Source organism: Hesperophylax consimilis, chromosome 27 (assembly GCF_061612785.1).
Source record: "Hesperophylax consimilis isolate HC1 chromosome 27, BYU_Hcon_1.0, whole genome shotgun sequence".
In the NCBI taxonomy this organism is placed as follows: domain Eukaryota; kingdom Metazoa; phylum Arthropoda; class Insecta; order Trichoptera; family Limnephilidae; genus Hesperophylax; species Hesperophylax consimilis.
In genome coordinates this window covers 10,248,842-10,387,598 of record NC_142862.1, presented here as the reverse complement: position 1 = coordinate 10,387,598, position 138,757 = coordinate 10,248,842, and the positions used below count along the sequence as shown (strand labels likewise).

Below are 138,757 nucleotides of genomic sequence, written 5' to 3'. Positions count from 1 at the left end.
ATTATTTCACAATTTATTCATTTTAAATAATATATAATGTATACTTGCGGCACATTACAGAGTGGAAGATACTCTATCAGTATCGCCCTGGTGTAAGACCACCATTCAGAATTGAAATGTAGATTGAAATGGCTTTAGCTTTTTAATTTTTAATTTTTTATTTTTTTATTTATTGAATAAATAGTTAATACATAATATCAACAAACAAGTCCTGCTAAGCCGATTGAATTGGCTTGTCAACAGGTGCTTAAAGTTAGTTTCAAATACATTTTTTAAAGTTATAATTTACATCTTATATCTACAGAATTAACAATTTTTCATACAATTTTTCATACATATTAAAATAAATATTTTTTTTCCGATAGCCAATTTTTCACCATATATTTAACCTTATTCATAGATTTACATTGCTTTATAGTGTCAGGTAATAAATTAAATATCTTCCGTATGTTGTATTCAAACGTTCTCTGTCCGTATTTATTATTAAATTTCGGAACTATTAACCCGTCATTGCGCGTGAATCTAGTACTGTATTAATGTTCTAATTTTTCTTTATGCTGCGGGGTAAATATATACTGAATTATGATTTTTTGCCATAATATAGCCTTAACAGGTAAAATTTTGGCACTCTGAAACAGCAACGGTGTATTATGTCTCTGTTTAAAAATATTAGGGACGACTAGTAATTTTACAATTGCGTTTTGTACAACTTGGACTTGTTTCAGATTGGTTATACTAGTATTTCCCCATATGGTTAATCCATATCTTATAATAGATTCTGCCATTGACATATAAATTATTTTAAGTGTTTCAATTGATAGGAAAAAATTTAATGTGTACATTCTTCCAGCAATTGATCTGAGTCTTTTACAGTTTTTTTTTTAATATGTTTGTCCCATTTGAAAAAGCAATCTACTGTAACACTAAGATAGACATATTCTGTAACTAATTCTAAGCTTTCACATTTACAATTAGTCGGGATATTTTTATGGATTCAATTAAAACTATGAGAAATAATATTAGGATTAAATTGAAATCTGGCATTAGGTGATCTTATATGCATAACTTTTTTTTTTTTTTAGCATTTATTAATAGTCCTGCATCATGTGACCATTTACAAAGTTGATTAAAGTCAATTTGCATGAGTTCAATTGCAATTTTTAGATCTTTATGTGATATGACCAATGCCGTATCATCTGCAAATACAAAATGTTTAACAAAAGGGAAAAGTTTTTTCATTATAGTTACATAAATTATATATAGTGTAGGTCCCAATATGGAACCTTGTGGAACTCCTGCAGATACATTCTTTGTTTTACTAAAAGTATTATTTATTTTGGTACATATTTTTCTATTTCTAAGATAATCTTTAAATAAATTTAACACATTTCCTCTTATTCCAATATATCACAATAAATAAAGTAGCAGCTATCCGTACTAGATCTTTGCTACATTATTTGATTTTTTATTAAAATTATATATATTATTTAGTTTGGTCTCAGTATCACGACCTCAAATCCAATTTTAGTTTTGTTTTAGAAAGGCGGCGCAGCCATACATTTTAACTCACCACACGATGCCCCGAGGAAAATAATTTCCCTATATCATCTTTGGGGAAGCTGTATATATGGAAGGTGCTTTTAAATTAAACACTGTTATTTTGAGAGGCAATCTGAATCACTTTATTTACAATACAATCCATGATTAGACACTTTTTACAGGGTTTTAATACACAAGATACATGCCGGTTCCTGTTCTTCTTTAGGAAAGTTAAAACCTTCGATTGTTTTGGAGCAAGACAGAGTTTTTAAAGAATGTTTACAAATACATGGACACTGTCAAGTTCAACTGGTAGTACATGAGACTGTTTTTACCGACGTGATTTAACAGCAAATAACTAGCAGAGGCAAGAACCTTTCATAATTAATATAACCTAAAATTTACAGGTGGCACTAATTGTGTATAATCAATTCAAAACACTGCGATCAAAATAATACCGTGTGGACGGGTTTTTCGGAGGTTGGGACTTGAGACCTCTCATTCTGTAACACGCGTCGTATAAGAGAAAAAATAGAGATCGAGATTACAATGGATCTATCAGCTGTATACATTAAACATGATTATAGTCACATAACTAGACTAAGATCTAATTGAGCTGTCATTAATATAAAATGATTGTTGATTGTTCGGCAGATGAGTAACTACATAACTGGTTATCGTAAAATTGTAAGATCGATACCTCCTGATTGTCTAAGCGCACTACAAATAAATTATTATGATACTGTCAGGAGAGGACTGGGTGACCTGGGCGTTTACATTAATTACAAAAATGAGGCTCTTTTGGAAGAACTCGATGAACGATGAAAAGAACCAAATGCAACAAAAATTAACAACCTGAGGTCAATCACCAGAAGCAAGGAAAAATGAATTAAGTTACTATGGGCACGCTCATAACTCACCGTATGTGTGTGTGTGTGTGTGGGGTTTGTTTTCACAATTGAAGTGCAAAATAAGAGGTAAATTACTGTCTACTTCTGATTTCGAAAACTGCGTAAAGCCAGACAACGCCGGGCACTACAACTAGTTATTCTTAAATTATGTACTAGTTTAAATTATATAAGTTAGAAACTAATAGTAATAAATTACTGTCAAAAACACACATAGGGTGAGTACCAGAAATTAAAAAATATATATTCAACTGTTCTGTTTCAAATGTTCAACTTTTTGCACCGCCAAAAACATCGTACATTCATGGGCCAGCCCTGCTCTGTCCTACAAAATATTTACTGATAATATTGTTTTGATTATAATTTATAACACAAACCAATTAGTCATTGACAGTTGGGACCCAAACCCCACGCGGTTTGTAGCTATTTATAACATACGCATATTTTGTCGTAAATTGGTACAATAACAATATTTGTATCATTGTTGTACAATATAAAATAATCTCTTGGCGTGTTAATTCTTATCCCTGATATCTTTTAGTGTAGTCTGGATGGTTTTAGTGTAAGTGTATAATTAATAAAGTTGTTAATTTTACATTGCTAGTGATATCAAGATTGCATTTATTTATAAAATAGGTAATCATGTAAGTTTTGTTTTTACTGTTTTACGACTTTTACGAGTAGGTGCATACAATCTTTGGTGATAGTCCATGATGGTGGTGTGGTTAGGGGGAGAACATCTAGGTCAGTGAGCCAGTCTAGGGCCTCAGGTGTAGCGTCACCGTGTGGACATCATCAATCCCGCTGGGGAATGAATGTAGCGGGCATTCATTGACCGTATGGAGGACCTTATCCTATTGATGGTGGACCAGAGTTTACGAGGCAGTAAGAATCCAGGCAGTTTATTAGTGGAGTCGTACACGAGAAGGGCATTTAAAACGTCGGCCGATTGCCACCAATCGTTTAGAGTGAGAGGTAAGGCGTTTTTTTGCAGCACCTTCTTCTTCTCGTATTCCCTCAGTGTTGCAATCACTTGCCTGATATTTGGCTGGGTTATATTTGCAAGTACTATGGCAGTACCTAGGAGATGTTCAAATGGTGTCAGGTTATTCATAACCCAGGAATATTTTTTTGTCTAAAAAAAAAGTTTTTTGTTTAGATTTATATCGTCTTAATTTGATTAAAGCACATTATTTACTATGGAATTTTTTTAAATGAAGGTAGCATGCAATTAATTTTATTAATGGGACTATTAATCAAACAAAATCGATTGATTTGTGAGTAAATAATAACAAAATATTTTATCAGTTTGCGACAGATTTGAGATAAGATTATCAATCAACGGTGTTAATTTGTGATGAGAAAATGATAAAAGTAATAAAGGTGTCGGGTTACACAACAAATCTACATTTTATGAAAGTTTCGATAGTGCCGTGTAAAAGTTTGATGCACAATACGACACCTTCATTTATGAAAAAGGATAAGCAGCTGAAAAAAATATAACAATGATTGCGCATTGAACAATTAATCTTTCATACAATCATTTATTTTTAAATAAATCTATGTGAATTTGAATTTCGTTTACGTGGATGAATGAATACAAATCTTGGAAGTAGAAATCAACCACTTTCCGATATTCAATCGTGCAGAAAGTCGGCAGTCGTCGACTCGTTGTCGATGATAGTGCGTTTTATTTTTGCTTTTGGAGGCAATCACGCACACACACAAGGACATATACGCATTTCCCTGAAAGTGGATGACATTACAGCAGTTAATATACGAAATAAATGTCGGTCCTAACCAATCGGGATATGTGCGCAGTTGAAGGAAGGTTCAATCTTCAGTCAAACCAAAACAAAATATTGAAATTGTATACTAGCCGGCTCAAGGGATGCAAACAGATGCATTTTTTGTGAATACCGTCTCCGTCTGGAGCCAGTAAGACTATGGTATCCCCATGTTGTGAGGCTTAAGGTATTGGGGAGGGGAAGGAGATGGGGGAGAGGAAGGTGGCGAGTACCTGTATATTCAGACCTGGTCATCAAAAACGGCTAAAGTCATTTTAAGCAACATTTCTGAATCGTGGTCTTACACCAGGGCGATACTGAGATTATCTTCCACTCTGTAAGGCGCCGCAAATATACTTTTATTATAATACATTATTTTAATACCTAAAGGACAAAAGACAAATCTTGCAGTAAACACAAAATTACGCCTTTCTCTTCTGACTTTTTAGCGGAATAATTTACCAAAAAATATTTATTCTTTACATTTTGTTGTACCGCAGCACTCAATTTTCTTCTACGGTGTGTTCTGCTGTTTGAATCTCTAAATAGTATAAAAAAAAGTGGGTGTGTCAAGCCTACGCAAGACAGAAGTGAAACTTCTAGTATTCCTCTCTCTCTATTTTCATTTCATCATCTCTATTTTCTCTCTTAGGTTAGTTTGAAAATTAGAGGTTAAATAATTCAACGACGAAGCATGGATTTGCTTTTTCTAATATTTTCTTATAGATGAATGACGTTCGATTAATGTATAGTTCCAAAAATTTTCAATTTATTCACAAGTATACAATATTACATAAATAACAATATTACAATTAAAAATTACAAAGAAATTAGAATGACAATTTACCAATCATGTGCCATTTTCATTGTCAATTTCATGAATATCATTTCCTAATGTCGTGATAATTGGGTTATGGTAACTAAAGTGCGAGATATATACATGAGCACTTAAATCCTTAATGAATCGTGCAAAAACTGCATCGATTGTTGTCCCGTGTCGGGAGAGAACGTTCGTGAGCGGCTCCCCCACCTCAACAAGCGCATATGGTGAGAGAGGGACAGTGAACGGTGAGCGGTGGTGGGGGTACCCGCATTTTCGTGTCGATCCTGACTCGGTTTTACTCCGTCCCCGAAAATTCATTACGCGCCTAAAGAAGTTTCACTTCAATAAAGTCGCTATCCGCGTCTGTCTGTTTGTGCGCTTAGTTCTTCTAAATTACGGAACGGATTTTGATAGGGTTTTCACTATCATTTAGAGGTTTTTTTCCGAAAGGCGAAAAGAAAGAAGAGAAAAATGGATGTTTTATAATCGAGTTGTAAAAATATATTTTGGGAGAATACATTGTTAACGCTGGCTAAACCTTATGAGATATGTCAAATATATAGTATAGCTTAAAAATTTGCGATGGTAAATGTCGATCTCCTAAGGGTAACCCCCAGTAATGCCGGGTAAACGTCAGCTATAAGTAATAAGAATTAATGTAATTGGTTATCTTGAAATATTCGCATTCTTTTTGGCGTTATTTTTCGGGAAAAACAGTGTTATTTTTCAACGATAGCTATGGTATTTTACTATAATACTAATAATATTTAGATGATTTGTATAGCCGTTTTTTGTGAAAAATCACCTCAAGGGCGCTGTACAAAGAAAGACTAGAGATGTACTATAGACAGTATAGACTATTCAAACTATCGAACGTGAATGAACGTGATGCTGCGTTATGTGTAGGTATATTCTGTACAGAGATATATTTATGTAAATTTTGACACAAAAAGTGTCAAAACGGCCTTTTTAAAAATCCATATATAAATGACGTATGAGATGTATAATTTTACAAAATTTCGCGTTCTACCTGAAAATCAAAATGAAAAAACCAGCATTTGAGGGTAAAAATGACAAATGCAAACGCTAATTTTGAAGATTTCTAGTTAATTAAATCACTCATTTGCTTTGAAATTAAAACAATGTTTACATTTGTTACCTCTTGGTCGGCTTAGATATTCTTTTTTAGCATTAGCTCCACACAGCCCTGTTCACAGCCCTACACAGCCCTCCACATTAGCCCTGAGGAAAATACATCTTAGAAGGAGCTTTTACGGAAAGGAAAGAGAGAAAGTTCTGGGAAGGAAAATGGTATGAGGGGTTAGTAGGAATCTGGGAGTCAACGTGTCCAGGAGTGACGGGCGTATGAATCCATCCCTCCCTCTGCGCAAAGTGATCAGTCAAGAGAGAGTCCGGATGAAGAGATCAAAAGGTCTCGCTCAACCAGTCTCTCCCGATCTGACCTGCCACACAATAGGTGGGTAAACGCATCTGGCGCCAATATCTAGACAAACCTATCCCGGGCAACCCTGCTAGTAGCGAACTACTTGGGGTGACCTATTGCAGAGATGTCGGTTATCCAATAAATGGTTCCCTGGGCGGCGGTACATTATATTATAAGGTATATAGTGTAAATTATACATTAGAACCAAGAAATCGATAGAGAAATATATTTAAATAAAGGTTGTGGAACTGTATTTCAGATATTATTGTTGTATAGCACCCTTCGTGGCAGCCGGACGCGTCCTAACGCATTATCCAACCGCTTTGTGTTTTTTTTTAGTATTTTAAACGGAAATGAGGAAACATCTCTTTGAAATTATTTTAAAAATCAATCAATCAACATTTTCACTTAAATAAAAATAAACTTAACAATCAATTATTAGAACTTTATAATATGTGATTTGAGTGCAGTGTGTTAAAAGTGAATATTCGGAAATTTTTCTCAAAAATATTCGACATTCGAAACGAACGTCGATCGGTAAATGCACCCCAGATATTTTTAAAGGAATTCTCGGAAACTCTGAGGGCTCTGGCATATGTTTTGCTAAACCCAGGGTAATTTATTATCCCGACTGCAGAATGCACCACTTCAACAATCACCAGGAACAGAATTACATGGAGATGAATGATGGACTTGCCGAACGTCACAGCAGTGTTGCCAGGGTCTCTTATCTATGTGAGGTGTCAGCGCTTTACTAGCAGCAGACACATTCCTGGACGGATGACGAACCTCGTGCTGGCACTGTTAATGGACGCGGTGGACTCTTTATTCACCACCTAGGATTCTTGCTTCAGAGTCTCTATCTTTTATCTTCGTGTCACCTGTTCATGTACTTAATTTTACTTAACTTAACTTCACTTTATTTTTGTAGTATTTATATTTTTTGTAATACCTGCATCAGCTGTAAAGCGCCCCTGAAGTGATCACAAAAGCGCTATACAAATTGTCCAATAAATAAATAAATATTACAAATATCTTAAATCTTTAATCGAATTATTTTTCGTGCAATACTTGTAGGTATATATATCTAATAGGCACATTAATATGGCCGATAGTAAAGCATAAGTTTCTTAATATTTTATTGTTTTCATATCGAAAATTAAAATACACCCAAACAACAACATTATTGACAGCACAAGCGAATTAAGGTGTCAAGTTACAAAAATAAATTTTTTGAGTAAATTGATGTGTTTTTTGCGCAATCAAATGCCTAATCCAATTATTATTAGTGTGTCGAATCTGTTATCAGGTCCAGGGTCAAACATTATCAATTATCTGCAACTTTGATGGTGACGTGTGAAAGTTTGGTACAATACGACACCTTTATTTATGGACAAAGATAAGTATGTATCTACCTAGTTTTAAAAATGTTATAACACACGTTCATCGCACGTACCAATTTTTTTGAACACACGGGTATTTTTACGAGTATTTATTGATAATTGATATGGTCACTTATAGTGCTTTTGAGTTGTAATGCGACGTAGTCCTGTACAAGTATTCCATTTGTATGTAAATACATTTAATTCCATTTTAAAAATACATTTAAAATAGATAATAGTTAAAAGTTTTTAAAAACTACTAAAACTCATCTCATAAGCACAACCTATTTGTGTAAAGAATAACCGTTAAGTTTATTGTTTTTGGTATAGAAACTTCACTAATGTAAGAAATTGTATAATTATAGGTATATTTTAATACGCTTCCGTATTCCCCAGGGATCGAACCTGGGACCCATTTTCTTTTACCTATTATGCGTCAACGACATTTCCGAGATTATTAAACGGTGTTCTGTGGAATCTTCCTTTTCACGAACAGAAAATTGAAATATTACAGCAGTCAAGGTTACAATTGAATCTATCATTTCAATTAAAATAGGTCACCTACTGAAATACCACATACTCCACGAACAATAATATTGGAAATTGTTTAGATAAGGATTTGGTTTTATCTGGTATTAATCTTTGTCTGGCAAATGGACAAAATGATTGACGGATCATATAGATTTAAAATTTTAAGTAAAAATTAATAAATTACAGGACTAATTAATTTATTAGTTTAGTTCAACAACGCCTTCCGAAGGTGAAACAGCTGTCACGCGTGTTAATAAATTTACCAAGCTGAACATAGTCAATCGTTTCCAAATCAAGCAGTAATGGAGGCCTTTAAAATTAACCTAAAATCAGTGATTTTATAAGAAGTTTTGCATTATCCAAGCCATAGTGTTTAAATTTAAAAATTTGTGGTACTGGAGATCTAACGATTTGAATAAGTCAGTGAAGAAAGTTATTTTATTTTGTTAATATTTATTTTAGTTACGAATTTTAATTTTGTTTAGACCAACAAATACATTTTTATATTGCGTTTGTAGAACATGTCTTAGGGTAGGTACGGTAGATGGCTACTATTTACAGCGCCTTTGAGAAAATTTTTCACGAAAACGGCGCTATAGAAATCATCAAAATATTATTATTTATTCTATCCTCATTTTAATTACATTTATTTGAATTTCACTTTTTTTAAATGAACGAATGCAAATCTTGAAAGTGGAAATTAACCCACTTTCCGATATCCGATCGAGTTGAAACTCGATAGATAAACTCGTTGTCGATGGCAATCACAGGCGTACATATCCGCATTTCTATGAAATTGGATGATATTACAGCATTTAATATACGAAATAAATGTCGGTCCTACCCAATCGGGATTTGGTTAAGTTGCTACAGAGATAGACTCTAGTTCCTGGGGAGGTAGGTTCAACCTTCAGTCAAGCCAAAAATATGTAATAAGTTTTAAAAGACACATTAAACCAATCCCTGAAGAGGATGGTTCAATCCTCATAGAAACCAAATATATATATTTTTAAATACACCTATTACTAAACATTGATTTCCCTATCATATCAAAACAACTTTCCTTTCAGAGGGTTGATTTTTTCTGGTGTTGATCCATTCAGTAAATCACTACACGAGTAAGGGTTTTTTTAAAATGATTTACCCATACTTTCCTAGTTCCTACTACCAAACTCAACTTCATTTGTCCAATATAGTATAGCCATCATTTTTATCGATTTGTAATATTTTTCTAGGATCCTTTATTTTGTGCTTGTTAAGAACTTATTTGAAAAATGGACCCAGGATTCTACCCCCATGAAAGGAAGAAGAGCCCCAGGAAAGAAGCTAACTTATTTTCACTCTTCACATATTGGTATGATCAAATTCTCTATTCAAGATACCACACCGCAGAACAGAATATGTTCTACCACGGCATAGCATAACAAGAGGAATCGCGCTATTGAATGAAATTACTAAAACAGTAGAATAAAAATTTTAGTTACTTTTTATGCACGGGTTGATTCAGGGATTTTTAATAATTCTTCAAATTTAAAACTTAATTTTCAAGTTCTGTGTAGATCTTTTCCAAGTCCTGTCATTATTTCAGTTCTGTCAAGTAACTGGCATATAATGATATAATAACAGAACTTGAATAGGACTTTCACAGAACCCGAAAATGAGTGTTGAAATTTGATGAATTGTTCAAATTTTATGAAACAACCCATCAAAGGCGTTCAAAAAGAAGATAAAGATGAATACTGATGAAAGGGAGATAACATTATATAAATACGAATGTTAGAAGGAGCGCGCTAATATAAACAAAAATACGATTATGATTAATAAGCGCAAGTGACTATTGTGAAAATATTTATTTAAACACGACTTATTTAAAAGAGAGCTAAAATATCTCGACATCTGAGTTAAGTATCATTTAGAATCACTATTGTTTCCAATGTTAGATATTTTCGCACAATTTAAACGCAGTAATTTTTTTCCAGGTGGCTACTTGATCTATTCAAAAAAGGTCTTAAACTACCGATAGTTGTGGGAGATATCTACGCCCCACTGAACTCTCATATGTCCGGGAAGATCTGCGACCGGTACCAGAAGATGTGGGATGAACAGCTGCTGAAACTGCCACAGAAATCTCCCTCGCTCCTGTCCATACTGATCAGAGTTCATGGCTGGAGGGTGCTGGTCATCAATGTGATCTTTGCAGTCACACAAATTGTATTCAGGTACCTACCTACGTAACGCATTTTTTTCATTAATTTATTTATTTTTCTTCGTTTAGTTTATTAGTTTATTTTTTAAAGGTCTTGAAAGGTGAGCTCTGTCTTTCTGAAGTTTGTTTAAATTTTCAGTCGAGATTTTATTGGCGAAGAAATTTTTTTCAGCTCTCAAAATCATTAAAACTTTGAGTTGTTGAGCTTTACCCAATTATATGGGTAGGTACCTACCATTTAAAAAAGAGTTTCTTTCTTATTTTTCAATCCAAATCTTGGCCGAAGCCGAGTAGCAGGAAAAGCAAATAAAATATTTTATTATATTGGAAAGGATGGCATACTGACATATATTACGAAAATTAGCAAAATGTGTTTGTAAAACACGTGGTTTATCACTATACAAAACTGTCTTTTCCGAATTTCAAATTTTGCACAGTTTTGATACGAATTTTAAAAATTATAAAATTGTTTTCATTTTGTAAATGATTCATTAAAGCCGTGTGCATTTTCTTACAACAAAAAAGATAAGATGAACGTGATAAACCGTCCACGTGATATTTCATCACATCTATCGTGATAGAAAAGTGAACCTTATACTCGACTACCAGATGTTTATCAGATATAATAAATAACTCCTTACTTTGTACATTTTTCGGATTCGTTCACCGTGATGAAATTGTAAAGTTGACATTGAACTATATTGTGTCCAAGATAAAATTAATACACATTTGAGCTTTCTTCGTGTGACGTCTTCTATGATAGAATAAGTGAAGTTGACATTATTAGACATTGATGGTTAGATAACATTAATACACATTTGAGTAATTTTCAGATTTCATTTTCTGTAATGGAAAAAGTGGATTTTACATTTAGAAAAATGAAAATATAAGTTATATACGAAGTATAATTGTAACCAGCTACTGTTTTTAAAGCAGAATTATGTGATGATAATCAATAATTTGATTAGAATAAGAAGCTATTAAGAAAAATATTCAAAACCAATAAATATTGGCTGACTCAATATTTATTCACAGAATATTAAACAATAACATCGACTGTACCGAACTTCTCTCCCTTATTAATTTTAACATACCTTTGAGACGTACACGATATACAGTGATATTCCACACGCTTTTATAAAACAAATGCAGCATCTAATTCGCCAATTAACCGACTTCTTCATACTCTAAATAACATTTGTCTAAACTCTAACATTGACATTTTTTCAGACTCACTGCCCAAATTCAAACGTGGCATCGTGTCAATAATTTAAACTGTTCAATGCGCATACATACACACACACACATACATACATAACACACGTCACACACACACCTATATACACGTCACCTGGTAATTAAGGAATAAACATACCACTTAGCAGACATTACAAGGAAACATATCATAGGTTCACAACATGAAGTATCTTATTCCTGTATATTGTTTTAGCTCTGTAAATCATGCACTGTTTGTTTCTATAATATAAAATAAAATAAAATAAAATAAAATAAATAAACGAGAACCGATATCGTGTCTAGGAAAAAATACAACAAAGAATTCAAACTAAGTAGGTCGTAAACTATCCAAAAATCCAACGAATAAACTTATAAAGAACGGTTCCCGGAGTCCTTACAATAAGATCATATTTGTAAATGTTTTTATTTGAAATTTCTAAATTTCTTATCACAGTCACCTAGGCTCTCAGGTCCTTGTCATCTTGTTGTTTTCACTGTCCTTATGGCGTTTAGCTCTGTAAAATGTTTCTTCTTTTGACAAATCTTAGTGGTCTTACACATCCGAAGCCAGCAGTCTGCAGCATGAGTGGTTTATTTGTGCCTGCAGTTCTCTTCAGGACTATTCCATTTGTAGGTTACTTCTAATTCTCTTCGACAGTAAAGGATTAGAAGTAAGGTTTTTTTGCCTACTTTATAATATTCTTAACTATATATTTCAGAATTGCCCAGCCCCTGTGCCTTGGCAAGCTTATATCCTACTTCTCCCCTGGAGAGACTGACATAACAGAGCAAGCCGCCTACCTCTACGGCTCTGGAGTGGTGTTCAGTATGCTCATCAACATCTCCATCATGCATCCGTGTCTGAATCAGCTGTCCCATACCGCTATGCAAGTTCGGGTGGGGTGTTGCTCTCTCATCTATCGAAAGGTGAACATCAGAATGATATAACAATTAAAAATAAACTTTGGAGTTATCTAAAAAATAGGGTTATTTCATAAAAACGGGTTCTACTATGAACGCAAGAGGACCGGGTTTGGCAGTTTTCGTTATTTCTTGGTGTTTCGCCGTTAAAGAATTGGTCACCCCAAGTGGTTCGCTACGTTTGGTGACTTAGCACATGGGGTGAGGTTTGTCTAGGTCTTGAAGGCGGATGCGTTTGCCCACCTACTGCGTGGAGAGACTGGTTGAGAGAGAACTTATGACCTATACATCCGGACTCTCTTTCGACTTATCACTTTGCACCGCACGGATTCCTACCCACCCCTCATACCTTTTTCCTTCCCAGAACTTACTCTCCTTCCTTTCCCAAAAAAAGCCAAAGATGACATCAGCCCTAAGTGATATTTTTTTACTCAGAGCCTCCTGTGTGGAGCTAATGTAAATATAACTAAGCAGAACCATTTTTATTGCTTCATGTCTCATCTAAATATTTTTTACATTAACTCCACACAGGGGACCCTAGGAAAATAATTTCGACGGCCTATGTTATCTTTGGAGATGCTGTATGGATGAGATTTTTGTGGAAAGAAAGGAGTGAACCTGGTCTTGAAGAGACCCATGTTATAAGAGGGAGGGAACATAGTGGCCGGCAAAAACTCAAAAACGAGTCGTAGAAATGACCTGTTCTCACGACCTCATCGTGTAAAACACCGTAGCTTTAAGAATAAGAGATAGGAAGAGGCTGGGTGGAGATGAGGCTTTTTTGGAGGTATATTTGTTATAACCTGTTTGGTTTTCTTTTTCAGGTGCTTAAACTTGATTTGAAGTCAAATTCTTCAACCAGTGAAGGTCTCAGTGGGATGGTGATCAACCTATTGACCAACGACGTGAACCGCTTTGACCTGGCCTGCACTTTCCTCTTGGAGCTGTTTAGAGCTCCGATAGAGGGGGCCATAGTAATCTACATCTTGTACTGGAACATTGGTCCGGCTGGTTTGATTGGTGTGGCCTTTCTACTCTGCTTCATACCATTGCAAGGTTTGTTTGCTATTATTATTTTAAGTAAATCCCTGCTGAGCACTTAGCACTTTTGTTCGCAGTCCTTTGCAGAGCTTTTTAAGATTTTGTACATTTCATGATGAATTAACATGACATTAGAGATCTTTAATGATAATTCTGGAAAGAAAAAATACGACCCTCACAACTTTGCGGATTAATTACAATTACTGATACTATTTTCAGTAATATTTTTAAAACCATAACAACCATTTTCGTTAAAGCAACATAAAATTGGGTTTGATTTGGCCTTCTCTACAAATTGCATGTTCTCCACCTTTCAACTCCACCCCTTGTCAATCGTCGCCAGTCATTTTGCCTTCCTATCCAGACCAAATCATCTTCCAAACAGTCGAACTACCTCTTATCCGGTATGTTTCTGGGTCACATCTACTGGGGCTTTCGCGTGATTATGATTTTTATTTGCGACCATCGGAAACTGACGACAACGTCTATACATGCTCAATTAGATTCCCATTCTTCGGTCTCCTTCTAAGTCCCTGGGGCACAAGTTTTAATTGATAATACTCATAATGTGCATAGCAATTCAATTCATTTATAACCATGCAATGTTCGAACACGTCTTTTTGATATTTTTCCCCCCCAGGATGGTTGGGCAAGCTGAGCGCTATGATAAGAAGGAAAGCAGCCTTGATGACAGACAACCGGATTCGGCTCATGAACGAGGTCATCCAAGGGATCCAGGTCATCAAGATGTACACCTGGGAGTACTGCTTCGCGAATATAATCACTGAAGCCAGGCTGTGAGTTTATTTTCCTTTAAAAAATCCTTTAATCAATCCCCAATACTTGACAATATGATCGGGAATTACGCTCATTACCCATGACGTTACTGGTGAAGAGATTACAGTGACAGCTTCTTGGAGGCAGAGTATCTCGTGATTAGCCTTGCCCCGTTTGTCTCCATTGGATCTAGAATTAAGTTAGCCTCAGAGGAGTTAGACATACTGTTCAGAGCCAATACGATACCATGATGTTATACAACCTCTAACTCTGTTTAAATCGCCAGTGTCTCTTGTTATCAATTTTGCTAGCCATTGTCTGGACTGCCTGGAGCCCTAAAAAATCTCTTGCACCTGTGCAAAAATGAAAAATCGTTTTGACAGACTCCTCAGTGAAAGGTTTGCGATCTTTATAACATTCACGTCAGGTGGAAATGCTGCGTTTATTCAACTGGTAATTTAGTAGAAGGCGTTCCGAAGAACTAGCACCATTGATCCAATCTGCATTATCGGCTAAATGACTTTCAAGATTCAGATTCACTCATTCCTTTCCTAGCAGACTCTCTGCACATCATCGCTGAAGATGAAATAGATAATTTAAACACTTATTTCAGATAAGTAAGCATGTAATAAAAACGTATTTCTCTTTTATTTCAGAAAAGAAATGAACCTTATTAAGAAAATTATGTGGATCCGAACAATGATAGTATGCTGCATCAAACTGAACACAAAGATATCCATCTTCATAAGCATTCTGATCTACATTGCTTTCGGGAATGAGATCACCGCTGCCAAAATCTTCATGCTGTATTCTCTGTACGATCTCATCAAGATGACTGTGGTTGAATTCTTCCCTTTGGCAATAATGGCAGTCCTAGATGCCAGAGTTTCAATAACGAGAATACAGGAATTCTTATTGTTACCAGAAGTAGCCAAAATAACAGAAGGAAAAGAAAAACAATTGAGTCTGAAACCATTGCAAAACGGATTTCAGAACCTTGGTTTTACTCCCGATATTTTAAAAGATTCCGAAATTATAAAAGATGGTCTGAAATCAAACGGAATAACAGAAGATTTTGAAAGTGGGGATTTAGGATTAGGAAAACACTTGAATGGTACTTTAGATACGAATCTGGCGGCTTTACAGTTGTCTAATTTGAACGCAGTCTGGAAGAATGTAGATGCGACAGGAATGGAAAAGAATGTGGTTGCACTAGAGAATATTTCCTTAAAGGTAAGTTTAGTGATCTTTGTTATCATTAATTGCATCTTCTTATTTTTTACCGTTTTCAAGAATGTATTCTATTAATGAATTATGTATAACAAACACTCTGCCACAGGACACCCCAAGTGGTTTGTTACGTTTGATGATTTAACAGGGGTGTCCGAGATCTTCGGGTGAGGTGTATTCAGATCTTGGAGGCAAATGCACCTGCCCACCAGCTGTGTGGTGGGCCAGATCGGGAGAGGCTGCTTTGGGGAGACCCTTTGACCGTTTCCTAAATATAAATTCATGTCATTCACTCCTGGACATACTGATCATATATTTTCCTCCCCAGAACTTTCTCTCCTTCCTTTTCTTTAAAAGACCATCTACATAGCATCCGTTAAGATGACATAGGCGTGATGTGATGTGACCTCATGTGTGATGCTCCTGCTTACCGGTTTTGAAAAATCCTTTGTATTTTTATGAATCCACATATTTACAGATATATCCAGGTGAACTCGTTGGCGTAATTGGTTCTGTTGGATCTGGTAAAAGCACTCTACTCCATGCCATTTTGGGCGAGATCCACAAAGAACCTGGGTCTTCCATAGACGTAATTGGAAGGGTATCTTACTATAGTCAGCAGCCGTGGCTTTTCGAAGCCAGTGTGATGCAAAATATTCTGTTTGGAGAAGAGATGGACGAGCAGAGGTACAGGAACGTTATTAAAGCCTGTCAGCTGGAGAGAGATCTTCAAATATTGCCGCACGGAGACAGGACAATTGTTGGAGAGAGAGGTTCGTAAAAACTTTTTTATTTTCATTTATTTAATGTATGAATTTTTCATAATAAATAGCGATACAAAATATTTTTATAAAAATGTAAATGTTCCTTTTTTCAAAATCTTATATCTCCGAAAATTCTTTACCGATTTCTTTGAAATTTTGACACAACATTGCATTCATTGAATACGCGCGTGTTTTTATATATGTATTTTATATAGATGTCACCTGTGACAGGTAAAAACATGTATTTTGTTTTAAATGTGCAATCTGTTGGACAAACATAGTTTTGAAATTCAGTGCCATCTGTTAAACGTAAAAGTAACAAGCGCTATTGTTTCTCCATCTATTCTGAACAGAAATACTGAGGCATAGCAACGTGTGGCATGGTACAGCTAGTATATAAATAAAAATGTAAATGTTCATTTGTTCAAAATCTTAAATCTCCAAAATTTCTTCACCGATTGTTTTGAAATATTGACACAAAGTTAAAGGTAAAAACATGTGTGTTTTTTATATATCTATATTATATAGAAGTCACCTGTGACACGTAAAAACACGTTTTTTAAACAGCGCCATCAGTTGGACGTAAAAACAACACGCGCTATTGTTTCTCTATCTGCACATACAGACTCAGCCGCAGCAACGCTTGGCGGGGTACAGCTTGTTGTAAATAATAATAATAAAAGAGTAAACAAGAAAAACACCAGATTCATTGATAACAAAAAGAAAGTTTTATTTTAAACAGTAAGAAATATTGACTAGTATGGTGGTTTTAAGTAATTTTAAAATTTAAAAAAATTTAAAAATATTAAATTCATAAATTTTTTCTATAATTTTGAGGTTTAAAGGAAGGTTGTTCAAATAAGTTATTCCTTAATAGCAGTTTTAGGTATTTTAAACATGCTTTGTTTTCAATTTTCTGATTTTAATAATATTCTGATAATAGATGAAATTGTAAGGCGTTCAACTTTTTATCTTTTAAAATTTGTGTAGTTGGATATTTTTTTACATATTTTGTCTATTAAAGGTACATTGAATATTGTAAAAAAGGGTTTCAACAGGTTAAAATATAAATATGTATCAATAGAAACACAATTCACGAAAACTAAGCTCTATAAATAAACTATTGTTTAAATTTAAAAAAAAGTTGATCTATGGACTCGATAATCTAACTTGGCATTTATTTTTTATATTAATTCCAGAAGCCATTTTAATCTTTGGATCCCATAGATTATAACGTTGGTTTCTGAAACCATCCGGCATTTATTAGCTTTATATAAGCACTGTAAAAACAGCAGTTTTATAACGCCAAAAGTATAAAATCTATAATGTAATGTGAATACATATGTACAAATACTTGTATAAATATGCATTTTTTCCAGGTGTGTCACTGTCAGGGGGTCAGAAGGCACGCGTATCATTGGCGCGTTGTGTTTATCGCAAGTGTCAAGTGTATCTTCTGGACGATCCCCTCTCTGCAGTGGATGCACACGTGTCCAAAGCCCTACTAGAATCCTGCATCAGGGGGCTGCTGGGCAACGCTGCAGTGCTGCTGGTGACTCACCAGGTGCAACAACTCACAAAGGCCAGTAGGATCTGCCTTATGGAGGCTGGAAGGGTAAGAAAGACCTCCCAGTGTTCCCTCGAACAAGTCACTGCTCAAAACCTAATACTATTTCAAGTCATTCATCCAGTTCAGGCTCAGATACCCGGGGAACCACACAACACAAAACAAGCTAGACAACTACTCAATTCGGGTAGAAACACGCCAAGAGAACTAGTAGATGTTAACAGGACAATTTTTTTATACTTTTGGCCATGGGAAGCATCATTAGTCGCAAGAATGAGAAGAGGGTGAAAAAAGCCCCTTGCAAATTTGATGACAATGTTTTGCATGAAGAAGAAAAAAGGCTCAGAAACTTGAGGAACCGCGCTGTGGAACGAGGAGACATCAACAAACACCCAATGACAAGTCTGATGAACTTTAATAAAGAAATTGCAGGCTTCAGTCATGAGAATAAGATGGAACGTGGGAGATAGCACAATGTACGAATGGCTTGGGTATTTAAGAGAGCTTTTTTAAATTTCAGATAGTGTTCCAGGGGTCATATGAAGAACTGCAGTTGTCTAATACCAATTTCTCTGAACTTCTACCAGAGACTAGCGAAAATGTTGAAGAACCGCCAGGAGATAAGGTACAGTTTTTAGGTTGTTTTTGAAGGTTGTTAGTACCTACTCTATGACCTATCCCTTTTCACCGATAATATCTAATTTTATTAGCCAGCCCTTACTACGATGTTTTAAAACTGTTCTGGCTTACTTCAGACTTACTCGAATGCGTCTAGTTTTGCTGACCTCTTTCATTATTCATCACTATTATATTATCAGTCCATTTTCTTAATGGGACAGTAGTGCCACATGCTCAGCATAGTCAGTTCGGCTGTTTTTTGTCCTGCTCTTAATCCACTCATTTGTCATCTTGCAAGATAGCATGGCTCTAGAATTTTTTGTCACAATGTTCTTAGTGAGAGTCCATATTTGCGCTCAAAACGATAGCTTTGAGATTATACACTAAATGTAATCTTTTCAGGAAACAACCAAAGCAGATCAATACTCCAAGGTGCTCATCAATACATCCGAAAAATTGAATGAAGTGGATTACGAGCAACATGAAAAACAGACTATAGAAGTAGAAGGCCAGCAGGAAGGCTCTGTGAACTCAAGTGTCTATATGTCCTACATCAAAAGCTCTGGGGGATTGTTCAGTCTTGTATGCTTAGCCACTCTTTTTATCCTAAGTCAAGCCGCTTTCTCCATCAGCGATTTATGGATTAGCGATTGGTAAGAATAAGATAAAACAAATCACTGTTTTTACATCTGTGTTGAATAGATTTAAAAATATGGCAGCACAGGAACACGCCGTCCAGAACAGTCTGCTCTAATTATTGGGCCTGCACAGGACCACGTTGGAGTGTGTGTCGAATTCAGATCTCTATTTCTCAGTCGAATCTACACAATATTATATCATACAAAATACCATAGACAACCACGGAAAATTGGCACAGTGGAATAATGTATCGTGATTGTTTATCTTTCTTTGTTTTAGGGTAAATCTGGAAGAGCTCTCAAATTCCAAGACAAATATTATAACAAACGTCGATACTACAAAAAATAGTACGAAGAATTTCTTTTTGGTGTCCGAAATGCAAAACAAACTCAATAATATATTTGCCGACAATTTGAACTCCACTAGCCCAAGAATATTTGACATGGAAGGATTGGGCCTGACCAGGAATACCTGTGTGTATGTGTACAGTGGCTTAATGGTGGTGAGCATTTTGCTCACACTGGGCAAACTTTTCCTTTTCTTCGGGATGTGCATCAAAACATCCATAAAATTACATGATTCTATGTTTAGGTAAGTGTTTTTTTTTAAATCATGTCACACATTAATGTGATAACATAATACAGTCGAATATCCCCATCCTAACCTCTCCCTCTTTCTCTAAATGATACTCACCCCCCCCGGGGGGCATTGGTGAGATCCAGGGGAGTGGTGGTGGCTTTGAGGGCAAATGGGGGGTGGTCAAATGCTTCAAGCGGGGGGTGAAGGGCGCGTATTTCCTTTTCCGTGTTCAATAGGAGGTAGGATGGCAGTACTGCTTTGAAACACGCACAGGTTTGTTACGTTAATTCACTTTTTAAACTCTAGTACCGCCTCCTATTCAACACGGAAAGGAAATACGCGTGAAGGGCTGAAATGGGGGTGAACGTGTGGTGACCTTCCCCTTACAAATACGCAACTTTCACCTTTTTCGTCTGCGGCGCTTTTTCCGTCTATGCTGTCATGCTTGTTTTAATTGTGGGGGGCGGCGTTGAAGAAAAATGTACTTGAAAATGGCGGTTAGTCAGACAAGGTTTAAAACCTCGGGTTTAGATCAATACTTTTGTGATCTCATCTGCAACTTATCAAATTGAAAGTAGGTAGGTACTTTTGCCCTTTATCCGACTGTTTCGTTGGAATAAATCTAAGACCAAATATCGCATGTGCGCCTATTTTCCTTACCGGATTGACCGGACCGTCGATTCATTGCCGGACCGTATGACATTGGAACTCTTTAGAGCTTTTCTGCAAAGTCATTTGCAGCAAATTAGGTGCCTTTATCAATGACAAATATTGCAAAATTACCATTCATAGTATCTCCTTCCAAAAACCTGAAACACAAATACTTTAATATATATTATTATTGTGACTGATTTTCGAGGTATTGTGCTACATTATCATCCATCGTAATGGGATAAACGTGAAGATTGTGATGTAGAGTAAGATTATTTGTGTAGAGGTGACGTGTTTCCCACATTAATCCCCTTAATGCAGTTTTCAGCGTTTAGTTTTGATATAACTGTCTGGGTCTGTAATGTATATTGTTGATTTCCTTTTAAGAGGCGTCACACGGGCTACCATGTGGTTCTTCAACAACAACGCTTCAGGGAGGATCCTGAACAGGTTTTCCAAGGACATGGGAACTGTGGACACAGTTCTTCCTCCTGCCCTAGCAGACTGCCTTACCGTAAGCTAAAGTCTTTAATTTAGTTAGAATAAAATACAGGGTTAGTTCTGCTGGACAATACCAGTAGCAAGAATGGACGACAGCCGACTGACTACCAATAAAGCTTTGCGATAATAAACCTGCTGGATGTAAGAGGAGAATTAAAAGTCCTAAACATCACTTACAATGCAGCTATATTATTCAGTTACAATCAACCCTTCCCCACTAGAAGAACCATTGGCAGGTCGGTGGTATGGTAAGGAAGATAAAAATAAATCTCCGTTATGGGGAAGTCTTACGCTCTCCGAAATGGGGGAGGGTTTTGAAACTACCCTTCAGCAGTATTGATGAGTGGGGTGGTGGTATAGGAACCCATTCTTTCTGAACTAAAGGGAGTGAAATCGAACAAGATTAGCAAGAAATTAGTTTGGTATAGTCACAGATCGCGGCTGCCCTGTCTCAGGAAAAGAAATCTTAATGTATTTTCTGTTATTTTATAGTTCTTCTTGGAGACCCTGGGAATACTCGTGGTAGTGTGCACTGTCAACGTTTGGCTCCTCATTCCAACAGTTGTGGTTGTCATCCTGCTGTACTTTTTGAGGGTGGTGTACATAGGAGCTGGGCGAAGTCTCAAAAGACTGGAGGGGATAGGTATGTTATAACTTCATTAATTCCAGGTGTTTTTATTCTGAAAGCGATACTCTTTTGGGATTAAGTCAACAATTGAATTTGGGAGCCACCTCTGTGCTGGAGCCCCACAATACTTGATAAAGCTACTTGATTCTGTGCAAAGGAGGGCAGTCCGTCTGATTGACAATCCATTGTTAACAGACAGTTTGCCATCTCTAATGCACAGACGCAATGTTGGCATGCTTAGTCTGTTAGAACATCCGTTCGCAGTTGATGTTGGCTTCATGAGAATGGGTCGTTTCTTCGAATCGTTTTTGAGTAAGTTGGCTAGTATGTAAAACAAGCTACGGGCATCTGTGTTTCCTCCTTTATATAATCCATTACTACAGCCCCCACCTTAACCCGCCTCATAACACTGCCCAACCGGGTGGTTGAACTGTACAGACAGGGGCGCTTTAGTGAGGTGTCGCTTAAAAAAAAATACTTGGCCAATGGTCGCCGGTTTCAATTTTATAGTGACCGAAAAAATGTTTCGATGAACTCACAAAGAGTAGTTACATCCAGATAATGCAATTAACGCACAACATCAGCAGACATTGTGATTCGAATGTGGTTTCAATCAATATTGTGATAAGAAATGATCGTAATATCTTCGCAAAACACGTTTCATATATTTAAATACATACTTCTCGCGTTACATGTTTCTCGCGCATTCCTATTTTAGTGCAATTGCTAGTGGATGGAACACACATTTTTAAGAATGGAAATATTCTACCGAAAACACTTCACGCAGACAGGTTTTTAAACAGATTGAATTTGTTCACTTCCAGGCAGATCTCCTGCCTTCACACATGTGAATGCTACTCTATCTGGGCTGGAGACGATTCGTTCCTCTGGAGATGCTGGTGAAACCCTCATCATGGAGTTCGATCGTCACCAAGATCTGCACTCCTGTATATGGACGCTTGTCATCAATAGCAACCGGGCCTTCGCCTTTTGGATGGATGTCATCTGCTGTGCCTACCTGGCCGTTGTCACTTACAGCTTCCTGGTCTTCACCAATGATAGTAAGTAGTTGTTACTCAAACCTTTTATAGTTCCTTGTACTTGTGACTTCTGTACTGGCTGGTTTTAAGAAAATACTACATAATTATTTTTTTTGAGTGTCAGTTTCAACCATTTCTCAATCATTCTTTGTGTTGTCTTTTTCTTACTAACTTATGTGTGATAACGTGGAGAGCAGTTTAAGAGGTTACCCATAGATGGTACATAGGTGTCTATAAAGCAAGGAATGAAGTCGAGGTCTAGAATAATTCTTACCTGCTAAATAAGCCATCAGAGCTTATTGTATCTAATCGCAATAAAGTCCAAAATGTTTTGTCGACTCCGGAGTTTTATTTAAAGAGTTGTGAGACAAACTTCAGGTTACGGTAATGGTAACAGTAACTTGGAGTCATGATGGCGATTTTTCGCAGAGAGAGAAAATCACTCGGAGATAACAGTTTCATAAAAACACGCAAATACAGATGCAGTAATGCTCGTCAAGCTTTCTCCCACGTCCAAGACTAATTGGAGACTATTTGGGAGACAGAAGTCGTCAAGAAAAATCTCCTTTGATGGTCGGCTATCTTCTGTCATTGCAAGATGTTACGCAAAGCAGAGCTGTCCGGTCTTGTAAATTTTAATATTGACAGCTCGTCAAACAATACTGATACAGCTAACGTGAGATAATAAGGCATAATAGTGTATGTATTTGAATTATTAGCAGAATGTGGCCAAATACCCTTGTTCAATTATTTGTAAAGTAATTTATCAACCACATAAATCAAATTGTTTTTATTTCCAGATACTTTTGGTGGTAAAGTGGGTTTGGCCATGACCCAAGTGATGGGATTGGTGATGATGTGTCAGACTGGAATGAGGCAGACAGCAGAAGTCGAGAATCAAATGACATCAGTGAGCTACTTTAAAACTGAATATTTATTTGCTTCAATGAGAGCTGTATTAGATGGAAAAAATAATTTTATGTTATATTTCATTTTTTCAGGTAGAAAGAATTTATGAATACTCAAATATTCCGTCAGAACCACCGCTAGAAACAGATAAATCGAAGTTCGATCATAAGTATCCGAACATCGAGCTGATGACTTGGCCTGTAGAAGGTAAATATTAATTGTGTTAAAACCATTAGAATTCATTAGACATCCAGAATAATAGACTTGCCTTAACATAAAATCTGGGAATCATTTCGACGAGCTGGATACAAACCACATGACCATATTTTTGACACCAGGAGGGTTCGATAATGCTTCGAATAGACTACGACATCAGTAGTATAATGTTTAGTCATTAACCGCACTAGTACACATTGAAATAACCAGACCCTGCGCAGGAATGTTAGTTCGCTAAAGTAAGGCAAAGATTCGCAGTGCAGTCCATTGTGGGACTTTTCTGTACAGGGTCTGAATGTTCATTTTTAACCGAACTGTGTACAAATCGGGTTGCGTAGCGATGCAAAAACGTGTGAGGTGAGTAAATTATGACACATTTGTAAAAGTGTCTAAACTAAATACTGTAATAAAATATTCGATTTTGGAAACAAGCCGAAACTTTTATTTATCCAATTTGTAGTTTTTTAAGAAGCCAGCATTTTGCAAAGGATTAGTAATTTTTAAGCAGATTCTATTTTCGAGGAATAAATAGTGATTACAAAGCAAATTGCCTGAATATTGTCAGATTCATTTATTGACAAATCACAGAAAAGGGATCTCCCCGCTCCTCGCACATGGTTTGTTCCGCTTTCCGTGATGGGCTGGTCTAACAATTTGGATGTCTATGATTAAAGCCTTCAGAAACACTTTTTAGTATTATAACCATAAATAAAATTTTCTTGTATGCCCATTTTCAGGTAAAGTTGAAATGGAGAATGTTTACTTGAAATACGAAAAGGGTGAAGAAGCTAAGAACGTACTGAAGGATGTAAATCTGTTGGTAGAGAGCGGAGAAAAGGTTGGAATAGTCGGAAGAACTGGGGCAGGGAAAAGTTCCATCATTGCTGCACTTTACAGGTGACACCACAATTACATATTTCTTCTTCTTGCTGATAAAACATTTAATAGATCTGTGTGCTATTGATGGTATGGTATTTATGAAATGTTCCAGGTTAGCGGAGACAGAGGGGACGATCAGGTTATGTGGAGTAGACACCAAGGACCTGGGTCTTCATGAGTTGAGATCCGGAATGAGCATCATTCCACAGGAGCCCGTCCTATTCAGCGGGAGTCTTCGGGATAACCTGGACCCCTGGACCAAGCACTCTGACCAGGAGCTATGGGATGCTTTGAGTGAGGTAACATTTAATTTTTTTTATTCTTGAAACATAATGGAAACTCTGGGTCTTTTAGCTATGCAAAAATGTTCTTCCGTGTGACAAATCTTATCACTATTTTTTTGGGGTATTTAATTTAGACACAAACACTCCCACACTTTCTGCTGCCTTTTTGGGAACGTTTCATGAGCTTCCTTAAAACAATATGCCTTTATTATATTTGTAGTTTGCAGAAGGTTTCCTTCTTCCTGTTCTTCTGTTGATTAGTAGTGGTTTATGGCCACCGTGTCTATGATATTCTTTGCAATAATCCAATAAAAACCATCACTCTTTTCTAACTACTTCTCGTGCCTTTCAGGAACCTCAAAACGCATAAATACTTGTATATAAGAAAATATATAAATTTGTTTTAGATCACTTTAATTTTAATTATACTCTACCGGTTTCGGAAGCACCCTTCCTTCGTCGGGAGAGTATTAAAACTAACCTATGATACAAAATATTGACAGATATATATTAAAAAAAAATATAGGTATATATTTATATATAATTAAGGTGTTTGAGTGGGAGGTTAACAAAGGGGGAGGGGTAATTGTGGGAATTCCGGCAATAACAGAGCGGTTTACTGGAAATATATCTAGAATGGGACTAAGTTAGTACAAAAAAATTGCCTCCCCACATTAAACCCGCGTTCTTTACCGATAACACCTTAGGTAAATTATTAAAAAACACTAAAGATAAAGATCATAAATTGAGGTAAATATAAGGTTTTCCTTAATCGCATCATTTCTGATAGGTTAGTGTTTTTACTTTTCTTCTTCCGTTGCCCTCTCCTATTAGAATTTGGATATGATCAAAGCAATCTTAACACTTCTAACTTATGCCTTGAAACATCTCATCGGAACTGCTTTCGTTCGTACTGCGATATCTACCCCTACCACATTTTCATGTATTCTTGTATTCTTGTATTCATGGTCCTTCATGTGATAAAGAAGTTGCAGTTATCATCTTTTGTATCCAGTACAACTAAGTATTGCTTGGCAATTTGATGAAAAACCCCAACATTAGTCACCCAACGTGTCCATGGCACTGAAACATTTCTTCCCTCTAATAGCGTGAGAAATGTATGTTTTGTAATTTCAGCTGGATATGAAAGGCGTGAGTGGTATTTTGTAGTCACACCAATAGATTCACACATCTAAAGCTTCTATCTTCCTGTCTCTCTAAAGTAATCATAATTTTCCAGGTACATAGAGATGGAAGGCGTGGTGGCATTTTGAGGATTCACCAATACTAGATCCATACATTAAAATCTTCCATCTTTCTTCCTCTCTAACAGAACTGATGCATTATAATAAATTCCAGGTGGAGATGAAAGGCATGGTGTCCGAGTTGGCTGAGGGCCTTAGCTCGCGGGTGTCAGACGGGGGCGCCAACCTCTCGGTGGGGCAGAGGCAGCTGCTGTGCCTGGCCAGGGCTGCCCTTAGGGGGGCCAAGATACTGCTCATGGATGAGGCCACCGCCAACGTTGACTATGAGTAAGCCAAATATTCTATGTGCACAATGATGAAGGCACGGTTGTCCCTAAATCACTTGCCGTGGTGTTATAAGTGAAAGTGATATACACAAAGTTACAGTGTTTTAATTAGCATTGTTCCAACTTTTTACTTCATATGGTTCCTGCTGCTGTAGAAAGATTGGCTGTCACAGGACAATATTATCGATGTTCGATTTTCCATCACAAAGGCATAATTTCCAAAATAAAAAACCTCAATGTGTATTGGCCAGTAAATCCACAATGCCTGCGGTTTGCGACAAGTCGCTGGTTTTATTTACGAGTAAACTGTAAACAGATGCTGTTTACGTTTTTAGGACGGACCAGCTGATCCAGAAGACCATCAGGAGGAAGTTTGCAGACAGAACTGTCATCACCATTGCCCACCGGCTGCACACAGTCATGGATTCTGATAAGGTCGTCGTCATGGACAGGTGAGAAGAAAATTAAAAAAATATATATTTTACAAACTGGATATCTTTTTTATTAGTCTCGTTTCCTCATTTTTGAGAACCCCAATTAAAATTACCTGGTGGATAAGGCTCCTTCACTCCTCGAGGTCCTGCACTGAGTTGAGAGTTGTGGAAACCGAATACACCTTTGATATTTGATCGCTAGATATAACTACAATCATATTACATGGTGATGTAGAAGGGGTACTGGAGATGCGCCCACGCTCTCATAACACAACCAATTACAATCCAAGTAACAACTGTGCGATACTAAAGTGAACCTGTAGCAATAGGACTGCTCCACCTCGGGAAAAGTTTCACGGAATATTTTACCGAGAGTAGAGCAAGGATTGCCCTACAGAAGTCAAATAATTACATAACTAGCAGATAAAAACCTGATGCTGTTTGAAATGTTCAACGGTTCTCTATGAAAATAACAGAAGGCGCCACTTCCGTTTACAACAATCCTCAACTGTACAGTCATTAAAATAATAGTAGTATCAGATTCCTGGGCTAGGAACTTTGGCCGTCTTATGCGCCAGTTAATATTTACACTGCGATTATAAGTAAGGGTAAATAAAATAGAAGACTAAAGAGTACCTTTCCTAGTATTGTCTGGAACACTGGTGAATAATTCAGACATTTAGAACTTTGCGTATTCCAGATTTTCTTCAATAATCAAATTGTAACACAATTTTTTAAAGCATTTTTTATCACAACAAATCAAACTAATCCCTTTAATTTTATTGTGTTTCCAGTGGAAGGGTAGTTGAAGTCGGCCATCCTTACGAGCTGCTTAATTGCGATAATCCATCATCTCTCCAGCCTCATAATAACACAGAACAGAGCCCAATCACAGGAGATTCTGGAGCGAATAGTGGAAAGGGAACCTTCAAATCACTGGCCATGGAGGGAGGGTCAAATACATTCACACAACTTCTACATATCGCAAAAGAGGTGAGATTTAATTTAGATTTTCCAACTTTAGGCTGGAAACTTACGGAATCGTGTATTAAGATTGACCGGTCAGTGGCTTAGTTGACAAATGCGTTCCCACCCAGTCATCGTAGGTTCAATTCCTTTGCTAGCTAAGTCTTCCATCATTGCACATAACAACATCTTCCATTTATGATGGTAGTAGGGGTTTTTCAAATATTGCCGGGTTATTCGAAACCGGCGACTTGGTTCAAATTGACAAGTATAATATCATGTTGTTGACATCAAATCCTTAGACACAGTTCAGATCATTTTTCAAGCTATTCTTTTATATCAAAGGTCGCCTCTGTTGACCATGATCTTTTTGATGACTGTGATTGGATATAAAAAGACTTCAGAATGCTTTTTGCTCTCAACTGAACGTTTAAAAATATGGTAAATATTTGCCTAACCGTCGCATTTTTAATAGACACAAGTTATGGAAATTCCACTTCATTTCAACTTAATTACTACAAGAAACAACTATTTATTTCAGGAGAGATGGTAAATTATTGTATTATTCCATAATTTTTCCATTTTTGTCACAATTCTGTTTTTATTCAAAGTTCAAAATTTACCTTATAAAACAATCCCTTTGCTGTCATTTTAGAACTTTTTAGTATGTAGTGACACCTGTGAAAGTTTGATTTCAATATAAAAACATTACTTAATTAACTTAGTTTCTTCTAGTAATTGTTGACACAAAGTGTAATTTCCATAATCCGCAATTAAAAGTGCGGCAGTTGGGTAAATAATTACCAAAAATAATATTTACTACGACTTATAAAACAACATTTACATATTTTAATAACAGTTTTTTAAATTTGCTTGCAGAGTTATGAAAAGAAAATATGGACAAAGAAAAAGATTTAACACGTCAAACCAAAAGACGTATTTATAAAACATAAAAGATATAAACTCACCTCAGTTTGTATTGAAATGAGGAAATTTACTGTATTAACAATAATACATAAGTCATCAATCAAGTTTATTGTATAAGTGTATATTATACAACCTATATGGTGTAGCGGTCTACGCCCTTGACATTGGGTCAGGAAGATACGTGTTTGAGTCCCGCGCAGCGCACATTTAAAATACTAATTTCGGTTGCGTGTCTAACTCCGGTTCAATGAATTCTAGATAGAACTCGGATTTGCTTTGAATAAGTGTCATTTTGAAAATTGGAACTGTTAAATATTACAAATTTAGACAAGCGATGAAGTACGTACCTATAATATTTTGAGGGAAAATTATTTTGATTGTCTTTTTCAAAATTGGAATTATGATATCCACTAGTATATACGGGGTGATTCTACATCATGGTAGAAGTAAAAAAAAAAAAAACTTTTTTCGAAATTCCATTGTTTTTTTTTCCTGTATAAAAATATTTTTCGATATAAGAATATTATTTTCTTCATACAACAAACTTCAAATTTTGTACCTGGAAAATACCTTAAAATGTTAAAATTTCTAAAAAAAGTTTGCACACTTTACCTCCGGACACCCTGTATATACATAATATATTGAAGTGATTTTCATCACTAAACAGAAAATTTGTAGAAGTGTGATCTATACCGATTTGAAAGAAAACTGATGTCGTCAATTATAAGACCTTCCGACTCCTAGGCCCCAGAGAGGTTAATGAAATTGATCATCTGTTCAAGAATGATTTTCAATATTTGAACAAGTTGGATCAATTTCACTTGAATTAATATAAAAATGACCTTACTTTGGGAACACAGATACGCAAACAAAAAACTTCTATGTCTTTTTAGCAGTTTTCATTTAATTTATGGGTATTCCCACGTATGGTTTAGTAAATTTGATTGTTAAGTTTACAAATGACTGCGGTTAGCATAAGTAAAAGTGATAAATAAATTATTGTACATATTTTAGATTAATAAAAAACATATTTATATTTTAATATAATGAAATTGTTTTTTTTCATGAGACAATAAATTTAATTCCGCACAAGATTTACAAATTTCCAAATCTATTTATTGGTTATGGAATAGAATAAAGAATAACCTTGAAGAAGTGACTTATTGGCGTGTATTGTCATCAAATATAAGCCCAAATATATTTCCATACAACACTGTGTTTTCAAAATTCAAGTGGGATGGAGATCTACAATGTCAGGTAAGTGTAAGTGAGACGGACGCTGGGCGGTTTGGCTAAATGGAACATTTGTTTTCATTTAAATTTTTATGGAAGGCACTTCTAGCGAGGAAGCTGAAAGAAGTTATAAGTAGTGAAAACAACCCATTCTCATGTGTAAAATGTCAACCAAGAGATAAACGATGCTAGTTCATCATAGCAATTACCACTGGAATACCAGTAGGACAAACGCAGCACGACGCTAGTTCATCAGAGCACTTACCATGTAACAGTTATATTTGTCACGCCTGCAAGAAAGAACTGTTACTGAATCTCGGCTGGCTGATAACACTGACACTAGGCTGGTTGCGCCTCTCTGGTGTTATTTAAATTAAAGGAAGAAGATTGTAACGCGTAGGAGATGGTTTTTGTCCGGCAACTCTTTTTGTCAGCTCAGTACAAAGCGGGCAAGAGGCTGGACTGGACATTCTGAATTCCCTGGGCGAGTGATCTCTTTTGAAATGGCCGCGCTAGTTAGTTTAACTTTTTACTGGACACTGTCTTCTTAAATTACTTTTTAATTCTGTAGATATTAACATATCTACATGGCGCCCTACACTTTATCTCAGGTTAGTTGACCTCTTGGTTTCTATGTCACTTGTGCAAACTCAAATTGTTACATCTTAAATTTCTTGTTGCCCAGAACTTCCTTATCGAACCTTGAGTTATTAAAACCATTGATTAAAAGTCTCATGTTCTAATTGCTAATTAATAAATATTTTTTAACTTTAACATTCTTTTATTATTTTAACAATGCAAACTTTTCTTAAAGAAAACCTAATTAAATACAATGTCGTCTAGCGTGTGTTGTATGTTAATCTTGTTACAATGTGTTGATTTAATTATTACAATGGCCCCAACGTGTCATTTGCTATTAGTAAAATTTATCTCATTACAACCACTGTAATACCAGTAGAACAAACACAGCATTCCCACATGTTACCTGTGTTCTAAAGATTTCAATCCAAGTCGAGATAATGAAACCTATTAGAAGGATTGTTCATTTTTTCACACAATCAAAGGTTTCTCTCAGGTATCTGGGGGGCATCATACGAGAGGTAACTGTTAAACTCAAAAGTGGGACGCATTTACAATTATTTTTATATGGTCAACATTACGTTAGTAAGTTATGTTGCATTAACCACTCAGAACATTAGAACGTCAAAAGACGTAAATATGATAATAGCGGTCAAGACATTAGAACGTCTTTTCACGTAAACGCGCGAGATTTTACAAAAATCGATTTATTTCCATCACTAGTATACGGATTGCCATGATTTAAAAAACAGAGTATCGATAATGAATAACGCTACGCGTCTGTATTCAAGAATATTTATGGAATGTAGAGGTGCATTATCTAAGTCGATTGGATCTGTCATCTTGTTCGTTCATAATTTATTGCGTTTCTAAATAATTTATTAAAAATATTTTAGTTCGGACGGTTAATATTTTGAGGTGACTAATAGTTTTTAATTATATTTCTTCAATATATAAAGTGTTATTTCTTTATGATACTCAGAAAAAAGTACATTTTTCACAGCTTTGAAATAATGGTCAGCGATTTTTACATATTTTTGACGTTTTCAGAAAATTTATATTTAGAAATGCAAATATTTACGTATAACAAAACAATACGATAGTGAATTTCATAATCTTTCCAAAACATTTTTTAGAATGAGGCTACGTTTCCCAAAACGTGAGTTATGAAGCGTTTAACAAAACTCGTGAATAACACAAAAATTTTCACGTTTTGACAGTTCGCAAAGGAACACAAAGTAAATAAAAGTGTTTGTCTGAGAGGTTAAGGAAATGCAGATACAGTACCTTTACACTATGCTTAGATTCAGAGAGATTGACTTAACTCTGGCTTGGATTGAGTCCCTCTGCCTGAGCTGGTCACTTAAGGTTATATGATTATGAATTCTATTATTCCTAAAATAATTCATAATCTGCTCTCTCATAGATGGCGCTAATTTAATTATTTTAGGAGAAAATACTTTTGCAAGTTGTATGCATTAATATTAAGATGAATTATTTGTTTACACCCGTGCATACACAATATAAATATGAATAAATAGTTTAGTCCGAAGACAAACTCAAATCTTTCAAGAAAGGAGGCATACAAATACAATAATGGATTGAATCACTGATACAATCTCGTATTTGCATGCCTTTCTTGAAAGAACTGAGTTTGTAAATGGAAAAAAATATTTGTTAAAAATGAATAATTTTGGGGTAGAGAGTTATTTATTTATTTAACAGTTTCAGTCGAAACTAGAACATAAGCCGCAATTTGGTTTTAGTTTAAAATCTAGTTTCGTTCAGTTAATTTCACTACCTGTCAATGAAATTACTGTAGGGTCAGACAGAAAATTAAAAAATCAGAAATGGTCATAATAATAATTGGAGATATTTATTCAAGATTGGCTAGTAAACAATATAATTGATACATTAATGTACTTACAAATAATTATATTAAGTAATCATGCAAAGACACATTTATCACATTTACTAAATAATAATATAAGTTAGTACTTGAGTATAAAAAAAATATTAGTCATCAAATTTATAAATAAAACTTGCTGAAATGTTGTTAAATGATTCTAGATCAGATAGCGTTATAAATACACAAAAATAATCTCTATTTATATGCGTTATTATCTTTTATAAACAATATAATATATAATTGAGGGCAACGAGCGAGCTGACGAACTAGCAAGAAAAGGGGCGAAAGCACCACTTGTAGGATCCGAGCCGGCCGTAGGAGTAGCAGCTTGCCACACAAAATACATATTGGAAGGTGGGTCAAATCCTAGCATCGCAAAGAATGGGAGAAGGCACCAGGAATGAGACAATCCAAAGGACTCATAAAAGGACCAGACCCTAGACGAACCAAGAAACTACTCGATATGGACAGAAACTCGCTGAGGGAACTGGTAGGATTACTAACGGGACACTGCCATCTCAGGAGACACATGCAGATATTGGGAGTGCAAAACACCAATAGATGCAGGAAATGTCAAGAGGATGAAGAGACTCCAATTCACCTATGGTGCCAATGTCCTGCCCTGGTGGGAACTAGGCTCAGATACCTGCGGAGACATGCAGTAGAACCAGAAGACATAGCCACATACCCAACGACAACCCTGTTGAACTTTATTAAAGGGACTGGGTTGTAGTTAAAGGATTGAGGTAAAATGGGAGATAGCACAATGGGCCTATGGCCTAAGTGCTCACGGGAACTACGTGTAAACCGTCTCCGCTTAAAAAAAAAATTATATATATAATTATATTACATAATTATATAATGCGTTTATAAAAGATAATACTGCTACCCGGCTCAGAACAGATATTGTCTAGTGAGTCGGGTAGCGCAAATGATTTGTAAATAACCATTGATATCAATAAACGACCGGGTTACCGGTAATAAAAAATAAAAAATAATAATTTAATATTTTCATAGGCATCCAAATTAATAGACTTGCTCTAACATGAAATTGAGGGTTCAAGAATGCTTTGAATGAACTATGATATCAGCCGTACATTGACCACTGAAGAATGCACATTGAAATAATAAGACCATGTGCATAAAAGTAAAGTAAGGCAAAGGTTTGCAGCACTGTCCATTGTACTTTTCGAATGTTCGTTCCTAAAAGAATCGCCTGGCGTAGTGACTCTAAAATTGAGTGAGGTGGGTAAATTATAACGCATTTGTAAGTGTCAAACTAAATAGTGTATCAAAATATAAAAAACGGAAACAAGTCCGAACTTTTGTTTACCTAATTTGGGATTTGTAGGTCAATTTTTTACGCAGCCAGCAATTTGCGAGCGATTGTAAAAAGGACTAGTGATTCGTAAGCAGTTTTTATTGTCGAGTTTGAATGTCTATGAAAATTTCAGACTCAAAAATTTTTATGTGAATATCGTACAAGAGTCCCAACCGGAGCCAGTTGGACTATGGAATCCTCAACTTAATGCCGTGAGGAGAATGCAGAAGAAAGTGGAAGGGAAGGGAGATAGAAAAGAGAAAAGTGAGAGGTTGCCGGCAATTAATATCTGATCACTAGCCATTTGATTTTTAACTAAAATTTTAAATGGATTTTAAGCCCATGACCTATCGGTTCGGGAGTCAAAGAATTTACCGCCACGGAGGTCGTCCTATATACACATATATAAATACACACAAGAGAAGGAAAATTACCACATAAGTGACCAAAGCAAAGATTTTGTAAAAAAACGTCACATAACCCTTTGCAACTAGCTCCGTAAAGCTCGTAATTACGATCCCCTAGAGATGGACGACTCCCTGCTTGAAAAACGCGCTCGTGAAGGAACCTTAAGCAACTCTCACACATTCAATTGATACCGGTTCCATTACCAAAAATGCTATCGTGTCATCTCAGTTGTAAAGAGATAAGTGGTATTATTTTTAAAAAATCATTAAAAAAAAGACATTATGAAAACATTCTATGATAATTATTTTTAAAGATTGGTTATTCCAAAAGGCAAATTGTACCCAGTTTAATTTCACATTTGGTCATATATTTGACAATACAAATTATCCAATTATATTTTGCTGTATCTATATTACTTCTACACATAGAGACAAACCCTTCAAATATTAAATTATACTAAATATAAGTGGGTATGTATTTAGAATGCATAAATCATTCTCAAAAGAATCTCATGTTTGCAGACTTGGATTGAATCAATCAGTTGAGGATATTATAAAAGTTTCACGAATATTATAATTAGTTTTAAAACAACTTCATATTAAAATATTACGTAAAGATAAAGAGGCAAAATTCTATCGACATTAATTTGTTGGCAAGATTAAATTTGAGAGCATTTAAATTACAGATTTACGTTAATATATTATATAAAAGAAATTAACGAATTCTTTAGAGGATGAACAAATCTACGATCAACCACATTTTTAATTTTTTACATTCAAATGGTCACCGCCAAACGCTTTTGATCAAATTATGATCAGCTTTCAATCTACATAGTTACAATAATAATGGCCTCCTTTGTATAATGTCTTTGTCGCCAAGTTTATTTTAAATATTTTTAGATTAAGTACATAATATGTAAAAATTACAACAAATTTTGGCTAAAAAATTAACTAACATTTTTTGTAAAATTGTCTAAATTATATGTACCTAGTTAAGTTGATGCGTATAATAATTAAGTAGATTATTTATTTATTTATTGTATAATATCTTAACTTAATAAGCAACATATATATATTTCACAGAAAGCGAAAAGAAGCACAGTAGAACAATTTAAAAGAGATTATTGCGTGTGTAGTGGTGTACTGTATCATAGGACTACTGCGAGGTAAGAGGGGACTGCAGGTAGATTTTATATTGAAACTATTTTGAATCAATGAGAACCCCTATCAATGTCCATTAATACATTCAAATGTGCGCTCTTTAAAATATTTACAAAATACATAAAAATATTATATATATACAAATGATGAAAATAAAAAACCAAGTAAAGTAATATGGAATATTATAAACAAATATAAATATATATGTATTACAAATTACAACTGACTTCGCAGAAAAGGTGTCAAAATTAAAATGAAATGAATGCCCCTCCACAATGTTTCATTGTTTTAAATAGTATATCAAACCTAGTTAATTGACGTTTCTAACATTAATAGTTTTAATCAAATTACGTTTCAATCACTATTTGTCATTTCAATCATTAATTGACATTTCAAAATATAAACATTTCTATCAGTCAATAATCAAGTAATTCAGAAATGAAACATATGACACTCCAAACAATTAATACTTCAATCAATTGACAACAAAAGTTGATCTGTGAAATCAATTGTCAATAACAGTGACATTTCAATCAATTGACGTAATATACATATTCAAATCAGCCAATTGACAATAACAGTTGAGGCATCAATCATCAATTGACATAGAAAACTATTCATGAATTATTAGAAAGAATGCCTGCATTCCTTTACAACTCTACGACTCAATTGATATATGTATTCGAATCAATCAATTGACAATAGCAATTGATTGACACAGTACTTTAAACAGATCAATATTGACAAGTAATTGGTACAGCATTCTGCAATATACGTTGAGTGAAAACTATTCATGAATTATTAGAAAGAATGCCTGCATTCCTTTACAACTACACGACTCAATTGATAAATGTATGTGTTTGAATCAATCAAGTGACAATAGCAGTTGACATATCAATCAATTGATACATTAACTTAAACAGAAAATTAATTGGTACAACACTCTGCAATAAACATTGAGAGAAAACTAATCATGAATTATTAGAAAGAATGCCTGCATTCCGTTCATAAGTAGTCTTGACAACATACCAACAAATGGGAAGACGAAATAAACATACTATTCAATAGCAAATCATTGTTAGAGAAGGTTTTTAACAGACCCCATCCAAAGTTATTTTGACTGAAACTGACCACAGCAAATGAATTAATTTTTGTGCAAACTTGTCCTGAATTTATTGATGCAGTTAAAATGTCCCAACTTTTTTATTATATTTATTCAATATACATTTAGTAAATAATTTTGAATTTATAATAATTCAATTAATTAAATAATCCCTTTTTTTTAACAAGCTTTTGAGGGACGATAAATTAACGCCGCTTGGATGCAAGACCATGTAAGATAGCGGAGATAAATTGGAGCTGCTCGGACGGAATGGGTTAAGGTAGTTAAAGATGAAATTTTTTTAAAGAAACTGTAAATAAAGTACCTACCTAATTATAACCGTAATCATAACAACAAATTCTTTTTTATCCATTGACAGCGAGAAAAACATAATGAAGACAGTGATTGTTATATTTGAGGGGTATAAAAGCAAAACTGCCACTATCAACCAATGCAAAAATGATTTACATATTTCTCTTAAACTTTTTTGGTTAGCTGTTTTTTTAAATTGCAAGCCTATGCATGTTTTAGATACAAATCAATAATTTTCAGATTTGTAGAAACAACATAATATATGTATTCAAATCAGAAACTATTCATGAATTATTAGAAAGAATGCCTGCATTCCTTTACAACTCCACGATTCAATTGATATATGTGTTTGAATCAATCAAGTGACAATAGCAGTTGACAAATCAATTGATTGACACAGTAATTAAGAGCAGAAGCTCTAAAAACAAATAAATTTAAATAGTGGAGGTTTTAGCAGTTCAACTTAACTTAGTGGCGTTTTTGAAACCTGAACGTTTGTTACAGTGGTGATTTTTTCACTTCAACTAGCATGGTGGCCATATTGGATTTGCAAAGTACTTATATGTTTTCTGGCTCATGAGTAGCACTTTTGAACCACACCAAAAGTGGAAGAGATGCAGTTTTGTGTTTGACAACCATCTTAAAAGTAGTTTTTGAATGTTTTGCTTTAGTTTGAAGATTGTATGGTGTAGAGAGTGAGATAGATTACTAATCAATCATTAGGTAAAAATGAACAAAGTGTGGATAGTTGCAGTTTTTCTTTTATACCCCTCATTTGCAACCAAATTTGACAGGTTGATCGAATGAATGGCTGGTTCCATTGGTAGAGCATTTGCACATTTACAAAAGGTTCAGAATAAAGAAGTAAGTTTATATATTTTAAAAATATTGTAAAATGAATACAATACTTTCTAATTTTGTGCATAAAAAAAAATGCACATGTCATCAATTGAAAAAATATACATAATATAAAACGTACAAGTCTTTTTCACAGGTAAAGCACAATATCATATAAATAATGAAGTTACTTACAGTGAATTTGTAACAGTTAATTAAGTTGTACACATTCATTAATGAACATGAGGAAAATTGATTATATATATATATTTTTTTTTTTATGTTGTCACTGTGAGTAAAAATGTGCAACAGAATAAATTTGAATACATACTAAAAAAACTTATAATGCAATATATTTATACAATAACATAGCATCACTGGGTAAAACAGTTAGGTCATAATATAAATTATAATACTTACAAAAGTGATTACTACTACTATGTAGTGATTAATTATAATTTTCTCTGCAGAATGGTGTTGAATGAACCCTGTTTGCTAGGAATATGTGATTAATTATAATTTTATTGGAAGTTGTGATGTCAAACACAAGTAATCATCATATTTAATCATTGAAGAAGAAGATAATACTTATAATTCTAAACAAAACATGAAACAGAACAAGACAAAGAAAATAAAAGGTAACAATTGCAACTGGGAATGGAACCCAGGATCTGTCTCTAATGATATTTAATTAATTTACATTTCAATCAATAATTGACATTTCAATTGAATAATTAACATTTCAAGCAATAATTGACAGTTCAATCAATTAACACTACAACCAATTGAAATTACGAGCAATTAATAATTGACAATTCAATTTATTGACCTGCAATATTCAAATTCATCAAGGAATGTTCAAATCTATCAAATTAATATTAAAACCAATGAAATGATAAAATCAATTGACATTCAAATCAATTGACTTTCAAATCAATTAACATTCAAATCAATTGAAATTCAAATCAATTGATATTCAAATCAATTGACATTCAAATTAATTGACATTCAAATCAATTGACGTTCAAATCAATGGACATTCAAATAATCAATTGACATTCAAATCAATCAATTGACATTTAAAACAATCATTTGTTATTCAAAACAACCAATTAACATTCAAATCAATCGATGAATATTCAAATCAATCAACTAATATTCAAAGCAATCAATCGACTTACCATCAGTCAATTTCTTTTGGCCCAAAATTCGTAAGAATCTTCTTCTATCAATCAACAAAACATATTTTTTACTTTATATTAAATATATAAATATGAACTCCCTTTTCAAGTTAAAAGAATTCACAATTCAAGTTCCTAAATTAACCTAAGAAAGATTTACCATTCATTTGCAGAGGTTAAACGTTTGAATGGGGGAAATTATTTTTATTGATTGCTTGCTACCTCATCTAGCATAAATTATTAAAAATAGTTAGTAACCACAGTACAGTATGAACAATAATAATACCTATTCATAAAGTACATGTAAGAAAATATTGGATACATTGTGAGATTTAAGTCATTTTATAAAACTATAACTACATAATACGATAGGTACCTTTATTTGTTTGTGCCCGAGTGATGTTTTCTATTGTAACTCTGAAAAAAAAAAGAAAATTATGATTAAGAAAATTGAGAATTATCAGAAAGACAGTGTAAGAAAAACTTAGAGAATCTGCGGAGTTAATGAAAATAGGTTAGTGGCTGATTTGACAGATGTGTCTGGCAGTCAGACTTTTCAGTGAGCTTATTTTTTATTTTATTTTATTTTTTTTTTTTTTAAAAAGAAAGACAAACATTCCCGGGTTACGAATAACCCAACAATGTTTGAAAATCTCCTACTACCACCACAGAAAGCCGAAAATGTTGCTTGTGTTGTGATGGAGGACTTAGTGAAGTTTTGTCTGTTACATAAATTGTGACAATAATTTTAGTATGGGAAGGTTCCGTAGCTTACATGTGTATGTTATTGTAATAAAAAATAAAGGTTTTAAATGAAAAATATATCTAAATGTAGTCCTGCACGGTTGTATTATGCAAATTGTATTTAGTGACACACAGTGCTATGCCACACGCTTAATTACAAAACAAATTCAGCATCTAATTCGACAATTAACCGAGCTCTTCATACTAATATAATAATATTTGTCTAAACTCAAACATTGACATTTTTTGGGATTAACTGCCCAAATTCAAATGTGGCATCATTTCAATAAAATAACCGGTTCAATGCGCGCATACATATACTCACACACACACTCACACATTAATACACACCCTTTCACTCACTCACACGTTCATACACACGCACTCATGTACTGTTTGTTTCTGTAATATCAAATAAGTAAATAAATTAAGAACCATTTTAAGAGTTTTATCACTTTTTAAAATTAATAATTGTCAAATTTCAATACAACAGGTCTGTTTCACCTGTCAAAGTCACTAAAGATTACAATTCTTAAATTAATTTAGTACATTTACAGCCTTGATCATTCGTAATTCTTTTCACACATGCTTCAGGGCAAGTAAATGAGTACATCTTAATACATTACCTCCTGAGCTACTGCATAAAGTACCCCAAACGTGTTCTGGCCGGCCTGCATGACGAGGGAGCGGAACATTCCCTTGCCGCCCCGCCCCACGGCGCTGGACAGCAACTCCTCGATGTCCGGCTCCGACAGAGAGAAGTGATCCTCCTCCGAAGAGGTGCGGCGGACTATGGGCCGCGAGGACACCTCCGACGGAGACTCCCAGTTCAGCAACTCAAAGGGGTGACCTACTTCCACCACTTTTCCACTGGAAAAAGATAAATGAATAAAATATCTAATTTAGTTAGTTAACTTTGTGATTGTTATTAAATGAAACAGTTACTTTGTTGACTGCTTGGAATAATAAAGTTCTATCTGATGCGGCAATGTTACGCCATAGTAAACTCGTAGAGAAGCTTTCCACAGAGCCCATTATAGCATAACATTGCTGTATCAGATGAAACCTTGTTATTTTAAGAAATTATTGTAAAAAAGGCTTTGTGCTATTAGTTTCATTATAACCTCTTCCTCTTACTCAAAAGTGACGCATGTAACAGAACGGTTAGGTTAAGGGTTATGTAAAATCACACATTACTTCATTTATCGCATTGATGAGCAACACGTGGCCCGCTAGAACTTTAGTATGGCCCACTGTCTTGATTAAATAGAATATTTAACGGTTTCTGTTCAGTTTCGTAAAAGGGTTTAGTCTTTCGTTAAAGTTTTCAATCATCCGCTCAAAATAATAATTTTTTTTTTTTTCATCCTTAATTGTAGAAAATTTTTCACATTCGCAGCAAAGGATTTTTGTTGATTTCTATCCATGTTTGTCCCGGTAAGACAGAGACTCTGGGTTTGATTCTTAGTTTAGATTTAATAATGTTTTAAACAGCATTTTTTCTAGCGTACCTGTCCATGACGACGACCTTATCAGAATCCATGACGGTGTGCAGCCGATGGGCGATGGTGATGACAGTTCTGTCTGCAAACTTCCTTCTGATAGTCTTCTGGATCAGCTGGTCCGTCCTACAAAATTTAATGATTTCAGTAAGAAAGAGATGGACATATCGAGGTTCTTAGAAACAAAAAGAGAAGGGTAGTTAAGCATATTTAAAACTCACTATTAATTAAAAAAAATTTGCTAGAAAAATTAATTTGATGTACCGCCATCTTGGGTATATGTGAACAAAACAATGTCTAACTGGATAAAAGAGAAAATAATAGGTTAGGTTAATTTAGATTTTGTCATAGAACCCAACAAAACATGAATCAGTGCATTTCAACGGGTAGCTTGAGAGAAATATTTTATTCGGCAATATGTATGTTTAATAACTTACTCATGGTCAACGTTGGCGGTGGCCTCATCCATGAGCAGTATCTTGGCCCCCCTCAGGGACGCCCTGGCCAGGCACAGCAGCTGCCTCTGCCCCACCGACAGGTTGGCGCCCCCGTCTGACACCCGCGAGCTGAGCCCGCCGGCCAGCTCGGACACCATGCCCTTCATCTCCACCTGGAATTATAATAAATATATTTGTTCTGTGACGACTCTTGTTATATATGGCTGCATCACATTATTAGCTTGATTCGGCCCGACCAACCATAGAGCCAGGACACACCATTTGTGTCCGTGTTTGATTGGCACAAAAGACGGTGCAACCGAACGCATCTAAGAAGTAAGCGATCAACCTCCATCTGAGAGATATTTACCGAAATTATAACCGCTGTAAAACACTGTGAAACATAGTAATCATCGCGAGTGATGTTCGCCGTTTGTGCAGTGATGAAATGTCATTGTAATAAATGTTTTAAATGAGTCTTCAATCAACTTCCGTCATCTCTACACGTGATTAGAGATACCGCCGTGAAACGCATTCCATTACGACATATTGGAAATTACCGATGTGGGCCCTGCTGGAAAAGAGAATCATCAAAAATGTAAGTGCCAAAATCTTACGATTACTTTGTGTTTTGGTTGGGTCTATGTCTCCCTAGAACAGAGAGAGGATAGAACGCCTTTCTCTGCCCCAATTACGGTGATGCAACCTACAGTTGTGTTAGATAAGGAAGAAGTTGGAAGGCTTTGGAATGTGATTGATTGGTGTATCCTTAAAATACCGCCATGCCTTTCGTCTCCACCTGAAACTACAACACACAGTACATATCTCATACTGTTAGAGGGAAGAAATTTGAATTATGGATTGCGCATATTCAAAATGACCTGGACAGGTTGGAGACTAATGTAGAGATTCTGAATTGAATGGAAATAAGAAACTCCAATATCTTGGTCACATTTTGAGGGGTGACAAATACAAGATAACCCAACAGACAATCGTAGGGAAATGGAAGATGTGGTGGAGTAAGACATTGCAACATGAGTGCAGTTACACTAATTCGCTCCGGGCTGCAGGGAAAAGATTGCCCTAATGATAGCCAACCTCCGATATGAGGGGGCACTAGAAGAAGAAGAGGAAGAAGAGAGGGAGATAATCTTTAGGTGAGGATGGCCGCACCATGTGCGTCCTTAAAAAAATATGCGTAAATGAGTATGGACGTACACCGTGCTGCGGTGTTTGTAAGAATCCTCCTAATAATTAATATTTATTTTTATGATTATTAATATCTGATTGATTCGGTTATTTTAATATTATGTAAATATTTTTTGAACAATGTTTGAATTTTTTATAATACAATCTCACTCTTTTCAACACTTTTTCTCTCAAAAACTCACTCTCTTAAGATTAAATGGATGATACTAAGAAAATCCAGCATGCTGGAATTTTTCCCAATGCGATTTTAACCTTTACGCTTTGAAAACTGTGCAGAGGACACAATCAAAATCACTTGCGCTAATGACACATTATATTATACTGTTTATTTCATTAATGTAGTCTCTAAGACAGGTTACGAAATAGTTTGTCTATGAATGTAAAAAATTATCTAGGTAAAACGGTATTGCAAAAATGAAAATATTTCCAAGGTAGTAAATAATTTTTTTTGACAGTTGTCACCCAAATGGGAGTTTCTGTTAATTTTTTATTTTTTTATAAGTTATCTATTCTGGGGATAACGAAATGATCGTGAAAAATAGATTAATAATAAGATATATTATCTGGTAACCACAAAACATAAAAACGTAGTTCTCATTCCGATATTTGAGCAAAACTAATCAAGGTAATTTTCACGCAGTTCTGTTAATTCTCAGTCGACAATTGGGAGTATTTTTTAGTATTTTCTGCACAGACATTCAGGTGGTTGAGTGCAGTATAAAGGAATATTACCTCGCCCAATGCGTCCCACAGCTCCTGGTCAGAGTGGCGGGCCCAGGGATCCAGGTTATCTCGGAGACTGCCGCTGAATAGCACGGGCTCCTGTGGAATGATGCTCATTCCGGACCTCAGCTCGTGGAGACCCACGTCTTTAGTGTCCACTCCGGATAGTCTCACCGTACCCTCGGTCTCAGTTAACCTGGAAATAATTACAATGAGTGGTGGAGATGCAAAACCCGCTCTTGAAAATCGGAATTATGACATTTTGACATGTAATTTTACAATGCGCTTTTCACAGATAAAGTAAACATATTTGCAAGTGACAAAACGACAAGCTAGAGAATAATATTAAGATACCTTGTCAAGCGAATAACTTATATTTTAGTATGCTAGGAGCATTTTTTAAGGTTCAAAATACCATAAAATCGAGGCTTGCAAATACACAGTGGATATTTCGGCACACTAGGGGTTAATATCCACTAACTACAAAGTTACCTGTGTCAAGTGACAGTAATTTACAATAGCAAAATCAAGTCACCTGTACAGTGCTGCAATGATGGAGCTCTTCCCAGCACCAGTTCTTCCTACAATTCCAACTTTTTCACCACTTTCCACTTTGAGGCTAATATCTATCAGAACAGCCTTTGCATCGCTACCTTTGTCGTATTTGAGGAACAAATTTTCAATTTCAACACCACCTGTAAAAAAACAATTATTTGACGGATAGACAATGAATAGATGTCAATAATAATATCGTTTTGTTTCACTGTTCATCAATCATTCAACATCATCAAACTGATATGTATCTAGCAAAATAAGGGTGAAAACACTTGAATCAAAAGCTCTAGTGTCAATAAATTTGCACAAATTTCTGTCTAAAATTTTAGGTCAATGCAACTTTTTAAAATTCTCATTATCATTTCCACCTTGAGTCATGAAGTTTTGCAATAGAAATTTTCGTTTCAATTGAAAAGACAAGATGTCCTGTTATTGTTTTTTATATTTTTTTAGTGAGTAAAACCTCAAATTGTAATATTTAATTATTGAAGACAATATTAGCGATTCTTAAACGAAAATCTGAAATTATTCCGTGTGTGGATATTGGCACTCGAAAAATGCTTAAAATGTCACTTAAAACCAAAAAAATATGGTTTTTTTGAGCTTCATTAATGCGCAATAGGCTAATGAACATATTGGCATTCATAACTCAGTTTTGCAAAAAAAGGTCTATTGAACATACAAGAACTAGGACAGCGCAATGTAATAGGAAAAATGAATAAGATTTTACCATCTTTAGGCCATTTTTCCAAATCCACTCCGGGGTGTTTCCGAGAGAATTCCGCTTTATCCGTTTCTAGATCAGGTTCGGACGGTAAATTTGAGTATTCATTGATACGTTCAACCTAAAATCAAAAAACCACATTAAATGATAATGCAATAATTTTTTTTTTTCTAATTAAACACTTTGAATCAGCAAAACTGAAAATGGCTTACCGAAGTCATTTGGTTTTCTACTTCTGCTGTTTGTCTCATTCCCCACTGACACATTCCAACCAAGCCCATGACTTGGGTTATAGCCAAACCCACTTTGCCACCAAACGTATCTAGAAATATAAATAAAATATTAACTATGAATTACAGTTACATGAGATAACGATTGCAAAAATTGTTCCCTACGAAAGCTGTACAAATTAATATTGTATTTTATCAAATCTCATTAGCACTATTTGACCCGTAAATGTTAATCGGTACTCAAAGTGGTTACTATCTTCTGAATGGAGCAATATGTTGCAAGGTTTTTGATAGCCGGAGAAATGTCAATGTATTTTTGTTCAATTGACAATTGAAAGAACAGACAAATGCTGAAAATATGTGTAGAAACTGACTGGGGGATTATTAACAGGGCACTGCAACACCACACACACACCTATGCAGCTATGAGGAGTAGAAAACACCAACAGCTGTAGGAACTGTGAAGAGGATGGAGAAACACTAATGAATCCATGGTGTAAATGTCATATCTGAAGAGCCAGCGGAAACGGGAGTGCTCAAACACGCAGTCGTGCTTCATTAAAAGGATTGAGCTACTGTCAAAAGAATAAGTCCAAAAATGGAAAATAGCACAGTGGGCTTACAGGAGCAATGCAGATAATCTCAATATCTAAAATAAAAAAAAAAATAAACTACATACAGAGGAACCTCAAGAGCACCTCTCAATAATGTGCATTTAGAACATGGGAATGGTTTCTCTTCAAAAGTTTGCAAGAAAGTGATTATTTAGACGATTTCTGAATCAATAATTGCATTCAACACAGGACTGATTTCTCTACCGAAACCCGCAGTAATGCGATTCTGAAAATTTTATAAAACATTAATTGTTGCATTCAGAACAAACGAATGGTTTCTTTCGAGAGTTCGCAAGAATGTGTTACTTTCAAGGTAATTTTTGAGCTTATCATTAATTGCATTAAGAACATAGGAATGATTTCTTTCCAGATCTGTTACGAACGTTATTATTTTTATTTCAGCATGGTCAGTTACAAATCAGATTATAGGACGAATTATGCTCACTAAGCGAGGTTCCACTGTGTTTCATTTTGGCAGATTTTTAACCAAATATGGAGATACATTACAGATCTTTGTGATAATTTATACTTAGACGGATTGACCAAAATAAAGGTTTTTACCACAAATAAATAATAAACCATTCCAATGAGAATTTGGAATACACTTTTTATATACTCTGGTAATGTTGGTGTGCTGCATAATTTTGAGTACAACTTCGGTATGCCGTGTAAAAAAGTTTTAGAGCACCGATTTACAGGGTAACCCACCTTCGTTAGTAAACAGCAAGAAGCTGTAGGTGACCGCGGCCAGGTAGGCGCAGCAGATGACGTCCATCCAGAATGCGAAGGCTCGGTTGGAGTTGATGACCAGCGTCCACACCGACGAGTGCAGGTCCTGGTGCCGATCAAACTCCATAGTCAGAAGCTGGGCTGCGGATCCTGAAGAACGCACCGTCTCCAGGCCTGAGAGGGTGGCGTTCACGTGGGTGAAGGCTGGAGATCTGCCTGGAATAGATGGCTTAGTTGGTAGTATTTTACAACATAATTTCCTATGTGAGTGAGTCCGTCTGTGAAGCTGATACCTACCAATAATATATTTAACTTTTTTTTTTTCTGTCACTTTTAAAAGTGTAATTATGCAAGTTTAGTACATACATCGAATAAAGAAGGGTACAATAAAAGCCTTGTGGATGTATTTCGTGATACAAGTATTTGCCCAATCGCCTGACATTGTAATGTCAGGCGAGTATAAGTGAGACAGAGCTCTGGGCTATTGGGCTAAATGTAATGTTTCTGTTGAAATTTGTATGGAAGGCACTTCTAGTTTTCTTCTTTATTCTATGAGTATATACAATAATTACAATAAAGCCAGTGAGAGATCATGCTATTTCAGCATATCGCTCGCCATACATTCCCATTCATAGTGTGTGGCGAGCGATAGGCCAAGCCATAATACGTATAGCATAATGTGTCTCCACCCTAATATAGGAATGACTAGTCTACAGTAGAGATAGCTAATTCTCTATTAGATAAACACATTGAAGCAATCTTTGGCCAAACCTTGCAAATTAGCTATATTCCTTTTTAAATACAAACTACTAGAAACCATGTTTTAAAATCAAGTTCAAAAATGGGATAGAATGAGAAGCTCGTTGATCCGAGACGTGGGTAACGAATCGAAAGATGTCCAGTTGGTTGCCCAAGTTGAGAAAAAGCAACTCTAGAGGCTGTGAGAGGGGAGGCCGTGTTTGCAGTTTGCAATGGACGGGACAGGGACACTTGAAGGTGCCTTATCAAAGCAATGGGTCCTCAACTCAAATAATACAATGATAATTAATTACCAGAGAAAAACTAGCTACTTACTTATGCCTTCTATCCTCTTCAAACTCCTCCCCGTCTTGATGTAGATGATCCTGACTATTGAAAGCATTATAACAACCAGGGCTGTGGGTATTAGAAGCCAATAGTTGACTATGCATACCACTACCAAGATACCAACGGTTTCCAGGAGGAACTGTAATCAACAGAAAAAAAATGTACCTACCATTAGACAGATAATTCATGCGCATATTTTTTTTTCGACACTTGTCAATCTGTTATCCTGCATTTTTGTTTATTTTTTATGTGACATCTCACTAGAGCGCCTCTGTCTGTACAGTGTAGACAGGAGAACTATATAACCACCCTACGGGCAGCGTTGTGAAGCGGGTTAAGGTAGGGGATTAATTAATGCGGATCTTGAAGAGAACTTTTTATGTGATTCCACACAAGAGCCCGGACTGCTCCTAACTGTCAGGAGCCAGTGAGACTACGGCGTCCCCAATTGGGGCAGGTCGTGAGGCTAAAGATAGTGGGAAGGGGAAGGAGATGGAGAAGAGGAAAGTGGAGAAGTACTTGGCTATTCAGATCTGGTTACCAGATAGGACAATAGCCATTTCAAGCAACTTTTAAATTCTGAATGCTGGTCTTACACCAGGGCAATACTGAGAGTATCTTCCACTCTGGAAATACTAATACTAATCCTAATTCCTTCTTGTAACATGGTTCCGATAGTCTACCGGAGTCCATCCTGCACCACCCATTTTGAAAATAATATTATATTTACGCATTTTCTTTTTAAATATTTTTTGTTTTTGATCCCAAAGACTGGCATTGCTTTGGTAGAGGTCAATAAACCTGAATATTTTATCATCAGACCACTACAGATATTTTTCAAGAAGATGCCATGTTCCTAAATAGAAACATATTCTTTCTTATAATAATATTTTTTATTTACACCTGAAAGGTATCTACGGTCAGAGAATGTTTTTGAGGCTTGCACCGGTGCACAGAGGATCAACGCTGCTAACTCCTTAGAGCATGCTCCATTGAAATACTTGTAGGACTCAGCATGCTTACATTGTGTCTGTGCATTAGAGATGGCAAACGGTCTGTTAACAACTGATTGTCAATCAGACGAACCACCCTCCTTTGCACAGAGTCATGAATGTTTATCAAGTATTTTGGGACACTGTGAAGCTCCGATATTGAGCCATTTTAAAGATGGTGATGATACTTAAGAATCAAAATGATCCTGTAAAAAGTAAAGTTCTGAGAAGTGGTGCCTAACCAACTCCATCAAAATTCTTTGGATCTAAGCAAGAAAATGGAACAGAATTAAAATGAACTTTGGAACATAACGGAGCATAAAACCATTGCAAGATTCTGTGAGTTCCACAAAGAATGCAATGGGCTGGCCATGTGGAAAGAATGACAAGTGACAGGACTCTGAAATCTTGACCAAATGGATGCCTGAGTGAAAGTGACCTAGAAGAAAACCGGGCTAACTTTGCGGAAGAGGATTGGAGCAGAATGGGAAGGTCTGGGGACTGGAGCTGGTGGAAAAAATTTGTAAGAGAAGCCACATCACACCCTGGGATGGGTGTTGAAATAAAAAGTTATAGCTTGTTTTTTAAAAGTTCTAAAGGTTTTAAACTATTATGACTATGATAACACTATTCTCATTTTGAGTTATCAATAGAGCATTAGTAGTAACTACCTGTTTCATCATTGGAAACCATTTCCTTATTTTTTTTTTTTTTTTTTTTTATATTTACTCCACACAGGAGGCCCTGAAGAAAATAATTTCCCTCAGGGCCTATGTCATCTTTGGGGATGCTGTGTGGAGGGAATTTGGGGATCCTGTTTACACTATAAAATTAAATTTTCTCTCATCAATCTCTCAACGAACAACAGCTTATTTTTTTTATTTTATATTAACTCCACACAGGATGCCTTGAAGAAAATAATTTCTTTCAGGGCCTATGTCATCTTTGGGGATGCTGTGTGGAGGGTCTTTTTGTGGAGAGGAAGGAGTGAAGGTCAGTTGAAGGTCTTGAAGAGTCCCATGTTGTAGGAGGGAGGAAACACAGAGGCCGGCAGTTCGTTCCACAGCCGAGCTGTTGAACTTAAGAACGAATCGTAGAAGCGACCCGTTCTCATGTGACAAATGTCAACTGTGTACAAATGTTGGGCGCGCGTTTGGCGTGTATCCCGACTACGCACCGGTGCCGAAGGGATCAATGACGCTAGTTCCTCAGAGCATCTTCCATTGTAATACCGATAGAACAAGGACAGCATACCTACCTGACGCCTGTGCTCTAAAGATTGCAGTCCGCTTGTTAAGATTGGGGAATCTATCAAACGGACCGCCCGTTTTTGCACAGAGTCAAGGGTTTTTTTCAGGTATTTAGGGGCTCCGGACCAGAGATGGCTGCCAAAGAGACGAAGCTTATGACGAAGACTTAATAATGTAATATTATTATTGATTGGAATGATAAGTGACTGACCCCGTTTTAACAGAGTACTTACTCCAATACAATCTACAAGAGCTGCTGGTAGTGTGGTGTCCACAGTGCCCATGTCTTTAGAAAATCTGTTCAAAATCCTTCCAGAAGCGTTATTGTTGAAGAACCACATTGTCGCTCTCGTTATTCCTCTGAAATAATAGTAAAAAACATGTAAAACACTGTTAGTTAGTTTTATAATCATATTACAAATCGAGATTTTAGAAAATAATGCTGATTATTAATGCATATTTAACAACATTCATATGATGTTTGGGATCAAATTTGGTTTCCTAATAATTAACGGGTTAAGTGATGATTTAAAGGTTTGGGCATGTAGAGCAGATGAACAGAGAAAAGAAAGCTAATATACGACGTGCAAGTGGATGTAAGAATAAGTCGAGTGCATTCCTACGAAGACATGTTACGGTCAAGTGAATAAAATACTTCAGTCAGGTCTTGTCGAAAATCTGAATGACAGAAGAGTGTGGTATTCCATTATCTCCGCATATCCCTGCAGGTACATGTCTGGAAGGTTTGTAGTTAGTTATTTGTTCAAAAATAATCAAACATCTATACTGTTTAGTTTAGTATTTGAATATTGACACCACAGAAGTTTGGTTAGCTAGTCCACCGCCAGAGGTGCCATTTTCGCCTCTGTCGGCAAAGCAGCGAACTACTCTAGCTTTTCACGTCACGGTCGGCAAGGACATTCAGCATTTTATTTATCGCTAACAATGCTATATTGAAAGAATTTGAACTGTAAGGAGACAGCAGGTGACCAACAGGAGTATAATAGATGTTTTCTAGCATTCTCCAAGCATGATGATGATACTGTATTGAAACACCATTCAACCTTAGATTATTCACAAAAATATTACTCACTTGAACATGGAATCGTGAAGATTTATCGACGCTCTGATGCACATCCCAAAGAAAAGCATCAATTTAGTCAAAATTAAAACAATACAGATGATGATCAATCCAGAGTATATATAGATGCTGGTTTCTCTGGACAGGTCCCATGAATCGTCTCCCAAATACTTCGAAGTCCAGTCGGTAGAATCCCAAAATGTCCCATTTGCTACGGCTGTTTCGCCTGTCGAGTTTGTAAACAATTCTGAACCATTTTTGGGTAAGAGAGATTCTAATGTGGCGGTTGAGACTTCCTCCATGTTAACCCTGCAAATGGAAAAGGTACATGGAAGAATACAAATTTTTACAAAGAACAAAATGTAGGAAATCTGAACTCTGTATATATTTTGTAGAAAAAAATATTATTTTAAACTAGCTGTGCCACGCGTCGCTGTGGCTCAATCTGCCTGTGCAGATAAAGAAACAATAGCGCATGTTGATTTTACGTCCAACAGATGGCGCTATTTAAAATTTAAAAAAAAAAATCATGTTTGTCCAACAGATGGCACTGCTTTTCAAAAATGCTTTTTTTTACCTGTCACAGGTGACATCTGTACAATATAGGTATATAAAAACACACACGTATTCGAATGCAACGTTGTGTCAAAATTTCAAAGCAATCGATGAATAACTTTCAGAGATTTAAGATTTTGAACAAATGAACATTTACATTATTATTTATATAGATTTACAACATAATTAGTTAAAACATATTATTCTAAAATGAAAATTCCTGGTCTAACTACCACACACATGCACCTATTTCTCGCCTTCATACACTTGGAAATAAATTTACCTCAAATATCAACATATATTTTTTGTGAAATATATAATATATATATATGTATTTTAATATTTTCCGACTTTATATCTGGGTTAAATCTTCACCACAGGAAAAACTAAACCCTTCCACACTCTATATGAATCCTATAATTTCTATACCCGCTATATCCGATTTTTTGACAAAATGATCTGAGTATGACATCTTGTTCACATTTTTGCGAGCAACAAGAGGAGCCTAAAATTGAGTTTCAAAACCCTCCTTATCATGACCAAAAACCATGTTAAAACTGCGAGTGAGAAACCAAATCCGCTATATCATACAGAAAGTTACTATCAAAACCCGCTATATCGGATTCAACGAATCACAAGCAGTTATTTTGCCAAAATACAATATGGCCGCCGCTCTGACGCCACGCTCGTGTGTCAAAATGATCTACGCGTGACTTTCTAAACCCGCCATGTCGCCTCAGTTGACTTTCAAAATCACGAAATGAGTATCAAAATCCGCTATATCCATTTTATTTATCGAAATTACTTAATTATTGCTAGACATATATAGAAAAATAAATGCTTTTCGAAATTTTATTACTCCAATTCATTATATAAAAAAATTTAATGCATTTACTTATGTACGCTAGAGATGTGACAGTTTTTTGCGGTTTTCTCCAAATCAATGAAAGTTGATATAGCGGGTATAGAAATTACACTACTCATATTATTATTTAATATAAGTTTTTCACTATATAAGAAATATCTGAATGATGTTTTTATGCAGCATTATATTATTATTTAGGAGTATCGTGTAGGAGCGATTACATTTTTTTTTTTCATTTACTTCTTATTGTAAATTACTTTAATTCAAATTACGTATTACCAACCTGTTCTATTAATTTATACATATTATTTTTAAGCCATCCTCACTTTTAAAACTGGTTTTTTTGTTTGACTCTTTTCTTATATTTTGTACATCTAAACGGAAAATTATATGTGCCATGTATTATGTTAATTTTTTAAGTTTTTATATTTATTTTGTAGTTGTTGTTTTAAAAATAAAAACATTCTGTTGGCACTGCATTATGCAGTAAATCATGTAAAACCCCATCAAGGCATTTAAATTAATAAATAATTAAAATTCCAGGAATCCTCTTCTTTTATTGCTTACTCGTCCCTCAATGCTTCGCTATTGCTAATGTCTTTCTCGGACGTCTCCGACTTTTTCCACTATTCAAATCATCCTCTTAACACTCCTGGCACTAATAAGAACAAACTTTGAAATTTTCAGCAATATCGGTCGACAACTTTTTGAGTTTTGCGAACGCAAACATACGCAGGCTAACCTCAAAGGCTAAGGTCTAACCTCAATAATATTTGGCTAATTTATATAGCCCCGTTTTCGTGAAAAATTACCTCAAGGGTTCTGTGCAATCTCATAACTCGCTTTCCCACCTAAGCATTTTATTTTCCCCTTAAAAACTCACCCCCACAAAATTCTTTCAAAAATGTTTAGTACACCTGTATGCGGTGCACGGCCAAACTGAAATTTCTTGAAAATCTTCACAAAAAGTTGAATTTTGAACAGAAATAAAAAAAAACGTTTTCAGCTACAACAACACCAACAATGCCATTGTCATTCTTAACAACATTTAAAACAGTGCGCACGTCAAATAATCGCTCCACAAAAATCGCTCAAATTCATAGTTAAAATCTCACCAAAATCAAACAACCGACGGTTGGTGTTTACCTGTAAAACCAGTGAAGTGATTCATCCAACTTAGTTTAGTCTAAACGGCCTAGTCATTACAATTTTAAGTGATTAAAGTGACAATTTGAAGTGACAGTGACCGGCTTGCAAACTCAATCAAAACCTTTTATTACAACAAATACAAACGGACCTGTGCCCTCACAATTAATATTATAATTATTTATCGATACGTCACAGGCGGTCAGTAGCCTGGTGGTATAAACGTTTCGCCAATACTCTCCGTGGAATACGGGAAGTCAGTTCAAACCCCACAGTTTCCAAAAAAAAAAAAGAAAACTTTGCTGCTTTTTTTTCAACCGCATTTTTTTGTTCTTTTAAATTTAATTTTAATCTGCATTGTAACGTGTGATATTTTTGAAACCCTATTAAAAAAAAAAAAAAAATAGAACATCTAATTAAACAATAAACTTATTTTTAAAAATACACAATGAGCAGCACCAGAGGCAAGACAACCATTCTGGATAGCGAAGATAAAATCATACAGTTCCTAGAAAAAAAATGGACGTAATGAAAAAAGACATAATGTCTCAAATAGCTATTCAAAACATTGAAAACCAAAAAAACATCGATAGCTTAAAAAAAGATATGTCGGAAATTATAGAAAAAAAATTCTCTGCTGAATTAAAAGATGTAAAAAACCTCAAGAACCAGCTGTGCGAACTCACCAAGACCATTGACTTTCTTTCACTAAAAATTGATGACTATGAAGTAGAGAGAAATAAACTCCACAAAAAAATCAAGGAAGTGGAAAAAGAAAATAAAAACTTAAAATCTGTTGTAAATCAATCTCTACAAAATTGCCTTGAAACATCGCTCGAAATCAACGGAATCGAAACTAAAAAAGAAGAAAATCCTAAAATACCTATAAAATGCATCTTTAAAAAAATAGGGTGTGAAGATTTACTAAATAATAATTCCATAATAAACATTTACACCAACTCACTAAAGAAATGTATAACAATAAAGATGGCTACAAAAGAATTGAAAGACAGGATCCTTTCCCAAAAAAAGAAAGCGGGATATTTCTCCGCCAAAGATATAAATCACTCCACCTCGATAAACCCTATCTACATAAATGAAAAGCTGACGCCACAAAACAAGCAATTACTCTGGCTAGCGAGAGCAACAAAATCAATGGCATACCAATATGCGTGGACGAAAAACGGGAACGTCCTTCTCCGTAAAAATAAGGATTCACCAATAATATATGTCAAAGATGCGAGCGACATTCCACTCCAGTAACCGTGCCTCACTTCTACAACTTCTTTGGATACCTCCCGGACTCAATAAAAATGGCCTCCTTAGAAGTATATAGCATCCCGGAAAACCATGAATGCGAAAATTATCAAGACCTAAACTCAATCTTCGAAGACACATCTTTCAATGTACTAAATATGAACATCAGAAGTATTAGGAAACATTTTGATGAGTTCTGTATCCTTTTAAACTCGTTATCTTTCCAAATTGATTTTATATCTCTTACCGAAACGCAAATGCGCGAATGTATCCCTTTCAGCCTACCAAACTATATTTCTTTTTCAATTCCAGCTAGACACACCTCTCATGATGGCATTACCATATTTTATAATGTACACTCTATATCTAATATTAACATTGTCAGCCCAAATTTCAAATATTCAAATGGTGTCCATGCAACCTTTACCTCTCAAGGAAAAAAGTATTCTATTTTGTCAGCATACCGCTCTCCCTCATTATCCACAAATTTGTTCATACACGAAATTAAAACTTTTATTGACGAACATAGCTCAAATCAATTTGATTTTTCATTTTTAATGGGAGACATTAATATAAATATACAAAACGCAATACTAAATCCATCTGCAAACGAATACTTAAACTTACTGTACACCAAAGGTTACCTATCTTACCTGAACAGTACTACTAGGCCCAATCATCCTAATGATTCATGTCTTGATCACATATTTCTGAAAGCAAAAAAAAATACCCAAATAGATCTGCTACCTTAAAAATTGACATTACAGACCACTATCCCACCTTCTACGGTCATTGCGTTATAAATTCTCCCAGAAACACCGATCCCAATAACCAGCAGGAAATAAAAACAAAAATTAATTACCTATCACTAGACATATCACTAACAACCGAAACATGGGATTCGGTGCTTTCTAATAACGACCCTAATATGTCTCTAAATAACTTTTATGAAATTATTCAAAACCACATTGAAAAATGTTATGAACAAAGAAAACCACCTAAAAGTAAACATAGACACATAAAACCATGGATCACACGTGGTCTAATAATATCAATACATCATAGAAATAAACTGTTCAAATCTTACAAAACTTACGAAAACCATTGTATAACCAACAATGAAACACAAAATTACAGCAAAAGGAACCATTATATTATATATAGAAATTACCTTAATACTCTTATAAAAAAATGCAAACAGTACTATTCTGAACAACTCCAAAAAGCACAAAACGACTCACGAAAAACATGGAACATCATAAATGAGATCTCAAACAGGAAACAAAAGGATCACAAAATTCCCCAAAAAATTGTAACCGAACATAATATAATCTTAGAGAATGCTGAAGATATTGCAAACAATTTCAATCACTTTTTCACAAACATTGCATCTACCCTAATAGACAATAACCCTTCTCTTAGCTTACACTCTCAGAATGTATTCTCAGACTATTTAGAGACTAAAAATTCTACCTCTGAACTATCTGAATTCATGGAAATTACAGAAGTTGAAATCTCAAACCATATTGATAACATAAGCGTTAGGTCTGCAAATGGTCCTGATAACTTAAGTAATGCTACAATTAAATCCATAAAACAACATATAATCAAACCACTACATCATATATTTAACGCATGTATCAGTAAGAGTATTTTCCCGGATTTATTTAAACTTGCGAATATCATTCCAATACACAAATCAGGACCTCGATGTAAAACAGACAACTACAGACCAATCACCTTAACTTCTCAATTGTCCAAGATATTAGAAAAATGTATAAAAAAACGAATCATCGATTTTCTGGAATCTCATGCACTCCTATCAGCTAACCAATATGGCTTTAGAACCAAACTAGGCACTGACGATGCTATATTTAATTTAACCAATAGAATTTATTCTAACCTAGACTCAAATATTAAAACCCTAACAATTTTTTTAGATTTGAAGAAAGCCTTTGTCACAGTCAACCATAGTACTCTCTTAAATAAAATATCCAACATTGGAATTAAAAATAAATGTCTCATGCTTTTACAAAATTACATTTCGAATCGACAACAATGTACAAAAATTGGAATGTGTTTGAGCAATTTTGATACAGTAAAACACGGTGTTCCACAAGGGACTGTATTAGGGCCGCTACTCTTTTTAATCTATATAAATGATTTATGTAACATTGTTATACCTGGTAATATTTTCTCATTTGCTGACGATACTGCAATAACAGTCCAAGGAAATACATGGGAAGACACAACTAATAAGGCTAACAAATGTATTACTATTGTCAAAGAGTGGCTAGATAGAAACCTTCTTACTTTAAATTATGAAAAAACTCTCTGTATTCCTTTCTATAACACACTGAAGTCAGCTCCCAAAACTAATCTTAATTTAAGATTTCATAATGTAAATTGTAACCCTACCGCATGCTCAAACTGTAAAGAGATGAAATCAGGAAAAAATATTAAGTACTTAGGTGTAACCATAGATTCTCAACTAAAATGGACCAGCCATATAGAAAAAACTGTTAACAAACTGAGATATTTAAATTATATTTTTAAAAGAATGTGTAATATAGTTAATATAAAAACCATAAAATTAGTTTATGATGCACTAGTTCATTCATCTATTTCCTATGGAAAATTGGTTGGGGAGGAAGTTACAATAATCATCTCAAACCATTAGAAATTGCCCAAAAATCAATAATTAAGATTATGTACCAGAAAAGTAAATCTTATCCCACCAAACAATTGTTTAGGGAAACCGATATTTTGGACCTTAGACAAACCTATAGTTTTCAATGTCTTAAATTTATCTACAAGCACCCAAACAATTTTATTAAAAACTCTAATCGTTCCAGTCGAAGATGTGGCGCCTGTGAGTATGTTGTACCCCACTGTAAAACTAGACAGGCCCAGAGACACATTAGTTTTATTGCTCCAAAAATCTATAATTCAGTATGTTCAACCCTTAAAGAGACCACTCGTCAAAATCTTCATTCATATAAAAAATATATCAAAACTTGGCTCAAAACAGCCAAAATAGATATTTTTTTCTTATAAGTTATTAACAAAGCCATTAATTATACTTACAACTAATTAGCTTTAAGAGTAGATATATAATAAAGTCTGCTATGTGTTTGTTGTATCAATTAATACTTGTTGTACCAATTAATATTCATTGAGCACTTAAATATTTTTGGAATTTTAGTAAAAAGTAACTGAAATTACGGTAAAATCAATCACCATGTACAATATTTTATTTTTATTTAAACCACTGTTTTAAATATCCACATACAAATAATAATGCCCACGCACAGGCCTCGCCTTTGTGGGATTTTTTTGTTACTCTCTTTTATTTTTTGTTATTATGTATGTACCTGTATATATATGTATCAAAAAAATTTTCAATAAAAAAAAATAAAAAAATAAAAAAATGCCATTTTTTGTAATATTAGCACTCTCGTACACCTTCTCTTTAACCTTCTTTATATAACTTAAAAACCTTTTTTGTACACCTATCTTCCCAAATGTTAAGAAAATTAAAATAAGAAATCTTATTATTATTATGTAATGAGCAGGCAGCATTCTGCTGATGCGCTCATATCTGATTTCACAACAAGTTTGACAGTAATTAAGTTGTTTTAAGTTTGAACTAAGTCCTTTCTTCTCTCCAAATGTGAATCCAATAGAGCTTTGAATTGATTTATATTTGTTGCATCGATGACATGTTGTGGGAGTTTGTTCCAAGCATCCACTACTCTATTTGCAAGGAAGTGTTTTCTAGGATTAGATGCAAATTTTAAATCTTGTACTGTAAATTGAGAATTAATCTGTCATATATAAATTGAAACTATTTAAAAAGAATCATCTTTAGCTGTTTGCAAAGAATGCTAACTTGTAATTAACTACCTCATTTTCGATACATTATTCATATTTAAATATGGGATCGCACTTACCATTTACTGATCCACAAATCGCAGACTGAGAAAGCTGTCTGGCTCAGTATGAACAGCAGCGCCAACATGGCAAGACTTAGCGCACCGCCTCCGCTTTTTACAAATGCGACGTAGACTTTAGAGTCCACAGAGCCCGCTTTCTGTTCCTCCGCCTCTCGCACTTGCATATCATGCTGCTGGTAGTCCGTTGGGGAGGAGAGGGAGATTCTTGAGCTTACGGAACCGATTGATTGGCGACCTCCTCTCTTTCGCACCGTTTCCTGGAATGATTTCAAATTAGAAAGATGTGATAATAGTGACAGTTTTTGTATTAGATTTATTTTGGTAGGTACTCATTTAACTCTTGACAGGCCAAGATGGCAAACAAAACGTCTGTAACTAAGTGGGTCTTCTGACGACCCTATGCATTTTTCTATCTTATGGGCTTTTAAACTATAGAAATCCCAATTATTCAGTCAATCATCAATGGTAACTTATGTATTTGCGCAGGAATACGCAAAATACTAAAATGATATGTCAAGTATTTAAGTTAATATAAGGAGGATAATGGAGGAGGATAGTAATGTTGGGTACTACCTATTCCCCACTTGGCTGTGGGATAATTAAAAAGCCATTTTTATACAGTCTGCTTTACATTACATATTTACATGCCGTAGGTACCTTATAAAACGGATAAAGGAAGCATTTAACACTTAAAAATCCTGTAAATCTATGTATGCTGCAAGCAAACACAAACAATGGAAGATATTGATTATGTTTTGGCAATAAAGTATAGGGAATGACATTTCTTTTCAGTAATAACATGCTTATGATCTATTTTGATGTGTTTCTGAAGTTAGTGAGATTTTAGGTAGGTGCGACAGCAATATTGGACTTAAGTAGTGGACTTAATAAATTTATCAGTTCAGAATGGAGGGTCTGTAATATAATATTATTATTGGTCGGAGCCGACTAACGACTTTTGAGATGCTATAAATATAGAACGGTACAACTTAGAGAAAAGCTGTTTGTCTTATTCAAATCAGTATGTAATCCCATTTTTCACATCATGTTTTGAAAATTACATCAAAAAGATGGTGGCTGTCAGCAGCAATACATTGATGAAGGCGATCCCTGAAGGTTTAGCATGATTTTTAGCACATTTCGACGGGTATGGCCATGACGATTTCTTTATTCAGTCTTCTAAGGTGTTGGGGTGATTTTAGAAGACCGTATCTTTGGAAATGAGCAGAAGGGACGGAAACGGCGCGCGGAATGCCGAAGTGTCGATGAAAAGCCCTTTGCGTGGCAATCACCGAACGGTTATCTTCATAAAACGCGCCCACAACGAAACCTCGATGCACTCCAGTCCAAATCATGGTAATGACTGAAAAGGGGATGATAGTGAAAATACAATGAGAACAATTCCCAGCCAGAGCAGTGATCCTTAGAAAATCGTCAGTGGGCTCCTCCCCACCCTTTACACATTATTTCATTAGTAGTTTGCCGTAAAGTAGGCATGAACATAAATATATTATCTACTTACCATATTATCGTCAGGACTCGTGTCTTTGCTCTGTTCATTTTCAGCGGGTAATAGCTCTGCGAAATGTAACCTAGACATCTGCAGTTGGTCGTAGCTGCCATGAAACACAATCTGGAAAGAAATGGAAAGGATTATAGAATAATACAGTCACACTCTGTTAACTCTTTTGACAAACACAATTTTTTTTTTTTTAATTGCTGTCATGGGCCCTAAAAATGCGATTTTGAAAGTGTGCAAACGGTTAATGACTATGACTGGTCTGCAAGCAAAAGTATGCACAGATGCAATTATTTTTTCATGACAGTGCATGATTTATTAGTAGTTCATTAGTATTTGTTGGTGGCTTACCACGCTGCACTCACCTTCTGCACGGTGCTTCATTCCAGACGACGCTAAGGAACGGTCTTTTGTTTTTGGTCGACTATTCTTATATGCGATGACCGGAATAGTATACTGCAGACAAATAGTATTGTTACCTTTCCTGCCTCCAGAAGACAGATCCTGCTAGCCTTGGACAGTTGCTGGACCTGATGCGTGACCAGAATCACAGCGGAGTTGCCCAGCAGTCCCCTGATGCAGGACTCTAGCAGGGCCGAAGAGACATGGGCATCCACAGCCGATAGGGGGTCATCCAGAAGGTAGACTTGACACTTGCGGTAGACGCATCGGGCTAAAGAAACGCGTGCCTTCTGACCTCCTGATAACGAGACACCTGGAAGAAAAAGAAATATTATAATTTTAGTCCAGTACTTTTTAAGAAGTGCCGTGAGGAAAATAATTTCCCTCATGGCCTGTATCAACTTTGGGGTTGCTGTGTGAAGGATCTTTTTGAGGAAAGTAAGTAGTGAACCAGGGTCTTGATGATACCCATTTTGCAGGAGGAGGGAAACACAGAGGCTAGCAAATCATTCCACAACCGAGCCCTCAAGAAAGAATCGTAGAAACGACCTGTTCTCATGTGACAAATGTCAACTATGCACAAGTGTTAAGCGCACGTTTGGTGTGTTTCCCACCCCATGCCTGTGCTCTAAAAATTGCAATCAGTTAGAGAATCTATCAAATGGACTGCACAGAGTCAAAGGATCAGCTTGAAATAGTCCTTGTGCCTTTTCTCTTACCTCTTTCCCCCACGATGGTCCTATCCCCGTGCGGCAACATCAGCAGATCCTTCTCCAGCTGGCACGCTCGGATCACAGCCCTGTACCTTTGCTGGTCCATATCCAGTCCAAATAGAATGTTCTGTCGCACACTGGCCTCAAACAGCCACGGCTGCTGGCTGCAGTAGGACACACCACCGCCCACGAGGATCGAGGAGCCGGGCTCTGTGCGGATCTCGCCAAGGATCGCGTGGAGTAGCGAGGATTTACCGCTGCCGACGGGCCCAATTACGGCCACCAGTTCTCCAGGAGTCACCTAGAATATTACAATCAAAGTTAACAAAGGTGTTAAAATTACTCTTGATTAACTTTCCGGAATCTCCATCGATTTGTATTCCAACAAGAAAGAAAAAATCAAGTAGCTTCAGTCTCGTTATACAAGGTGGCTGAGGGTAAAGTGTGACAAGTAAAAACGATAAAATAACTTTTTTTTAAATTTCAACATTTTAAGGTAGTTTTCAGGTACAAAAGTTGAATTATTTGTATGGCAAAAATAATTTTTTTCTTTGGAAAAATATTTTTGTATAGGAAAAAAAAGTTATTTCTTTTTTACTTCTACCATCATGTAGAAACTAGAAGTGGGTCCTGTGAGTACTTTTCATTACTGGGTACAGTGAGTACAGGTACAAAAAAATACCGGTTACAAAATACTCAAAAGTATTTTATACAGACCTATTGTACCAAGTACCTATTAAAAATACCCATCAAAAATAACTGATAAAAGTACCTATAAGTAATAAATACTTAGTACCTATAAGTAATAAATACTTAGTCCCAGTATAAAATACTAGTGAGTATTTTGGAACTAGGTATTTTGGAGATTTGTCACAAGTACAAAGTATCGCAGGAAAATACCCGGTACTTTTACTGGGTTCGATAAATACGCCTCTCCTCTAGTAGAAACACCTCCCGAAGTTTGGGCACTTTTTCATAACATTGTTGCGATAAATTGAAGCATGATGATAATGGGGGGGGGGGGGAAATTTAGTTGTAATTCCATAGATATTTTTTAATACTGTAGATTACCGAATACTTTTTCTAGGATTACCTAAACTGTATGTGATGTAAAAAAACGACTTAGATATCGCAAAAAACTCTCGTTAGGGGGACAACGAAACCAACAATGAATAATTCAGGTGTCCAAAACACTATTTTTGCAATAGAAAAATATGAAACAGTTGTTGAGTCTTATATTTTGTCAGTTAAATTCTAAAAAGCTCTATAGGTCATGATGGAAATGATATTTCAAGCTGAAAATAGTTGCATTGACCTAGAAACTCCAGAATGAAAAAATAAGTACAAATTCCATAATGCCAGAGCTCACTGTTTAAGAGATTTTAGTGCTTCATACAAATTAAAAATAGTGCTTATCTGTTAAATAGTTAATATTAGGAAATATGTAATTACATGGCAATTATGAATTATTAAATCATGTCCTATGTTTTACAGTTTAATTTTTAAGGACGGCTTGTTTCGGAGAATTTGAACAATTCATCAAATTTCAATGTTCATTTTCAAGTTCTGCGAAAGATTTTTTCAAGTTCTGTTTTTATTTCAGTTTTGTCAAGCAACTAGCCTATAGTGATATAATAACAGAACTTGAATAGGACTTTCACAGAACCCAAAAATGAACGTTGAAATTTGATGAATTGTTCAAATTCTCCGATACAACCCGTCCTAAGTGTTTTTCTTTATTCATTGTCTATTTTGTTTATGGCACATGGATTTTAGGGGTAAAAAGGGTATAAAAATATATTAAAACATTGTTGTTACCTTCAAACAAATATTATCCAAAGCGACAATAGACTTTTCTAATCCCAATTCATTGATGTTCCTCCAAACCGCGTTAACATTATCCATATAAAGTCCCGCCTCTTTGTGATTGGTCGAATTATTAACACCATCACCCAATCGCAGCATTCCCTCACTTTCTTCACTGATCTTACCAATCTTCAACTTATCCCCTTCATATGGGATGATCAAACCACCATCGAAATCATTCAAATTTTTTTCCATTTTAGATTTTTTTTCAGTCAAAAGTACATCGCCTTCTTGTCTCGAATCGATGCCATTTTTCATATTTTTCAACTTCTCGTCCATCAATTTTGGTATCTCGGGTAATAGTAAGAAGTCTTGTATTCTTTTTACGGACACATATGCATCTAATACGGACATTATGGCTAGCGGGAAGAATTCTACGACTGTAAGTTTTATCAGATCATATAGAGAGAATAATACGAATATTTTCGACGCCGTTATTTTGTTGCCAAAAACTATGTACGCTATAATGCTTATAAATATGGAAATTCTGGTGTTTAATTTTATGCAGCAGAGCGTGAGGGCTCGAATCCAAGATATTCTCTTAATCAGTTTCATTTCCTTTCTGAAAATAAAAAAAAGTAATTAATTTTTGGTTTACACATTGATGGACGCTTGCTGGAAAATGCCAGAAAACAAATCTGGAAACTAGTAGCACAAGTAGGAAACATCAGGATGAATCTACATCACATTAATAACTGGTATAACTTTATTTATAAATTGTTTCTGTAATTTTGTAAATTGATCAAATTTTCAAAAATTTTTCGCCAGGGATTAATATCAGCCACTTAATGTATTTTGAAATGTGTCGAAGCTTAGACTCAGCTTCAAAAGTTTTTTTTTATCCCTTCATCCGATCTGCATCTGTATCTCTCAGTGGCAGGACCATAAGCGACTATGTATGAATATTTAAAAAATGACAGTGCAACATGTCAGAGTAAATGTTGTGTTCCCACTAACAGTAATGTTCTCCAACTCATCGTGGAAGGAGATTATGAAGAACAAGTTCTTTGTGTTAAATCAGGGATTTATTATATACTTTGTGTATTACAATGGTGACTCGACAGTCGACCTAACTAGGAGCTGGCTAAATGAGATCTGAAAACACCAAGTTTGTCTGGGAGCATTCTAACTGGCCCTGGCGACTACTGGCTACTAGCTGCCATCTTGCAGAATTCCAAGCAAGCTCTTTGCACTGCCCTCTATGAGTGCATCTGTGAAGCTCTTAACTAACTCACTTCCCAATAGTAAATAAAACTAAAATTAAAGGAACAACTGCTTAACCTCTCAGACAAAGACATTTATTTACTATGTGTTCCTTTGAGAACTGTCAAAACATGATAATTTTTGTGTTATTTACGAGTTTTGCTAAAAGCTTCATAACTCACGTTTTGGGAAACGTAGCCTCATTCTAAAAATTGTTTTGGAAAGATTATGAAATCCACTATCGCATTGTGTTGTTATACATAAATATTTACGTTTCTAAATATACATTTTATGAAAACGTCAAAAATATGTAAGAATCGCTTACCATTATTTCAAAGCCGTGAAAAATGTACTTTTTTCTGAGTATCATAAAGAAATAACATTTTATAATATATTGAAGAAATATAATTAAAAACTATTAGTCACCTCAAAATATTAACCGTCCAAACTAAAATATTTTTAATAAATTATTTAGAAACGCAATAAATTATGAACGAACAAGATGACAGATTCAATCGGCTTAGATAATGCACTTCTACGTTCCATAGATATTCTTGAATACAGACGCGTAGCGTTATTCATTATCGATACTCTGTTTTTTAAATCATGGCAATCCGTATACTAGTGATGGAAATAAATCGATTTATGTAAAATCTCGCGCGTTTACGTGAAAAGACGTTTGAATGTCTTGACCACTATTATCATATTTACGTCTTTTGACATTCTAATGTTCTGAGTGGTTAAGAAATTAATGTAAAAATGACTCACTTTCTGGCCTCGCGTATAATCTTAGCGAAGCTGTATTCCCAGGCGTACATCTTAATGACTTGGATTCCCTGAATGATCTCATTCATCAGCCGTATTCTGTTGTCGGTCTTCAGCGCTGACTTCCTCCTGATCTCTGCGCTCAGTCTACCCAACCAAGCTACAAAATAATTATTATTGTTTGGTAAACAAACTCTCATGTGTAAGATTGAAATCAGAAGATGAATAATAATTATTGACTCATTTTTGTGTAACAAATTGAGATAGACTCATAAAAGTCATTCTATCTCATTATATATTAAGCAGGGTACTCACCTAACCGTGTAACATGTAACGTATCTGATACTGTATCAAGTGAGTACGTAGGCACGAGCCTACTGCGAGCCGCTCGCGGGTGGAGCGCAGTGTGCTCGCAGTGACCCTGTTTCACTGCGAGCACCATAGCGAGCACTAAAGGCGGATCCGGGAGGTCGTAGCTGGATACGCGGTTACCGTGGACGAGCCGTACCCACTTGCAGATTGATACAGTATCAGATGCGTTACATGCTACACTCTTGGTGAGTACCCTGCTTTACAGTGAGACATTTAAATTTGATTCTGTACTGAAACAATAGGAAATGGTTCCAATGGTAAAACAGGAAATTACTACTGTCGCTCTATTGACAAATCAAAATGATTATAGAGACATCTATTGACAATTTGTCAATATCTTGATATCATATTATTTAATTGAGCAAAATCTTGATATCATAGAAAAACCTTTATTTTTACCACAGTCATTTGTACAGAACTTAACAATTATCAAATTGTGTGCGAAGATGAACCTGATTTATTTAATACATACCTTGCAATGGAATAAAACACAGCAGAAAAGCCACCCCTATAAGTGCGGCGGCCCCGATACTACGGTACATGATGTAGATGACGATAGTGCCCTCTATGGGCGCGCGGAACAGTTCCAGCAGGAACAAGATGCACATATCGAATCGATTGGCGTCATTTGTCAACAGGTTGATGACGCGACCCCCTAGTCCTTCGCCGCCCTCGCTGGCTTTTAGATCCAGCCTGAGAACCTGAAAATACCATAACTTAGATGTTGCCCCAATGATGCACACTTCCAGTATGTACAAAACGTTAAGAGGAAGCGCTAAACAACATAATTCAACCCAAAATTCAAACGTTTTTTTTCAGTTATAATAATTAATTATTTATTTTTCGGAATAAATTTATTGAGTAAAACCTCAAATTGTAATATTTAAATATTGAAGACAATATTAGTGATTTCTAAACGAAAATCTGAAACAGAAAAATCAGAAAAGGAAACGGTCACATTTGGGTTCGTGTCCCAGATGTGACCGTTTCCTTTTCTGATTTTTCTGTTTCAGATTTAGAAATCACTAATATTGTCTTCAATCTTGCAGAAAAGTCAACAGATGTCGCACATTAAAAATAAAAAAATAATATAGGTTTATCTAAAAAGACGCTGTCTGGATTGCATTTAGTTCGGGTTGAATCTTGCGAACATACATAAAGATAGTTGCCAATAAAAATGTGCGGCGAAAAAATGAAGACAATGTTAGTAGTTCTTATTCGAAGTATGATACAGTTAAAAGTGACAGAGGGGAATAGGGTCCCATTAGCTCAGTTGGTAGAGCACTATCCCGGAAAGACAAGGGTCCTGGATTCGTGTCCCAGATGTGACCGTTTCCTTTTCTGATTTTTCTCTTTCAGATTTTCGTTTAGAAATCACTAATCTTGTCTTCAATATTTAAATAATTAATTAGGTTATGTATTTTATATTCACTATTACTTTGATGATGTCTGTTTGAATATTAACTTAATTTTAATATCATCATCATCATTGTCTGCTTGTTCACTCCTTGTTGTTGAACTGTCAAAACCAATGCAAGTAATAATTAAACGCTGCTTACATCAGGTATCAAAAGATATCAATGAGCTTTTAACGTGAAAATGTTTCATACCTTTCTATAAATAAGCGAGCAACACGCCACCCTCATCTGCATGGCCAGGTGGAGGAGAACATTAAGGTAGGGGTGTACGATGAACACGTTCACCACCATACTGAGGACAACACCGCTGGCGTATAGGTATGCCTCTTCTCGCGATATCTCTGTCTGGCCGGGAGAAAAGTAGGATATGAGGACTCCCAGACAAAGGGGTTGGGCTAGTCTGAAAGAGAAAGCAACAAATTAATAAGAAATATATTTTCATTTTGGGAGGCGGGTATGGGTACCACCGCCCTGGGAACTATTTAATGGATAACCAACACTTCTGCCATAGGTCACAAGAGGTTTGTTGCGTTAGGTGATTTAGGAGGGGTGCCCGGATTCATAGGGTGAGGTTTGTCCAGGTCATGGCAGCGGATGCATTTGCCCGCCCTCTGCGTGGCGGAACGAATCAGAAGAGACCCTTTGACTTCTCTAGCTGGACTCTCTCGACCCATCACCTTGCATCGCAGTGGGAGGGATGATTCATACATCCGTCACTCATGAACACACTGACCCCCGAATTCCTACCTTCGTACCTTATTCCTTCCGAGAACTTCCTCTTCTTCCCTTTCTTAAAGACTCTCCACACAGAATCCTCAAATATGACATGAGGGAAAATATTGCATTGTGTGTAGTCGAAGTAAAAAAAAATGTACCTCAGTGTCAAGTCGCAGATGACAAAGACAATGTTGATGATCATCAGGCGCGGCCCGTGCAGTTGGAACATGATCCTCAGTAGCGAGGGTTTGTGACGCCCGTCCGATATGGCCACGGCCGCCTGCTGCTGGTCCCACAGCTCCTGGTAGCGGTTGCCAATGGTGGAGGCCACGTGGCTCTTCAGGGGTGCGTACAGATCTTCCAGTTCGATCTGACGGTCGAAACCCTTCGAGAAGAGGTCTTTCATCCACCTTCAAACAAATTTTGTAAATGAAGGTTTATTACGCGTTAGTCCAGTCAATTAATTAATACGTTGGCTTACTGTCAGAAGTCATTAACAAACAACGAGTTTCATCTTTGTACCTTTAAGCCTGTGACAGACTATGCTATATTATCATGTCTTGGACTATTTCAGCATATCACTGTAGTGTATGGTGAGCGATGTGCTAATAGACCAAGCCATGATGCATATAGCGTAATGTGTTGCCTACTTTAATCAGTTATATCAAAGCTAAAATATGTAATAAAACTTGCTTAGGGCTGGACACTGGACATGTTGAAAGAATGCCAGATGACAGAACACCAAGAATTATGACTATGTGGATGGAAGAGACCCAGAGGCAGACTACGGAAGAGATGGATAAACTGAAAAATATTAATTCCTATCCACTCAAGCGATTTATGACATATTATGACAAGTTTGCAAAATCGTTTTGTGCTATCGCTTGTCCATAATCTGCCAAATTTATAGAACATAAAAAATATGGGATAGGCGGCGAAATCTAGGTGGATTCATTGGCTTCAAACCGCAGTAAGCAGTTCATATGTTTCCATATTAATACTTTGAGGAATGGTAATAATTAAATAATATGGTAAATGTTTATTTACAAGGTGTCTGGGGGTAAAGTGATTCTACATGATAGTACAAGTAAAAAAAATAGTAACTTTTTTCAAAATTCCATCGTTTTAAGTTAGTTTTTAGGTAAAAAGCTGAATTGTTTGTATGGGAAAATTAACACTTTGGATTTCGTATAAAAGTTATTTCTCTTTTTTACTTCTACCATCACGTAGAATCACCTCGCAAAGTTAGCGCACTTTATCCCCGGACAACCCTTGTGTAACATCACTCGAGTGGTTATAAAATATTTGATATAATGCTAATTGTTGTATATCAGTGGTTCCTAATTAGTGGTATGCGTACCCCCAGAGGTATTGCGAGGTTGCTTGAAGGGGTACGCGCACACACTGTACAGATACTGCGGTATGCTATAGTGTACAAACACAAAGGATGTGGGTTTCGGATTTCACATTATCGGTGCTCAGTGCCTGAGTTCGTCGGCGGCAGTTGGCGCCGATTTGTGCACACGTAGAACGCGGGTAAAATCTGCACCACCTTCGCGGTAGCCTGACAGCAGCTGTCAGTTTTAACAAAATGTCGAGCTCGTCAGACGAACATTTTTAACTTTTGGAGAATCCTTTCTTGAAAGTAAGAAATAAAACATGTGTATAGTGTTTCATTTATCTCAGTCTGGCAATTTTTTGAAAACAGAGGCAATTAACGGGTCGCTCATTTTGACACTACCTTCCTGCTCATAAAATAAGTGTCACTACCCAGCGTCACCGGCGAGTAGGAATTAAGAATTCATTCCGGTAAAGCTTATCGGCGCCGCTACGCGCGTACACAAATCTTAACCTGCCTTCACTATGTGTGGTCTGATACGTTTACATACAAACATTCTCGTTGGTGCACCTGCGCCAGTCGGCCGCCTACGCGCCGACTAATCAGAAAGCCAAAACCGTCCTATGTGTTCGTACACTTTGGCAACAAGGGGTAATGCGAATTTGGACTCTTTCTCAAAGGGGATACTCAGGAAAAACTATTGGGAACCACTGGTGTATGTAATATAATAATGCTTACCAGTATGTCATGAGTGATAACCATCCAGCACCTTTCCTTGGACTCTTCTTTCTGTCATGGCTGTAGAATCCTGGGTCCATCGTGTCGTGTGTTTATGTATGATTTTCTAAAACAATAGAAAAATACATACATTTACAATAATAAACAATATCATTTCCGTTGTGTGTTCGTTACATTAAAAAATAAATAATACTTAAACATTTTCACCGATTCATTGTTACGCGGATGACAGTACAGTTCATGATAGCTTTTTGTTTGACAAGCCCCCAAAGGGCACGCAAACTCCAACGGCTCGGAGGGCTTTGAAGCAGAGAATGGACGGTTATCTCGAGAGTATTTCCTCCTGGGGTAAAAATAATCTCGTCGAATTTAATGTTTCAAAGACCGAATCCTGTCTGATTACGTCTAAAAGGGATCCAAATGATAATCTAGTCTCCTTCAACGGAAGCAATCTTCCGAACAGGCCTTCCATTGATATGCTTGGTGTAACTATAAGTGACCAGCTCAGGTACGGGGGCTCCATCGAAGCCAGAGTAAAGTTGGCCTCTCAGAAGCTGGGCGTACTGTACAGGGCCCGCAGATACTTTAATAGTACACAACTGCTGACCCTGTACAAATCGCAAGTGCGCCCTACTGTCGAATTTGGCAGCCATCTCTGGTCCGGAGCCCCTAAATACCTGAAAAAAACCCTTGACTCTGTGCAAAAACGGGCGGTCTGTTTGATAGATTCCCCAATCTTAGCAAACGGACTGCAATCTTTAGAGCACAGGCGTCAGGTAGGTATGCTGTCCTTGTTCTATCGGTATTACAATGGAAGATGCTCTGAGGAACTAGCGTCATTGATCCCTTCGGCACCGGTGCGTAGTCGGGATACACGCCAAACGGTTGACATTTGTCACATGAGAACGGGTCGCTTCTACGATTCGTTCTTATGTTCAACAGCTCGGCTGTGGAACGAACTGCTGGCCTCTGTGTTTCCTCCCTCCTACAACATGGGACTCTTCAAGGCCCATGTTCACTCCTTCCTCTCCAAAAAAAGACCCTCCACACAGCATCCCCAAAGATGACAGAGGCCCTGAGGGAAATTATTTTCTTCAGGGCCTCCTGTGTGGAGTTAATATAAAAAAAAAAAATTTAAAAAAATAGGTACATAGGTAGATATAATGAATACGTTCGTCTACATTCTTCTAATAGTTGGTGGTGTAATGGTCTGCATAGTTTCTAAGCAGTTGATCGGGGTTCGATTCTCTATTTTTAAATAAATCTATTTGAATTTCACTTTTCTTTTCGGCAATGAATTAATGTATGTCTTGGAAGAGAAAATTAACTCACTCCCCGACATCCCTATACCCCGAAGTCACGATATAAACATGTTCTGTTTACGTTTTTCATTATTTATATTTATAAAAATCCACATTGAATTTTAAATATAGCAACACTGAGATTTTCATTGTCTTTTGATAGATAGTATGACGTGAAGTTATATATTTCTATATATCATATATTTCTTTGACGTTCAACTTGGAGGCTTGCACGCATAACGGTGAGGGTGAAAACTTTAACAAAATCAAACTATATTTTATAGGGTGAGTATAATTTAAATCTGAAAAGTTGGATAAAATCAAAAGTTCAACAAGATTAAGATATGTTTAAGAACAATAATGTTCGACTGTTAAAAATTCTACATAACATAAACCGTTTATTATAATTTCATTACAAAAACATCCATGGTTTTGAAATACTTTACGTAAATTTTTTAACTTGTTTTTAATATGTTTCATATACCTCACAAACCTTCCCTTTATATAGTTTTTTAATTTAATTTAAAACTTTGTAGAGATTTTTCTTTATATATATTATACGTTGGGTAGATAGTAAATACGTTTCTATTGCATATTATACATTGGGTAGATAGTAAATATGTTTCAATTATATATTATACATTGGGTAGATATCTTTCTATTACATATTATAGATTGGGTAGACAGTAGATATTTTTCCATTACATATTATACATTGGGTAGATTCATTCGTCGAATATTATAATGATCAGTAAGATAGATCAAGGATTAAAAATTATTTTATAAGGTGTAATATTTTTGATTATCGTTATTCTTTTCTACCATTCCTTTGGAATTCTTCGTTTTTTTTTTTAACTAATTTGTTTCAATTACATATTATATATTGGGTAGATATCTTTCTATTACATATTATACATTGGGTAGATAGTAGATATTTTTCCATTACATATTATACATTGGGTAGATTCATTCGTCGAACATTATAATGATCAGTAAGATAGATCAAGGATTAAAAATTATTTTATAAGGTGTAATATTTTTGATTATCGTTATTCTTTTCTACCATTCCTTTGGAATAAGGAAGTTGAGTAAAAAATATTTTGACTTATAAAAAATATGTTCATGTAGATCAAAAAATATCGATTCTAAATATATAAATATATTTCTATATTATTATTCTTAGAATTAGTTAAACGTTCTTGAAAAAGCATTCAATAGCAATAGACTGTATACGCTCCACGATTGGTCGAAAGAATTCTGACGTCACATGTGTCGTGATTGTACGTACAACAGATCACCTATGGTGCATCTCTTTCTATTACATGAGAGATGGTCGGTTTAGATGAGAGAGGTGTATAGGCCAAAGGTTTATTTGGGTTTGTCAAATATATGTACGTATTTGTTGTTATTATTATATGAAATGGATTTCTAAAGATACATATTCGTATAGTGCTTTATAATAATATGTTGTTTATTGCATAACTTAGAAGTTTTTATTATTATACATGTCACATAGCATGTGATACACTTCAGGTCGCCGGCCGCCCAGAAAAGTCAAACAGTGAACTGGGCTGTAAACCGTTATTTTACTATTGGTCTTTACTTTTCTGCGCGGTGGTCCTGAATTCGCGCGGGGAACGTCAACAAGTAGCGACGGCAATACGGTACAAGTACCGTACCGGGCGAGAAAAGCAAATATTCTAACTTAAAATATTAATTTAACTATGAAATCTTAATCAATTTTCTTTTTTTTTTAATAACATCAATTCTAATAGACGGTTAACATTGGTAAAAAAATTACTGGAATTCCTTGTTGAAGAATTACAAATTTTTCGATACAAAATGCTTATGCGACGTGGTTTTCACAGTTCTAATGACGTCACACCACACCCCGCCTCTTACCGCTCGGATTCCGCTCGTTTTGGCGGGCTTAATAAAATTTAAACTTTGAGAATTAATTTAATTATGAAAACAAACTTAAAAAAAAAAAAAAAAAATACCAGTATTTAAGTTTGAATGCGAACATTGATAAAAAAAAAATAAAAAAATGGACTCAACTTCCTTATTCTTCGTTTTTTTTTTTAACTAATTTGTTTCAATTACATATTATATATTGGGTAGATATCTTTCTATTACATATTATACATTGGGTAGATAGTAGATATTTTTCCATTACATATTATACATTGGGTAGATTCATTCGTCGAACATTATAATGATCAGTAATATAGATCAAGGATCAAAAATTATTAAAGATGTAATATTTTTGATTATCGTTATTCTTTTCTACCATTCCTTTTAAATTCTTCGTTTTTTTTAAACTAATTTTTGACAAAAAAATTTCCGCTCTTTCCGATTTATAAAAAAATGGTCTGATTTTGCAGATTGTAATTTTCCTGAAATATTTGCCTGAAACGATTTTTTTTTAATGGGATGCAAGTGGCTCATTATTTTCTAAATATGTGTGTCAGAGAATGTTGAAATTAGCAAAATACGTCGCAATTAGTCAACATTGTTTCAAATAATTTGAATAATGTTGACCAATTAAGTAAATTTTCTGAAGCTGAATAATAATTATTGAATGTTTATTAACCATAATCTACAAAAACAACAACTGTGCGCCCTTGAGGTAGCGTTACATATTAGTACGTCTTCCACTGGTCGGTAAGCAATCAACATAAACCAAATGTTGCAAGATCATGCGCATAAAAATTCCACACCGAACTGCGCTGCAGACGGGAACCTTACTGTAGCGAACTTAGTTTTCTTCACAGGGTCTTACAGTACTCAGTTTAATGTCGATTGCTTACTGACCCGTAGGGTGAAAGGCTTAGTCACGAGTCACGAGGCAATAAAACATATGGTTGTAATGTGCGCAATTAATGGTTTTGAATAAACCTTCAAAGTCAAAAAGGTACCTAAATTTATTAGAAAGAGTTTTTTTTTAATACTAACAAACCGTTACCTACCTTAATTTAACGAACTTTACTTTCCGTTCCGTTTCCGGTTCAAGATGGTGGCCGTTTTAATGGTTCAATAAAAAAAAATAAAAATCGAAATGTGAATTCGTCGAGTTTATTTGGACTTTCTTACTAGAATTTTTATTCAATATACCTACCTACCCGAAGAAAGTTTGAAAAAATAATTGTTATTGAGATAGTGACGTTTCTTTGGACAGATTGTATAATTCTTAAATTGAAATTTAAAAAAACATTTACATAAAATATATGGTTTATAATAAAGTAGGTAAGTATTTAAGAACCTTCTAACAAATCTTGAAATTTTTGTTTTGAATTATTAAATAATAAAAAAACAGAGTTTTTCTACTATAATATTATATATTTTTATTAATAGATTATGTAATTAAAAATACGCAGTTCTTTTACTTTTTGTTTGACTGAGGATTGAACCTTCATCCCCAGGGACTGACTTAAAATTAGTGAACCGCGCTATCACTTGAGCCAAATCAATAATAAATAATAATTGCTGTAAATTTCTATAATGTCATCCAATTTCAGAGAAATGAATGTCTGCGCGTGTGTTTGCGTGATTGTCACTAAAAGTCGATAGAACGCATTGTCACCGACAACGAGTCTATCTGCCGAATTTCAGCTCGATTGGATGTCGGGAAGTGGTTTCATTTCAACTTCATTCATGGATATTCAAGAAAACATAAGTGAAATTCAAATAGGTGTATATAAAAAGAGAGAATTAGAAACAAACTTCTTTGGACTATTTAGAAAGACTTAATGTGATAGGAAATAAAAATAGGAATAATATATATTTTTTAAATCTTTTAAATTCGAGGCTGGCAGGACACAGATCATATATTCGTTTCCAGATGTGTGTAGGTAAGTAGAAAACAGGCAATTTTTGAGTTATTGCTTTTTTATATAAAAATCAAATTTAATAATGTTATTATTAAGTTCTGCGAGTTGTTTTTTTTATGTTGTGACAGCTGTTTCGGCGTTCAACGCCATTTTCAAACTGTGGCTAGGCCACGTTAGGATTATTCGTTCGTTTATTTAGATCCTAATATAACATTATTCTTCTGTATAAATAAAAATGCAAGGAACACGTCCTTACAGGATAATTTCGGAGAATTTGAACAATTCATCAAATTTCAACGTTCATTTTCGGGTTCTGTGAAAGTCCTATTCAAGTTCTGTTATTATATCATTATAGGCTAGTTGCTTGACAGAACTGAAATAATAACAGAATTAGAAAAAATCTTTCACAGAACTTGAAAATTAACTTTGATATTTTAAAAATTATTCAAATTCTCCGAAAAAACCTGTCCTAAATGTTCGCTTGTTAAAAATCTAAAATCTCCGAAAGTTCATTACCTATTGCTTTAATATTTTGCATTTTTAAAAAATTGCATTCGAATACGCGTTTGAGTTGTATACCTATATTAGATGTCACCTGTAACAGGTAAAAAGGTGCTTTCTTTGAAAAACAGTGCCAACAGTGACATAAAAGCAATACGCGCTATTGTTTCTCGATTTGCACAGACAGACTGAGCCACAGCAACGCGTGGCGGGGTACAGCTAGTTATTAATAAAGTAAGGAAAATTATTTATTCCCCACTTCTCAGTATGTTCGGAAGACCTAAACAATAGAACACTTAATAAGCCAATATCAGTCATTATTAAAAAAAATAATAAAACACAGCCATTTAATGTGGGGAAAACAGATTTCAAAGTACCCCACAGAATAGAGAATCTATTGTCAATTTTACTTACTAAATCATTTATTTTAGACATCATACAAATTGAAATTCAAATATAATCGTATAAATAAGTCGTCTTAACGCGGTCTATCCACACTTTGAAAATGGCCTTGAACGCCGAAACAGCTGTCGCAACGAATAAAATACTTGCAGACCTTAATAATAACATTATTAAAATTGATTCTCATTAAATCAAAAACACAAAAACGGAGTTTACAAAAAACACAAAAACAATTAACCCCTCCAGCGTTTTGGGGTCATATATGACCGGGCGTAGATATTTTATAAAAGTATTTTTATCTTTTTTTCTATCATGCGGAAATACGTATTTCTAACGTAAGAAAGATAAATAATATTTCATTCCAGTATTTCTTAAATATTTTATTTTATTTTTATTTTTTTAAAAAAGATACACGAATTACATTACACAATATAAAACATAGATATTGACGACGCAAAATTATTTGACGAGTGGGTAAATTTAAAGGCTTTTAGTCAAAACCTAACTGAACAAGATAAGCTTTTAAATTCAAATCAACTTTGGGTAGAATTTTTTAAAACACCAAATGCAAATTTATATTCGGAAATGCTGAAAATTGCACAGTATTTTTTTTGCATTCCGGCTAATGCATAATGCCAACGTGGAGAGAATATTCTCATTAATTTCACAACAATGGACAAAATATAGAAATTTACTAAACGTAGAAACAATCTCGTCAGTAATTAAAATTAAATTCAATTTCCAAGAATACAGCTGCATTGATTTTTACAAATTCCTTTTAAAAAGGGAAGATATTCTAAAAACTATCGGAAAGAGTGATAAATACAAACAAACTGAAAAGTAAAAAAGGCAAGAGGCTGAGGAAAAAGCTAGATAATCAAATAATGTACTTACAAGTGCTATAATTTCTATTCAATTTTGTAGTTAAAGTTGTGATTGTTTTTATTACGTAAAAGAAACGTAGAATTTTTATTATTTCATAGATTTCTTAAAATTACAATTGTTATGTGTTTTTTACAACCATACTAGGCTAATGCCCGTGTTAAAGTAATATGGCTGTTGATTAAAATTTAAGGTGATATAAATGAGAATAGTTTTGGATATTTTATGTTTTGAAAAATTTATAATGTAACTTACATTCCAGTAAGTCTAAACTTTAAAAAGGGTCAGTTTTGTTGCTTAAGATTTAAGAAGACTGCATTTAGTTCATATTATGTTAAGAGGTATTTTGTTGTGTAAATGGCTGCTGATACAAATTTAAAGAAGATAATTATTATTCAGCTAAAAGAGTTACCTCAAAAATTGTAAGACTGAATACTAAAATGGTCTCAGTATTTTTAAGATTTTTGTTTAAAAAAATAATTGAATTTTGTTAAATTTAATATTTTAATAAGGTTTAGTTTTCATAACAGAGTATATTAATAATTTTTGTTTTATTTTAAGAATGAAAAAATTCTAACTGATTATGAAAACAATGTGTAACAAACTGTAATAAGATTCTGTTTTGTTAGGTACATTTAAAGTGATGATAAATGATGACAAAATTCAATCTTAAGGTCTGAAAATAAATAAAAAGGTGATTTATGACATTTTAAACTGTTTTTATTACACTGACTGTGTTTAAAAAAACCTGTTGACATGTCCGGGTTATGGGCTCTAAAATCCGGGGTTTTCACGCCTCTTGTCCTGGTTGCCAAATGTTAGAGATGGCAACCCTAGTTGCAAATGACCATTTTGCAAAACAACTTGAATTTTTTCAAAATTATTAGTATTTTAAACTTAAACGTAGCCGTCTAACGCTTAGGAATGTCAATTTATAGACAGATGCGCAAGTCCTGCCATCATATAACGATTCCCCATTATATTTCGTGTCAATATCTGTATCAACGGCGCAACCGTGCTCGGGATATTGGTACAAAATCGTCGGAAGGCAAGTCCATCGATCCGATATTGTTAAGTTATCAATTTGATCGTACACCCTTTAAGGACCAAGTCAACGCAATCAGTGAACAACGACATTTTCACATTCAAGCTGCCCATCTATCGTAAATAAAATTAAACGCCATGTACATAATAAATTTCTTACGAAACTGATGACAAAAAATTCCAAATATTTAAGTTTTCGCGTTAGGCCAAACTCGTGCATTCTATCTCAACGGTTAATATGAAAACATTGTATCTATGTTTATAACTTATTATTTTAATTACGACTTAGTACTAGAGATAAGAGTGTGTACCATTTGCAATAATGATTAGAACATGTACACAATCAAGATTGCAATGTTCCAACCGCAGTAGTGAGAGTGAAGTAATTGGGAAATTGACTTGTGTTCGAAAAATCTCGGATTACTTCTGTCAATGTAATTGCAGAAAAGTAGAATAAATAGAAATAACGCCCTTCAGTAATTTCAACACATTTGTTCTGTTTGCAATGTTTTCTGTGTGTTTCAAATGCGCTATATACAACATTTTTTTTAATTTTCCGTAAAAAAAAGACTGTTTTAGAAACTAGATAAAATTATCTTTCCGGTGTATGTATTTAAAATAAACATTATTATTTCTAAATAATAAAATTTTAATGTCAAACGTGAAAAATGTTGTCAAAAACGCTAACTTTTATATATTTTTACTCCAATGGTAGAAAAATTGAGAGAACTGGATATTTCGAAAATACATTAATTTTGTTTGGGGAATTTGTAAGAAAACTGTATCTTCACTTTTATCTCGTTCATATAATAAAAAATAATAATTTTTTAAAGTTAAGCCGATTGCTACGATGGCGGCGCTAAATTTGATTTATTCATTTTGGCTATTTTAGGATTTTATTATAAATGCTGTTGAAATGAGATCCCTGAGGCGTATGTGTGGTAAAACCATGTTTGATCGTGTGAGGAATGTGGAGATCCGCAAAGAGTGCAAGGCTGATGTAAGCGTAATGAGTAAGATTAAGAAAGGGACGCTTAGATGGTTTGGGCATGTAGAGCGAATGAGCGAAGATAGGAGTGTAAGGAGGATATATGATGCAAATGTGAATGGTAGCAGAAGTCGGGGACGCCCGAGGAAGACATGGCACGATCAAGTGAATCAGATACTCGAGTCGGGCCATGTCAAGAGTCAGAATAATAGAAGAGTTTGTATGAGACGATGTATGAATGTGAATGAGGCAAGGAGTGTGTGCCAAGACCGAGTTGTTTGGCGGTCCGTCCTCTCTGCCTACCCCTGCGGGGAAACGGCGTGATGGTTAGTTAGTTAGTTAGTTAATGACATCCAGTATAAATATTATATTATTTGATATTTAAATGGCGAATTTCCCAATAACTATAAAAGAGCAATTATAACCCCCATTTATAAAACAGACTGTCGTAAAGATCCACAAAATTATCGCCCGATTTCACTTCTATCGAATATATCAAAAAATTGTAAAAAAACAAATTTGGACATTCTTAGAAGAAAATAAAATAATTAATTATAACCAATTCGGATTCAAATAAAATACAAGTACTCACGACGACTTCGGCCCTAGATTCCGATAAAAAATGTCTTGGCATATTTATAGACCTTAAAAAAGCTTTCGACAGCATATCACATAAAAAAATAATAAATAAATTAAAATCAGTAGGGATTAGTCGAAAAGTCTTAGCATGGATAACTAGTTATTTACATAAAAGACCTCAACAAGTAAAATTACTCAATCAAGTCAGTGATTAAATAAAAGCGACTTTTCAATACCCCAAGGCACGGTTTTGGGACCATTGTTATTTATTATATATGTCAATGATATATTCAATATTTCCAAATATGGAGACATTGTCTCTTACGCTGACGATACAGTCCTACTACTAAAAGCAAACACCTGGTCTGAATTAAATAACATGGCAAATACAGATATCAATGAACTTAAATTATGGTTTGATGAAAACCTGTTGACTTTAAATTCTAAAAAAACTTATTATTTACCATTTTTCATTAAAAAACAAGAAACACCTAAAGAAATAAACATAATTATCCACTCTGTGAAAAACACAGAAAACCACAAATGCAATATGTTATGTACCTACAAACATAGAAAGCAAGACCGATATTAAGTACCTAGGCATAACAATAGACCAGCGCTTAAAATAGTCCCCACATATAAATATTCTGAACGACAGAATAAGGAAACTAACATATATATTTAGATGTTTAAGAGATATTTTAAACGAAAAATTACTCAGAACCACATACTTCGCTTTCTGTCAATCAATTATACAATACGGCATTATAGGCTGGGGCGGTACATATAAAAATCAAACACAAACAATTTACATATCACAAAAACTAATAATAAAAACCATATTAAAAAAACCCTATTCATGTTCGTCCGAACTTTTATTCAAACAATTTAAGGTCAGAAAATTAAGTGCATTATAGTTCTATCATGCAACATTACAAATTTATAAAAACAATATTCAAAATAAAATTGCACCCTTCAAAAATAACATAAATCTTCGACAAACGTCCATACTTCCTACTCCTAAATGTAAAAAAAACAATAGGACAGTTCAACCATGAATATCTCGGAGTTAATTTTTTTAACTCATTACCAGAAAAAATTAGAAACATGAATGCAAATATAAACGAATTCAAAAGCCACCTTAAAAAGTATTCCGAACAGTTGGACTGAATCATATCAAATATAAACCAATATAACAACACCCCCCATACACACAAGCCCTGCTTATTTATGGGGGTACATCAAATACTTATATTATATTATGTAATTAATAACTGTTTTATATTGTGTAATGTAATTCGTGTATCTTTTTTAAAAAAATAAAAATAAAATAAAATATTTAAGAAATACTGGAATGAAATATTATTTATCTTTCTTACGTTAGAAATACGTATTTCCGCATGATAGAAAAAAAGATAAAAATACTTTTATAAAATATCTACGCCCGGTCATATATACGTCCATACTTCCTACAGGAGTAGGAAGTATGGACGTTTGTCGAAGATTTATGTTATTTTTGAAGGGTGCAATTTTATTTTGAATATTGTTTTTATAAATTTGTAATGTTGCATGATAGAACTATAATGCACTTAATTTTCTGACCTTAAATTGTTTGAATAAAAGTTCGGACGAACATGAATAGGGTTTTTTTAATATGGTTTTTATTATTAGTTTTTGTGATATGTAAATTGTTTGTGTTTGATTTTTATATGTACCGCCCCAGCCTATAATGCCGTATTGTATAATTGATTGACAGAAAGCGAAGTATGTGGTTCTGAGTAATTTTTCGTTTAAAATATCTCTTAAACATCTAAATATATATGTTAGTTTCCTTATTCTGTCGTTCAGAATATTTATATGTGGGGACTATTTTAAGCGCTGGTCTATTGTTATGCCTAGGTACTTAATATCGGTCTTGCTTTCTATGTTTGTAGGTACATAACATATTGCATTTGTGGTTTTCTGTGTTTTTCACAGAGTGGATAATTATGTTTATTTCTTTAGGTGTTTCTTGTTTTTTAATGAAAAATGGTAAATAATAAGTTTTTTTAGAATTTAAAGTCAACAGGTTTTCATCAAACCATAATTTAAGTTCATTGATATCTGTATTTGCCATGTTATTTAATTCAGACCAGGTGTTTGCTTTTAGTAGTAGGACTGTATCGTCAGCGTAAGAGACAATGTCTCCATATTTGGAAATATTGAATATATCATTGACATATATAATAAATAACAATGGTCCCAAAACCGTGCCTTGGGGTATTGAAAAGTCGCTTTTATTTAATCACTGACTTGATTGAGTAATTTTACTTGTTGAGGTCTTTTATGTAAATAACTAGTTATCCATGCTAAGACTTTTCGACTAATCCCTACTGATTTTAATTTATTTATTATTTTTTTATGTGATATGCTGTCGAAAGCTTTTTTAAGGTCTATAAATATGCCAAGACATTTTTTATCGGAATCTAGGGCCGAAGTCGTCGTGAGTACTTGTATTTTATTTGAATCCGAATTGGTTATAATTAATTATTTTATTTTCTTCTAAGAATGTCCAAATTTGTTTTTTTACAATTTTTTGATATATTCGATAGAAGTGAAATCGGGCGATAATTTTGTGGATCTTTACGACAGTCTGTTTTATAAATGGGGGTTATAATTGCTCTTTTATAGTTATTGGGAAATTCGCCATTTAAATATCAAATAATATAATATTTATACTGGATGTCATTAACTAACTAACTAACTAACCATCACGCCGTTTCCCCGCAGGGGTAGGCAGAGAGGACGGACCGCCAAACAACTCGGTCTTGGCACACACTCCTTGCCTCATTCACATTCATACATCGTCTCATACAAACTCTTCTATTATTCTGACTCTTGACATGGCCCGACTCGAGTATCTGATTCACTTGATCGTGCCATGTCTTCCTCGGGCGTCCCCGACTTCTGCTACCATTCACATTTGCATCATATATCCTCCTTACACTCCTATCTTCGCTCATTCGCTCTACATGCCCAAACCATCTAAGCGTCCCTTTCTTAATCTTACTCATTACGCTTACATCAGCCTTGCACTCTTTGCGGATCTCCACATTCCTCACACGATCAAACATGGTTTTACCACACATACGCCTCAGGGATCTCATTTCAACAGCATTTATAATAAAATCCTAAAATAGCCAAAATGAATAAATCAAATTTAGCGCCGCCATCGTAGCAATCGGCTTAACTTTAAAAAATTATTATTTTTTATTATATGAACGAGATAAAAGTGAAGATACAGTTTTCTTACAAATTCCCCAAACAAAATTAATGTATTTTCGAAATATCCAGTTCTCTCAATTTTTCTACCATTGGAGTAAAAATATATAAAAGTTAGCGTTTTTGACAACATTTTTCACGTTTGACATTAAAATTTTATTATTTAGAAATAATAATGTTTATTTTAAATACATACACCGGAAAGATAATTTTATCTAGTTTCTAAAACAGTCTTTTTTTTACGGAAAATTAAAAAAAATGTTGTATATAGCGCATTTGAAACACACAGAAAACATTGCAAACAGAACAAATGTGTTGAAATTACTGAAGGGCGTTATTTCTATTTATTCTACTTTTCTGCAATTACATTGACAGAAGTAATCCGAGATTTTTCGAACACAAGTCAATTTCCCAATTACTTCACTCTCACTACTGCGGTTGGAACATTGCAATCTTGATTGTGTACATGTTCTAATCATTATTGCAAATGGTACACACTCTTATCTCTAGTACTAAGTCGTAATTAAAATAATAAGTTATAAACATAGATACAATGTTTTCATATTAACCGTTGAGATAGAATGCACGAGTTTGGCCTAACGCGAAAACTTAAATATTTGGAATTTTTTGTCATCAGTTTCGTAAGAAATTTATTATGTACATGGCGTTTAATTTTATTTACGATAGATGGGCAGCTTGAATGTGAAAATGTCGTTGTTCACTGATTGCGTTGACTTGGTCCTTAAAGGGTGTACGATCAAATTGATAACTTAACAATATCGGATCGATGGACTTGCCTTCCGACGATTTTGTACCAATATCCCGAGCACGGTTGCGCCGTTGATACAGATATTGACACGAAATATAATGGGGAATCGTTATATGATGGCAGGACTTGCGCATCTGTCTATAAATTGACATTCCTAAGCGTTAGACGGCTACGTTTAAGTTTAAAATACTAATAATTTTGAAAAAATTCAAGTTGTTTTGCAAAATGGTCATTTGCAACTAGGGTTGCCATCTCTAACATTTGGCAACCAGGACAAGAGGCGTGAAAACCCCGGATTTTAGAGCCCATAACCCGGACATGTCAACAGGTTTTTTTAAACACAGTCAGTGTAATAAAAACAGTTTAAAATGTCATAAATCACCTTTTTATTTATTTTCAGACCTTAAGATTGAATTTTGTCATCATTTATCATCACTTTAAATGTACCTAACAAAACAGAATCTTATTACAGTTTGTTACACATTGTTTTCATAATCAGTTAGAATTTTTTCATTCTTAAAATAAAACAAAAATTATTAATATACTCTGTTATGAAAACTAAACCTTATTAAAATATTAAATTTAACAAAATTCAATTATTTTTTTAAACAAAAATCTTAAAAATACTGAGACCATTTTAGTATTCAGTCTTACAATTTTTGAGGTAACTCTTTTAGCTGAATAATAATTATCTTCTTTAAATTTGTATCAGCAGCCATTTACACAACAAAATACCTCTTAACATAATATGAACTAAATGCAGTCTTCTTAAATCTTAAGCAACAAAACTGACCCTTTTTAAAGTTTAGACTTACTGGAATGTAAGTTACATTATAAATTTTTCAAAACATAAAATATCCAAAACTATTCTCATTTATATCACCTTAAATTTTAATCAACAGCCATATTACTTTAACACGGGCATTAGCCTAGTATGGTTGTAAAAAACACATAACAATTGTAATTTTAAGAAATCTATGAAATAATAAAAATTCTACGTTTCTTTTACGTAATAAAAACAATCACAACTTTAACTACAAAATTGAATAGAAATTATAGCACTTGTAAGTACATTATTTGATTATCTAGCTTTTTCCTCAGCCTCTTGCCTTTTTTACTTTTCAGTTTGTTTGTATTTATCACTCTTTCCGATAGTTTTTAGAATATCTTCCCTTTTTAAAAGGAATTTGTAAAAATCAATGCAGCTGTATTCTTGGAAATTGAATTTAATTTTAATTACTGACGAGATTGTTTCTACGTTTAGTAAATTTCTATATTTTGTCCATTGTTGTGAAATTAATGAGAATATTCTCTCCACGTTGGCATTATGCATTAGCCGGAATGCAAAAAAAATACTGTGCAATTTTCAGCATTTCCGAATATAAATTTGCATTTGGTGTTTTAAAAAATTCTACCCAAAGTTGATTTGAATTTAAAAGCTTATCTTGTTCAGTTAGGTTTTGACTAAAAGCCTTTAAATTTACCCACTCGTCAAATAATTTTGCGTCGTCAATATCTATGTTTTTGTCTTTTAAATAAAGAACAGTGTCTTCAATGAGAGTCCATTCTGTGTTGTTATTACTTTTTTGGCAAAAACATCCAGTCAAATTTCTCAAATTGTTTTGACGGTTGCATCCATTCTTCAATGTACGTTTTGATTTCCTTGTAGAAGTCATGCGAGCATTTTATAAACTCTTGTTTCGTGTTTTCATCTTTATTTATAATACTCTGAACATTCAACGGCACGAAACTTTCCTTAATTCGGTCATCTAAGCTTTTTGTTATGGATGCAAGTATGCTTCTGGTTTCAAGGACTGAATTATCACTTCTCTCTAATTTCTGTATTTTTGAGTGAACGGTGTGCATAATTGAGTGTATGAGAAATAAGTATACCTCCGAGAGAGGATTTTCAAAAAACTGTTTAATTAAAACAGGTGGCCTTTCTATGCTTTCAAAATAATCTTTTAATGGACGGTAGAGCTTCAGGAGTCGCTCGACAGCTGGAAACAGGCTTAGCCAACGCGTCTTGGAATGATACAGAAGCTGTTTATATTCGACCTCAGCTGTTTCACAGAATTCTTTAAGAGCTTCGGTTCGTACTGTATAAGTGGCAAAAAAATTATAAATTTTTAAGATGATGGATTTCACGTCTACTGGCAGAAAATCACATCCGTGGTGTACTGCGTTGTTAATGACATGGCCAGAGCATCCCACACCAACCATGTTTGGGTTTAGATTTTCTTTCAGCTTGTGGAAAACATTGTTGGTTCCATTTCGTTCTATTCCACCGAAGTTTGTATTGCAATTATCTCCAGCAAAATCAATACATTTAGTCAAGAGGTCATGCTGGCCGGCCCAAGACTTTAAACCCGGACTACAAATGAAACCCCGCCCGGACGCTCCCCGGACGCCTTCTAAACTAGGACAAATCCGGGGAAACCCGGACGGATGGCAACCCTATTTGCAACCAACGTAGATGAACAGGGGATTATTATGTCATCTGTACAGATGAACATGGATAGTCTAAGACCCCAAAAAACAAAAGCAGGTATTCCTAGACAGCGTATGAAATGGACGAACGATGTCAATATGTTCATTGTTCGTTCATATTTGTAAGTAACCAAACTAGAAACAGATATGTTGTTATACAGGAAAAAATTACATTTTTATTTTCTTATTTTTTTGTAACATGGAGATATAATGATATCCTCACTGGGATCTCCCGTGCTGAGGATTCCATTTACATATTATTAAAATTTAGTAGTATCAATAGTATAGAGTAAATACATTAAATAGTGTTTTTTTTTGTTCAGTTGAGAGGTTCCAAGTGAGTGGTTTATTTGTGGGTTTCAGTTTTAGTCTGCATTTGGTGTCAGTATATTATCTATTTCTGATCTCCCTATGTTTTGGGTCCAACTTTTTATTTGAAATTTAAATGTTAAAATATTTTTTTGTGAATTTTGAATGAGAGTGGGATTTTACTGTTTTTTTTTTAGTTTAGTACCATGGTATAGGAAGCTTTTTTTGCCCAAATGTTGTATTTGTAGTTGGTTTTTGGAATATTTTTGACCCTGAGTTCTAGTGTTTATAATATGTTTGTTATTTCTTGTTTTTTGTATTGATGAATGTAAAGGAGGATTGTTTTAGAACAGAGTTGTTTAAGTGACATGATGTTGAGTTTGTTGAAGATTTCGTCAGTGTTAGTTCTTTTAGGGACTTTCAGAATAATTTTCACTATGGCTTTTTGGGTTTTTGAGGGATTTTAGGATATTGTCATTTGCACTGCCCCATTCGATAATACCGTATTCTAAGAGAGATTGGCAAATAGCCATGTAGATCTTTACTATTTTTTTACTGAGGACATTCCTGATGGTTTTGAAGAAATATCTTAGATTTTTTGGTTTTATTATTTAAATAGTTAATATGTTCAGACCATTTTAAATTTTGATAAATTTTTACACCTAGATAAATTACATGGTCAACGTTTACCAATGAGGGACAATTATTAAAATCCCCAAGGAGCAATGAATTTTTAAGTGTCTTCTGATTTTTAAATGTTTCTGTCCAATTATTCTCATTTATTAGAAGAACCGAATCATCCGCAAAACTTATGATTTCGCCTTCACATTCTGTTGTGTTCCCACAAACTGTTCTCCAACTCGTCGTGGAAGGAGATTTTAGAGAAGTTCTTTATATTAAATCACGGATTTATTCAATACTTTGCGTATTAAAAGAGTGACTTTAATGGTCGATCTAACTAGCAGCTGGCTAAATGAGATCTGCAAACACCAAGTTTGTCTGGAAGCAGCCTAACTGGCCTTAGCGACTACTGACTACTAGCTGCCATCTTGCGGACTTCCAAGCAAGCTCTTTGCACTGCCGTCTATGAGAGAATCTGTGAAGCTCTTAGCTAATTCACTTCCTAACACATTATATGCGGCAAAGGTCATTAATGTAAATTAAGAAGAGGATTTTACCCATTATACTTCCTTGAGTCACCCCGAATTTGATGTATATAAACTCGCTGGTTATGTTGTTATTGTTTACCGTTTGCTTTCTATTTTTCATATAACTTAAAAATTCAGTTCATTATCAATTATCAGTAATCCCTATGTTTTATAGTTTTTTTAAAAGATGTGAGTGATTTATTGTATCGATGGCTTTAGAAAGGTCGAGGAATACGCCAATGCATTTTATGCGAGTCTGGAGGATTTTTTAATATATTCAATTACTAACGGCCGTTGTTACCAACTTTTCGAATGATCAATCTCAGGCTCCGATGAGTCAGTAACGTTCGATTCGCCTGTATTATGTTTGGTTTAAAGTTAAAGACACGTCGGACAAACTTTTCTAATGAATAGAGCGCCAAAGCATGATATATCTATCATGCTATGTCTGTCCGACGCGTCGCCAGCTCCTTTCGGATCATGAAAGACTTACCTCTCGGGCGGTGGGCACTGCTGTCATGCTATTATGTCACAGGGTGATGTGATGATTAAATAAAACAGTTTAATTGTTTAAATTGCACACTGATTATATATTTAACTGTCTGATCATATCAATATTTAAATTAAGACACTCACCCGAGATCGACCGTGTTATGAGCTACTCTGACTATCTAAACTTGGCTAGGTATTCTTGATGATGGGAAATCCATGACGGTGAGGAATGCATCGGTACGATCCGAGGCAAGTCGGATGCCTCTCATCCCTCCTCCGGAATATTCTGCTGTTGCGCGCTGGTCCTCTCGTGTGTTAGGCACCAATCGACATCCGCCCACAGATTTGCTCGGCGAGATTAATTAAGGCTCGGCCCAGAATATTAATAACTTGCCTGCACAAGGCCCAGGATGATGAATTTATATCCGCGACCACGGTCAACCCAGAGATGGCTCCGATTAATTGTCGATTACCATCTACCGACATGCTGATCAAAATGTCGCCGTTATGGTTTTAAAATGTGAATCACGCACTTTCTCGATAACTCCAATATCATGTTGGATATATAAAATAACAAACCCATCAGGGTAAAAATCTATCGATTCACGATTGACTGTGTTACATTCCGTAATCCGGTTTTTAAATTAATAATCTCTGCGACTGTCGTTACCGAACCGGGGTCCCGCCGGCTCTCTAACAAGAGTGAGGAAACGGCCCCCCCCCCCCTTTCTCCTGACCGCTCATCTCTGTGTTGCCTGTCAAGAATCATAATTAATTTATTACCCTTTCGAAATTAGCCTACCTGAGCCTACTTGAGTTTATGAAATAATATTTCATAACACCTGTTTCCAACCATCTTTGACTTTGATTATCTAAAGTGGCCCCGCCCACTTTCATACACAATAAAATAACATCGAAGTAAAAACTTTCAATGTTATATTAATATTGACGAAATAATTATTGCATTTATTATTGATGCCTATATATTTTTTAAATAGTGTAATATATAAACCCTTATTTTATATATATTTAAACAAACGTATGTAATATGTTAAAAATAAAGTGTTAGCCTGACTTTAATGCCACCGTGTCCTGGCGTCGCGAATATTTTTCACTCTGTCGACACTTTTTATAACTAGTTATGTACTGAGGCAAGCTTCCTTGGCTTCCTTAAGTTGATCGCTAAACCTTTCCGTTGGAAAGAGCGTGGTTGTGCGTTTGAGCAGTGGTGAGCCAAAAATTCGGCTCAACAGTTGATCAGTAAAATTGGGAACAGCGGCCGTAGATTTTTTCTGAACCAAATTTTTTTTTTGATAATTTGTTTTGGAATTTGTGACTTTAAATGTATCTTCTGGTGACATCGTAACGCCTGCGAGCTCAGCGATCCGCGTAACAGTATGGGCTGGGGGTATGTTGTCCTGTAGTTTTAGACCGCTTATTTCAATACTTTAATAGGGAGGCACTCATATTTTGCTGATTCACTGTGTAGTTAAATTAATCAAATAGTTGTGTATTTATTAATTTCACTAAGACACAAGACTGATTTAATGCACTAAATTATGTATTACAATAGAAATTATTGGGTTGTTTTGAAAAGTTTCCTTTGGCAATAACACCAGGTAAATTTTAAAAAGTTTCTAGTATTTTCCTGAAAAATAACTAACTTAATTTTGTATTTTAATACTTTCACTGAGACTCTAGACTGATTTATTGCGCTAAATTATGTTCTTTTTTAATGAAAATTATTAGGTTATTTTTGAAGTGACAGTTCAAGTTTCAGGATAATTACTTTTAGGTTTTACACCTATTTAATAACTTCAATTGATTTAATATTAACACAGAGACACCACATTGCTTTTATTGTTAATTTAATAAAGGTTGTGTCTGGTAATATGTAGATTTAACTAGGTTTCTCAGTATTTTATTGCAGGGCTGTAGATGTTATTGTGCAGTAATATTGTTGACAAATTGACAATGTTGAATTGATATACTAACTTTAATATAGGTACATTGGCAGTCCGCGTGTACTTTTTGACACTAAAAGGGGAGTTGATTAGTTCATGAGGTCTTCAGTCATTTATAACTAACAAACTAACTAACACCTTGGAGGCGGCTTCTCTAGACCACCCTCTCCCCATCCCCATTATATGCGTCACTTATATCTCTGTAATTCTGTTTCCTTCACAATTTGACCCCTGACCAAGACAAACAAAAACAGAAAAAAACTGTACAAATTGCATAACACCACAGCTCACAGTTCGGGAGTTTTTCTGCCCAAGCACACTGATATTCTGGTTTATAAATAATTATTTTATTTCCAAGTGATTTTTTGGTTTGTTTGTCTTTAATTTAAAAAATATCAGCGGACATAAAAACGACAGCTACATTTTTTTTACTCCAAATAAACTCAGTAATCACTGGTTAAAGTTTATCGGATACGACTTGATACACCATGTATATAAATGTGTATCTTATATATAAAACTAAACCACTATTGAGATTACAGGCGATGCATAAATGATTTGCATTAATTAAAAATCTTAGGAAATATGATGAAATTTTACAAAATCAGTAAACCGATTTTCCTCAAGTAATTTGTCATTGCAGGGCCTACGTAGTTTGGTTTATATCGCGATAGAACCCAACATACATAAATTAACTTTTGAATACCCGGGCCAGTGCGAAATTCAAAGAATTTTAAACCGGTTTGCATAAAACCACATAAGTGATACCTGATTCGCGTGTTTGGCAACGATAATGTTACCTGTTACCTATTATAGCTACCTGTAAAGCCCCATTCACACGAGGAGTTTTTCTGAGTAATCTAAAGTAAAGTTTATTTTAGTCGCTATAAGCGTCTGTCTATTTAGATATGGTTTTCACTATCATTTAGAGAATTTATTCCGGAAGGTTGGTATATATAAAAACGGTTTTCCAATAAGACGTGTTATTTTGATATTCAATCGTAAAAGATCAATGGTTTCGTTGCTTGTGTGGCACGTAGCGCCGTCTTTTTGAAAGTAAACGTTGTCCAGATCAATACCATCCAATTCCGGCCATAAAAAATCATTAATCATCTCTCGATAGCGCAATCCATTCACCGTAACTGTTGCTCCAGCCTCATTTTTGAAAAAGTAAGGTCCAACGACTCCGCCGGACCATAAACCGCACCAAACAGTCGCACGCTGAGGATAGAGAGGCCTTTCAACAATAACTCTTGGGTTTTCCGAGCCCCAGATGCGACAATTTTGCTTGTTGACGAAGCCACCGAGGTGGAAATGGGCCTTATCACTCAAGATGATTTGCATTTGATTCACTCAAAGTAACATCTACAGAAATAGCGGGCTATTCACAATAACACCTCTTATTGGAAAACCGTGTACATGCATATAATATTTATAGAAAGTAGATAAAAGTCGATATTTTTAATCAAGTCGTAAAAACATATTTTCGGGTGCTAACATTGCTAAAGCTGGCTAAACCTTGTGAGATACATCAAAATAATAAAAAGACCTACAGAAAAGTCTTCGAAGGTATATGTCTATCTCTTACGGATAACTCCCAGCAACGCCAGTTACACGTCAACAAGTGCAATATAAATGGAAAACATGCGCGTAAGTAGGGAATCGCAGCTCAGCGAGATATACGGCCGTTGTTCCCAACTTTTCGAAGGATCAATCTCAGACTCCGATCAGCCAAGTATTTTGTTCAATAACATTCGATTCGCCTGTTTCCAAAAAGTTTTACCATTGATTATCCTAAGTGGCCCCGCCCACTTTCATAGACAATAAAATGACATCAAAGTAAAAACTTTCAATGTTTAATTAAAATTGATGAATTAATTATTGTGTTTATTATTAATGCATTTATTTTTTTTTACATAAACCGATATTTTATATATTATTTACCTGGCGTATGTAATAGGTTAAAAATAAAGTATGTGCTTGACTTTAATGTCATCGTGTCTTGGCGTCGCGAATATTTTTCACTCTGTCGACACTTTTCATAAGTAGTCATTTACTGAGGCAAGCTTAATCCAGTAGTTTGCCTTCCTTAAATTGGTAGATCGCTCAGTCGTCACCTTTCCGTTGGAAAGAGCGTAGTTGTGCTCTTGAGCAGTGTTGAGTCAAAATTTCGGCTTAACTGTTGATCAGTAGCATTGGGAACAGCGGCCGTTAAACTTACTTTATGAGGCGGCTCCCTTATGAGCCGGTAAGGAAACGCCACGTAATGAATCGAGTGTTGTAAAACCATGCGCAGAAAAGTCCCACAACGGACTGCACTGTAAACCGTTACCTTAATTTAGCGAACTTTTCTGCGCAGGGTCTTACAGCACTGGGTGTATGACGATTCATATTGTTATATTATTTGAAAGGGGACGAGCCTTTTTTAAAGAATACATGAGTTCCTAACTTTTAAACCATTATAATAAAATTAACCATGTATCTATATATGTATGTATATATGTGAATACACATTACGTTTGTGTGTGTTCATATATAGATGTATATGAATGTATTTATATATGCATTTATGTATGTCTGTGTATGTATTTATATATGCATTTATGTGTGTCTGTGTATGTATGTATATGTGTGCATGTCTGTGTATATGCATGTATGCATATATATATGCATAGATTGTATGTATGTATGTATATATATATGTATATGTGTATATATGTGTATGTATGTGTATATATATGTATATGTATATGTATATATATATTTATAAAAAACATATATTTTGAATTTATAGAATTACCTATGACTACCACAACACGGGCATAAGCCTAGTGTGGGAGTTATGAAGTATACAAAAATTGTAATACATAAAATTTACTGAATAATAAAAAAATAAAAAAAAAAAAAACCTAGTTCTACGAGTAGAAGTTTCATCTTGACAGCACAAGAAAATTTTGTACCGTATGCGGTTTGAATAGTGACAAACAATTATTTGGTCTGTAGGTAATCTTTAAACCTAACACTACGATGAAAGATGAAACATATATTCTAAAACCAATAATAAAGTGTAGGTACTCTTGACGAAGTGAGTGCCGCAGGAGCAAATAGTAAAAAATAATAATTGCCCACATTTTACTCTTAATTTTACCCTGTTTTTTTCTGGCGCCCCTCCCCAACTGATGAGTTTATCATTAAAATTGTTTATACTTAAAAAAACATGTTTTTACTTGTCACAGGTGACATCTTTATAATATAGGTAAATAAAAACGCATTCGTATTTCGAAGAAAAAAAAATGTAATTAAAACCTAAATCCAATTATCAAGAAACAATACGTATCAATGAATAAATTAAAGTTAGTTGTTAGAAAAAAAGGATAATACCTTTGTATATTAAAAAATTGTAAAAATGAGAGATCTTACAATCAAACTGAATACTACTCAGTTTTGTAAGTAAATCATGGTTTTGGTGTATTTTCGCCCATAGTACTAGCAGCAACTGTTAACCTTTCTATACTGTGGAGTGTATTTACTACACATTGTTTCTAATAACTTTAATAACTCTATAAATATAATAAATTATGTGTTCAGATTTTAGGTATTCTTCCGTTATACATTTATGCACTGAATTAAAAAATAATATTTTACATAGTTTTCAAATTCAAATCCAATTTGGTAGGCGGGAATGGGTACCGCCGCCCTGGGAACCATTTATTGGATGACCAACACCTCTGCCACAGGTCACCCCAAGTGGTTCGCTACGTTTGGTGACTTAGCAGGGGTGCCCGGGTTCATGGGTTAAGGTTTGCCCAGGTCTTGGTGGCGGGTGCGTCGGCCCACCTTCTGCGTGGCGGGCCGGTCGGGAGATGTTGGTTGAGGGAGACCCTTTACAACCGGTTACCGCTGTCCGGGCCGCTCGATAGTACAGGGGCCCGACCCTCAGGCTCACGACTAAGGGTGGGCTGCCCCATCAGCGAGTGTAAAAACCCCGCCACTGCTGTTGTGCCGGTTCGTGACCGGAGGGGACCCAGCAGCAGCGTTTGGGGCGCATTGGATGCCCTCTCCAGCCGGACTCTCCCAGCCTATCGCCTAGCACCGCAGTGGGTGGGCTGGAACCAAACGCTCATCACTCCTGGACAGCCTGAACCCCATATTCCTACCCACCCCTCACACCTTTCCATTCCAGACCTTCCTTTCACTTCATACCCTTAAAAACAAAAAAAAAACAAAAAAAAAAAAAATAAAATCATGAATATACATAAAAACAAACATAACATCTTTACAGCGGCGAGTAGCAGGCGTCCCCGGTGCGGGCCAAAACTGTTGGTAAATTTTGCCAACATTCGCGGCCTGCACACAAATTTAAATTCCGTCCATCACCATCTTTTGTCCCAACGTCCCAACCTTCTTTTCCTATCCGAAACTCAGATAGCCGAGCCGCCAGACTCCTCCTATCTGGACTGCCCGGGCTTTACCCTCGCAAGCAAATTCCGACTGAAAGGAGGAGTCTGCCTCTATAGTCGAGCTGACGTCAACTGTGTGCGACTATTGAGTCTGGAAAACTCCAGATTCGACGTAATGTGGGTGCGCGTCAATCTTGCCAGTACGGCAAGATTCTACGCATGTCTATACCGCTCACCGAACCATAGCGAATCAGACACTTCCGAGCTCTTCAAACATTTGAGCGATACTATTGATGATCTCTTGCCCCGCTACCCTTCGGCCGAGTTTGTTGTTCTGGGGGACTTCAACGTTCATAACGAACCATGGTTGAAGTTCTCAGGCCCAACGGACTCGGCTGGCCGACAGGCGGAATCCTTTGCCATTTGCTACGGATTAGAGCAATTGGTTCAGGAGCCTACAAGGGTTCCTGATGTCCAGACTCACCGCTCCAATCTGTTAGACCTATTCTTAACTACTGTGCCACACGGTTATAAGATTGACGTCACAGCGCCTCTGGGATCATCTGACCACTGCCTAGTGACGACATCAATCCCCGTTAGCCTCAGACCAACCAATGAGAGGCTGAGGAGAAAAGTGTGGCACTATAGGTCAGCAGATTGGTTCGGTATGCGGGCCCATTTCAATGCTTTTCCGTGGTCAGCTGTTTGTTTTCGGACTTCGGACCCTTCAAGATGTGCCCAGGAGATTGGTGAAGTCATCAATTCGGCGATGGATGGCTTCATACAATCGACTACTAAAGAAACTGGTGTGGGCTCAAAGCCGTGGTTCAGTCGACAATGCTCCGAAGCAGTTCGACGAAAAAACGCGGCTTACCGAGCCTACAACACATCTCGAACGCCCGAAAGCAGATCAGCATACAACAAATCGGCAAAGGAATGCAAGAGAATCATCAATAGGTCAAAATTCGAACACGACCTGCAGATCAGCAAAAAGCTGGCTGCCTGCCCGCATGGCAGCAGAGCATTCTGGTCACTTGCGGGCTCAATAGGTCGAAATTTTTGCAAACCCAGTTTGCCACCTCTTACCAGACCTGACGGCTCACTAGCAAACACCGCCACCGAAAAGGCAAACCTTTTAGGGAAAATGTTTGCGGAAAACTCGACCCTCGACGACGGGGGTGCTGTTCCGCCGTCGGTTCCTCACTGCGGCTTCTATATAAAAAGGTTAGGATCCGGCATCGGGATGTACTCCACGTCATACGGGGGCTCGATGTTAACAAAGCTAGTGGACCTGATGGAATACCTGCCCTGGTATTGCAGAGGTGTGCTGCGGAAATAGTTCCAGTTTTGACAAAGCTCTTCAAAATGTCCCTGAAGTGTGGCACTGTGCCCTCTGGTTGGAAAAAAGCGGTAATTCACCCTATTCCCAAGAAAGGTGACCGCTCCAACCCGGCCAACTACCGCCCCATAGCGATCACATCAGTTCTGTCCAAAGTGATGGAACGTGTGATCAACGACAAACTGCTCACATACCTCGAGAAGAACAAAATTATCAACGACCGTCAATACGGATTCCGGCGGAACCGCTCGTGCGGTGATCTTCTCGCGTATGTGACGCATGTTTGGGGGCGGTGCCTGGAACGTCACGGTGAGACCCAAACGGTCGCACTAGACATATCCAAGGCCTTTGACCGGGTCTGGCACCGAGGACTTGTCAACAAATTGCATTCTTACGGACTTCCCGCATCCCTGTGTACGTGGATTGCTGACTTTTTAAGGGATAGGTCGATTCAGGCGGTTGCTGACGGTTTCACCTCTTCCTCGCACTCCATAAATGCTGGCGTCCCACAGGGATCGGTTCTGTCTCCGACTTTGTTTTTGTTGCACATCAATGACCTTTTGACATGTGCACCGATTCATTGTTACGCGGATGACAGTACAGTTCATGATAGCTTTTTGTTTGACAAGCCCCCAAAGGGCACACAAACTCCAACGGCTCGGAGGGCTTTGAAGCAGAGAATGGACGGTTATCTCGAGAGTATTTCCTCCTGGGGTAAAAATAATCTCGTCGAATTTAATGTTTCAAAGACCCAATCCTGTCTGATTACGTCTAAAAGGGATCCAAATGATAATCTAGTCTCCTTCAACGGAAGCAATCTTCCGAACAGGCCTTCCATTGATATGCTTGGTGTAACTATAAGTGACCAGCTCAGGTACGGGGGCTCCATCGAAGCTAGAGTAAAGTTGGCCTCTCAGAAGCTGGGCGTACTGTACAGGGCCCGCAGATACTTTAATAGTACACAACTGCTCACCCTGTACAAATCGCAAGTGCGCCCTACTGTCGAATTTGGCAGCCATCTCTGGTCTGGAGCCCCAAAATACCTGAAAAAAACCCTTGACTCTGTGCAGAAACGGGCGGTCCGTTTGATAGATTCCCCAATCTTAACAAACGGACTGCAATCTTTAGAGCACAGGCGTCAGGTAGGTATGCTGTCCTTGTTCTATCGGTATTACAATGGAAGATGCTCTGAGGAACTAGCGTCATTGATCCCTTCGGCACCGGTGCGCAGTCGGGATACACGCCAAACGCGCGCCCAACATTTGTACACAGTTGACACTTGTCACATGAGAACGGGTCGCTTCTATGATTCGTTCTTAAGTTCAACAGCTCGGCTGTGGAACGAACTGCCGGCCTCTGTGTTTCCTCCCTCCTACAACATGGGACTCTTCAAGACCCATGTTCACTCCTTCCTCTCCACAAAAAGACCCTCCACACAGCATCCCCAAAGATGACATAGGCCCTGAGGGAAATTATTTTCTTCAGGGCCTCCTGTGTGGAGTAAATATAAAAAAAAAAAAAAAAAAATTCAATTAAAAATCAGTTATTTTTGTTAAACATCGGGAACAAATACACCAATACAATCAACGGTGTGACACTGTTACGCGAAGAGTGTGCGAGGAAATGACACGCTATTGATGTCCCGCTTTAGTTTGCTATGCGGGAACATGAGAAATCCACACGTCCGCAGTTGTGTCTTGATTTAGACCGTCGATACCTACGACCTCATAGCTGTGTGTGTGCCAGCCCAGCCGCCAGCCAGTCGGTCGCGGACCATCGTTAGATGTGGACCTCTCGCACGTTTTTTACCATCTGCCGATGGTTTTTTCATGTTTTCAGAAATTAAATTACAGTTTTTTATCACTTTTGATATAAAATATAATAAACATAAGCGATTAGCAATGAATATTTATATTTTTCCTATATTAAATCGCGTATTTTGAGATGTGTATTGACTACACAGCACCGGAACGCGTGGATTTTTTTAGCACAGTAAGGGAAAGGTTAATCATGTGCCCTAGAAGTGAATTTACAATATGAAATGTCAAAGTAACAACGAATCCACGTTTATAGCAATACATTATTTACGATCTTCTGATTGAGATTCTGATTCTGATCTGTTCGAGTTGGCGAGCTGAATATTTAGCCTCCGTGTGAATAAGGCTTCACATTATTTGACAAACAAAGCGAGATGACGGACTATGTGCAAAAACATCCCATGTGAACCCCAGTGAACTTCTTTGTTCGATTTTTTGCTGACAGAATAACAAAACGTCGTGATAAATAACGTATGAGCTGTCAAATATGTAGAGCGAAAGTCCAATCCAAAGGTTCATACCCACATCAAACTCAATGGATGATAATTAATTTTGACTTTGAATTTGATGGGACAAGATTGGAGCAGGATGGGAAGGCCTGAATTGGGGGAATAATGGCTGGGGACCATAGACATTCAAATTAATAGACTTGCCCTAACTGAAGTCTGGGAATCATTTCGACGAGTTGGAGGCAAACCATGTGACCCTATTTTTGGTACCAGATTTTTAGAATTAGTGTTGCCAGTCAGCTCCAAAAAGTTTTTTCAGATAATCTAGCACCTTTTTTTATACAAAAGTTACAAAAATCAACAATTTAAGAGTTATTTCGTTCGAACCGGTCATTTTATGTATTGTATTGAAATATTTGTTTTATACCGCAGAAATCTCCACAATTTGCAGCGCTATCCATTGTGGGACTTTTCTGTAGTATCTGAATGTTCGTTTTTAAACGAATCGTCTGGCGAAGCGACGCTAAAATTGAGTGATGTGGGTAAATTATAACACATTTGTAAAAGTTTCAAGCTAAATAGTGCAACAAAACATCAAATGTTGGAAATAAGCCCGAAATTTTGTTTACTTGATTTAGGATATATAGTTAAATAATGCAGCCAGCAATTTGCAAGCCATTGTAAAAAGGACTAGTGATTGGTGAGCAGATTTAATTTTTGAGGACCGAATGGTGATATTACAGTGTGAGTTGGTTTGTTCCCATTTCCCCGTTTGGCCCGTTAATATTAATTTGATGTCTATACTAGGGACCGAACCCAGTGAAAAGAATTTTTGAATTAGGCCAGATTCATGATGAGGATTTGACGGGGCAATGTGTTGAAGCCAATTGGAATTTTAATTGTAATTTATATCTTGATTAAAAACAAAACACTTGTTAATAACGTTATCAATAACCGACTAAATAATATAAATAAATATTTAGCCACGTTCTTTTGTCTTAATTTAGCGTTCCAGTTTTGATTGGTAAAAACGGACACAACTATCGCGATTTATTATACCAACACTCAGAGGGCGTTATCTTTCTGCGTCGTCACATTTAAAACAATCTATCGGTCATTCATTCAATCAATTAATTAAAAACTAATTAATTGACCACCGTACAAAATTTGCGTTGATTGTTACTAAAAAATTTAATCTTTTATTTCGTTTTACGTTTAAGTACAAAAAATATGTTTCAAGTTCGTTCAGAACCGATTAAAAAAATGCCAACTGATTACACGAATCAATTGATAGCTAATCAAAGCAATTCAAGGTTGTTTTAGATATATCCAATTAAGTAAACGATAACATCACAACCGTCAGAGTTCACTGAACAATATTTTGGTTTATTAACATTTTTATATTATTTTACATCAACACCGCAACAAGAGTCCGAACTGTCCGGAGCCAGTGGGACTATAAAATACCCAATCGGAGTATGTTGTGGGGCTGAAGGGAGGGGGGGGGATGCGATGGGGTGGAGGAAGGTTGGAAAGTTCCTGGCTATTCAGATCTGGTCAGCAAATACAACTGAAACCAGAGTAAGGTAAAGTAAACAGAGCTGCCCATAACGGTGAAAGGAACGTGTCACAGTCAGTGATTTGTCAATAAATCAATCTAACAGTATACAGACACCTTGCATTGTAATATCTCCATTTAGTGTGGGAAGATAAAATCTGCTTACGAATTACTAGTTCTTTTTACAATAGCGCTCAAATTGCTGGATGCGTAAAAAACTTAAATTTCCAAAATTTAATAATTTGTTACACCATTTAGTTAAACACTTTTACAAAAATGTTATAATTTACCCACCTCATTCAATTTTAGCGTCCCTAAGCCAGGTGATTCGTTCGAGAACAAACATTCAGATCCTGCGTAGAAAAGTCCCACAATGGATTGCACCGCAAACCGTTACGTTACTTTTCTGCGCAGGTTCTGGTTATTTTAATGTGTGCTCTTCGGCATTCAACAGACGACTAACGTCGTAGATTATTCTAAGCGTTCTCGAACCCTCACGGTGCCAAAAATATGGTCACGTGGTTTGTCTCCAGCTCATCGAAATGTTACCCGGATTTCTTTTTAGGGAAAGTCTATCTCTTCTGATGTCAGTGGCTAAAACCGTTTCAAGCAATATTTATTTGTCTACCACTCTGAAATGAATTAGCGACTCTTCAGAAAGACAATATAATAAAATATTATGTAAGTACCAGAAATTATGGCGTATTTATTTAAACACATGTTTAATGAAACATCTGCATAGGACTATTATAAATAGTATGCTAACAAGACGAAGTGGCAACGAACGTAAAACTAAAGTCCACATTCAATGAACTTGAACAACTTGTTGCCTAGCAACTAGCAACAAGAGATTAGAGACGAACCTTTGCTAGAAAATAAAGATATTCGCTACGAATCCGGCATATTAAAAAAGTCCATATAAAATGTAAAGCAATATAAATACGTAATTAAAATATGATTTTTAACTTTAACTGCACAGTTACGAATAATCTGACTACCATCACAGTAAGCAGAAAATGTTACTCGAGTCGTGATGGAGGACTCATTAACCCGAGGAAGTGAACTCACGACGATTTAAGATCAACTAATAAATTAACAGGGGTAGGCAGAGAGAATGGACCGCCAAACAATTCTATCTTGGCACACATTCCTAGGTACTTCATTCACATCATACATCGTCTCACATCTTCTTGACTCTTCACACCCGCCTCAAATATTTGATTCACTTGATCGTGCCTTGTCTTCCTCGGACGTCCCCGACTCTTCTACCATTCACTTCCGTGTTATATATTCTACTTACACTCCTTTTTTCATTCATCCGCTCTGCGTGCCCAAACCACCTAAACGTTAATTTATTAAACTTTAAAATATTACAAAATAATACATTTCTGTTACTAATACACAGTTTTTTGTTGTTTGTATTATAACTTTAGGCGAAGCTTAATGCTAAATCACTATTTTGTTTAATCTTTATAACGAATTGGTGTACATTATGAATACCAATATATGTATATGCTTCAGATAAATTGAAAGTTTTTCTATCGTTTCGCTTGAGTATAATACAAATAAAAAAATAATTACTCAATAAAAAATATAAATGTAAACTACCAAAAACAACATTGACCAAAAATTGTGAAAATTAGCTACCTAGATATGAAAAGTATATCTTGGTTTTATTATGAGGAACGAATAATACAACAAATTGATTGCACAGATTGGTGAAAGATGATAGCAAAGAATCTACAAGGCATCGTAAATTGTGTACTGTTACGAATGCAGTTCCGCAGAATTGTTCCGAGCGGCAGCTGTCAATCAATCTGGTTGAGTTGATCAAATTTGAACCGTGGAATGCTTTGTAGGCGATAAAGGGGCGTGGCTATCAAGTCGAACGGTTGTACAGCCTGTAAATCAATGTATCACAGAGCATCCGACCACCATCCATCCAATCACCAACCAACCTCCAACCAAGTTGGATCGTCTGTAGCGTGGTTGAGCGGTTGAATCAACTTTACTCAGTCTGCTAGGGAGTCGCTGTGAGTAGTTGTTTGCGATCGTACATTTAACGATTAAAATGAAATAAAATGACAGGCGGGAGTGACGTAGTGAAGTTTAGACGGATTTTTTGACATTCTATAAGGATTTAACTCTGATGGAGGTGCCAGGAATGAAGATCTTGTGATCCTTTTGGAGCAGTTCAAATGTATTAAAAAGAATGCAAAAATTATTGGTAGCATCATATAACAGGATTTTGTCGTTTCATGAACCCTTTTGCCCGTGTTTGTATTTTTCTTTTAGTGTTATTAGTTAACGATGCTACTAGAGCGATCGAAAAATTTTCTCGCAAAGTAGAATGCATGCTGCATGTATTCCCCTGCGTAGCAACTGACAAAAATTAACCAACCATAGCGTCTTCTTCGCGGTTATTCGGTACGGTTGACACACAGTGATTGAACCAACCAAATTGAGTCGTCTGTATGGTAGTTTAGATTGCTCTGTTTATAGTCACATTCCGATAAGAAGGAAGAAAAAAATTTAAAACACTACCAAATTTACAATTGACGCGAATCATTAACAAGTATTAATCATATAATAAAAGTAATTAAATTCGACACTCGGTAGTCCAGTGCTGATTCAATCGTGACCTTACTTATCTATCGCTTGCTTATCGGAAGCTACAAGCCAAAAATCTGTATATTCTTGGTATACCTTATATTGTAGGTAATAGGCATCTAGACGGAGTCTAGAAACGTTCGATTTCAAGCACAAAACTGTCAAAAACTGTTTAAAAGTTGTTTCCTTTATGCGTTCATACATTTCTATTGAAAAAATTTTTTTTTTAGAAGTTTACATTTATATTTTTTATTGAGTAATTTATTTTTTTATTTGTATTCTACTCAAGCGAAACGATAGGAAAACCATAAATTTATCTAAAGCATATTTTTTGGTATTCATAATGTACCTACACCAATTCGTTATAAAGATTAATCAAACTAGTCATTTGGCATTAAGCTTCCCCTTAATGCGGTCAGGTTTAAATTTCTAAAAACTTACGTATCTTTTTTTACTTCTACCATCATGTAGAATCACCTCCCGAAGTTAGCGCACTTTACCCCCGGACACCCTGTATAAATAGATTAATTTATAAGGCACAGAAATAAAATTTACACTGACATAGTATCACGTAATTAATTACGTTTGCTGTATTTATGGACGTGATAAATTAATATTCTTTGTCGTATGAACTAAAACAATTAAAACAGTAATGATTAGTATAAACGTGACGGTAACAGCTGTCGTGAAAGGTATCGTAATATACATTATAAAAACACCAGCTCATGTTGTGGTTAGATAAGCTTATCTACAGTAAATATTAAATGTAAACTAATTTTTCATAGATAAAAAATTGTTATCTTAATAGTTAACTCGAGGTTAAAATGATACTAACTGTTAATTTTTTATTTGTTCTCTTGAGAGAGAGAGCTTTGGAGAGATTAAAAGAAATTTATTATACCGCGATATTTATTTATTTATTTAACGCCCAGAGGGCTTTTCCATGGTTGGTAGTATAATTTTAATTTGACAGATACTTTGAAACATAAAAAAATAAGAATAAAATTACATTTGATAAAAGCTATGCAACAAGTCATACAAACACAAGAAACAAAAACAGAAAATTATAGCTATTTGTAGGTTTACATGATGTGTTTAGGAGTATTGTTGAAATAAATGTTTTAAATGATCCACAAAACTTGAAATAAAAAAATATATTTAGAAGGTGACCGGATAAATCATCACATCTTTAAAAAGTTCTATAAAGTCACGGAAAGTGATGAAACAAAAACTTTATTAACTGGGTTAAGTAGGTTAGGTGAAAAAAAAAATTTTTTTCATCGTTTCTAATGACTATATCACTTTTTAAAAGTATGTTGAATTGTCAATGTGTTAAGTTATCATGGAACCATTTAGAATTATCTAAGTAAGTACCTACCAAATATGACGAATGTCTCCACGGGGTGGATAGAAGGAACGGAACGCCACACAGAAATGATTGTTTGCTTCATCCACATTCATACATCATGTCATACATACATACTATTCTATATTAAATATAGCAATGCATGTCCGAATATCTAATGGAACCATTATAATGTAATATTACAATTTGGGAGGCGGATTTGAATACCACCGCCCCGGGAACCATTTATTGGATAATCAACCTCTGCCATATGTCACCCCAAGTGGTTCTCTACGGCCGGTGATTTAGCTGGGGTGCCCGGGTTCATCGGGTGAGGTGTGTTCAGGATGCACCTACCCGCCAGCTGCGTGGTGTGCCAGATCGGGAGAGGCTGCTTTGGAGAGTCCTTTTGACCTCTCCAACTGGTCTCTACACCCATCGCCTTGCGCCGCAGTGGGAGGGATATATTCATTTGTCTCTCACTCCTGGACATACTGATCCCTAGATTCCTACCATCCTACCCAACCCTCATAACTTTCACCTTCCCAGAATGTCATCTCCTTCCTTTCCTTAAGGGGCCGTTCAAGTATTACGTAAGCAGATTTATTACAATTATTTACCCCCTCTTCCCCCTTGTCACCAAAAGTAAGCAAAGCTCTTACCCCCCCTCCCATGCTTACGTAAAAATTGGTACCTATATGCATTTTTCTGTTTTTTAAGCGAGTACCTAAACGTATTAATTATTTGTGGGAATCCCCGAATATGTATTCGGTTTTCAAACATAGACAATGTGGGTTGCCAATGCTTAAAAAAAAATAACTACTGCTGAGCAGTGCTGACGTAATCACTATCTCGACCCCCCCACCCCCCATTTTATCAAAAATAAGCAAAGCAAAGACCCCCCTGCCCCCCTATAGTGCTTACATAATACTTGAACGGCCCCTAAGAGACTCTCCACGCAGCATCCCAAAATATTATATAGTCCCTGAGGGAAATTATTTTCAACAGGGTCTCCTGTGTGTGGTTGATGTAAAAAATAAATAATAACTAACTAATAGAGCGGCACACAATTCTGTCTCGGCACACACTCTTTGTTGCATTTACAATCATACATCTTCGCATACATATTCTTCTGATATTCTGACTCTTGACATTACCCGTCTAAAGAAGGTATTTGATTCACTTGATCCTGCCATGTATTCCTAGGGCGCCCCCGACTTCTTCCACCATTAATTTCCGCGTAATATATTCTCCTTACACTCTACTTCTGTGTTAATCCGTTTTACAAGCCCAAACCATCTAAGCGCCCCTTTCTTAATCTAAACCACCAGCCTTACATTCTTTCCGGATCCTCCTCATTTTTTAACATTAACGATCATACAAAGTATTACCACACTTACGTCTTAGAGATCTTATTTCTACAACTTTTATACTTCCTCTGCCAGTTCCATGCCTCACTGCCATACATCACAGATGAATGTAATATTATTTATAGATGCAGAATACTTTATGCGTGTGAATAACTTATAAATACTTAAGCAGAAGACTTAATAGAAACAAAAAAACCTAATGCAAGGCCAAACCGAACACCTAATAGAAACCGAACATTTAATAGAAACAGAACACCTACAACAACAACAACAGGTTTCGAACACTTAATAGGAGCAGAAAACCTAATAGAAGTCGAACACCCCATATAAGTTAAATACGTAGAAACCTAATGCCTTACAGAAGTCAAACAATTAGCAGAACACCAAAAACATAATTGAAACCGATTACACAATGCAAACTAGTAGGTACTTAATAGAAGCCGAAAACCTAGTATGCTGAACACCTATTAGCAGCCGAATATCTAATATAAACCGAATACTTAAAGGAAGCCGAACACCGAATACTCATTTGAAACCAATTGAAGCCGAATAAGGAAGTTGAGTCCATTTTTTTTATTTTTTTTTATCAATGTTCGCATTCAAACTTAAATACTGGTATTTTTTTTTTTTTTTAAAGTTTGTTTTCATAATTAAATTAATTCTCAAAGTTTAAATTTTATTAAGCCCGCCAAAACGAGCGGAATCCGAGCGGTGAGAGGCGGGGTGTGGTGTGACGTCATTAGAACTGTGAAAACCACGACGCTCAAGCATTTTGTATGGAAAAAATTTTAATTCTTCAACAAGGAATTCCAGTAATTTTTTTACCAATGTTAACCGTCTATTAGAATTGATGTTATTAAAAAAAAAGAAAATTGATTAAGATTTCATAGTTAAATTAATATTTTAAGTTAGGACGGGTTGTTTCGGAGAATCTGAACAATTCATCAAATTTCAATGTTCATTTTCAAGTTCTGTGAAAGATTTTTTCAAGTTCTGTTTTTATATCATTGTAGGTTAGTTGCTTGACAAAACTGAAATAAAAACAGAACTTGAAAAAATCTTTCACAGAACTTGAAAATGAACGTTGAAATTTGATGAATTGTTCAGATTCTCCGAAACAACCCGTCCTTAGAATATTTGCTTTTCCCGCCCGGTACGGTACTGTACGGTATTGCCGTCGCTACTTGTTGACGTTCCACGCGCTAATTCAGGACCACCGCGCAGAAAAGTAAAGACCAAAAGTAAAATAACGGTTTACAGCCCAGTTCACTGTGAGACCTTTCTGGGCGGCCGGCGCACAGTGGCTTAAATTTGAGCGCTGGCGCGACATTGATCCCAGATCGGCATGTTCCCGAAATGATTTTTTTTTTACCAATGTGTTCTCAATTAATCACTGACATTAAAAAAACCATTGAAAATAACATCCGAAGCTTACTTACTCGGTAATTACGCACAGAACTGAGATGTTCGGGCGCGCAACTATGCTGCTATATCTAGGCGAGTTTGAAGGCGTGAGAAATCAGGTTGTTTGCGTACTTATTTTACAAAAAAAGTATTTTTAAAAGTCATTTATGATATTCTTTAAGATACGTGCTTTATTTAAATAACTGAAAAATTTTTTTTTTTTCATAAATTATAACTGTTGCCTTGGTTCAAAGTTTACCTTTTTTTTCCAATTTTTTTTCCAATTTTTTGCCTTTAATGGAGTAGGAATAAAAATATTCACGAGTCTTCACGCTAATTTTAATAGGATATTATTGCTGTGTCTTTTTTGTACATGGAAAAAAATAATCACCACCAACTTTAGCCAGCCACTCCAGTAATTGCATTTTTAAGAAATGATTGTACTTAATTTTCGTCCATTTTTTTTCAGAATCCAATATTTAACTCCGATATGTCAAAGAAAGATCAACTGTATGTAATATTTAGTTCTGCGTACCGTTAGAATAAAATTTAAGTTATTCACTATTATTCACTGTCAATTTAAATTAACATCTGAAACTCAATTATTATGTAATTAGTCGCAGAACAGAGGTACACTGATATTCGGGCGCGCAACTATGCTGCTGTATCTAGGCGAGTTAGAAGGCGTGCGAAATCAGGTTGTTTGTGAACTTATTATAAAAAAAGTATTTTTTTAAATCCGTTAAGATATTCTTTGAGATACGTGCTTTATTTAAATAACTGAATTTTTTTTTCATAAATTATAACTGTTGCCTTGGTTCAAAGTTAACCCTTTTTCCAATTTTTTTTCCAATTTTTTGCCTTTAATTGAGTAGGAATAAAAATATTCACGAGTCTTCACGCTAATTTTAATAGGATATTATTGCTGTGTCTTTTTTGTACACGGAAAAAAATAATCACCATCAATTTTAGCCAGCCACTCGAGTAATTGCGTTTTTAAGAAATGATTGTAGTTAATTTTCGTCAATTTTTTTTTTCAGAATCCACTATTTGACTCCGATATTCAAAGAAAGATCAACAGTATGTAATATTTAGTTCTGCGTACCGTTAGAATAAAATTTAAGTTACTCACTATTATTCACTGTCAATTTAAATTAACATCTGAAACTCAATTATTATGTAATTGGTCGCAGAACAGGGGTACACTGATATTCGGGCGCGCAACTATGCTGCTGTATCTAGGCGAGTTAGAAGGCGTGCGAAATCAGGTTGTTTGTGTACTTATTATTCAAAAAAAGTATTTTTAAAAATCAGTTAAGATATTCTTTAAGATACGTGCTTTATTTAAATAAATGATTTTTTTTTTCATAAATTATAACTGTTGCCTTGGTTCAAAGTTTACCTTTTTTCCTTTTTTTCCAATTTTTTGCCTTTAATTGAGTAGGAATAAAAATTTTCACGAGTCTTCACGCTAATTTTAATTAGATATTATTGCTGTGTCTTTTTTGCACACGAAAAAAAATAATCACCATCAACTTTAGCCAGCCACTCGAGTAATTGCATTTTTAAGAAATGATTGTACTTATTTTTCGTCAATTTTTTTTTCAGAATCCAATATTTGACTCCGATATTTAAAGAAAGATTCAACTAATAAGAATTAACAAAAAATAAGTGGTATTTCTTATTAATACTTAAAAAAAACATCAATGATGCCAAATGGTCGAACGCCGAGAGCGATGTCGCGTCAAATCATTAAAATTGGCCACTGTGCGGCGGCCTGAAGTGTATCACATGCTATGTGACATGTATAATAATAAAAACTTCTAAGTTATGCAATAAACAACATATTATTATAAAGCACTATACGAATATGTATCTTTAGAAATCCATTTAATATAATAATAACAACAAATACGTACATATATTTGACAAACCCAAATAAACCTTTGGCCTATACACCTCTCTCATGTAATAGAAAGAGATGCACCATAGGTGATCCGTTGAACGTACAAGTCACGACACATGTGACGTCAGAATTCTTTCGACCAATCGTGGAGCGTCTACAGTCTATTGCTATTGAATGCTTTTTCAAGAACGTTTAACTAATTCTAAGAATAATAATATAGAAATATATTTATATATTTAGAATCGATATTTTTTTATCTACATGAACATATTTTTTATAAGTCAAAATATTTTTCACTCAACTTCCTTAATGGAAAATATATCCTTAATTAGAGACGAATGCCTAATAGAAGACAAATTCGAAACAGATACCAAATAACATTATAGAATCCCTAACAAAGCCGCGTATATAATAGAAACCGAATTTCAAATAGAAGCCGAATATACGATAGATGTCGAGTATCTAATAAAAGCCGAATAGGTAATAGTCGCCACATATCAATTAGAAGCTGAATAACTAAGAGAAGCCGAATATCAAATAGAAGCCAAATGTATAATAAAGACGAGTATCTAATAGAAGCCAAATATCAAATAGAAGCCGAGTATCTAATACAAGCCACATAGGTAATGGTCGCCATATATCAATTAGAAGCTGAATAACTAATAGAAGCCGAATATCTAATAGAAGCCGAATATCAAATATATAATAAAGACGAGTATCTAATAGAAGCCAAATTGCAAATAGAAGCCAAATAGCAAATAGAAGCCAAATAGCAAATAGAAGCCAAATATCAAATAGAAGCCGAGTATCTAATAGAAGCCGAATGTCAATTATAATATTTAATAGATGCCGAATCTCAAAACAAAGTCGCTATCCGCGTTTTTCTGTTTGTGCGCTTAGTTCTTCTAAACTGGTATTACTATATATGTAATACATGCATTTTATATTTATAGAAAGTAGAGAAAAGTCGAGCAACGCAGGTACACGTCAGCTAGTATATAATAGAAACCGAATACATAATAGAAGACGAAGACTAATTGCAGGTTAATGTTGGATTCACCGCCAGTGTCAACTTTGAAAGAAAATAAACACTATAATATGTACATAGATATTATAAATTATAGATAAAGTATGATAATTTGAGTAACATTGCAACATCGATTGCATGTCACTTTCGCTGCACGTCTTTGAGAATAACATGCGCATGGGTACTGAAATTATTCAGAACAGTAAAGTAGGTACTTATGCCAAACTAATTTGCCTGCTTGAAATCCGAGAAACAATTACGCACCTCATTCTGAGAAAAATCGATCGACGGAACAACACGACGAAAACAAAGTTGTACCTACCAATTTAATCTGCATAATGAACCACTGAATTCTATCATGTGGATAATATTATTGCATGTCCAAAATTAGTACATATGGTTCCTAGAATAATTATTAATACATACAGGGTGTTGAGGAACGTACTTTAATTATAACAGGTGATTCCTGACATTATTTGGGAAAAAAAATATTAATGAATTTTTGGAATCCGATAACTTTTTTAACGTTTTTTTTTTTAAAGGAACTCAGCCTAGTAACCGACAAATACTTCACCCCGATCTAACTATAACTATCCAATACCTACTGTTCCGTCACGCCGATTTGCTTTTGACAGGCTGTGTGCTAACCAATAGTATGGTCAGAATTTGAACTGTACAGTTTGAATTCACACACGTCAACTATAATCACGGAGTGCCGTGAGCCGTATAATCGCAAAAAAACGTTCGTCTTGTCAAAACCAATGTGTGTACTATCACCGGTTATTTATCGGAATAATCCCTTAAACGTATTTTATCGCAACTATCAATCCAATTCAAAATAACGAGTGCTACCGTACAACGATCACCGTTCCAGTGCTGACAGATGATTCTCGAGATGCAGATTTCGTTCGCCATCCGGTAAACTGACTGTGAATTAACCTTACAAATTGTGTTATCGCATTCGCCTGTCATAAGCCATAGGTTTTATCCATGCTTTATCTGTGTGGAATAGCCCTTTAAAATACGGCTATCCCAACCCTTGTTCGTTCCTCGAACAACCTACTGATTTTTCAATTTTATGTTGAAAAACTAACATCAAAAATGTCAATGGATTCCAAAAATTAGTTTACATTTTTTACTCCAAATAGTGTCAGGAATCACCGGTTATAAGTAAAGTACTTCCCTTAACACCCTGTATAATTCACCCACTGAAGACAAACTCTCATTTGGTCCTTACTTCTAGTGAAATCGACCAAATATATATTGTTGGAGAAGATAATATTAACAAATCTAAACGAAACATGAAACAGAACAAGACACAGAAAATAAGAAGATAACGGTCTCTACTGGGAAACGAACCCACGATCTCTGTCTTTTTGGGATAACGCTTCATTTTAAATACATATTTCACAACTTATGGTGGAAATGTAGTTAGTAACTATAGCGGCGTGGATCTTGGATTAAAAAGTTATGACTTGCACGACGCCAGAGCTCACCGATCGTGCGCAGTTTCAGGGTACATATGTTCTGCTCTATAATATTTATTCATGTACTTGCAGTCGCTTTCGTTAATCAAAAGTGAGAGAGGGCTAAGTTAAAGTAAAATTTTACCTTTTTTAAATTAATTTTAATCGTTTTCAATTACAGCCAATATACATAAAACATGCAGTAAAAAAAACAATTAAACATTTAATTAAGGAGAAATAATAGAATTTTTTAATTATAAAAGCGTGCTAGGTAAGTAATGTCATTATGTAATCGAGACCGTCTAGAGTGCAGGCCTGGGCACGCTACAGCTAAGTTACGAATCCATGCGGTCGCGATTAATTAAACACATAAATTAAATTTCTATTCTAAAATTGGTAAAATAACACACAACTCAGCAGTAAAAATGAGTACCAACAACAATCGCCGCCGTTTGGAGACAATCGTTGCTCGATGGCACTGACTTGATCACGTGCCACTTTAAAATCTGTCGTGCGCTGGGTAGTCGACCTCATAGTTGGCCTTGGTTATTATAGGTTATTTATTAAAATATTTTGTAATATTAGGTAGGCACCCATCCTACATTCTGTTCGAAATTATTTTTTTGCATCTTTTCAAAAATCAGACCCTTTTATATGTGAATACGCACAAGAGTCCCAACTATCTGGAGCCAGAAGGACCGTGGCACATTGGGATATGTTATAAGGCTGAAGGGGGTGGGGAGCGGGTGGATATGGGAAAATAAAAGTGAAGAAGTTACTTGCCATTCCGATCAGCGGTAAATGGTGGCTTTTCATCAGGGCGATACTGAGAGTAAGTATCAACCATTCTGGAACATGCCGCAATTATACTATAATATATTATTACATATATTATTAAAAGAATCTTTTCAAATCCCGAAATGCAATAAAGTAGGTAAGTACCTACCTATAATATATTTTACAAGATAATTTATTTAATTCTATATTTAAAAATCGTAATATTTTTTTCATTATGTATAAACAAATTTTCTCAGTTTTCATCTTGGCAAGACAATATGTAATCCGTGATTTTTCACGGGTAAAAAAATCACTAGTAGGATTTTATTTTGGGACTATCTGCAGTCCCTGGCTTTGAACGGTCTTTGCGCAGTTTTTTAAAAATAATATTAGCCTTATTTTGACCGTCAAGTGTGCAAAAGTTCATCGAGAAGTATCAAAATTCCGCTATGAGGGGAGGGACAATTGGATTCCTTCCTCTTGTTTTGCAGGTCAAGTTTGCAAAATTTAATCACGGAATAAATCTTGTTGACAGATTTATCTATCGAGTTCACCGTCAGATTTATATAAAAATCAAATCCACTTCGAATAGATTTTTCACTAGACAAAAAACACACCGTTCATGAGAATGAGGGAGAAGTTACTTAGGTTATGTATCTAACAGCGATATGCCTATAACTCTACTAATCTGTGCATGACTAGAATACGAGCATCCAGACGACTGGATGAAGAGTACTTACGAAACTATGTATGAATGAGAACCAAGCAAGGAATGTGTGTCGAGATATATTCGTGTGACACTCTATCCTTTCTGTATACCCCTGATAATGGTTGATGGTTGGTTATATCAGACTTCGGACCGTGAGTCAGCGATTGTGACCACTGCAAATGACAAATCACTAATCAACATCGCCTTCAGACAAAGGCCGCACCGAGTTAATGGTTTACTATAAACTATATAACAGTGCGGTGGCATCTCTTATTGCCAGTCAAGAATTTCAATAACATTATTTGCATTTTCACAAGACGCCGTGTTGTGAGACCATTGTCATATTCATGTTGATTATGGATGAGTTTTTAGAAATTGTTCAGCATAGATGTTGATGTTGTCTGTATAGCGACATTTCAACAATGGTTGCCAAGCGATCACACGAAGAGGTCGGCCAGTCAGATTAGCGACATCAACTATCAAGTGTGGCTATGTTTAGTGAACAGAATTGAATAATCGGGGTCTTCCAACCATAATATGTCCTTTCTAGAAGAACTAGCACTGCGAAATTTTCAACTTAACATCGTGTCAATTAAACAACTCTATTCTAAAACAAATATTCCTTTATTTTCATAACTACAAAACACAAGAAATAACAACTAACACGCATATTAGAAACACTAGATCTCAGAGTGAAAAAAATATTCAACAAGCATCTCCGAATACAACATTTGGACAACTAAAATAAAAAAAAAACTGGATACAAAACATAGGGCGATCGAAAATAAAAACATACTTACACCAAATACAGACTGAAACAGTAACCAATCAACTGCACTAATAAAACTAGCTATATAATTTATTTTTTATAATATAAAACTAGCTCCACAATTCTTTCAGTAACTTCATAAACCATGTAGCACCCACCTAATTTTTTTGTAATCGTACAAGTGTAATTTTTCTGAGCAATAAACAGAACTTAAAAGAATGGAAATAATTCAAAACAGAGGCATGATGTCTATATTGTGCTGTAGCAGATATACTAGGATAAAACCAGAGAACCAGTTACTTCTGGCGTACCACAGGGATCAATCCTAGGTCCGCTGTTATTTATACTTTTTATTAATACTGTTTCTGAATGTTTCATGCATTGTTTATTTCTCTTTAAGGGACGTGCTTGACTTACTCTAATCGGTGATTCCAGACATTATTTGGAGTAAAAATGTAAGTAAAATGTTGGCATCCGGTGACTTATTTTGATTTAATTTTAATTTTTTCTTAAATCCTTTTTTTTCTTCCGCATGACATAACAGGTCACGCAGCCGACCGAACTAACCTAACCTCTCACCCCGATCCTAACTGTCCAATAACTACTGATTTTTTAATGTTTTAAGTTGAAAAAAAAACATTAAAAATATCACCATGGACCGAAATTAAAATTACATCTCTACATCAAATAATGTCAGGAATCACTGCGAATCACTGGTTAAAAAAATTCAGTCTTAAATATTATACATAATTATATAATATTACACAAATATTACATCCTAAATATTATCAATTTATTAATTATTGTCACCTAAATAATTCATGTATAGTGAAGAAAATCATTCAACTTCTAAAGCTGATGTGTCTGGAATTTCTAGGTAGGTACTATATCAGCTCTTAAATACGGAGTTCTTTATCATTAAATTAGTAGACGAAATATATATATACTTTGGTAGGTACACAGTAAATTCAAAATCTTATCTTAACTAACTTTAGAAAAAATTCACCCATTCCACGTATATGTGCCCAATATAATACTAAATTTCAAAACATAGACATTTTCAGCAATACACTTCACAAATATCGATTAGAAGTAACTCGTACGATCGAAAATTAATACAATAGTATGGAATGTATCCAGAGCATCTCCTATCCTCATCCTAAATTCCTATTCATCCCCTCCTCACCTATAATATATTTATATATTTTTTATGCAATAAAACTCCATCTCCAATCGATTCTAATATAGGAGACTTTTTTGGCTTGACTATAATTAACATATATATATATTTATATTTGCTCTGTTAAAGCTGTTTGTCTCTCTACAAAAAATAAATAAATAAATCTTATTTAGAGGTTTTTATGTGGGTTAAAAACAAATGTGCCAACTTTTTGTATCAACCCTTTATGTAGGTACGTTTTTTCCCATCTCTTGACTGACTCGACCCCGTTCGTCAGTATTCAATATTAATTTCTGAATTCAATCTTATATAAATAAACACAAATGTAAATGTTATTTTGTTCAAAATGTTAAATCTCCGTTAGTTCTTCACCTATTGCTTCGAAATTTTGACACAAGGTTGCATTTAAATACGCGTGTGTTTTTTTAAATATATTATTAACACCTTTTTTTGAAAAAACAGTGCCATCTGTTGGACGTAGAAGCAACACGCGCTATTGTTTCTCTATCTGCACAGACAGACTGAGCCACAGTGGCTGGGTAAAGATAGTAAATAAAATATGGTTTGACTGGGGATTGAACCTTCCTACACAGAAACTGGATTCAAAAATTCTACCAACCTCACCAAATGTCGATCGGGTGGGACCGACATTTATTACGTATTTTAATGTCATCTGATTTCAGAAAAATATGTCCGCGTGTATGTACGTGATTGTCACCAAGTTTTAAGAATGCATTGTCATCGACAACGAGTCTATTTCCCGAGTTTCAGCTCGATCAGATGTAGGTTAATTTCCGTTACAAAAAACAAAAGTGAAATGCAAATAGATTTACAAATTTAAAAATAGAATGCGTTTATTCGTTGTCAAACGACAAAGTATAATTTTTGGCAGACGTTTATTTTTACCACTTCAAATCTATTTTCACTAATTTGAAACGTGTGACGTATGGCTTTCTTTCACGTGTCAATATTAAAAGTTTGACTTACTATACAATAAAATATATGTAGTTCCACCAAATTATTCAAAGTTATTCACAGTTTTCCACAGTTATTCACATTTATCACACATATTATTAATTAACGTATTTATTTATCTCTCCACAAAAATTCAGCAAGTAAATACTTTATCACGTAAACGGGTTCCGTGGAACTTTGGGGTTCCGTGGAACTTTGGGGTTCCGTGGAAAATGGGGTTCCGCGGAGGCGCCGCGACGGTTTCCTAAATCTACGAATTCAGCTGTGAGACATAAACCTAACATAAAAAATTAATTCCATATATAATAATAACAAATAACAAATATCAAATAGATTCCAAATACCGGACGGCCGATTCCAAGGACGGCCGGCATAGTCCAGTGGTAACGCATTGGACTGCCATTCCGAAGGTCGCGGGTTCGAACCCGGCGTGCGCAAATAAATTTTATTTGATTAATTTGTGTTATTTCACAATTAATTAATTAAAATAATATATAGTATATTTGCGGCACGTTCCAGAGTGGAAGATACTACCAGTATCGCCCTGGTGTAAGACCACCATTCAGAATTGAAACGTTGCTCCAAATGGCTTTAGCCGTGTTTAGTGACTAGATCTGAATAGCCAGGTACTTCCCCACCTTCATCTTTCCCTTCCCCACTTACCTTCAGCCTCACAACATCCCCCAATTGGGGATGCCATAGTCTCACTGGCTCCAGACGGGATCAGTTGGGACTCTTGTGAGGTATTCACTATAAAAAATTAAAAAAATATATATATGTATACATATATGTTATTACTAAAATATTTACAGAATAAATATTATTTGGAAATTGACTTTCCACTTGATATATTTTGAATCCTTTTTATAAAATATTCACAAATTTGAAGACTTAGGTCGGGTTGTTTCAGAGAATTTGAACAATTCCTCAAATTTTAAAGTTAATTTTTTATTATTTCATTTTTGTCAAGAACTGTCATATAATGACATAATAACAGAACTTGAATAGAACTTTCACAGAACCCGAAAATAAACGTTTAAATTTGATGAATTGTTCAAAGTTTATGAAACAACCCACCCTAAATATTTTTTGGAACCCGACTTTCGAATGATAAAAAACGACAGTATTTATAGGTTTAACCTTTTAGAATCAAAATTCAGAAATTTTTTCGCAAAAAATTTTGCCTGCGACGCATTCTTCAGTTTCCTAGTGAATATTATAAATCATATAAATTCTTCTAAGATAACCTGCTTGTGGATGATACAGTTCGTTATAAATCAACAAAGGACTAATGAAATTGACAAACAATATTTTTTTAAACTCCTGCCTTTTTTACTTTCCAGTCAATTTAAGAGTACCTACTAGACAAAGTACTTAGGATCTACATATTTTAATGTCATCATTCACAAACAAATTGTGTAGTCAATTCGCTAATTTATCGCCTACATAGTTAAGCAAATGAATATACAAATGATATCGACATTTTTAATGTAACAAATTCGATGTTTAAAACATACTAAAAAAAATTTTACGTCATGATATTTCTGATAATTTCAGTTTATAATTAGATTTTTATTTGATCCAATTGTAAACCACAGTAATGTAAGAAATAATTTTTGCAACCATTTTCTACAGGGTTTTCCAATAAGAGGTGTTATTTTGAATAGCCCGCTATTTCGGTAGATGTTACTTTTGAAGCTGTCACTTTTTGACATTTGACAAGTAGAAACTACGCCATTAATAAAAATGGAACGATACACGCTTCAACAACGCATTGAAATTATTAAATTTCACTTGAGTGAATCAAATGCAAATCATCTTGAGTGATGAGGCCCATTTCCACCTCGGTGGCTTCGTCAACAAGCAAAATTGTCGCATCTGGGGCTCGGAAAACCCAAGAGTTATTGTTGAAAAGCCTCTCTATCCTCAACGTGTGACTGTTTGGTGCGGTTTATGGTCCGGCGGAGTCATTGGAGCTTACGTTTTTGAAAATGAGGCTGGAGCAACAGTTACGGTGAATGGATCGCTATCGAGAGATGATTAATGATTTTTTATGGCCGGAATTGGATGGTATTGATCTGGACAACGTTTACTTTCAACAAGACGGCGCTACGTGCCACACAAGCAACGAAACCATTGATCTTTTACGGGAAAAGTTTCTTTGAATTTCAAAATAACACCTCTTATTGGAAAACCCTGTATAACCCTTATGTACAAAATTGTAAACATGTCAGTGTACCCTTGTAATAGCCACATAGGCGTATAAAAAGAGTTAGTGAAATAAATTAAATTAAAAAGTGCCGGAGTTTTTGAGAATTTCTTTTTTCTAGGGATGTCCCAAATAAGATATATTTATTTTTCTTAGCCGCTCCTGCATCTAACAAGGCATTCAGCTGTTGTGCCTCATAAAGTAGAAGGCATTATTTTTAATTTTAACGTATTATAGACTAAATAGAAAAAATATTAAACGTACACTCCTGGAGATGGGATATGTAAAAGATGCAATAGAAAATTAAATATGTCCCTGACACGCATTATATTGAAATATTTATTCAATTGAAAAAAGTGGGGATTTGTTTACGCACTTTAACGCAATAAATTTAACATTATCTCAATGTGTGTTGAGAAATGTGAATAAAATATATTGGCACACATGATAATATACCTTTTGAATTATTACCCCAACTTACACCAATCCCAACCGTCGACCAATCTGGAGGCAGTGAGACTATGGCATCCCCCATTGATGTATGTTTATTTATTTGTAAGAAACAGACAGCTTTTACATAATATACAACGATAGATACAAATATACAAGTTAACAGAAGTCAAGCCACAGAAGTTTCTTATGCTAAAGTTCATTGGAAATGAAGTTTTAGTATGTTAAAATTAATTTGGTATTAAAGGAAGGGGAGAGGAAGAGGAAAATAGGAAGAGGATAGGAGATGCTCCCGATACATTCCATACTCTCATACTAATAATCGATCGTAAGCATTACTTCATATCGATATTTCTTTAGGTTATTACCAAAAAGGTCAATGCTGTAAAATTTTGTATTATATTGTGCACACATACGAGGAATTGGGGAATTTTTTCGAATGTTTGTTTTACACGATGGTAGATAAAATAAATCAGATTGTCGGGTTGATCTAGACATCTAGACGGAACATGAAGATTTATTAAATTGGTAAGGTCTGATGAGTCCAGACCATTATTTATAGGATTTTAAACAATAAAATTTGATCAAAAATTAGACGTCGTGTTTGAAGGGAGTTAAAATTATGAAATTTAATGATTCGGTATATTTAGAGAAGTGTAAGTTTAGTTTATAATTTAAGTGTGTATTTTTTTTTAATTCTTTCTATTCTTTCAATATGGGCTTGGTATAAAGGAGTCCAGATCGGTGTACAGTGTTCCAGGTGCGGGCGAATATATGAGGTGTAAAGGGAATATAGAGTGTTTATGTTGTGGAAGGGTTTTGCTATGCGAATTATAAATCCAGCATTTTATTGGCTTTGTTAATGATGTCATCAGTGTGTTGTATGTTGTGGCCAAGGGAGCAAGACGGGGAGGATGTAGAGAAGAGGAAGATTTGGAAAGTACCCGGCTAATCAGATCTGGTCACTGACCACCTTTCTTGTTTCTGTTAGGAAAAATATAACCTCAAAGGCGATTTACAAAGCTAAACTAAAACATAAAACGGTAATTATTCGGGATCGCTGGCAACGTCTTAATACGATTTTTTTAAATAAAACTTTTTGATTTACTTTAAATACTGCCAAAGGAATCTGTCATTTGGGAATTTTTAATTTTAGCGTTTTAATTTTTAATTACGTAAACTGAAAAATCCGTTTCGATGTATGGGATGACAGCCAAAATAATTTCTGTTGATGACATTTTCTTATGTTGGTATTCCTGATACCATACGAATGGCTAGAAGAGAAGTTATTACCATTACTCTATGCAAATTAAGTAGGTACTATTTTGGCCGAACTCCGAAAATAAAATAAAGAATTTTAAGCATGTTTTATAAATAAAAAATATTTAAAAAAAGGTTAGGTTTGGATAGGTTAGGTTAGGTTAAGTCAGGTAAGGTTAGGTTAGGTTATGTTAGGATAGGTTAAGTTAGGTAAGGTTACATTAGGTTAAGTTAGGATGGGTTAGGTTAGTTTTTTTACATACAAAAATATTTTTTAAATGCCTTAATTCGTCCTTCTTTTATTTCCAGTGTTCCGCCAAAATATGCATGAGATAATTATATTAACATTTCTTCTAGCCCCGCGAGTATCGGGAATCGCAACATATGAAAATATCGTTGACAGAAATTATTTAAAATCGTTGTCATCCCATATATTTTACGTAATTAAAATCCATCATTTTACGTAATTAAAAATTAGAATGTTAAAATTAAAAATTTACCTTCCTTATAATAGTATTTAGGGTGAATCAAAAGGTTTTATTAAAAAAACGTGGCCAGCGATCCCTAATAATTACCCTTAAAACTTTGGTTAAATTACATTAAAAAAAATCTGCTTACCAACAACCCAACTATTCACATAAAAGAAATATCGTAAAAAATAATACATCGTGACATCAGTAATGTTTTAAAATCTTATGAGTAAATTTAAATAAAACTTACGATATCGATGGGCCTTCTACGATTCTTCAAACGATTCGCAGAAACGTGTTAATTTATTTATTATTATTTAGGTTTCATTTAATTTCTTCATCGGTGACACTTTTTGCACAATATTTATATTAAAACACCACAAACTAATGGAGAAACGAATATTCAAACAATATTTATAATGCTTATCTTCAATTCAGATTATCTACACAGAGTTACATAAAAATGCCATAGCCGCTAACCTGTACAACAGAAATTTAAAACACACTGTTTACTCACTGGGGCGTCACTAATTCACAGGAAACCACATTTGTATAGCTCTCGGCAATCACACAATTCACTGAAACAGTCTTTTGTATTAACAATTCACTAATAACCGTTCGAATTCCATGTTTTCACCGAACGTATTAATTGACACTGACAATTGGAATTGACAGCTGTGATGTGACAGAAGTGGTAAACAACTTCCCGTAGGATAAACAATTACAGATTTCTCCTTACCGACGCGCTGGGAAAATAAGGATATTTTCAAAAACGACACAAGTTTTTTTTATTATTAATTTACTTTGGATTAGCAATACCTACTGTAAACTTTAACCAGATTTTAATGCTATCAACTTTACCTAGTGACTTTTAGAATGGCTTGTACGCATTTCATAAATTTGAGTTCGTAATATTTAGAACTTTTGGGATGTGTACGTACTTTGGAGATTGAGTAAAATGATGTTGAATTTTTCGAACATAATCATTGGTCATAATCAGAAAAGATGTAATAAGAGAGTTATTGGCTGTGAAAATCTTAAATCATTACGTTAAATGTTATTGTAAATGCGTGTTAAAAATAAGACTTCATTCAGGAATCACAAGGGTTGAAAGGTTTTAGAATTTCTACATTACCGACGCGGCATTTTCAAAAGTTTTGTAAAACATTAAACACTGCTAGAAATATTATTCACCTTTCTTAAATTATTATGGAGCAAGCACTTGAAAACTAATTAATAAATATATATTCAAACAAGATAGAACGCATGTTTTTTTCAAACAAAAGGACCCGTTTTTACCGACAGGTTTCTGGAGCGAGAAGAAATAGGGACGGGCGGGTACAAAATACAGAATCGATATCTTCTGACAGATAAGGGCGATTGATCGTCCCTTTTCATGAAATAAAATTAAGTAAGTAGATATAGAACGCTTGTTCAGATATTTTACGAAAGACCGTTAACCTTTGAGCAGGTCGCAAACACACGTCTTTCCTTCTACAATTTTTTTCCCGACTGCTGAGTAGAAGTGAGTCGTTCGCGAACGAGTCGGCTCAGTGAACCGGATCTTTACACCGATCCGTAAGATCCGGTTCCTAAATCAGCCGCTCACTCGTTCGCGGATCGGTAGTGACTCACCCGTTCGGGAACGGTGAGCCGGTGACCCGGTGACCCGGTGACCCGCTTCACTCGTTCGCGAACGAAGAGCCGGTGAGCCGGTGAGCCGGTGATCCGGTGACCCGCTTCACTCGTTCGCGAACGGTGAGCCGGTGAGCAGGTGACCCGCCAGACCCGAAGAGCCGACTCACCCGTTCGCGAACGAAGATCCGCATACATCGTTCAACGGATCTCACGGCTCGCGGGTCACTACTGACGTACTGACCGGATTGATCATATATACGACATAATAATACTGGTATTCCCGCTTGCATAACATTTTTGTTGTTGTGTCGGCACTTATTTAGTTTATTATAACAGGAACAAGGAAGAGTTATATTATGTTCATGGTTTATTTTCAGTTAATCATTGATATAGAAATAATCGTAAAAAAGAAATGTTGGCATTGAGTACTTACATGAACGACGTTTAGCTATTATTCTCACACCGAAGTATTTTGTTTCACAACACAATTTTTATATTATTATTACACTTATTTGGGACAGAATTAATTTAAAATAGATTTAAGTTTATTTTCATTGTTCTATATTTTGATTCCATTCACCAATTGATTTTTTAAAACTTAATTTAAAGAAATTTTTTCAATAGTATTGATATAGATTATAGATTTTAATTTAAAAATAACACATCTGACAATTTTTGTGGCCGCGGAAAAATGATTCCAAATTTCACTCTTTTTTCTTGTGGGAATCATGGTAAATTTAAATTAAAGCTATTATAAAGTTCGTAATTATGTTTTCCGGGTAAAAAAAACTAAAAAGCGATAAGAAACGTGATTCAACGATTACCGTACGATTGAAGTTTGACGTTTTGTACCAAAAACCTAACAAAACAAAAGATTTCTCGATTTCATTTTTTCATTCTAATAAAAGGGTATTCCAATAAAATTGGGAATCCCCTTTGAATATAATCATAAATATACGATATATTGATCGATTTTTCTGGGCAAAAATTTTGTCTTCGAAATATATAATATTCCCAAAGAAGCAAAAATGTCGGAATGTTTCCTCACGATAGCAAGGTCCCATCTGACGAAGCGCAGTCCTGAGAAATGACCTTTAAAGCATTTATCTTTTCAGCTCATTCTTCCGGAGGGAGCTTTGTCAGACGCAACCTGTTATGAAACATCATAAAACCCTAAAAATATTTTAAATGCAACTTTTATAAAAGAAAAATGAAATCTCATGGTTTCATGTTTAAATACTTTTATTTTATAAGCAATAATTATTAGCCTAAAACACTCATCCACATTGAAAAATCTCCTGATAAAAGATACATGACGCCAACGGGACTTGAACCCGTGTCCTTTCGATTTCCGGTCGACAGCTCTGACCACTGAGCTATGGCGGCTTATCTCTTATCCGCGAAATAATTCAATATATACTAGTGTTTCAGGCTAATAATTATTGCTTATAAAATAATTGTTACCCTTTGTGCTATGCATAAAAAATCTTGTCTTAAACATTAGTTTACCAAAAAAAAAAAAAAAAATACTTTTAATTTCACCAAAACATAAAAATAGCAAATTGTATAATAAACGATCCAATTTGATTTCGGTCACAATGTACAATTAAAATAAATTTCACTAGCGAATCTTAAACATCTTAGGACACTGTAGAGTGTAGAACACATGTCGATTTCAATATCTGTAACATTGTATAAGATCGACGACTACACGTATGTATTCTTTTATCGCGAAGAACTTTGTTTTTATTTTATTTATGGAGGGGGGGAGGGGGGGGGGGGGTTCAATCGAGCCGGTTCACTGAAGCGGATCTTTCAGGTGAACGGGACCCAGTGAACCGGCTCCCTCAACTGAGCCGCTTCGCCCATCTCTACTGCTGAGTGCTGACTGAGACTGACTCACTGACCGGCCCACTGGCCCGTTTGACTAATACAAATGAACCCGGCTTGTTCCAATCAACTTGTAGGTACTAGATCTAACGATTGTGTTACATAAAATAGATCCTTGGAACCGGTTACAACGTCAATATATGTATATATTACTTGTTTGTATTAGGCCGCTTGGTGGCAAAGTTAAATTTAGTTTTCATGCTTAAATTTAATTTTGTTTAATTAAATTCATCAAAATATAACAAAAATATAGCGAAGATTAAGAAAGGGACACTTAATGAAGGAAGAAAGGAGTATATAATATTATTTAATTCATTTGTTTCATTTCGCAATTAAATCTGTTAAAATAAATTATGTGATATATTTTCAGTAATATATACCTATTATATAAAATATAAGATTTAACAATGCATAGGTTAACAAAATAAAGGTAACATGAAAAATTAGAGTTTACAAAGCGTAGGCAACATGGAATTTAAGTGAGTGAAATAAAAATAGATGATCAGCAAAAAAATAAAAAAGTTGAAAAAAAAATAAAAAATCAGTTGAATAAAAAAGTATGAAATTGTTGTTCACATTAGCCTATGAACTATGTAACTTTAATTAACAATCTCCATTACGCTAGATTTGGATAAGAATGAACAAAAAGTCTAATAGAAAAACATCAATATAAACATTCCAATACTGAGTTTAAATTTTGACACTGATTGGCAGCGGTAAACATCGATTGAACCATACTTATTACCAAGTCTGTATAATCTTTGAATAGGCGAGTTTACGAAATAATTGTTGGCAGATTTTGGAACATTATACAAGGCATTGTCATGAAGAAATAATAAATATCATTGACACTGACCATGCGGATCAAGCCATTGACCTACCTGGGGTCCAGGAGTCGAAATTTCTTGCGTAAATTGTCAACATTATTTTTTAAATCGGTGTTTATAGAATATATAACACATGGCATGTGTATCTTTTTTAGAATACTAAGAATGAGGTTGAATGAAATGACACATTGTTCTACAAATAAAGATTTCCATTGTAATGCGTTTTAATTAACCTTTAGACATGTAGATATTAAGATATGTCACTCTTAATCAATTTCCAGCTGAAGTCCCCAGCGCTGCCCGGGCTTTACGCGGAATTTTTCGAAATTTACCTCTTATTTTGACCGTCAATATGCAAATTTTCATCTACAAATAACGGTTGAAAAAAGGGGATGGGGCATTTTTTAATGTTACAGACCACTCTATGTTTAAAAATAGCCCAAGCCATGTTGCGTATAGCGTAATCTGTCAGCCCATAAAAGATATTTCGCAATATCAGTTTTCGTTGTAAACGGTTATCACTTTATTCTTGTGTCTTATCATTTACAGATATTTTATCCGCTGATTTTTAACGAAGATTCAAACGTTGAATTGAATGAACATTTTTTTAGATTGATTAGTTTTTTACAAACGGTAGATAAAATATATTAAAGAGATTAAAAAACACTTTATCTATCTAAAATATTATGTTACCATATATCTCTCTTGACATACCTTAGAAAAAATGCAGAGCGAAAAATTTATTTTTAAACGAAACGTGAGAAACTATTACTTATTTATTTATTAATTTTTAGTTTACATTTAATCAGTTTGTACATAAGTATTTTATAGCTAAAATAAAACCAATTATGAATTTCCTCCTTCTGACTTTACGTCTACTGAGACAGCATAATATGGAATAAGTAAATTAAATTTGTGAGAAAGGAATATGAATTAAAAAAATTATCCAAAACAAAAGATTATATAAAACGAAAAATTTACAACAAAATAAATTTATAGCCATGAATATAAACAATAGAGACATTAAAATCATTCACAAACCATCAGAGAAATATTATTTTATGGACCTCTTGTATTTGGTAAGTTCGCAACTGAAAATATCAACCTTGGATAATACGCTATTGTAATTATTGCATAGTCTGTTCGGGCAAGAATTCTGCTTAGAATTCGTTTTGCTTTGATCATCCCTGAACAGGACACAAGAGCGTGTTGAACGCGCTCCATGATTATTTATCGATTCAATTCCTTGATGTGACCAAATCTTATTCTGAGTCGCTAATATTGTCTTCAATAATTAAATATTACATATGTGTTGCGTAATAATACGTAATTATTGCGAATGTGTTATGAAATAGTTAAGGCGAAAACAAAACATTTAAGAAGTTGTAGTGTTTAATAAACTTAAATCATTATATGTTAAGCCCGCAACTTCTGACTTCGTAGTCGGGGAGAGTGTGTATCATATTCTATTACAACTTTAAAAAAAACATTACGACTTCTTAAATGTTTTGTTTTCGCCTTAACTATTTCATAACACATGCGCAATAATTACGTATTATTGCGCAACACATGTGTAATATTTAATCATTGAAGATTATATTAGCGACTCCCAAATTTGAAACAGAAAAAATCACATTAAGATTCGGTCGCATCAAGGAATTGAGTCCAGGACATTACCTACACTTTTTTCGCTTTGCATTTTTTCTAAGGGAGTGTCAAGAGAGATATAGGGTAACATAAAATTTTAGATATGTATTCGATATAGAAGAAGGGAGGGCAAGATGGAAGGCTTAACTTTAAGATGTAAAAAATATGACAACATAATATCAATCCTTTATTTTAATAAGTCTTCAGAGAGATCTTATATGCTTATAAAATTGAGTTATTAAAAATAATTAAAATTGAGTATAAAATCTGTGAGGACTCATAATCGAAAAACAGGAAAAACTCCATCTTGCCCTAACCCTGAGGGCAAAATGGAAAGCTTATAAGGGCCAGATGGAATGAATAGGATATCCTTACATTTTGCAGTTGACACATAAAAGACAACCGTTTTCTATGTCTGAACATAGTTCATGTGCCCAACCACAACACTGTGGACACTGTACCCATTTAATTCAAACAAAATAGAGTCGTACTTTTTTATTTTTTAAATTTTACACTGATAGAGGACAACCGTTAACGATGCACAAATGGTTATTTATCGCTTGTTAAAACACGTTTAAGATGAAGCTACAAGCCAAAAATGTGTATATTCTTGGTAGGTATACCTTATATTGTAGGTAATATGCATTAAAATCGCTTGACAAAGTGAGTCTAGAAAAGTTCGATTTCAAGCATAAAACTATTTATTTATTTATTTTGTAAATGATTTATATATAAGAAAGCAAAAAAGTTAATCAAGTGAAATTGTCATAGATAATTTTAGCTATATTACTGTATTTTTTAAAGTTGTTTCCTTTATGCGTTAAAAAAATAGTAGTTTACATTTATATTTTTTATTGAGTATTTATTTAACTTTATTTGTATTCTACTCAAGCGAAACGATAGGAAAACCTTTAATTTATCTAAAGCATATTTTTTTTACATTCATAATGTACACCAATTCGTTATAAAGATTAATCAAAATACTGATTTGGCATTAAGCTTCGCCTTAATAGTAAGGCTGCTAATGTTTTGTATTGATCGTATTGAAATGGGTCAACGTAATAAAGAAACACACAAGAAATGTGATGTGGGCGTGTTTCGTACTCCAAAAGTCTGGCCAATCGGGCCTTAAATTTCCAAACAAAAACTCTATAATAACTATGAAATTCAAATGGTATGGCGGTATACTATTGAATAGATATAAATATATGATTTTAAGCTCGGCTTGGTTGGAATGTCGAGCTTAGCACGGCTTTGTACATAATCAGTATATTTATTATTTTTTATTTTTTTATTTTTTTTTATTTATTGATTTTATTTTGGTAATTTGTACATTTAAGTTTACAAATGACTAATTAATTATTACATATAAATATACTATTTTTTTTTCTTGCTTGATGTGGCTCCTACACAACATCTTGAACTTTTCAATTGGGGCAGACTTAAGGTTTTCCGGCAGCGCGTTATAGTATTTCATCCCTTTATATAATATACTATTCTGGGTATTCGCTTTGTCCTTCTTTGGTAGCCTGATTTGATTGCACGTCCTAGTTTTATGTTTGTGTATGTCCTTGTTGTATACAATTTTATTCGAAAAATATTTGGGTAGCAGGTTGTTTACTATTTTGTGTAAAAATATCATCGTGTTCAAGGTCAATAGTGATAGGTCTTAACCGTGGAATATAACTTAATAAGAAATGCCTTGTAGGCGTGTTTGGTTATCCAAATGTATTCCCAATCGAGGCTTAAATTTCCAATACCATCCTGTGCTTAAGAAATGCAATTGAGATGGAGATAGAGACAGAGCGCTTCACTATTGGGCTAAATGAGGCATTGGTTGTCTTTAGTTTTCTTCTTCTTCTAGTTTTCTTCTTTATTCTATGGTCGCGACCCTAGATATCATAATTATTACATGTATTGTCTATGATTTTAACAGAGGAATTTGCTTCTTTTTTCTTTGTAAAACCAATAAACTGTCTATAGAAGTTTATTTTACGCGGGTTAAATTTCGAGTTGATTTATGATAAAGTTGCCTACTTCAATCAGCATGATGCTACGTGGGAGGATAATAAATTGTAAATAGTATTTATTTTACTGGAGTCAGTGCACTATTCATAAAATCATGACGAATTAACCGCTGAAAAATCTGCCCTCAGACCTAACCACATTATTTTAGATTGATTATCAATTAATAACATCACCATTCTTCATTGCTCGGTGAATATAATAATCCGTACTGATAAAATTAGGCAATTTACGTACATTTCGGTGAGATGGAAGTATGCAATTATTTACGTAACTTTCAAATTTGTCATGTGTTGCTGTTAACAGTGCTAACGCCTCGTCGTCAAAAATTATGCGAGGAATGCCGTACCTACAAAGCGAAGATACGGACTGACAGTGGTTTCAAATCAAATCAATATGGAAAGCACACATTTATACATTTTACACGGTTTACACATATCTTGTGTGTATTATCTACGACGAATGCTACACGACAGCTTTATCCACATGTCCAGCCTTTTAGCACGTCAATTGAAAAATCTGGCGGTTGTAAATGTTTATTAAATAAAGTACGATGACCCTGCAAAAAGTTGAGTGAGAAATTTCATATTTTTCTAGGTATATAAATAGAGTCAGCTTTGGCATTCGAAGTATGGGCCACGCATATCGGATCATTGTCCGATCTGAGATACCACAGCACGGGATATTACAAGTACGCGCCGGGCACAGGTCTCCGGCGATAATTTCAAAATGCGATATGCACGCTGAGATATTGTACAAATCGTACTGGAAAATATAGGTAAAGCAAAACCTTTAATCTGTAAGTAGGGTTTTACCATAATCAGTAGTCGTGTAAATTGACTTATTAATGTTAAAAACTCGTGAAGACGCGCGGCCGCCGGTCACCTTCGACACTGTTCGACACGTTCGTCGAGTTCGTTCTCGGTCGGAAGGATTCGGGCGACATCAACAGTCGTCACACCCCTCTTCCTAATTCCCGCACGGGAATAATATTTCTCACTGATATTGCGAGGAATGTAGACTCTATTTATATATAACTCAATGTCTTTATTTGACATACCAGATAAAGTAGACGTACAAGAAAATACATTATAAGTATAAGATATGAGAAAAATAGACATTATAAATTGATATCACATGTTTTATGTATTGAAGGCATAGGTGATGTCTATGCATAGGTGTAAAAATCATTTAGCTACTTAACCGAAAATAATTCAAGGAAGATAAAAATATAACGTTGACATTTATATTATTTAACAGAAAATTTCTAAGTGTGATATATATATTTTTTTTTTCGTGTGAAAAATCCTTTTCCTTCCAAATATTTATATATAGGATATATTTAATTATATATTTGTAGCCAATTTACGTAAGACCTTTTAATACCTTTTGGCCTCTAAAATTGATTGCTGTTCAAGAAAAAACATTGATGTGTGAAAACGTGTGATGTTTTTCACACGATATAGTGATCAATTTTCTTACTTTGGGCACAAAAAACACGCCCACAACACATTTCTACCGTGTTATCTATTCAGTTTATTATGGTTTGAATTTGCAGAGCGACTAAACAGAAAAATAAGTGCCTGGACAGTTTAGAATACACCATTAAAATGCCCAATTGGATAACCCTTAAAACGCCTAAAAAAATCTAAATCCTTAGATTTAAATTACTATTTTAAGTAGATTTAAAACTTTTTCGCTTGTGTTGCTAGTTTTCGGACACATAAAAGGAAAGTTCGTATCTACAAACTAATTCAACGGAACACAAAGTTTGCTTTTGATGCTTCACTAGTGATAACGGTAGCAACACAATATATACCTACACACAATATAATCATCATTAATCATGGCAAAAGATGATCACAAAGCAAGTTACCTACTTTAGATCAAAATGATGTCAACAATATAATTCAATGAATTGCCTCGTGGGTTCATGGCCAGTTTTTCAATACGCTCTTGCCGTTGGTTTATTTAACGGGGCTCTCGCGACAAGAGGCACGTTAAAGTATTGCATTGCTCAATCCATTATCAAAGGATTAAGTAAATGTTCAAAAAGAGGAATATTATAGTTTGAAAGGGAGATATGTTAGAGTGTGCGAGCCAATAAAAAAACGTGAACGAAAATGTTGAATAAATAAAGAATGAATTATTTAAATATGGCTTAAATCTCTCGACAGATCATCACCTAAGTTGGATAAGTTGGTTCTAACAGACATTTTTTTCAAAAATGATCTTTGAATTCAAAACTATTTCGTATATATATTTATAAACAAAATAACTTTCAGAGCCACCTGTGTTGTATTTACGTAGATATTTGTATGACAAAGGTTTTACGTCAAGTTTGTAAAGCTTACAATTATTTTACAAGGTTCTAACTTCACTTTGAACCTGACTGTTTATAGTTTCACTATAGTTCACCACGTTGTAGTTGGATAGGGTTTTAACTTCGCCTTACCATTTTCTGAGGTGTCAACATTTTCAAATACTATTTCTGATAATCTATTTAACATTTTCTGATTTTTAGGTTCATATTTAAATATTTTCCTTTAAAATTTGTTAAGCTTAAATACTTTATACAATATTCAACCTAAAATCATGAATCAGTAAATCGATTTTGAGAAATCGTCTTTGGAGTATTTGGCACCCCATATATCAGAACAAGGTCAAGTGAAGTTAGAACCCAGTCCAACCAAAGTAACGAGACGTCTTCAGTAGCATTTAAAGAAACACCGTGAAGTTTTACAAACATATTACATGTTAAATAACAAAAATAGACGTGCATTTTTTAAAAATCTAATGTACATGGGTCATTCCGCCGTTTCGTTCAAATCGCATGTTCTTGCAAAAAAGTCATATGAAAAATAATGTTTTTCAAGAAAGTTTTATTGGAAAATGTAGTTATTTAAAAAAGGAAAAAGTAGTATTTACCGGATTAGGCATTTGTTACTTAATAACTTTATGGTATACAAAAAACATGCTAAAATCTCATTACCTTCCCCGTGTGAATGAGGGACCGGTAAATTGATCAATAAATAAGAACATTTTACACTAGTAAAATCACTACATTCATTAATCGACCTGAATGTACAACTAATTTTGCATATTTATTGGTGTTTAATTTATTTTTAAAGTTACTGTATCATAGAAAGAATTGAGATTTTGTTTTTGTCCAGAAAAAATCGCTGTCGTCTTCCGCCAAAGCGGTAATTAAAATTGTGACCGTGTTTGTCACTGTTCGTCAGCTGTACCCCACCCCGCGCCTCCGTTACTAATCAGTGTACCGCTATATCTGGACGGGGGAGGACGTGCGTCGCTGAATAAAGAAATATCTGCGATCTCCGTGCTCGAAAACGACTTTGTCACCGACCAGGCATCATTACCTTCCAGCATTTTTTAAAGTAAGTACATGTTTTAAAAATTCGAATCATGAACCTATAAACTATAATTAGTCGGACTATTTTTTATTGAAACATAAAGATTTGTAATGTCATTATTAAGCGAGTTATTAAGGAAAGATTGTCAAAACCTCATTACCCTCCGTCTCATTACCTTCCGTATCGTAAAATTTTTTGCCGGATGGTAATTTAGAGGTGTGGAGGGTAATGATAAATTTGTAAGGGTTATTTTTACGTGCATCTGGGACCATGTTTGGGGGTTCATAAAAGTTAATATTATCAATAAAAGCAGTTTCTTGCGTTCTAGCGTCGGACAATTTCAGTTTTGGTGAAATACATATTTTCGTTTTATCTATTTACTGATATGGAAAAACAATCTGTTAAAATTTACCCTGCGAATTTTTATTTGAAAATCGATTTTTTTATTCAATGATATAATTACGGAGAATTTAATAACAGCACAAACATTAACTACTATGAGTGGACAATAGAAAAACAAACCTACAGGGGAAAGGATGGAATCCAGAAAATGAAAACCATAACAACTAAAAAGAAGCTCGAGGACAACCCTCGTAAAATAATCGAAAAGTTAGATGCCACCACGGATGTTTTCTTAAAACACACACGAAACATCGTAATGCAGTACTCCGCTATCAGAGAATTGAAAGATAATCTGACAGACACGGAGGTTCTCATACATGTTGATTTTAGCGAGAACTATTGGTTGAAATACCATGAAGAAATTCAGTCCTTTCATTTTGGTGGCAGCCGAGGACAAGTCTCTCTTCATACAGGAGTACCTACTTTACTATGTAGACAGCCAGACGGGTAGATGTCACAGTTGACATGAATATTGAAAACTTAAGCCTACAAATTGACTCGCCTACTATTTTCAATAATATTGATGACAATATGCTATTGAGCGAATTCGACGGCTCCATGTTTTTGGACGATACTATTGCTTCAACGCCAGAGCCTGCTAAAACTATAGAAAAGAAATGTAAAGTGAAAATACTCTCAAACGTCCCGTTCGACTATCAGCATTATTCCCTTTATAAAAATAGTACGCAAGAATTCAATCCTTTCGATCAATGTGAGTTCGAGAAGTTCATCCGATCCCTAAGAGTAGAATATCCTGATTTCGATGAATCAAAACAGCAGTCCCCCAAAACTGTGGAACTCCCACACATGGACATTGACGAGGAAACCAACAAAGAGGATAAGGAGGCGCCATTCAAATACTATTTAGATGATTGGATAATGGTTCAATATAAAATAACTAACACGACACATCATTTCATTGGGAAAATTATTGGAAAACATGAGTACACACTAGAGTACAAAGTAATTTTTTTGAAAAAAGCTCAAGGGAATTCCAAAAAATTTGTCTGGCCAACAATTAGTGACGACGATTTCATTTTGGAATCACAAATTCTTCAGCGCTTGCAAGATCCAGATGAGAATGAAAGAGGACAATTCACTTTCAAAAATTTGCCGAACTTTGATTTGAAATAGTTTTCCAGCAAAAACTTTCACAAGAATGATCTCAAGTTCCTTAAATATTATGTTCCTATTTAGATGTAAGACCTTTATCTTGTACTTATTAGTTACATATTATGTTGTGTTTGTTTTAAGTATCTCTGATTTTATTTTAAACTGCATTTCAATTGACTTCTGATTTTTTCTTATTTTTAATTATTATTTTTATTATTTCTATTTTTCAAATATTACAATGTTTGCTTAGGAATGTGAAAATTTTGTATTTCTTGTGTACAAACCTACTTATAAAACGTAATTATAAAGAATTTGACTATTCCTTATAATTTCTGGGTAAGTAGTATAATAGGAAAATTTTAGTTGTGTTGGGTTTGATGTTCCAGCTGCCTTTTCTTAATTTGTATTTTGATATTTTTTTCCATTATTTTTTAACAATTCATACAGATATTGCAAAAGCATAAGTAAGCAGAACTGATTACGTATGAAAAAATGTATTTCTTGTCTCCAATGTTCAAAAGTCTGAATAAAGCATTTAGTTTTTCACTATAATAGGTTTTTCTTCTTTTTCCTAATCCGCTCACCACGTCAAATGATACTTAGCATGATTTGAAATCTATTTTATTATTCAATTTCTATTCAAATTTCATTATTCACAGACATTTTAAGAACCTTAAACATGTTCACTACCATCTATTAATATTTCATTACCAAACTTCATTACCATCCAAATTTTTAAATTACCATCCAACAGTTTTTCATTACCATCCACACCTTCATTACCTTCCATCAATTTTCTTCGAATCCAAGTGTCGCACAAAGGTGCCCTTTTCACTTTTATACATCTGATAGGTACGGGAACCCATTTCTATAAAAATATATAGTAAAAAGGAAAAAAAAAAAAAAATCCGCGGAAACAGGCAAATTTGAACGAAACGGCGGAATGACCCACATATCCTACCGGCTGCGCCAACTGTAATGTACGTGGGTGCGGTGTTAGTATATCCAATGTGGCGATGTGGGTAGTTTAGCTCCAGGTGTTTACTGGAAATATGACAGTATAGGTGATATCTCACAAAAGCGGCGCTATAAAAATCATCCAAAAAATATTTAATAATAATAAATATGGGAAAGAGGATGATAAACAATATTTATCTAACTGTGCAAGTATTCCATCTCGCTTGCACGCATGCTCTTTCATTCACACATTACACTATATAATATATTGTGTTTAGACATTCCAGATTAGAGGTAAATACATTTTTCTTGAGTTCAAAATGTCTACGTAAAAATTAATACATTATCTCAAAGACCTCTGATTCTTTCGAATAGTTTTTTTCCTACATGCCGTAAGGCCCAATAGCATATTTACTTTTCCATGTTCAACAGGAGGCAGTACTGTAACGCTAATTCTATTTCTAAACTCGTGTTTTAATTTAATAAACCCGTGCACGATTATATGACGCACCATTGAATTTAACACAACTTTAGAAAGATAATTAGCGTAACAAACCCGTGCGTGTTTCAAGACTGTGCTGTCCAGTCTGCCTACTATTGAACACGGCAAACGAAATACGCGGCCCGATCCTCGAAAAATATATTCAACGAACGTTGATAAACTTGTCCCCGCAGAGAGAAGCGGTACAATCTGGTTAATTTTCAACAGAATCAGTTGCAAAATACATTTCAAGTATCCACGGCTTTGAATAATAAAGGTTCAATGTAAAATAATTCAAGTCACGGAAAAAATAAAACAAATTAAACAAAGCTAAGTCTATTGATTGTGTTGCTTTGTGCATTGGTTTGAAATTAATTACAATTTATAAGTTACTATCCAGTTACACTCTGCACCGAGAAAAAAATAGGACGTAAAGTAATTGGATACAATATCAATGTATTTATAAATAGCTATCGTAATATTTTTACAAAATAGTCCAAAGTTAGCCAGATATATTTTAATTACTTGGTGTCACTTTGGATTATCACTTGGCTTCATCAATACTTCTTTGGTTCGCCCTAATCTAGAATATGCCTGCGGTATTTGGTCTCCATTTTATGACGTTCACATTAATCATATCGAATCCGTGCTTCGGGGAATTGCTTGGATGTTAGGGCTAGAAAGAGGCGATTACTCGTACTTTGATCTCATCTACATTTTCAAAATTATTAACAGTGTGATTGGTTCACCTACTTAGTTGCAACTAGGGAATGCAATCCCGGTATACCGGGATCCCGAAATACCGAGATCCCGCAGACATTTTGCGGGACTAATCTCGGTCGAAAATTTTGCGGGATCCCGCTGGACTGGCGGGATTACAGAGAAGCGCAACTCATACATTTAAAAATTCGCCCACATAGAACGATCTGCTGCAGACAAAAGACATGGGAAAAAATATTGCTTTATTATTGGACTGTAAAACAAGGTGGTCAAGCCTGTGCGAAATGATATCAATATTTAACAAAGTAAGATTGGGCGTAACGAAAAGTCTGGTTGACTTAGGGCTCGGTGCAAATCTTGACTACTTTTTCACTGAAGAGGAAAATGGTGTGCTGAACGATCTGGAAGGAATATTACAGCCGGTGAAATTAGCAGTCGAAGTTTTATGTAGGCGAGAGTCAAACTTGATTACAAACAAAAAAAACTGAAAAATATTAATAAACCATTAGCCCAAAAATTTGTTGATTCTTTGAGGAAACGGATTTCAGAGCGGCGAACTAACTTGACAGCGGTTTTATTATACTTACATGATCCATATAAGTACGAAGAAGACAGAAGTCAATTTATTAATGTTGATGACACATTTAGTCTACCTTCAAAAAGTGTAATACGCAAGGCAATCAAAACTATAGTCGAAAGACTAGAGTACACGGACACGGGTAACAACGCAGTAGCCACTGCTCCTGCTGACGCTGATGATCCTTACGATGACGATAACGACACTTCTCTCGCTAATCTGGAGACAAACGCAGCAGCAGCAGAAGCACCAATGTCACTTCAAGACGAACTCGAACTTACTTTGATTAGTATGAAGAGTTCGAGATCAACAGCCCATCAACAACCTAGATCTGGCAATATGAGCAACCTTGAGGTTTTGATAAATAAGGAAATGAATTACTTCGAGTACGGTGGATTAAAAGGCACATGCCTTCAATTCACTTACAATGCGCTAATGACTATTGTGCCAACCAGCGTGAAAGCTGAACAAGCTTTTTCAGCCGCTGGCTACCTTGTGTCTAATATCAGAAGCCGTTTATCAGATGACACAATTAATACTTTAACTTTTTTACGAAGCTATTTCCAAAATAATGTTTAATTAAACTTATGATACTCATTGTACAAGAATATTGTTTATCGTGTGAACGTTATTATTTAAATTTAAGTTTCAGTTCAGTTTCAGTTTCAGTGCCGGCAATCCGGTCGTTTATTTTATTTTCATTTGTGTACCTACATAGATTTCTTTTACCCACCTCACTAGACAAATTCTGTTCCGAGGCGGGTATGTTATGTAAATTTATGTGTTATCTTATTCTTTGACAATTTATGAGTTAAACTTTACCTATGTCTAACTAAAGGTATACCTATTAATAAATCATTTAAAATGTCCCACAGAACTTGTTTTATTATAGGTATAAATTTAAAACTCTAAAAACAAGGTTGGTAGAACGAGGTATTAGGTCTTTATTATACCTACTATTGATTAGATATCTAAGTCCACTCTGCTGGATCCCGCAAATACCTGGATCCAGCGGGACTAAGATTGTTCAGTCCCGCAAATACCTGGATTGACATTTTCTTGCGGGATTGCATTCCCTAGTTGCAACTAATCCCTTTAATTACCTCTTCCTGTAGTACTCAGAAATAATGATTTGTTTTTCCTCAATCAACACTCCACAAATATGGTTACCATTCGCCTATGTCCAAAATGGCAAGACTTGTCAACTGAAGTCAGGACCTTGAATTTTTTGGTGTAAGGTTAAATGATTTTTGTCAGTCATTACGCAAGAAGTATTTTATATTAGTGTGGCAGAAGTTGTGAACTCCATCAAAACCTTGTTCCTGCCTTGATGTGACATTATCTTTATTGTTTATGTGACCTATTCTTGTCAAAGCAGTTTTTTTTTAATTATCCTGTATTGAAACATTTCTCCTTGTATTAACTTTATGTAATGTGTTGTAATTAGACATTGTCCGTTAGTAAATGAATAAATAAAAGAGATGAGACACTTGAAAAAGTGGCCCCAATTTGACGGAGGTTGGTATATCCACCTATTATTCAACCACTTTAGTCGATCTACAACTGAACTAAAGATGGTTGATACCTGAAATGGGTTGTCAGTGTTGTCACTGAGATTCCAGTTGTTGGCAAACCGGTTCTTTTTACAGTTACTTTTGGAACTGGTTCCTTAAAAGAAAGAAAAAACATAAGAGGGGTTGCTAGAGAATTTCTGAATTTTTTTTCTCATCCTAGGGGAAAAGGGAATTCAAATCTTATAAATTAAAAATATTTTTTCACAGACATACAATAATTAAAAAATATTTTCTGTGTCTTATTATGTTTATTAGTTTCTGCTTGTTATTTAATAATTAATTAAATATATAATCCAAGACTAAATTAAATACCCTAATAACCTACAAAAATATTACAATAAAATTAAACATTTATACTCGTACACTATTTACTTTTCTAATGGCGACAAAAAACAATGTAATTTGTCTGGGATTATTTTTATTCTCTCACATAGCTTAAAGTGACAAACAATCTATTTCTACAAGCTATCACTAAAAGCTAAACAAACAATGACTTCTGTCTTTCCTATTTACTTTATAAACTAATTAAATACAAATGTGTTTTCGTAAATTTCTGGGAAAACTGTAACATCTTGTGAATATACATACAGTGGCGTTTCGTGATGCTGGCACCAAGGGAAAGGCTTCAAATAGATGTTAAACGTAAAACAGGCAAAATATGTAATTTTTTAAATATATCTTAACTGTGTTCACGTCTATTTTTTTATTAATAAATATTCTGGTACATACATTGGTATAATTTTACAGTAAAGGAAACACTTTTTTTTATATAAACAGTTAAAAAGTAAAGAATAATACATTTAGCAGATAAACCAAAACAATCCCACATAGGCATCGCCAGTTCGTTTGAAGATAATGGATCATTTATGGTAATGACTGCAACATATTATTCTATCGGTAATTCAAAAACTGTGCACAGTGGTCAGTAAGTTTTAAAATTTTTAATCGGCTCCATCCCTTGGTCTCGTAAATGTCACCCGTGTTTGTCACATTTTTTTTAGTTTCATCCCTTAAAATAAAATGTTCTCTTCAATGGGTAGTCATTAACAATCCGTTCTTTCTCTTCTCCCTTCTTCGTATAATCCTAAATAATTAACCTATATTCCACGAAGCACAAATCTCACCGGCTTGCAGTAAGACTGGCTAATGGGAACGTTTGCGCGGCCTTTTCATGCAAAACTTAATTTTGTATTTGTGGCCAAAATACCCAACCAAACTGAATAATAATTTTTTTAATCAAAGGGTGTAGCTATAATTTATTACTGATATTTCAATTGTTTGTGTTTCAAAATATTAAAAAATCGATTATTCTCGGTTTTTGAGGCAAGTTTGGCAATTATTTGTGGTAATTATTAAAAACAAATAATCTTACCTTATCTACTTTGTAAATATAATGAGATAAAAAAATATATTAATAGTAAAAAATAGCATTTTGATGTGTGTTAACTTTAAATTACAAACCACTGATTTACGTCCGAATAAAAATGTAACTTATTTAATTTTAAAATTCCGACCAATTAAACCACTTTTAGCGATGTTTAATTTGTTAAATTTATATTTCATTGTTTTTAAATAGTAGGTTGCGAAAGATAATTTTTTGTAATAATTATCATTAACTCACAAAAAGTTGTCAAATTGGCCTCTAAAATCGTGAAAAATTTAATTCTTTAAAGGCCTTTATTTTCTAATTTAAAACACAAATAAATAAAGCAGCACATATCCGTACTAGATATTTGCTATAGCTTTTGATTTAAAAACAATAGTATTCAGTTCGGTTAAGTATTTTGGCCTCAAATCTTAATTGAAGTTTTGTATGAAGTGTATTCACCACCGAATTATTTCTCGAGCTTCCGCTGCACTATGCACTATGACAATATGTTATTAATATTATAAATATAATTTCCAACACCTGACAAGAGCGACAAACCAAGGTGATTTTTAGAAAACAAATGTCGAGTGTGTTTGATATTGTCCTATATTATATAGTCAGGGCTTTATTAGGTTAGGTTAAGTTCAATTCAAAAAAATCCATGGCAAAGCGAAAATATGTAAGGCTCCCACTATATTCAAATACCTAAAAGCTCGATCGACGCTTGAGCTGGCTGAAGAGATTTTAAAATTTCTGCACCTATGGGAGAAAATCCTGCGATTTTGCCATTTCACGAGAATAACGTGAATTTTTTTTAGTACCTATTTTAAAACAAGAAAGTAAAGTAAAATTATTCGTTCTAAATATTTATTTGTCCGTGGTTTCGGCAAGCTTGAATAACTATAAAAAACGGTGTACCGCCACTTTTTTCTGTAAAATACCACTTACTCTTGTTGAAAAATAACACGGTTTTTTCAAAAAATTTAACCAATAATTTTTTTTTCCA

General features: G+C 34.9%; 2 protein-coding genes across 3 annotated transcripts; one reads left to right on the top strand and one right to left on the bottom strand.

Annotated features, from left to right (window-relative positions):
• Positions 1–9,688: 9,688 nt before the first annotated feature.
• LOC149410564 (putative multidrug resistance-associated protein lethal(2)03659) lies at positions 9,689–28,949 on the top strand. The gene is made up of 23 exons (XM_089648285.1): positions 9,689–9,768; positions 10,394–10,633; positions 12,576–12,783; positions 13,602–13,833; positions 14,459–14,615; positions 15,252–15,828; positions 16,304–16,598; positions 17,969–18,204; positions 18,677–18,781; positions 19,177–19,427; positions 19,693–19,760; positions 19,863–20,004; positions 21,031–21,157; positions 21,637–21,787; positions 22,597–22,833; positions 23,613–23,722; positions 23,814–23,928; positions 24,675–24,834; positions 24,929–25,115; positions 26,460–26,632; positions 26,967–27,083; positions 27,860–28,058; positions 28,911–28,949. Exons 1-23 carry the CDS (start codon positions 9,689–9,691, stop codon positions 28,947–28,949), a joined length of 4,206 nt encoding a protein of 1,401 aa, XP_089504411.1.
• Positions 28,950–38,859: 9,910 nt separating this feature from the next.
• LOC149410563 (ATP-binding cassette sub-family C member 4-like) lies at positions 38,860–120,660 on the bottom strand. 2 transcript variants are annotated; one of them, XM_089648396.1, is made up of 24 exons: positions 120,619–120,660; positions 119,408–119,903; positions 69,708–69,813; positions 67,789–68,040; positions 67,106–67,313; positions 65,968–66,196; positions 65,127–65,283; positions 63,108–63,717; positions 61,296–61,590; positions 60,654–60,889; positions 60,178–60,288; positions 58,653–58,912; positions 50,889–51,185; positions 50,029–50,155; positions 47,542–47,692; positions 46,447–46,683; positions 45,107–45,216; positions 44,901–45,015; positions 44,151–44,310; positions 43,625–43,811; positions 41,684–41,856; positions 41,256–41,372; positions 40,371–40,614; positions 38,860–39,417 (listed from the first exon to the last, which is right to left on the bottom strand). In XM_089648396.1, exons 3-24 carry the CDS (start codon positions 69,785–69,787, stop codon positions 39,379–39,381), a joined length of 4,395 nt encoding a protein of 1,464 aa, XP_089504522.1. In that variant the 5' UTR covers positions 69,788–69,813; positions 119,408–119,903; positions 120,619–120,660; the 3' UTR covers positions 38,860–39,378. The 2 variants fall into 2 exon arrangements, with proteins under 2 accessions (XP_089504522.1, XP_089504524.1); XM_089648398.1 differs by having other exon boundaries at positions 119,408–119,735; positions 120,619–120,648.
• Between the last annotated feature and the right edge of the window lie 18,097 nt (positions 120,661–138,757).

Excerpts from the sequence above, each read along its gene's own strand:
- LOC149410563 (XM_089648396.1), bottom strand. The coding sequence starts at position 69,787 with ATGGACCCAGGATTCTACAGCCATGACAGAAAGAAGAGTCCAAGGAAA. Across the intron at positions 51,186-58,652 it reads GATTTGTGGATCAGTAAATG|GGTTAACATGGAGGAAGTCT; the intron begins GTAAGTGCGATC and ends TTCCATTTGCAG. Across the intron at positions 44,311-44,900 it reads GGAAAAATGGCCTAAAGATG|GTGGTGTTGAAATTGAAAAT; the intron begins GTAAAATCTTAT and ends GTTTTTTTACAG.
- LOC149410564 (XM_089648285.1), top strand. The coding sequence starts at position 9,689 with ATGGACCCAGGATTCTACCCCCATGAAAGGAAGAAGAGCCCCAGGAAA. Across the intron at positions 9,769-10,393 it reads TTTTCACTCTTCACATATTG|GTGGCTACTTGATCTATTCA; the intron begins GTATGATCAAAT and ends ATTTTTTTCCAG. Across the intron at positions 15,829-16,303 it reads TAGAGAATATTTCCTTAAAG|ATATATCCAGGTGAACTCGT; the intron begins GTAAGTTTAGTG and ends ACATATTTACAG.